Source organism: Pseudonaja textilis, chromosome 8, assembly GCF_049901715.1.
Source record: "Pseudonaja textilis isolate UNSWEBS1 chromosome 8, rPseTex1.2, whole genome shotgun sequence".
Lineage (NCBI taxonomy): Eukaryota > Metazoa > Chordata > Lepidosauria > Squamata > Elapidae > Pseudonaja > Pseudonaja textilis.
The window spans coordinates 39,196,998-39,302,425 of NC_141997.1; the positions used below are offsets into that span (position 1 = coordinate 39,196,998).

A 105,428-nucleotide genomic window follows, 5' to 3' on the forward strand; every position below is an offset into this window, starting at 1 on the left:
GGTTAAGTGCAAGAACAGACCTTACCAGTCCTTGGATAATTGCCAGGCCAAGAGTTTCCAGTCTCAAAGTTGTAAATTAATTCCTGGCAAGGAGTCTCCAATAAGCAAATCTTCATAATAATAAGTGAACTAATTGCCTCCTGCAACCACCACTCCCCTTTTGCTTCTATTTATTCCCCAGGGAGGGGCCATTCAGCATCCACATGTACCTTTCTTCCCGAGTCAGCCCCTGTTCCTTAGTTTTTCTCCTCTTCTGACAGCTCTATGCATACACACATCTGGAACAGGCTCCAGCAGTTCTTCTCCCCCACCCCGCATCTCTGCTTCCAATGCAGAGCACTCCTCAGAGCCTTCCCCAGACTCCAGGACTGGTCCACGTTCCTCCCCAACCTCCTCACTGTCTGAGTCTGCTGCCAGTTCTGCTGGCAGCAGACAGGCCACAACAGTAATAATCATGGTTGTTAACATTAGAGCTCTTCACTGAAATTAAAACCTACTGTTTCAATGGTTATTATGCCCAGGAAATAATGTTGTGGTTACCATCATAGGCCAGCATTTATTTAATTTTTTTGGTTCAATCCTGTTAAATTCTCGGGGAATTCCTGGACAAATCACTGCAGTTTTCTTGGCAAAGTTTTTCAGAAGTAGCTTGCCATTGCCTCCTTCTTAGGGCTGAGAGAAAATGAACTGATGGCTCACAATTACCCAGCTGACTTGTGTCCCAGTTTTGAGCTTGTTGCCTTAACCACCATACCACACTTGCTCTTTACAGCCAGCAAACTGGAACATAAAAGGATGCAATCAAAGGACAAATTAGGTATTTCAACAGCTTCCATTGGCTTGTCACTTAGAACAAGAGGAAAAGTACATAAACAAGGTTTTTGGACCGAGAGATCTGCTCTGGTTTCCAATTACTTATTGGGATGTGCCGGTTTTCAAAATAGCTTGGAACAAACATGCTGCACCATACTTTCCGCTATTCATTAATATAGCCTGACATTTTTTTTTTAGGCTTCAGTGGAAGCCAGGAATTTTAAAGAAAAGGAAAAGAAAGATGCGGCTGTTTTAATGAATCTTTATATTAAAGATTATCCCATCTTAAAGCAGAGGCAATTCGCACACACCCACACACAGGCTCTTGTATAAGTTTGACTGCAGTTGATTAGGAATGGCTACATACTATCAGGTTGAAATAGACTTTTAGGGATCATGTAAATCTACTCAAGATTTACTCACTGTCTCCCAACAAGTGACTCACTATAATCAGATCCATCCACCAGACTGCTGATTGTCCTCTTTTCTTTCTTTCCATCTTTCCCAGCGCTATGGAGTTCTCAAGGGAGCTTATTCACATGTGGTTTGGATTAACCTCCATGGAAATCCAGGGCTTGCATCAAAAAAATTAATTTGGCTTCCAAATATCTGTCTAAATACAAGTTTTATAAGAACAATTTTCTGGAAACGGAAATGGTCAAATTGGAAAAGCTTTCTTAGAGTGATTTTTGCGGAACAAAACTATTCAGGAAGTAGTGTGACTGAAAGATGTTTAAATTTAGATTTATACAAGATGAACTAATTCCAGTGGAGGAGTTGAGTAACTATCAGTTTGGAATGGTCCATCTGATGAGTGAGAAATTTATATATTTTTTAAAAAAGAATCTTTATTCATAAACTGAAGATGTCCAAGTGAGTGAGCAAAGAAAAAGTCATTAGGGAGTTATTAAAGTCTCATATAGCGTCAAGCTGAAAGAAAAGCAGGATCTTCTGTTATTGCTCAGACCCCTAGCAACCATATTGAAAAAAAAAGGAGAAATAATCGCCATCATCATTTTAATGATCCCATAATCCCTTGTGGGATGGACTCTGGGCAACTGAATGGAGCTAGCAGAGTGTTTACTGGCCAGATGCCCTTCCTGACACCAATGCGGAGTTTTGTTCAGCAGATATATTCTCATTCTCATTGCAGAGAGAGAAATATCTGCCTCTACCTAGGATTGAACTCACAGCCTCCTAAATAGAGGAGAAAGGAGAAAGGATCTATTTAAAAAAAAAATCAAAGAGCTTATTTTTGTTTCTGTTTGAAATATTCATGGTTTTATTTTTCTATCTCTCTTTTACGTAAATCAGATTCTTGCAAGAATATATTCTAATAATTGAAAGCATGTATTATTAACAGAATAACAGAGTTGGAAGGGACCTTGGAGGTCTTCTAGTCCAACTCCTTGTTCAAGCAGGAGACCTTATACCATTTCAGACAAGTGACTGCCCAGACTCTTCTTAAAAGCCTCCAGCAATGAAGCACCCACAACTTCTGAAGGCAAGTGGTTCCACTGGTTAATTGTTCTCACTGTTAGGAAAGTCCTCCTTAGTTCTAGGTTGCTTCTCTCCTTGATTAATTTCCATCCATTGCTTCTTGTCTTGCCTTCAGGTGCTTTGGAAAATAGGTGGACCCCACTTTCTCATCTTTGTGGCAGCCCGTCAAATACTGAAACACCGCTATCATGTCATGTTATAAATGCAATATTAATAATATCAATATTTAGCCTGGTGGGCTGTTGATATGGTTCTTAATGAAATTTAACTGGAAATGCTTATGTTGTCTGATTTCAGTGCTTTCTATCATCTACCAGAGGTGGGATTCTACCAGTTCGCCCCTATTCACTAGAACCGGTTGTTAACATTCTAAGCAGTTCGGAGAACCGGTTGTTAGAAGAAATTATTGGCCTAATCCTGTAAGGAAGGTAGGAAGGAAATATTCTGGTGTTGCTTACAGAAACTGCCTCTCCGTTAACCCTTATTACATTCTTAGCAGAACTAGACTTCCTGTCTCTGGAACTTCTCTGGAGTTTTTTTTCCCTCCTTTGCTGGTACTTTGCTTGTGTGGAGGGACCATTCAAAGTTACAATGGCACTGAAAAAAGTGACTTATGACCATTTTTCACACTTACGACTGTTGCAGCATCCACACAGTCATGAGAGGCCAGGCAAGGAGATGCATGCCTCGATGTGAGTGATATTGAGTTGGCTACACCCAGCCAATAACATGGCCACCAAGCCACATCCACCCAATCACATGACCACCAAACCATGCCCATCAACTAAGCCACGCCCACAGAACCAGTTGTTAAAAAATTTGAATCCCACCCCTGATCATTTACAGTACATTTAGAATATTGGGGATAGGTATTTATTATTGTTTTAATCTGTAACTTCCCTGCAGAGACCTCTTAAGGCAAGGGTGCGAAACTCGCGATCACACATTGTCATCAGTGATGTATCACAACTTTTTATCCCTTCGCTAAACCGGGGATGGGCATTGTCAGCACATGACGTATCTGGTCCACAGGCTCAAGTTTGACATCCCTGTCTTAAGGCATCTCAAATTTATTACCCTTTAATTCTCTCTTAGTTTTTTGGGGAGAAACTAAACAATTTTCAAGATCCAAATTTGACATTTATGGTTTTTATTCAGTACTTGAATATTGTGACTATGAATATTCATTCACATCGTGGTTTTGACCTAAACATTGGTTCTTGCAAATTTAATCCAATATTAATTAGTGGTGCTTCTTGATTTTTATTGTGTCACTACAATTTCTATCTTTGCAGGAAGGAATAAGGTACTTCATGGATTTCAAGCTAATCTCTGAAGTGATACTTGAATCTCTTATGCCAGTTATGCAATATTCATAAGTTCTACATGAAATTTCTATACAGTTTTTATGCACACTGAATACCTGTAACCATGGTCCATTCATTATTCCATCGTGTGATTTAATAATGGAAAGTAATCATGATTATTCTATCCATGCTCTAATAGGTTTGTATGATTCCTTGACTCTATCTTCAATGCAATCATTGAAACCGATATAGTGTAAAAATGCTACTTTGCAATGTGCAAAATTCATTCAGAGTTTCCTTATTTGATCCTCACCACAATTTCCATCATTTTAGCTGTGACATTCAAACATAAACATAATTTGCCCATTTTTCATGTCTCCCTAAACGGAAACATTGAAACATTGTCTTTCTACCCGTTCAGAGAGAGGTGAGAGATAAGTGAGATTTATTAGTGGGATTGGGCTCAATACAGGTAAGACAATAGATTTTTTAAAAAATAGGCTATTAAACTTAATAACAACAGTTGTTGAAGCTGCTATTCAGTCACCCAGATATCTTTCCCAAACTTAGCATGTGTGTTTTTGAGGATGTGTTTTATTGCTTGGAAAATGTCATTTTCTTCTCTTAATCCTTTGTGCTAAGTTGCTATGACTTTTCCATTTCAAGAGTACCACTGGGCTGGTAGGAAGAGTCAAGCTGCTGTAGGAAGGAAGGAAGTCCTCAGCCTCCTGATACATAATAGTAAGCTGAATGTTCTTAAAAATGTTCTATCCCTCTCTCAAAATTCTATGTGATGTTTTGCGGCATCTTTCATCTAAGGTTGGCAAGCAGGTATGGGACAGTAACTTCAGTTCACAATACTCCTTAGCAAAATAAGGGGATACAAATGGGGAAGGATTGTCATCTTCATCACTTTTTAATCCCTTGGTCACTATGTAAATATGAATCAGTCGCCAAGCATCTGAATTTTGATCATTTGACCAAAGGGATTCTTGAACCATCATAAGTGTGAAAAACGGCCACGTCACTTTTTTCAGTGCCATTAACTTGGACTGGTCACTAAATGAACTGTTGTAAGTTGAGGACTACATGTATATGGAGCACTAAGTATAAGTGATGTGGGGTACATCAGCTTCCAGATGTTACTAAATTACAGCAATCAGCACTGCACTTAATTAGCCACGACGGCTAGGAGTGCTGCATACAGATGTGGTTACCATAACTTGAAAAGAATACTGCACAGAATTCAATTGGTGACCACTGAATTAGAAGGATGATTGTTGCTATTATTTTGTTCGCTGCACAGTCAGCCAGATGTTCAGACCGGATTTGATATTTTTGTCTTCTTTCTTTCTTTCTTTCTTTCTTTCTTTCTTTCTTTCTTTCTTTCTTTCTTTCTTTCTTTCTTTCTTGTTTGTTTATCTGTCTATCTATCTATCTATCTATCTATCTATCTATCTATCTATCTATCTATCTATCTATCTATCTATCTATCTATCTAGAATATGGCACGTGTTAGCCAGGGATCACTGAGGTAACTGGCTGCCTCTGTGAAAGAAATTTTTTCGGGCAGTGTTATGTTTACCTGCAGGATGCCTAAATGTCAGTAGGCAATCGGGGGAGGCACTTTTCTTGTCCCTTCCACAGTTTTATTCACTCATGCGAATCGAACTGCCAAGCTGCTGACCTCAGTGGTGCGTAGGCCTAGTGTCTTGCCAGATGAGCCACGATGGCCCCTTTTGTCTACCTACTGAGTCCTTTCCAAGGCAAATGTGGATGTTTGATGGTGTTACGGGTATCGCTGCAGAATATAAGCCGTTCCAAGTAAAGCCGCCTTTTGCAATTGACTGGTAGAAAATGTGTCAATGCCGATTATTATCTCTCTCTTGTCCCATGTCGGATCAGGTTGCTTAAATTTTTTTTTAGTGAGGGTGTCATTCAAGGCTTTTTCAGAAAGTAAAATCTTCCATTTGGTTTTGGGGACAACTTACGTGTAGCTTCACTAGCCTCCTACTTAGTACCACCATACAGATAGTCCTTGACATACAACCACAGCTGAGCCCAAAGTTTCTGTTGTTAAGTCAGCTATTTGTTAACCGAGTTGTGCCTCATTTCACGACCTGCCTTTCCACCGTTGTTAAGGGAATCACTGCGGTTGATCAGTGAGTAACCCAGTTGTTAAATGAAACTGGCTTCCCCATTGACTTTGCAGGTCAGAAACTCGCAAAAAGTGGTCACGTGACCTTGAAACACCACAACGGTCATAAAGGTGAACCAGTTGCCAAGCATCTGAATTTCGATCATGTGAGATGCTGCAAAGGTCGTAACTGTGAAAAATGGTCATCGGGCACTTTATTCACTGCCGTTGCAACTTTGAATCGTCCCTAAATGAACTGTGGTAAGTTGAGGCCTACCTGTATATGAGAAAGGGATTATTGAAACTATTTTCCGAATCGGGGCAAAGCATTGTAGAATTGTCTAGTCCTTTTCTTTCTTAGCCAGCCAAACTGTGGAGTTCAGAAAGGCTAAATAACGATAGTGTTTTAATGGCAGTGGAACAGCTGCAGAAGCAGACACAGTCTTGCATACATAACATTCAAATAACCTCCTGGCCAAGTCTGCCAAGAAGCTATAAACAGGTGCACCCAGGGACCGAAGCGGTTATTTATTTATTTATTTATTTATTTATTTAAACCCTGACACTCATTTCATTGTTTAGCACAGAGCTTCACAATTAGCTATTTGTTGAGAAACCATAAAGGAATCCAGACACATATGGTCTATTCAAATTCCAAGCTCTCTCCCTCCCTCCCTCTCTCCCTCTCTCTGTCTCTCTCTGTCTCTCTCTCTCTCCTCGCGCCATTCCTTCCACATCAATGCATATAGCTCAACTCATCTTTCTTTCATCACACACACACACACACACACACAAACACACACACACACACACACACACACATTATTTCCCAGTGCTTTGCCTTGGAATCATTAAATGATTGCTGTGCATATCGTATTAGGCAATTCCTACAAACCTTTAGTCATGTGTGGGGAAAAATCAGGTTTGGGCGGGCTTAGAATTTTAAGAATTTCTACCTGAAACTTTAAACAGGACTTTCCCCCTACTAGACATCCCACAGAGAGTAGTTCCCAGAATCCCAGAGGTGGTATTCAGCAGGTTTTGACTAGTTCTGGAGTCCCAGCTGATCCGTTTGGTCTTCTTTTGTTGCCCTGCACAGGAGAACAGAGCTGGAAAGCAGGTTAGTGGGGTGGGGAGGGAATGGAGATTTTACAGTATCCTTCTCTGGCCATGCCCACCAAGCCATGCCCACAGAACCAGTAGTAAAAAAAAAAATTGAATCCCACCACTGCAGAATCCCCAACCATTTGCCATTCTGGCCAAGATTTCTGAGAGCAGCCCTCTTTGAAGATGCTAAATTGAAATATATTCTTTTCTCAGTTTATATTATTTCTTCCTGTTCGAAAGGACCACACTAGTATGAAAGGGCCCTTATCGAACTCATGCATGGTATTTCTCCTTGATTTTTGCATTCATTCCTTCACACGGATAAACAGGGGAATTCTATCAAAGCTGCTAATAGCATTTGAGGGACATCAAGTTTTTTCTAAGCTCATTGAAGAAATTACAGGGTAAATTTGTAACTTGTAAATACAATTTCAGTTAAAATCACACTTTCTTGTATTTTATAAACTAGGGGAAGTTATCCCTGGAAATGCTGGCAAGTCATGCCCTTTCCATACCAAAGTTTGTCAAAGATTTGCAGACTCATGCAACACTGGTGGCATTTTTCAATCCCATGAGATACCAAGCCCTCTAGAGTGGCTTGGCTAAGATGAATCTCTTCTGAATGTGTGGCAGTTCACAACTGGGCCTGACAAAAAGCCCAATAAACATATAAGGGAACAGTAGTTTGCTGAAATTTGTGTGTTTACAAAGCATATTTCAAAGATGTGTCCCATCATTAGTGAAGAAGCTGGGTTGTTGTTCATTTGCTAATTTGTGCCTGACTCCTTGGGAGCCATGGACCATAGCACACCAGCCCACCCCCATCCTCCACTGTGTTCCAGAGTTTTCCCAAATTCATGCTCACTTTGTCAATGACACTATCTAACCATCTCATCCTCTGTCATCCCTTTCTGTTTTTGCCTCCAATCTTCCCCAACATCAAGGTCTTTTTCAACCAGCCCTGTGTCTTCTCATTTGGTGGCTGAAGTATTTGAGCTTCAGCTTCACTATCAATCCTTCCAAGACACAAGGTTGATTTTTATTTTTATGTTTTTAGGATTGACTTGCTGATTTGCTTTCCTTGCTGTCCAATGGATTCTCAAGAAACTTCTCCAAAGGATCCATTCTTCAGCACTCAGCCTTCCTTATGGTCCAACTCTCACAGCCATGAATTACTATTGGGAAAACCATAGTTTTGACTACATGGTCAAGAAAAAAGTATATAGGGACCGTTATTAACATGCTTCTTCATCTAGATCAGGGGTGTCAAAATAAGGTTCGTGGGCTGGATCCAGCTGATGATGTGATCAGATCCGGCCGGTGGGGTGTAAAATGTAAGGGGCCGGCCCGCATGGCTTCGGTCTGGTCTACCCAAAGCAAACAAGAAATGTCAGGCCAGCATGGCTTCGGCCTGATCAACTGAATGCGAAGAGGAAACATGCCAGCAGTTTGGGGAGCGGCATCAAGCTGGCTACGCCCACCCAATTGGCCGTGCCCGCCCAGTTGGTCATGCCCCCCCAGCCCCCCCCAAGGTCAACCCCAGCCCTGATGTGGCTCTCAATGAAATTGAGTTTGATACTCTTGATCTAGATCCAATCTTCTCTAGCCATTATATCACATCAGCTTTATGCCTACTGGATGTCTCTATAGAAAATGAAGACTAAAGTGGCATTCTCTCTCCTTCAGACAGGATTACTTACATCTTTCTTGATATTTCCATGCTCTGAAGTTGAAGAACCTTAATGTGGAGCTTAAAAGGTATACCATTTGGCTTTGCACCTCTTTCCTTTTGCAAAAATCTACCTTTCTTTCCGGTTAAAAATTATATCTTCCCAGGTTTACCCACCCAACCACCCTTTTTTTTTGGAATCACATATGGGTCTGCAACATCTCAACATGGATTTAAAAAGGGCTTTCCATAAATTTCAGTTCATCATCTTCAGTTCAAATGGGGTTTTAGAAAGTAGCCAAGCCATACTATTAATTTACTACCAAGAGAATGCAATCTTCTTTTTTATATCTGAATCCAAAATGTTCCTAAACCAACGGCTGTCATATTTGACAAAAGGTGGAGATATTGCATAGGTTTAATACTAGATCCAGAACAGGAAGCAAAAAATCGGAAAAAGGAGATGGAAAAAAATGCCAGTAACGGATATCTGGAATATGCATCTGTCACAATGGAAAAATATTTAATGCTGGGCAACAGTTCATTCCACGCTTTTTAATTCATATGTCTAAAACTTTCTTGGAAGGCTAAGTCTTTGGTGGATTTTATTCAGGAACCTAATGGAAAAGGCAGACAGATTAATTTAGTCTTCTGCTGGCTATGCTATGAATGAAAACATACTTTATTCCTTAAAAAATAATTATTGGGGAGGGGGAACGCATTAATTTTACAGCAGAGCAATATGCAAAAGCTTTTTTTTTAAAAAAAGAATGAATTTAGACTTTAAAAATAGAATCCAGACATAACAGCAGTGAGACAATACCGTGATAGCTTTTTACATTCAATAATAATGAAGTCATTAAAAAGTAGCTGAAGTAACACTGCCAGATTGACTTTTATTCATTTCAAAAGATGTAGTGAAACCGAACTGGGTAGCAGAGTGAAGAAATATATAAGGTGGCATAAGGAAAGAACAGATGCCTGCTACGCTGTCTCTTTTTAACGTAGTAGCCTTATCCATGCCTTTTGAAATAATTGCATTCATATAGTATACGTGTCTATTCATAAATAAATGTTTTCCACCCAGCCCCCAGGCAAATGATAGATCACCTTTCTTAATTTAGCTCCCTACAGATTTTTTTTGAATCATTATGGGAGCAGAAGATCAAATAGAGAAAGTTGGGGTGGCTTGACTGGGATGGCTTGACTGCATTTCTGTATATACAGTATTCTAATCTTAAAGACAACTTAGAAATACACATTTAATCTTAAAATATAAAAAGAAAAAGTTTGCTCAGAAACACAGATAGATCTCGACTTATGACCACAATTGAGCCCAAAATTTCTGTGGCTAAATGAGACATGTGTTAAGTGGGTTTCATCCCATTGATGACCTTTGTTAGGAATAACCCTAACGTAGTTTGGGTTTAAGTGTGTGTCACTTTAAACTGCAAAGCATGTAATTTTGGGTGCGGTGTGAAACCGCCATAAGAGGGAGTAAGAGAACCTGATTGATTGCTGACGATTCCTGACGATTGCTGGTTTGATGAAGGAAGAGAGGAGTTTTGACTTCTTCATATCTCTACTGCGAGAAGATATATTCCTGGGCTGATATTTGTAAGTTTACTGACCTCTTTTTCGACACTGGACTTTGCAACTGAATAATCCCCGGACGGATTGAATTAGTGAATGATATATGGACTGTTTGACTATGCTATAACTCTTACTGGAATAAACTATTTAACTAGCATGTTTTACTGAGTGTATCTGTTTTACTGAGTGTAAGCTACAAAAACGTTTATCTCACATATTTTGCCTGCCTGCCTGACTGCCGTGCAGATTCTGCTAGGGTGTATCCCTAATAACCTTTCTTCCCACAGTTGTTTGAATGGATCGCTGTAATTGTTAGGTGAGTAAGATGGTCATTAAAGGAATCTGGCTTTCCTATTGACTTTGCTTGTCAGAAGGTCGCAAAGGGAGTTCAGATGACCCCGAGACACTGCAACCATCTTAAATATAAGTTAATGGCCAAGCATCCAAATTTTGATCATTGTATCAGCTTTGGAAGCCATATTAGCACCAGAAGCTTCCACGTTGCCCCATTATTGAGCCTGGGAGATGGGAGGGGGGAATTGCATGGAGGCACATAAAAGCATTCTTCTTTAGAGTCAAGGTCATGTTGTTCCTGCATCTGGCTGAGCAGGAGTAGGAGGGATGTCTCAGGTTGGGATAGATGGTAATTGGGGCATGTGATGGAATGATGGGGGCAGGGGGTGGATTTGTAACATTTTATTTATTGGAGGGAAACCCGAAACTTTCAGATTCGGGATTTCCCAGATGTGCCAGTATGCCTACTCTAATAAAAGGAACTTTGACAAAATGTCTGTCTCAGAGTTTTTAATTGGAGTTGGGGTTTTCTGGAACCCTGTCAATGTAACCATGGGGATGCCGCAACGGTCCTAAGTGTGAAAAATGGTCATAAATCATTTTTTTTCACTGCTGTTGTAAGTTTGAATGGTCACCAAATGAACCGTATAGAATCTTGCAAGTTTTAATATGCTTCCTCCCTCTCTTTATCTTCGTGAGCATTAGGGAAAGTCATGTCTGAGTTTCTTTTCTGAATTACATTTCTGACTCAGACTCAAATTTCTTTTATCTGACCACTGTCTTGGTTGCGGTTCTTCCTCCTGCTCCTCATGATTATTCCTGCCACCCATTACATCTGTCATGAGCATCAGAGTGGATTTAAGGCAAGCTAGGTACCTGTGTTTCCCCAAAAATAAGACCCAGTCTTATTTTCTTTTGAGCTCCCAAAAGAAGCACTTGGGCTAATTTTCGGGGAGGTCTCTTTTTTTTTTTTTGACATGCAGAAGGCAGCGAGTGTGAGAGATGATGGGAATGGGGACACTGCTACTTCTGGCCCCACCCTCTCTCCCACCATCTACTTGCCTGCGGCATCAATGGACCAAGCTTTCAGTGCACCCGCCCTCTGCCCTCCCTGCCTACTGACCTGCTACTACTGGGACACTGGACCTCAGGTCTTGTCATGCCAGTGGAGCTGCTGTCAGCAGGACACCATGAGGATCCATTGCACTGGTGGAGCCACTCACAGCAGGACACGTGGTGCATTGTGTCATTGTGTGTGCAAGTGGTTCAACCAGTGTGATGAGCCTTGCGGCATTCTGGTAGGTAAGCAGGTGCAGAGCACATGGAGCTCCTTAACACCCCAACTCTAGCTTGATTTTTACAAGCTTTGTATAACCAGATGGTGGGCAGGGTTTAATTAGGGCTTATTTTGGGGTACGGCTTATATTAGGTGCAGGTATGAAAATCGGGCTAGGGCTTGTTTTCAAGATAGGTCATATTTTCAGGGAAACACAGTCTTAATAGAAGTTGTAGAGTCCATCCAAAATAAAAAAAGAATGGACAAGCAACTTTATCTTATTCTTTTTTTTCTCCCTGCATCTCCCACACACTCTCCAAATGTACTCAAACGTAACACCATCCAGAGCAGATTTGGAATGAACATAGAAGAGAGTTAGTGCAGTAAAGGAGAATGCAATCCATATTTGCTTTCTGTTGCACAGCAATATAGAGTTATGCATTTCATATTTCATACTTAGAGCTTAACTGGCTTCGAAGACCCTGGTTAATTTCACTGGGTGGTCCAGATAAATGTACGATCTCTTTTTCCTATTAAGAGCATCTGCCCTGCAAATAGATTTGTATAGGCAAAGGCTTGTATGTGTGGGAACAAGGGTTTGCTTCTTTGCTTTTGTGCGAATTTGGGGATGCTGTTGTAATCTTCCATTCTAGGTGTGAACCACATAACCGCACTCCCATTCCTCAGTGCAAAATATCCAATTCAGTGACATACCGCACAGTATTAAAATGAAGCTGTTTTTTTCTGCTTTGCATTTCCTTTTCTTACTGGCTCAAGCAAGAGACATGGAGGGAGATACGGTTTCCAAATTCGGCTGGTGATGTTTCCCATTCCCTGGATAAATTATAACACATGCTGTGGTTGGAACCCATGGAATCCTCTGGAATTATGCATTCCACTTGGAGGAGATATTATGATAGCAAACATAGAAATATATGACTGCACAGATATTTGTGGTAAATTGTTATATAAACTCTTTTTTTCTTTTTTTTGGCCTGCCAAACCCAAAGCAGTTAAACGGTTCTTAACTGCAGTGGCAATTCTTGCACTATTTTGTGGCATTTTTTGAAACGTTGATACCCTGGGAACAAAAGGGAAGGCAGAAGTTGTTGAAAAAGAGGCAAACACTCACCCACTCTAAGCCATATTGGCATAAATAATGGAGTGCAGTTAATTCAAAGGATACAGGTGCTGGAGCTAGAGATTTGGGAAGTTTTGATTTAATCTAAAGTAGGATGGACTACTGATGGAAGGACCACAATTAAAAGATGTCAATGGAATTCTGCTGAGGTTCAGCTCCAGTGGGGGAAGCGTGCTTTCATGTTGTCTAACAAAGAGGCCTAGATATTTTGTGGAAGAGATTCCTGTATATTCCTTGGACAGAAAAGATAACTGACAAGCAAAGTACTGGAGTGCACAAACCAGATACATTGCTAGAAAGCAAAAATCATGAAACTGCATCTCACTTACTTTGACCACGTTGTTATGACCAAGGCTTCCTGAGACCATAATTAAGCACACGCTTAGTCCAAATAACTCTTGTTTTATTTCAACGCTGGAAATTATGTTCATTTCCAACCCACAATGAGTCCCAAACAGTCCCTTGAGATAAGCACCCACCTTTATCTCCTTTGAATTGCTGCCAAAAACTAGAGTGCCAAATGAATTATAAAAAACCAACTGAAGTACAAAGTCCACACAGTACTTCAAGGATTAATCCAAATAGAACGAATGACTTTGCTTCCTGCAAAGGTTTCTCTACCTTTGTACTTCCTTTATACCTTATGGGAGGGCCAATCACCTCCACGGCTTACTCCCAAGTCATCCCTTTTGTCTCAGCTGCTCTTGCCTTCAAGCAGCTCTGCGCACATGTGCACTGGGAACAAGCTCCCCTTGTTCCTCAACCTCACTGCTGCCAGACTCTGGAGGGTCCAAAGTCAGCACATAACTCCCAGATGGCCCTGGCCCTATCTCTGTATTGGATGCAGGACCCTCATCCAAGTCCTCTCCAGACTCCTGGACTGGTCCCCGTTCTTCCCCACTGTCCAATTTCTGCTGCCATCTGCACAGGCTGCCGGCAAACCACAACACATGTTATGTGGAGAAATTATCTGGAGAAAGAAATTATATTTGGATGAGCTAGCAGTAGAAAAGAAATCAGGTGGTTAAGAACATGGTGGATGGACACCATCAAAGCTAACACCAGCGAAAGCATAGAAAAACTCAGAAAAAGTAGTGTAAGGTCAGAAGATGTGGGGAGACCTGGCCCATAGAATCATCATGAGTCAAGACTCAACTGAATGGAAAACATCATCATCACTATAACTATCAACAGCATCAGCAACATATATCTTGCTTATATATACACTGAGCTAAATTGATCATTCCATAGGTGTGAGAGGGACCTTGGAGTCCTGGTGGATGATCACTTAAACATGAGTCAGCAGTGTGCAGCAGCTGCCAAAAGAGCTAATACAGTCCTTGGTTGTATAAACAGAAACACTGAATCAAAAGCACATGAAGTATTAGCGCCACTTTATAAAGCCTTGGTAAGACCACACCTGGAATACTGCATTCAGTCTTGGTCGCCACATTACAAAAAGGATATTGAGACTTTCAAAAAAAAAGTGCAAAGAAGAGTGACTAAGGTGATTAAAGGCCTGAGACTAAAACATAGGAACAACAACTTCAGGAATTGGATAGAGAAAAAAGGACTGAGGGGGACATGATAGTAATATTACAGTATTTAAAAGGCTGCCACAAAGAAGAGGGAGTCCATTTATTTTCCAAACCACCAGAAGGCAAGACAAGAAACAATGGTTGGAACCTAATCCAGGAGAGAAGCAACCTGGAATTGAAACTTCCTAACAGTGAGGACAATTAACCAATGGAACAGCTTGCCTTCAAACGTTGTAGATGCTTCATCACTGGAAGTTTTTAAGATGAGCCTGGACAGTCATTTGTCTGAAATGGTATAGGATCTCCTGCTTGAGCTGGAGTAGAAGACCTTCCAGTTCTATTCTGATTCTGATTTGATGTACCATCTTACAACTTTTTGGAGTTTCAGAGGTGACCCAATCTTCAGCTCTGCACCATCCCCACACGTTGAAGGAATCTACATGCATCTTTTGGGGGATCTTCAAGAGACTCTTTTTAAAAGCTGCTTTGTATATGTTGCCTCCTTCAAAAAGACCCTGAAGATAGCTATTAACTCACTGTACCTTCTTGGACTTTAGTTTAGCGGTGTAGAGGACTGCCTGTACTGGGTTATAAGGCTGCCCTTTAGCCAGTCTTTCTGGAGAGCACTTCTGATTGAATTCAATGAGACTTTTGAGTAAATATGCAAGAGTTGGGCTGTTTACAACAAACCCTGTATTGATTGTAGCCGTGTGTTCTTTTCTGGCTCTTGAACACATGTGCGAATAAGTCAGCTGCAACCGATTTCAGTCATGTACCCCTGCTGCAGTGTATCATGCCAAATGGCACCGCTTTCTAAAATATATGAGCTAAATATTTCCCACGTAGCAGCTATATTGATGTGTACAAAATGCGTAATGTTTGGAACCCGGGCCTTTTTGTTTTGATGTACTTGGGAACAGCCCTCAGTGAAAAAAATTGAATCCATTCCTCAAAGGGACAAATGTTAAAAGCTGGGATGAGTGAAAAGGATCTGGGCTTGCCTACAAATGCATGGAGCACCCAGGAGCATGTGGCTGCGTTGTTTGGTGTCTCACTTCAGAAAGAAACTGGCAGTTTGGCTTAATCTACAGATGGCTACAACTAATACCATGGAAGGGGGAGGAAGACAGCTGCAGTGAAAAACCCAGAGCTTCTAAAATTTAAGACATCTGCCTGCATTTCTTAATGTGGCCCTTCATTGTTTGGAATCCTAACTGTATTAAGGGTTGCATGTTTCTGATTACACTTGGCAAGGGGAGGCTGAAGATATAGAGTCATTGCCAGTTGTTATTCGCAACTATTTCGTATCAATGAATCTTGAAGACATGTATCCTGTGCATAAAATATGATCATGAACTCCCCCTTTGCCAAAATTCTTTAGGTTGCTGTTTTTCTACCCCTCATTCTCATGGAAAGATGGAAGTTGGGGTCCTTCAGCTACACTAGTCAAGAATTGGCTCAGTTATTTCTTCTCATTGAAACTAATAGCAAGAATTTAAAACCAAAAATTAGCAAAAACAAAAAATCAGGAGAAATTATTTTTTTAAAAGATGTCTTCTTTCCCTCTCAATGTCCTTCCCTCCCTCCCTCCCTTCCCCCTCCTCTCATTTTCACTTGTTTGCATGGCCTGGTTTCTGGCATGCTGCAGCTTGGTACCAGTCATGGACCAGGAGTTGAGGACCCCTGATCTAGCTGCTTGGTTAAATTTGAATTGCCAGGCTGGATGAATTACATTCCATGGTGCACCCTTTCTGGAATACACCAAGAGTTAACATTGTTCCCATGTTTAAAGAAGAGACGAAAGCAGATCCAGGAAGCTACAGACCAATCTATCAAATGCCGGGGAAATCAGGAGATTCAAGCACTTCGAAAAGAGTATAAAGATTTATTGCAGACTTAAGCTCTCTACAAGAATGTGAACAACTAGCAGTGAAGGGAAATGAGCGGGAGTTAAGAATAGAAAAGAATTGAAGGTTGGCTGTTCTTAGATCTCTTGTGGGTGTGCAGGGACTCATGAATGGTGATGTGTTCGACCCCTCCTTCAGGCCGAGCCTGGTCATCTTCTATACAATTAGCTTGACATCTATACCTGAAGAAAACCACAGAAAAGATTAGCAAGTACAGTAGACCATGGCTTACAGCAGTTCATTTAGGGATCATTTGAAATTATAATGGCAATGAGGAAAAAAAATGACTTATGACCATTTTTCACACTTTGCAGCATCCCCGTGGTCATGTGATCAAAATTTGGATGCTTGGCAACTGACTCATAGTTATGATGGTTGCAGTGTCCCTGGGCATCATGTGGGATCCTCTTTTGCAACCTTCTGACAAGCAAAGTCAATGGAGAAGCCAGAATCATTTAATAATTGCAGTGGTGGTATTCAGCCGGTTCGCTCCGGTTCAATTGAGCTGGTAGCAAGGATCTCACCCGGTCGCTGCTCACTTGCTTTCCCTGCCCGCCCGATGCTCACTCACCCTTCCTGCCTGACACTAGCCCTCCCAGTCACTCCTTAAGGCAGGGGTCTCAAACTCATGGCCTGTGGGCCAATTGCGGCCCACAGGACAATATGCAGTGGCCCCCACCGTGATATGAAAGTATAATATTAGTGCGGTCCGCAGGGGGAATGGACCTCTGAAGGAAGTCCAACCCACCGTTCCTTGTCGTGGCTTCTTCTCCACCCTGAACGTTAACAAGTCCAAGTACAGGTCCAGACTTACTGATGATCATCTTCAAGCCATAACTGAGGGTCTCAAGTGCCTCCTCTCTCAAGCCAAATGTGGCTCAGATATGTGAGAGGAAGTGTTGTCAAGTCTCTGGCAGCAAGGAGTAAGCTGGAGAAGCCATGTTCTGAGGAACTGTTCATGATCTTCATTCAATGTTCCATTCATGTGTTCAGGACAGTTCATGTATTGGAGAAATCATTAACTGTTGATGACATTTGAGGATATTTTTTTAACAACATTTTTTGTGGAATCCCTTATGCGGCCCAGCCTCACCCAGACTCTGCCTCCAGTGGCCCCCAGGTAAATTGAGTTTGAGACCCCTGCCTTAAGGTATTTTTCCCCTCCTGAAAATCAGCTGTTCCTATGATCAGCTGTGCTGGGATTCCCCTGGCTTATTTACTGCTTTGCCCAGGAGGCTTCCCTGAGGACTAGGAAGGCAAAAAAAACAACCCTCTGGCCACCCCCCATTTTTTCCTTCCTGGGCCTCAGGGAAGCCTTCTGGGAGCAAAAATGCCCCCCCAGGAGGCTTCCCTGAAGTTCAGAAAGTCCCAAAACGAAGCGTGAGGGGCTGCTTCATGCCCCACCCCAGACTATGTTTTCTGCCTTCCTGAGCCCTAGGGAAGCCTTCTGGGAGCAAAAACGCCCCCCAGGAGGCGTTCCTAAGGCCCTAAAGGCCCCCAAAATGGGGGGAATTTGCTGCAAAAAGCAAAAAAAAAAGGCATGCCCACCTAGCCACGCCAACAGAACCGGTAGTAAAAAAAAGCATTGAATCCCATCACTGAATAATTGTATTACTAATTATGTTACAATTGCAGCAATTTACTTAATGACTTTGGCAAGAAAGGTTGTAAGATGAGGGAAATTCACTGTCCGCATTCCAAAGAAACTGTCCAATTCCATTCAGCACACAGAGACAAAGTCCATCCAAGTAAGAATTTATTAAAGAAGTCGTGTTGGCACATCTGGGAAAACCTGAACCTGAAACTTCCGGGTTTTCCCTTCCCCAGGTGAACATCAAAGATCTATCCCTTGCATCCATCAGTCCATTACATGGCCCAAGCAAACATCATTCCATCCAAAACCAAACCTTCGCCCACTCCCATCTAAATGCAAGATGACATGTCCTTGACTTTTGAAAAGAATGTTGTTGGGTCTAAACTACTACTACTAACTAAGAATTCCCCCTTCCCAAATCCCCAGGCAGTAACTGTGGCAGCCTTGAAGCTTCTACAAAAATATATGGCTAATACAATTATGGCTTTGATGCAGAGGTGGCATTCAACAGGTTCTGACCAGTTCTGGAGAATCAGTAGCGGAAATTTTGAGTAATTCAGAGAACCAGCAAATACCACCTCTGACTGGCCCCATCTCCATCTATTCTCTGCCTCCTGAGTCCCAGCTGATTGGCTGGGTCTTCTTTGGTTGCCCTACACAGGAGAACGGAGCTGGAAAGCAGGTTAGTGGAGAGGGGTGGGAATGGAGATTTTGCAGTATCCTTCCCCTGCCACACCCACCAAGCCACACCATGCCCACCAAGCCATGCCCACAGAACCGGTAGTAAAAAGTTTTGAATCCCGCCACTGCTTCCATGACTGACATTCACTTCACAAGCTGTCTTGCTTAAGGAACAGAAATGTTGAGCTCAGATGTGGATGTAAATTGAGGACTGCCTGCTGTGGGTTTGCAAACACTTAGAAAGAAACAATACGATTACTAGAAGCCAGCATGGGTTTTTAAATGCCAGTTTATCAATGGCCAAACAACCAGCATCTCCATAAGTAATCCTAAACACGTTTTTTCATTCAACTTGTCTAATGAGACTTAACTTCTGAATAAGATGGTTTAAGATATCAGCCTAAATCCATGTAACTTTCAAACTTGCTGGCTAATAGGGTGTATGATTATACTGTTAGAAAACCACTGTTGAAATTTGTCATCTCTCCACTGGAATCTGGACCTGGCAGTAACATAAGCATGATTCTTCTTGATGGCAAATGAATGTGCACATTGATTGATACCAGATGTATAAAGAATCATGAAGAATTTAAGTAGCACCATTGGATTACATTATATAGTTTATATCTTGCTAAGAAATGTCCAAGTTTCCAAGCTTTGGGCAACTGTCTACGGTTTCACCAAACACTTTTTATACAAGACCTGATTAAAAAAAATACAAATAGATTATAGCATTATTTTAAAGAATGTGAAGAAAGGGGTTGGTATTGACTGGGGGATAAGAGAAATATTGGCACTGAGCTTGCTTTATTAGGGATTCTAAGAATTTATTTGATCCTGATTTGTTTTAATAGCATCAGTTTTCTTGTCCATTTTAGTTAAATTAAAGCTTGTCTACATCTATTTCTCTTTCTTTTTGTTACTTGAAAGTAAGCATGTGGTTTCCAGAAAAGGGCCACCATACATGTTTCTTTCTCTCCCCAAATTCTCTTTTCCCCTACCAATTCTTGTTTTCTTCAACATCTCGTTCCCACTTCTTAAAAATGAGTTTTTAAAATGTTTATTGGCTTCTGATCAGATATGAGAGATGAGGTCATTGTCTGAGATGTGTCAAGCAGAATGGATTATATTCCATGTGTGCACAAACTGCAGCTATATCACAATCTATAGAACATGAGCAGTTAACCCTAATTATCACTAACAAACCAGTTATTTATCAACGGATGGTTAGAAGGCTTCCGTTAGGGAAATATTTCTACTGATATTTAAAACCACCTTTCTTTTCAAGGTCGCTTAATTGACTTCCAATACTGCCACAGTCATTCTGATTGGTGATTTATTGGTAAAAATGTTGCTGATGGGTTTTATTGCATTTTCGTATTAAACAGTAGGCTACTTCAGGGTTTGTTTGTTTTTTAGGAAAAATGGAAATAAACTTCAAAAGTCAAAACTGAAAGTCACCATTTTTAAATTGGCAACAGAATGGGTCAGTGCTTTGGACCTATGCTAAGGTGCTGTGGTGGCACAGTAGTTAGAATGCAGTATTGCCAGGTAACTCGGGCCACAGCTAGGAGTTCAATCCTGACCATCGGAAGGATGACTCAGCCTTCCATCCTTCTGAGGTTGGTAAAATGAGGACTCAGTTTGTTGGGGGCATGGTATAGTATGCTGACCACTCAGAGAATGTTGTAAAGCACTGTGGAATGATATAAAAGTCTAAGCGCTGTTGCTACTGCTTGTATTGAGCTAACTACTCCCTGGTTGATGTTCACTGATTATGAAACACTCATCAGAGTTGGATCTGGTTATTACTATATTTGGATGGAAAACCACCAGGAAATTGTAAAGCTATAGATAAGTCTGTGGGGAAAAAATAAGAACCATTCTCATTGTCAAGAAGCTTAATGGAAACCTTTTTTTCCCCTACCATGGTGTCAAAATCTTCAGGAAGATGGGGTTTACCCAGGGCTTAGATGTAATTAATATAGTGAAGGAGAGAGAGGATATTTTCTAATTGGAAATAGCCTACAAACACATTATAGCATCTTGTTTACATTTTCAGCGGCTCTTTTTATTCTTTGGAACCCAACCAGAGGTGGCATTCAGCAGGTTCTGACCAGTTCTGGAGAACCGGTAGCGGAGATTTTGAGTAGTTCGGGGAACCGGCAAATACTCCCTCTGGCTGGTCCTGCCCCCATCTATTCTCTGGCTCCCAAGTCCCAGCTGATGGTCTGGGTCTTCTTTTGTTGCCCTGCACAGAACAGAGCTGGGAAGCAGATTAGTAGGGTGGGGAGGGAATGGAGATTTTGCAGTATCCTCCCCCCCGCCCATGTCCACCAAGCCACGCCCACCAAACCACACCAGGTCCACCAACCACACCCACAGATCTGATAGTAAAAATTATACTGGACAGAAATTGTGCAGAACTTAGTGCACTGCTTGTCCAACAGCAAAGTAACTCAATAAAACCATAATGGAATCAAGTTAAATTTAGTGTGGCAGGAGACATTCACCACCCCTCCAGGTCTGAGAATTGGTCGGGTTCAAGTAGATCCATTTCTAAGGGGAAAAAATAAACCCTGAAAATAATTGTCAGTACATCTCTGGGTCAAAGGTATCTGGAATACTGCTGACTTCTGTATTCTTAAGTCTTCCCTCTCCAATTTCCAAGTTCCACAGCGGACCTCTGATTAAAGACTTGGACATAATTCTCAGAGCCAGGCTCTTCATGCTTTCGTTACCTTGCATATTTGTACCATCTCCAATTATTGGCAAACGTATTCCTTGTTTTCCTTTTAATTTATGACCCAATTAAAAAAAAACAATCTTAAAACATCAAAGCCCTCGAACGATGGCAGGAAACGGGATTCCTTTTAGCTTATTCAGAAACACGTGTGCAGTAAGTTGAGGGAGATGGGAGGTTCAGAAATATGAAAAATAAACAAAATAAGATTTGCATCTTGGTTAGTACTTTGCATCAGGGGTGGGCTGCTATGGGTTCACCCGGATTCGGGTGGACCCATTGCTAACGTTATGGCTGGTTTGGCAAACTGGCAAATTCCACCCCTGGCTGGCCCCATCCCTCCCCTGCCACCCTGCCCCACCCTCCCAGGAGTCTCCACACGGCCCATTTTGGATGTGAGGTAAATTCAGGGCCCACACAGAGGCTCAGGGAGGGAGAAAGACAGGCCTCTCGGAAGTCCAGAAACAGGCCCATTTCCGGCCTCCAGAGGGCCTCCAGAGTCCGGGGGAGACCATTTTCGTGAAAATGTCCCCTCCCCACCATGGTGCAGGAGGCCGACTAGGCCACGCCCACCATGGCCATGCCTACCCAGAAACTGGGCAGAGAACCCGTTGCTGAAATTATTGAAGCCTACCCCTGCTTTGCATTAGTGTGTTTAAAAGTGATATTAAGCTAACTAGATCTCCTCTAGATTTCTCCTTTTTAAAAACAAAATAGCATTGTGCTGGCCACTTTCAAGTCTCAATTACAGAAATGTAATAGATGGGCTAAAAACTCTGCTTGAGAATCACAGTGCATGCTTTGTTAATTTTAATTTGGTCAGAAAGTTTTAGAGAAGTTTTTGTTGCTGTTTTTGTTGTTGCCATTGTTTATTTGTGTCTTTTGATTGGAGTTATGATGCTTGGGTTCTACAGCTTTTCAATGAGCTCAGAAATAAACGATTAATCTTCTTTGTGATCTAATTACACTCTTTTAACACAATTTGTATCTTCCTTGTTGTTGAAGGGCCAACTACTTTGCTTTTTACTGACATGTTCTTCAGTTGGGTGATTTATCATATCCATAATTGCATTTTTGTGTGAGTGAGAGCGTTTGATTGCTTAATGAAACTTTGTATTCACTTTTATTCATTTGGCAAACTTCCTGCTAGCTGAAGAAAATGTTTTGTCCTATATAATTATTGAGATCGACTCTCTCTCTCCCAATCTATCCATCTACCCATCCATCTATCTGTGGATCTAACCATCTATCTATCTATCTATCTATCTATCTATCTATCTATCTATCTATCTATCTATCTATCCATAACATCTAATTTATAAAACATCCATTTCCACAGAAACATGGTTCATTCATTATACTGTTGTTCATTTGGAGTAGGCGGTATGTTTCATAATTTGATATGAAGTTCAGTTGTTGTAGCTTTGAAGGATACTCTCCCTATTTTAGAAGGTTTTCTGGAGTGATTGACTTTCTTTTTTCCCCTCTAACCGTTTTTCTTAACAAGGTTTTTTTTCCCCCCAAGTCAAATGGGAGTGTATTAGATGGGCAATTGTTCAGATACATATGTGCTGAAATGAATAATAATGTGTTCTCTGTTTTCAACTCCATGGTAGAGGAAGAGGAAATTAAGGCAATTAAGAGTCTACAATAAGTGTAGTGTATGGAGAGCAACAACTGGTTAATTAAAATAGCTTGTACGGAGACCAAAGAGAAGCTAAGAATGAGAGGAATGTGCAAAGAACGATCTCAGAATGACTGCATGACTTAAACCACATTATGTTTTGGCATGTTTTTCTCCCTCCCACTCCACCCCCAATCTGGCAAACGAACTTTTCAATCGGACAAATTATAATTAATTTATTTGAAATGCACAGCCTTCTAATCCTGCATCGCAAATGGTAACTGCCATTGGAAACGGTCTGGTCTTAGCAAGAAAAGCAGAAAGGCAACATGACTTTACAAGACAAATTTGCAGGCTATGATGTAAGTCAAAATACCTTTTCTGTTTTCAATGCCATCCCCTCGCCCCCCCAATGCAACCGCCTTTTATTCCCCATCTAAAGAAGATTATTGTCAACTTGCCATTTTTCTAGGTTGGCATATTCTAATTATTATTATTTTTATACTGAAGTGCCTGCTATAATATATACAAATGATCTTGCAGACGGCGGAAGCATCATTGATAGCATCATTGGGCATATGTCAAGGTCTTCATTCCTAGTCTACGGCCCTGTGCAACCTGTTTGTGCTGCAGAGGTATAAAAATCTATTTTTTAGGATAGTTATATTTGATCTATTACTGTAATAAATTGCTAGTAATATATGTATTTAATAATTCAGAATACAACTGGGTCCTTGGAGGTCTTCTAGTCTTCTAGTCAAACTTGCTCAAGCAGGAAACCAAGGGTGTTCAAACTTAACAACTTTAAGACTTGTGGACTTCAACTCCAAGAATTCCTAAGCTAACATGACTGGAGGAGGAATTCTGGGAGTTGAAGTCCACAAGCAGAGGTAGGATTCAAGTTTTTCAACAACCGGTTCTGTGGGTGTGGCTTAGTTGGTGGGCATGGCTTGGTGGTCATGTGATTGGCTGGGCGTGGCCAACTCAACATCACTCACATCGAGGCACACATCTCCTCGCCTGGCCTCTCGTGACTGTGGGGATGCTACAACAGTGATAAGTGTGAAAAATGGTCATAAGTCACTTTTTCAGTGCCATTGTAACTGGTCACTCCACACAAGCAAATTACCAGCAAAGGAGGGAAAAAGAAACTCCAGAGAAGTTCCTGAGACAGGAAGTCTAGTCCTGCCAAGAATGTAGTAAGAGTTAATGGAGAGGCAGTTTCTGTAAGCAACACCAGGATGTTTCCTTCCTGCCTTCCTTACTGGATTAGGCCAGTAATTTCTTCTAACAACCGGTTCTCTGAACTGCTTAGAATGTTAACAGCCAGTTCTAGCGAATAGTTGTGAACTGGTAGAATCCCACCGCTGTCCACAAGTCTTAAAGCTGTCCTATACCATTCTAGACAAGTGACTCTTCTTAAAAGCTTCCAGTGAAAAGGCACCCACAATTTCTGAAAGCAAACTGTTCCATTGGTTAATTATCCTCACTGTTAGAAAATTTCTCCTTAGTTCCATGTTGCTTCACTCCTTGATTAGTTTCCATCCATAGTTTATTGTATTGCCAGCTGGTGCTTTAGAAAATACGTTGACCCCCGCTCCTTTCTTTGTGGCAGCCCCTCAAATATTGGAACACTGCTGTCATGTCGCCCCTAGTCCTTCTTTTCTCCAGACTAGCCATATCCAAATCTTGCAAATGTGCTTATTGTGCCTATGGGCTTCTGTCTTGAGGACATTAACCGCTCAGAGTCCCTCTCCAAGGGAGATGGGTGGTTAAAAAATTTGAAATATAAATAAAGAAGAATAGTTGGAGAAGTTGGTAACATGCCTCAGTCCTAAGTTTCCACCAAAAACCCATAATGACATTGCATGCATCATCATACTATTGCACAAGGAATGTAAATTGCATAATTTGTCAGTCAGATTATGTTTTTACCTATAGTAGTCTAATTTGCATGATATTTGCTAGCCCCGAAGTTTATCACAACTCTATTTCTGTGGAAAGATAACCTCCTAAACTAGGGGATCACTTTGCAAATATCTGTAGCTTGAGGGTGTAGGATGAGGGTGGAGGTTTGTTCTCTGAGCTTGTGGGTTGGTTTCTGAACATTTTGTTACTAGGCTAGGTAGTTACCCTGTTTTCCCCAAAATAAAACCCAGCCAGAAAATAAGTCCTAGCATGATTTTTCAGGATGCTAGTAATATAAGCCATACCCCCAAAATAAGCCCCAGTTTAGATCATCAACCTGATGGATGCATTTAGTACTATATTTCCCTGAAAATAAAACCTAACCAAAAAACAAGCCCTATCACATGGTTTGGAAACAAAAAATAATGTAAGACCTGGTCTTATTTTGGGGGAAACACAATACTTACATAACTTCATGGATGATAATGGTTAATAATGGGTTCAATGTCCTCCATGTTGTTACAAGCAAAAGGAGAAAAACACTAAGTAGTTTGCTGGATGGGACCCAACCCAGCCAGAAAATCTGTGGGGTACAACTGGATTTGGAGTTATTTTTTCAAAAACAAAAAACTTCTTAGCAGAAGATTGAGAAACAACATGGAGGTATCCTTCAAGAATCAAATTTTATTTACAGGATACTTTAGGTATCATAGTAAGCTAAGAAGACAATCCTTAGTCCTATTGGTGAGGTCCAAAATACTGAGATCAGATCATGAAATTCAATGCTCTTACTGTTGGTTTTGGGTGACAAGATTTTTCTCTTTTTTGGGGAATCAAAGAAATGCAAAGACCTGCTTATTCCACCACCACCCTTCTCCTAAGGGGTATCAATTTTAGCTATGGCCTTCTTCCTCTCTCCCTTCTCTATCTGGAGAAGGCTGTGCTGCTGTTCTTCGGCTGTCTTCTCATAATGTTGATTTTGGCCAGCTAAAGTAAATTTTAACAGCTTTTATGGGCAGGCTGCTATTATTTATTCTTTGTATGCAGGATATAAAAACAGAAATGCTTGCTCCAAAACCATTCTGTGCAATATTTTTCATGGGGTTCTTAAATTCTGACCTATGCCTGTGCTTTGTATTCGGAGCTGTCCAGGAGCAACTCAGACAAGAACAGGCACAAAGAGAAAAGGAGAAGGAGGAAGAAGATTAGACCGGGCAATCTGGAGGACTAAATAGTATGGAAGGAGATGGGTGGATAGATGGATGGATGGATGGATGGATGGATGGATAGGTAGGCAGGTAGGCAGGCAGGCATATGATAGAGATAGGGATAGGGATAGGAATAGGGGTGGCAATGACGGTAGAGGTAGATAGAGATAGAGATAGAGATAGAGATAGAGATAGAGATAGAGATAGAGATAGAGATAGAGATAGAGATAGAGAGACTGGCTGTACCTTTGTCCATCCCACAACAAAAAGATCAATGTTCTTATTCAAGAATTGGTAGGTCTAAGCAGAAGTCTGGGTAAACCTAAGCCTTTGTAGAGGGAGAATGTTCCTTAGGGTGGCAGAAAAGGTATGTCTTCTGTGGTATGTCTTCTGTGTCCCACCAGTCAGCATTCTCTGTCCAGTGTGACTCAGAGCATATCCATTCTGTTGGGACGTACTGGATGGGTAGAAACAATTAGGAAAATATGGTCCCTCAGTAACCCATGAAAAGCTTTAAAAGTAACCACAAGCACCTTTAAATTGCACTTAGAAGCACACTGGCAACCAATGCAATTCATGGAACATGGGTGTGACAGGTGCCAAGAAGCCAGCATCATTTATAGTTGAAACTTCCAAATGTTTTTCAAACAATTCATGACAGTGACCCTGATCGGAGGTTATGAGGTTATGAGTGACAGTGACCAGGCTCTCAGTCCAGGAATGAGGCCAATTGAAGGTACATGAATGCCCTCCTAGCCATGGCTGTCATATGAGATCCAACTGACCAAGTTTGGTGCTCCTTACAATGGCTTTGTCTCACCCACCAGTCACATTAGCTGTCCGCTGCTGCCATCAACTATTTTAATATTCTACATAAAGTTAGGTTGTGGTGGTTACATTATTGGGGAATCTTTGATGACATATATGTTTTACTCACTGTAAACCCTGCTGAATTCACTGGACTCTATTTCCAGATACATTTGGATAGCACTTGCATCTGCAGCCTTCTACCTACAATGTGAGAATACTCCCCATCCTATTTTGGAGTATTTGAACCAGCCCTGAAATTTGGGTAAGAAAAAGATAAGAGGAAGATGAGCAAGGCAGTTTTCCCTATGATGTAAATGAGATGAATGGTTTATTCTCAGATCTAGGAGCCAAGAGTTCCTGTCATGATTGGAAATTCCCAGTCTCATTCCAGATCTTCTCAACAAGCTATTGAGACAAGTTTTTGATCCATCACAGTCAATGTAAGCGAGATCCACTTCAACAGGAAGACACAAACAACAGAGAGAGAGAAAGGAGGAGACATAGAGATGAGCTTAGACCAATAGCATGAAATTCTTCAGGCAGGCAGCTGTGGCTTGTCAATCTCAGCAACGCTCCCCCCCAAAAACAAAACTATTTTATATCTGCTACTATAGAATTACACATCCCAAGATTATAAGTGGACCTAAACATTCAAAATCATTCGTTGAAGAAAAACAGTTATGCCCTGTTTCTCAACACTGGGCTCTTCAGGATTGGTGCACTGAAGTGCTATCCTTCTGTCTTCAGGTCATCAGCAAAGTATGTTGGCATAAATAGTTTGCCCATCCCTATTTTTTTAACATTAATAAAGGTGGGGAAGTTGGAAGGGACCTTGGAGGTCTTCTAGTCCAACCTCCTGCTATTTCAGACAAATGACTGTTCAACCTCTCCAACACCCACAATTTCTGGAGGCAAGCTGTTCCACTGACTAATTATTCTCACTGTCAGGAAATTTTCAGTTGGCTCTGCTATTGCCATGCATTGTTTCTTGTCCTGCCTTCAGGTACTTTGGAAAATAGGCCAACCCATTCTTCGTGGCAGCCTCTCAAATATTGGAACATTGTAATCATGTCCTTTCTTTCTTTCTTTCTTTCTTTCTTTCTTTCTTTCTTTCTTTCTTTCTTTCTTTCTTTCTTTCTTTCTTTCTTCTTTCTTTCTTTCTTTCTTTCTTTTTTCTTTGTTTTTATTATGCTTTTTCAAGTTTACATATCTCATTCTCATTTTTAACATCACTGTGGCATCATTGTTACATATACAAATCTCCATACATTTATATTCATTTATATACATTTTTCTTATCTCTATTATTCTTATTCTTACTATTCAACCATTCATACCAATCATCCTATATTGCATAGTACTCTGACTCTTCTTTGCCTTTTAGCTCTAGAGTGACTTTGTCCATCTCAGCACATTCTAATGTCTTTTGGATTACTAATTCCTCTGGCAGTATACTGTTTTCCTTCCAACATTATGCGAATGCAATCCTCGCCTCTGTTGTTATGTGCCATATCATGTATTTGGTTTTTTTACTACATTTCCCCTTAATTATTCCTAAAAGGAACAGTTCAAGTTTGAAGTCTATTTGACATTTCGTTTTTGACCCAATTTTTTTTGGCTTCAGGGCGTAGCCACCACATGTGGAAGAAGGTACCCTGGCTCTGTTTACATTTCCAACGTCTTGGATTCATATTGGGATACTATGACTTTCTGTTTACTAGACTAGAGATACCCAATTCCTGAAACTGTTCTTCATGTACTTTATCTTTGTTGCTCTTCTCTGCACTCTTTCTAGAGTCTCAAAATCTTCTTTATGTTGTGGTGGACCAAAACTTGAATGCAGTATTCCAAGTGTGATATTGCCAAGATAGCATACCATAATACTAACAACAGAATAACAAAGTTGGAAATGATTTTGGAGATCCTCTAATCCAGGGGTCTCCAGCCTTGGCAACTTCAAGATTTGTGGACCACAAGTCTTCAAGTTGCCAAGGTTGGAGACCCCTGCTCTAATCTACTCTCCTGCTCAAGCAGGAAATGCTATATGATTTCAGACAAATGGCCATCTATTTTCTTCTTAAAAGCTTTCAGTGTTTGAGCACCCATAACTTCTGGAAGCCAATCATTTCACTGATTCAAGCTATCGGGAAATTTAAACGTTAATACTTTGCCTGATCTTGATACTCTTCCTCTGTTGATGAAACCTGGGACTGCACTGGCTCTTTTGGAAGTTGCAGCACACTGCTATCTCATATTTTAAGTGGTTGTCCACTAGGACTCCCAAGATCCCTCTCACAGTTACTGCTGTTGAGCCAGGTTCTGCCTATTTTGCACTTGTGCAGAAAGTAAAATGAGTGGTAGAATTTTGTCTCTTCTCTTACCTGCTTTGAATCCAGAACAGCCAAGGACAATTGGAAAGAGGGTGAAATAGGAAAGTAGATTTCTTTTCCTATCCTCTATCCTTTTTCTTCCCCTAAGACCTCCATTCCATTCCATTCTCTCTCTCGCGCGCTCCCCTTTCCCTCTCCTTCCCCTCCCTCTCCCTCTCTCTCCTGAATGAATTAGTAAATGTGGCTGTCCAAAAGCTAACTCATGACACTTGGCCTGAGTTCAGCTCTTGACACATAACTCAGAGTTCACATATGTGGGGGAGGGGATGACCCTTCAGAACTGGAGGAGACAGTGAGGGAGGAATGAAGTGAAGCACAACTGCAGATCATCAGTCTGGCTTAACCTTGTCAAGGAGCAATGAAACAGGAAATGCCTTGTGACACTGACTGGCAGATACACAAATGGATGAAGGAAACATGCTGCAGAGAGAAGATCCCAGACAATCAGCTGGAACACAGGAAGAAGGTTCAGGCAATAGCCTGTCATAACAGAGATTAGAGGAAACTGACAATGTTGGTAGACATTTCAGAAGAAGGAGCTGTTCCAGATACATTCTTTTTTTTAAAAAAAAAAAAACCTTTCCAGAAAGGCTATTTGCACAAAGGGTATGGCAGAGATCAAATAATATCACTGAGAGGTAACATAAAAAGGGTTCCATTGATGTCATAATCGAAACATGAGTAAAGCTGTAGGGAAAAAACAGATGCAGAGAAGACAGCAAAGGAGAAAGCAGGCTCATTCTGTTTCTTATACAGAAGTTCTGCCAGGATAAGGTTTATACATACTTGTAGTTTATGTTTTTGTTGGCATAGTTCTGGCACCTGGGCTAAAACAGGCACTTTGTCCTAAGAAAGACAGCAGTGGGGACAAGATGCCAGAAGTGCCGTGGAGCAGAGGTGGTATTCAACAGGTTCTGACCAGTTCTGGAGAACCGATAACAGAAATTTTGAGTAGATCGGAGAACCAGCAAATACCACCTCTGACTGGCGGTTTTACAGTATCCTTCCCCTGCCATGCCCACCAAGCCATGCCTACAGAATCGATAGTAAATTTTGAATCCCACCACTAGAAGCTAAAACATATGAAGAACAGTTGCAAGAATTGGGTATGTTTAGTTTAATGACAAGAAGGACTAGGGGTGACATGATAGCACTGGTCCAATATTTGAGAGGTCATCACACAAAAAAGGGGGAGGAGGTCAACTTATTCTCCAAAGCACCTGAAGGTAGGACAAGAAGCAATGGAGATTGGACATCCATTTGTCTGAAATGGTATAGGGCCGTGATGGCAAACCTATAGCACGTGAGCTGCAGGCAAACTTACCTCACTGCGCTGGACACGTCACAGCTGATTTGGGGCTGGTTTGAGGCCTTTTTTGGCCTCCCAAAGGCTCGAAGAAGGCTTCTGCAGGCTTCAGCAAGCTTTGTAGGCCGAAAACTAGCCCCGTTTCATCACTTCCGGTATTTCCGGAAAAACAGGAAGTGGTGAAACAGGGCTAGTTTTCGGCCTACAAAGCTTGCTGAGCCTGCGGAAGCCTTCCTCGAGCCTTTGGGAGGCCAAAAACGGCCTCAAACCAGCCAAAAATCAGCTGTGAGGCACAGTGCAGGTAAAGGGGCAGCGGGGGGGATTGCGCACACATGTGTAGCGGGCATAGGGGGGCACGCATTGCCTTCTGGGTGCTGGCACATGAGCGCAAGCACGCGCACAATTTTTGGCACAGGAGCCCAAAAGGTTAGCCACCACCGGTATAGGGTTTCCTGCCTGAGCAGAAGGCTGGATTAGAAGACTTCCAAGATTCCTTCTAACTCTTGTTATTCTATTATTTATTTTGTTGATCTATATTCAATAGAACATTGTCACAACTTTTGCTTATTACATTAATCTCTAAGTCTTAGAAATGCTACAGAGATGAACGAGCCTCTGCAAAGTTGCTCAGCAGGTGAAGCGTGTTTATGGTGCAGTGCCTTTCTTCCATTTTATAAAGTTTTTCCAACAAAGAAATGACAAACACCAGACATTCATTTCTTGTAACATTTCTCCTGCCATAGATCTCTTGAAACAGAATCATCCCAATTCATTTCTAGGTGGTTATGTAGCAAATTTCTTTTCCTAATTAGTTGGCTGGACAATTCAAAGCAATGGCTACTCTAATAGTTGTTGTTGTTTTAATTAGACATTTACATTGTACCTTAAGATGGTGGATCAAAAGGAAATAATTGTGACTGGCAAATTTGAAATCTTAAAAGTTTGTGGTTATCGATAGGGAATGAAGAACTTGCAAAAAGTAGATTCGATGGATACATGAGTTTAACATAAATCTGGCTTCTGTGTATGTGACTTAGAAATAGCTTATGAAGCAAAAGAGATTCCTGAGCTAACATGACTGGAGGAGGAATTCTGGGAGTTGAAGTCCACAAGTCTTAACGCTGTCAAGCTTGAAGACCCCTGGTCTAAACTATATTATGGGGACAGGTTCTCTCTCTCTCTCTCTCTCTCTCTCTCTCTCTCTCTCCCTATTCTCCAAAGCACTAGAAGACAAGACAACAGACAATGGGTATAATCTAATCAAGGAGAGAACCAATCTAGGAGCAAGAGAAATTTCATAACAGTGAGAGCAATTAACCAGTGGAATAATTTGCCTTCAGAAGTTGTGGGTGCTACATCACTGGAGGCTTTTAAGAAGAGACTGGACAGCCATTTGTCTGAAATGGTATGGCTTGAGCAGAGGGTTGGTCCTCAAATGTCTTTTCCAACTCTATTATTATTCCAACCGTATAGCATGCTCAAGGAAATCCAAACAATAAGAATATAAGAAGAAAATCCAAAGGATGATGATAGCTGGTTAAAGTCTAATTGGAAAAAAAATTGAATCATTTTTGTGAAGAAGGATAAAAAATCAAATTTCATGTCAGCATATTGACCAGATTTGGCCATAACGCTCTCATAACCAAAATTTAGACAAAGATATGTTTTTTTAAAACCCTCCTGATATTGATAGACTAAAGCAGTGATGGCTAACTTTTTTGGCACCAAGTGCCCAAAGCACGCGCACGCATCCCCAAAATGCAATGTGCCCACATGACCTCTGCCCCCCTCCCACACATGCGTGGCAGAGACTTGAAGACCAGCTGGCTGGCAGGAAGTTCACGTGCACATGCACAGCGGAGCTGAGCTGGGGCGATGGCTCACGTGTCCAGAGAGAGAGCTCTGCATGCCATCTCTGGCACGTATGCCATAGGTTCACCCTCATGGGGATACAGCATCCACCATAGCTGATCATAAGACCAATGGAAGTTGAAGAACAGCAACATCTGGAAAGGTGCGCATTTGCCCAATTATGTTCCAAGTAAAAGAGACTTACGGTTGGGAGCATAATGAAATCAACGTATAAATCAACCCAGGGGTGGGATATGACAGGGTTAAATACCAGTTCGGGATTTATGAGCTTCCCTGCATGCTGTGAACCTCATGCCTGTAAATCGTCATCAGCATGCTGTGTGCAGAGACGCAGCCTTTGAAACAGTCCTCTTTTCCTGCTTTTTTTAACTGCAGCTGTGCCTTGTTCAGCAGCTGAAGTTGAAAAATCAGGAAATAAAGATCAGGTAAGAGCCTGGGTGGGCAGGTGGGCAAAAATATCATCAGACATAGAACCAGTTCTATGTCTGCTGCTCTTCAGAGCTACCAGTTCTATAGAGGTGGACAGAACCGGTAGAAACCCACCCCTGAATCAACCTAAGGTAACTTGGTTTCATTGGAAAAGGGGTAGCAGTTAGAGAAGACATGATGATCTCAAACATCACCCTTGCTGAGATGTCTTTCTCCCAGAAAGGTTCCAGTTGTGTGCTTACCCCATAGACTCTGCAGTAAAATATGAAGAAAAGCAAGCCAACAGGTGCTCCAGAGCATCTGAGTCTGTTATGGATGTCAGAAATGCAAAAACAACCCAGTAATAAAGTGTAGAAGAAAAATAACATCTGGAGAAAAGGAAGGAGATACATGAGCAAGGTAATAATAGGGAATTAGATTTTTAAAAATGAAGTAAGAAAAAAAAAACATTTCAAAAACCAGGATAACAACTTCTACCATATCCATATTAGTACCTGAAGGCGCAATTGGATGCTTATCAATTGTGTTGGGACACAACTCCCAACATCTCTATACAGGAGCCCTGGTGGCACAGTGGTTGGAATGCAGTACTGCAGGCTACTTCTGTTGACTTCCAGCTGCCTGCATTTGGCAATTTGAATCTTACCAGGCTCAAGGTTGACTCAGCCTTCCATCCTTCTGAGGTCGATAAAATGAGGACCCAGATTGTTGGGGGCAATAGGCTGACTCTGTAAATTGCTTAGAGAGGGCTGTAAAGCACTGTGAAGCAGCATGTAAGTCTAGGTACTATTGCTATCTCTATACAAGATTCTGCCTAGAGTGATAAGAAATTTGGCCTAATACATCATAAAGATGCCAACTGGGGAAGGCACCTGGGAAAAAGATCCCCCAAAATGGTTGAAGGGTCTTTTGCTTTGATCTGTTGAAAACTGCAAGATATAAATAAGGGATGGATGGGCAGGTGAGTTGAGGGAAGAGAAAAGGAAGAAGAGAAGCAAGGGTCGGTGCTTAAATTAAATGGAGCAAACATACCCCAGTCAATTTGTACTATGGTTATGCCATTCAGTAGTGTACAATATTAGGATAGGGGAAGTAAAGGAGCATTCCGATTTTAACGCCCTTTTTCTTTTCCTCTCTAAAAACAAATCAAACCAACAGTCCTGAGGCCCAAGGAACGCAGGTAAAGCTATGAGTGAAAGAAAATGCACTTGAGGGGAAATAAAACTCAGGAAGTTAGGTGTGGTGGAATGTATTCTAATGAACAAAAGACCTATTGTTCTCGCAAAACAACCCTACTTTGGTATAGGAGAGAAATAATATTTTTTTTTAAAAAAAAGTGACAGTTTTTTAACCTAAATCAGGGTCAAGCATGTGGAGGAAAAATAAATACATGAAATAAGGCAAGAATGCACTTCTTAACAGTACACAAAGCTCGGGAACACTTTGTCAGGGTGTGTTTTACGCATCTGATTTGCAGATGTGGCAGGAGATCTGATACAAGGCAGCTTTCAGTCATTGAAGCTCACTCGATGACTTTGGGCCAATTCTTTTCTCTCCACCCAACTTCATCCAAATCACAGGGTTAAGCATGCTACCTAGACCAGGGGTCCCCAATGCCCAGTCCTTAGTCCGGAGACTGGCACCAGGCTGTGGCTTGCCAGAAATCAGCCCATGCAAACAAGCAAAGCCCCATCCCACAACATACAGGCAGCACACGAACCCACGTGCCCCCCTTATGGTTCGTGGAAAAACCTGTCACCACTTACTGGTCCCTATTGCCCAAAAGATTGGGGGGGGGCACTGATCTAGACCACCTGTTATCATCTGTTACCCTAGATGGATGGATGGATGTAATAGCAACCAGGATGATTAGGGGACTGGAGACTAAAACATATGAAGAACGGTTACAGGAACTGGGCATGGCCTAGTGAAGAGAAGGACCAGGGGAGACACGAGAGCAGTCTCCCAATACTTGAGGGGCTGCCACAGAGAGGAAGGGGTCAAGCTATTTTCCAAGGCACCTGAAGCCCAGACAAGGAATAATGGATGGAAACTGATCAAGGAGTGCCTCAACCTGGAAATAAGGAGAAAATTTCAGACAGTGAGAACAATCAACCCATGGAACAGAAGTTGTGGGATCATCATCACTGGAGACTTTCAAGAAGAGACCGGACTCTCATCTGTTAGAAATAGTGTAGGGTCTCCCACTTGGGCAGAGGTTGGACTAGATGACCTATAGTTATATATATAGTTATAATATGTTATGTTATGTTATATGTTATATTAGGGAGGAAGCGTTAGTGACCTAGAGAGCCAATATGGTGTAGATCAGGGGCATTAGGGTTTCATTAGGGCCACATCAGGCTGTGATTGACCTCAGGGGCCCCTGGTGTAGACCATGATCCAGTTTCAAATCCAACATCATCCATGGAAGCTGACGACTGACTTTGGACCATTCACTCCTTCTCAGCCCCTCTTTCCTCAAATCGTTGTGGCTGTAAAGAGAGAAAAAGAGGGAAATGCTATGTATGCTACCTTGAGTTCTTACTGCATAAGGAAGATAATGGATCATAATGTAAAAACGTGTAAATTAACCCAGATTTTTCTTTGCTCAAATGACTCTCAGGGTCTGGTCCTTAATATAGATATGGCTTATGGTAGTATTCCCCCACTTTGGGCCTTCAGAGGCTGAGGATTTTAATTGCCAGAATTGTAATCCCAAACACTTCTAAAGCACCACCTTGTCAGAAAGTTTTCCCTCGTTGTATCTAAGCACAGCGAAACACATCCTGGCATCATCTGTTGTCTGCCATTTGTCTATAACTGGGGTCCCCAAACTTGGCAACTTTAAGACTTGTGGACTTCAACTCCCAGAATTCTCATAGCTGGCAGGAAGTTGAAGTCCACACGTCTTTAAATTGCCAAGTTTGGAGACCTCTGCTCTATAATGTTCACATCATCTCTTCACCTAAGAGACAGATGTATGTAGTCCATAGCAACACCTGTACCAGCTGTTAAGGGGTGTTCTTAATATGGAAAATAATTGGAAAATGGGATAGTGGGTAAAGGTGCCTTTCATGGGGCCATAAACAGATGCACAAAGAAGCAATTTAGTTCCAGAACATCAGGATGGGATCTAGTGGAGACCAACGTGGAACAGAAATTAGACTGCCAAGAATGTATTTTATGCTGAAGTTCCAGTTGAGCACAATCTCTCCTCTTGTAAATTATTACCGACCATTGTAAGGAAATAAAAAGAGTGTTGCAACACACACAGTTCACTCTAGTCAGAGAAGTTGGGAAAACAGAAAAGACACAACACAACTGCAACATTCTTTCCCGGAGCATGAAACTTTTTTTTTTTTTTTGAAGTACTCCAAATCATTTCTCATTTATGAACAGTGCAAATGAAGATTTACGAGCGGGGCAATTTACAGCCTTGGATTGAACAGAATAATTATACCTTGTTAGCAATTGGGCGGGGGCAAGGGGGGAAGCAATGATTCCTTCCTGCAGGACTGGGCAGGCAAAGTCAATTGAAAATCTAGCCACTGTCCATGTTTGCCTTCAAATGCATTTTGCCCGCAGCTGTGCTATCCTTCCACCTAATTTTTGTCTAGAAATTAGACATTATTACAATTGGATGGTAGGAAGGGCCGCTCCTTGTTACGCCTTGAAGGAATCCTTTCAAGCATTTGGTTGTATAATCCTTGGTGGAATCTGTCAAAATCTTCCCTTTCTATTTATTTCAGGACGTATAATTTACAGAATACTGGAAGTTGGTACAGTGAGCTGTTAGCATATTTTTGTTGTTGTTGTTGCAACATACAAAAAGCCAGGTGACCACAAGATGACATCAAAGAGTTGTTGTTTTTTAAAAAAATTCTTTAACTCCTTGCTGCCATCTAGAGCAGTGGTCACCAACCAGTGGGCTGGGGACCACTGATGGTCCATGAGAGAATTTTGGTGGCCGCAGAGAAATGTCACCCCCAAAGCAATTAATCCAGGCTGCACAGGAACACAAGGCTGTACTACCCACATGGCCCGTGGAAACACAAGGCTTGCGTTGCTTGCATTGTGAACAACACGAGGTATGAGGGGAAGGGGGAAAGGGCAGAGGGGGCAACTTGCCCCACTCACCCCATGCACCTCGCCTGGCCACCGGGCTGCTTCTTTCTTCTTTTGCTTTTGGCTGCATGCAAGGAAAGCAGCAAAAGTCTTCCTTTCTGTCCCCCAAAGTCTACCAGAAATGAGTCTTTGGGGTCCTGCAAGGCATCTTGCTCTAAGAGGCTGTGCCGGCGTGACAAGTCTCACAAAGACTCATTTCTGATGGAGTTTGGGGGAGAGAAATAAAGTCTTCTGCTGCTTCTGCTGTTTTCTTTGCATGAAGCCAAAAGTCTCTCTCTCTCTCTCTCTCTTCCCCTGAGAACAGAACTGGAGATGGTATCCTGTGATCCCAAATAAAGAATGATTGATTGGTAGGAAAACGGTGTGGGGAATTTTCCTGCAGACTTTTTTGGGGGATTTTCCCAGGGTCTCTGGTCTGTGAGATTTAAAATTATAAGTTTGGTGGTTCCTGAGGTCCAAAACAGAGGTGGTATTCAGCAGGTTCTGACCAGCTCTAGAGAACCGGTAGCAGAAATTTTGAGTAGTTTGGAGAACCGGCAAATCCCATTTCTGACTGGAGATTTTACAGTATCCTTCTCCCACCACGCACACCAAGTCACACTCACAGAACCGGTAGTAAAAAATTTTGAATCCCACCACTGGTCCAAAAGGTTGATGACCCCTGAGACTTGTTCCTAATTTTGCAGCCCAGATCTGGTAACCCTATTTATATATTTGATTTTTATTATTGATTATTAGCCTGCCAGCTGAAGATTCTCAATCAAACTGTACTTCAGCTGCATGATAAATTTATATTTATTGGGTTTTTACAGCTAGTTGCCTCTTCTGTTTTGCTTTGAACCTTCAAGGATGATGGTTTGGGGAAATCATTTGGGGAAATTCCTTCTAGACCACCAAAAAATATTATTAGCTTTGTTTAATTGTTCAACTTTGCACAGAATTCCTCAGATATTTCAGCGGAAGAGAAAAACACAGTGTATTAAAGAGCTGTGATAACAAGTATTGGAGATAACAGCTTGGCTCTGAATTATAAAATTGATGTAGATTCTTAGTAAGTGCTTCCATTCAGATTTTTTGGCAGACTGATGGAAATAGTTTTGCTACTGCTTGCTCTGTTTCTGCTTTTGTTTTAGCTTCCCATAACTTCCCCTTCTTTAATTTAAGAAGGTTAAGAGAAGGAAAGCTTCTTCCCACCCACCCACCCCCACCCACTCCTCTACAGCTTCTTCCATCCTGGCAATGCCTGAGAAATGTCAGGTGGGACTTAGAGAAAAGGATCCAATCTGGCTAGGTCACCAGGACCAGAGGTTTAGTCTTCTGAGCTTTCAGATTCGTGCTGGAGCCCATCCTCAGGGAACTTGCCTCCAAAAGTTGTGAATTCTCCAACACTGGACGTTTTAAAAAAGAGATTGGACAACCATTTGTCTGAAATGGTATAGGGTTTCCGGCCTGAGCAGAAGGTTGGACTAGAAGACCTCCAAGGTCCCTTCTAACTTCTATTCTATTCTATTCTATTCTATTCTATTCTATTCTATTCTATTCTATTCTATGCTACACTACGCTATGTTATGCTACGCTATGCTATGCTACACTATGCTATTCTATTTGTTAGGATTCCGGTGATTGCCCTAATTGAATCATGAGCCTCGAGCCAAGCTTCAAAAGAAACCAAAATATTTATTAGGAGCAACATGTCCAGCATTAACCTGTATGAAGCCAACTCGGAGACATGTAATTTACTATCTATTCTATTCTATTCTATTCTATTCTATTCTATTCTATTCTATTCTATTCTATTCTATTCTATTCTATCCTATCCTCTCTAACACACTCTGCTAGATAGAAGTTCCCTGAAGATGGGCTACTGCATGAGTCCTAAAGGCTCAGAAGATTAATCCTCTGGCTCCGGTGACCAACTCTGATTGGATCCCACAACATTATCCTGAGACGCATATATTCACCTTCATTCAACTTGGAGAAAAGCTTGTAGCTGATATCCTAGGATAAATAATAGGCTTTTCACACAGACACTATATATATCCGCTGTCAGCATTCTGTGACTCAGTATGTTTCCCATTTATCCCCCAGAATAGATTTTGGAAAGATCACAAGTAATTAAATGGGATCAGGTGAGAAGAAAGGTTATGGAATCCCCCAGCTCTGATCATAAAAATCCAAAGTAAGCTATGCTAAGCAGTATGAACACTAAAAACAGCAAAAATATTACAATGGTCGGACTATGAAGATTCTCAGTCATTGAGGTTAGAGTTGTCTTGAAGTTGAGATGTAGCAAGTGGACTTTTCTGTTTGTTTGTTTGTTTTGTCGCTTGTCCAAGTTGCTAAAAGAAAAGAAGTCCAGTTGCCATGACTCAACTTTCAGGCATTAGAACTATAGAGGCATTACAAGATCCCTTGGAAACTCTTCAGGGGTTCCTCAGTGAGATGATCAACCAAATGTCCTCAAGGAAAGTTTGCTCACCTTTAATTGGCCTTCCCTAGAATCATGGAAAGTACCTGACAAACTTGGCCTAGTTGTAGAACAAACTATTGGCTAGTGTGCTTGAAATACTGAAATCCCACAACCATTTCTTCTGTCTTGTAAGGAACCATGGCGGTACAGTGATTAGAATGCAATACTATAGGCTAACTCACTGTTCACTGCCAGGAGTTCAATCCTGACCAGCTCAAGGTTGACTCAGCCTTCCATCCTTGTGTGGTCAGTAAAATGAGGATCCAGATTGTTGGGGATATGTTAACTCTGTAAACTGCTTAGAGAGGGCTGTAAAAGCACTAGGAAGCACTATATAAGTCTTGTTGCTATTGCTATTAAACTATTATTTAACCTGAGCTGTAATAAAAAAGAAGTAGCTGCTGGAGAATGTACTGTCTCTTTATATAAGTCGGTCTCTGACTGCTGTTTATAGGCCGTCTGGATGAGGGGACCTCCTTCAGCTACATGTCCTTGTTGGTTCATCTTATAGGTTTACAACTTTTCCCAACTTTGGAATTGTTCATACATGCTTATGAACCTCTGTGGTGAAAAAGTATTTCAGAAACATTGATGGTTTGCAAACCACTGACAGAGTTATACTTTGTAATTACTATTAGGTTGTTGATGTCAACCCTAAAGCCATTTTTCCCTGGCACCTTCAGGGCTGCCCCAACAGAGATGAGTCAAGCTGTGGGAACGGGAGGGAGGAGGTAGAAATAGATGGGGGGGTTGTAGCCATAATAAAATTTGTTCCTCTGAGGACCAAGGACTTTTCCACCAGGTGCAACGAGAAGTGAGATCTGGGACCAACTGACTCTTGGACTGTGACCTAATTGAACCATGTGATGGGCAGGGGAAGGAAAAGTTTACTTTTAATTGGGGGGGAACCTAAGGGATGTTTAGAGTCGGGTGTTCAGACCAAAGCTTCCTGGGACCATAATTAAGCACATGCTTAGTTAAAACAACTCTTGTTTTATTTCAGTGCTGGGAATTATGTTCATTCCCAGCCTGTAATTCCCAGTCCCTCGAGATAAGCACCCACCTTTATCTCCTTTGAATTGCTGCCAACAACTAAAGTGCCAAATTAACTGTAAAAAGCCAAACAGAGTACAAAGTCCACACAGAGCTTCAAGGTTTAATCCGAACAGAGCGAACAAAGTTGCTTCCTGCAAAGGTTCCTGTCCCTTTGCTCCTCCTTTATGTCTTACAGGAGAGCCAATCACCTCCAAGCTTTACTCCCAAATCGCCCCTTTTGTCTTAACTGTTCCTGCCTTCTGGCAGCTCTGTGCACACGTGCACCGGGAACAGGCTTCCCTTGTTCCTCTGCCTCGCTGCTGTCAGATTCTGGAAGCTCCGGAGACAGCACAATACTCCTAGATGGTCCTGGTTCCATCTCTGTATCAGACACATGACCCTCATCCAAGTCCTCCCCAGATTCCCAGACTGGCCCGTGTTTCTTCCCGCTGTCCGACTCTGCTTCCATCTCCGCAGGCTGTCGGCGGACCGCAAGACTGGGTTTCCCCAGATGTGCCAATATGACATGCCTAATAAATCTATACTTTGAGGAATATGCTTGCCTTTGAGTTTTGGTCCCATTGGGTGTGTTACTTGGAACCCTGACACTTGATATTAATTTATTATCTGCACTAGCTCTACCACGTCTAGGATGATGTAAATGTTCTTATGTTTGAATAGCAGTCTTTATATCACGGAGTTCCAAGCAGCTCTTTGTGGCCTTTTATTGACACAATTTCATCCTAAAGGTAATGAAATGTTGTTCCTAATGAATGTGGAAGAGTTTTGTTCTGGCAGGTAGAGGTTTCTATTCTGCCAGCTTAAAATTGCAGGTCGAAGGAAAGCTTCTTGTTTGTTGAAACCAAGCTGTCAGAGGACTTGATAAGAGCAATAATTCACTGTTGGATCTGGCAATTTGTGGTTATGAATCCAGAGACATAGCCAAAAAAAATGAACAAAGAATGTTCAAGACCAAAAAAGGAATATCTAAGTATCAGTGGAGTTCAAAATAAATTTCTTTAGGATGGTTTTACAAAAGGTGCCAGTTTCCCTCATCTCTCAAGATATCCTTAGATCTCAATCAAAGGTGAGGTTAACAGAAAACCAGAAAGCACTGTGAACTGCAGATGGTATAGTTCCTTAGAACTGCAGGGAAATCTACTGCATTTCAACTTTTGGAAAATCCCCTGTGTGCTTGTGTTGCAACTTGTGTGTGCTTAAAACAGGTTTCTAGGTGTTATGGATGTATATGTGAGAGAAAAATATAGGTGGCAAAACATAAAATATCAACTGATAGAAATAGGACTTCCTTCAAGTATGGGTAAGACTGGGGTGCAGATCCTAGTTGATTTTAGTGGGACCTAGTCCTCATTATTGTTGTAAAAGGTAAAGGTAAAGGTTCCCTTCACACATATTTGCTAGTAATTTCTGGTTCTAGAAGGCACTGCTCGTCTCTGTTACAAAGAGCCAGCGCTGTCCAAAGATGACTCCATGGTCATGTGACTGGCATGACTAAACACCGAAGGCACACGGAATGCTATTCCACCAAAGTGGTTCCTATTTTTCTACTTGCATTTTACATGTTTTCAAACTTCTAGGTTGGCAGAAGCTGGGACAAGTAACAGGAGCTCACTCCATTACATGGCACTAGGGATTCGAACTGCTGAACTGCTAACCTTTCTGACTGACAAGCTCAGTGTCTTAGCCACTGAGCCACCGCGTCCCTCATTATTGTTGTACTCCACTGCAAATTTGCTATAGGATAAGGCAGTGTTTCTGAACCTCACCAAGGTTAAGATGGGTGGACTTGCTGGCTGGGGAATTCTGGGAGTTGAAATCCACCCATCTTAAACTCGGTGAGGTTCAGAAATACTGAGATAAGCTACGTTGAATTTATATGTATATGTATACATATAAAATCCAAGCTTAAATCTACATTCCACTACTGTGTTCAAAGACTTCCATACCGAGATTGAGGAACCATATAGCTCCTTTTTCTTTCTCAGGACTTCCAAAAACAGACCAAAATGTGTGTGTGTGTGTGTGTGTGTGTGTGTGTGTGTGTGTGTGTTATGCACAGTCTATACGGATTGTAGAATTCAACTTATTTTGGCAACTATTAAGCAAGGTCAGAATCTATATAACCTCAGGAAATATGGAAATAGAGAATGTTAAAAGTCAGGTTGCGTTGGGTGGAATTTCCCCTGCTTGCATTAATGGATGATTTATTCCCAGTGCAAATAGCAGCATGAAAGGAACGAATTTCTCCAGAACTCTAGTAAAGAACACAAGATTAAACTTTAGTTCCTCCCATGCTGCAGCAGTCCTCGTAATTATTAACTCATTCCCAAGCTTTTATTTATATGGTCAAAAGTGTGTGATTAAATTGGGTTAACTCCGTGTTTGATTTGTTTGACAGTGGCACCAAGGTAAAAGATGGAACATAAGAAGAGCTACGAGCAGAAATGAGAGCTTTCTTTCTAAATGTTGTCAATTCACCTCATTCTTCACCTGTACCTTTGCTGCCATTTGTATCTGTGGCCTGGTTATGTGGTGGTTTTCAGATAAATGAATAATAGACATAAATAAATCACAGGCTTCAGTAGATCTCCTCTAGCAAGGTTGAAATTAATACTTCAGACAATATATCACAGTGGCGGGATTCAAAACTTTTACCACCAGTTTGGTGGCTGTGGCTTGGTGGGTGCGCTTTTCACGCGTGCATACACTTTTGTGCCATGCAAAGCAGCTGTGCTTCAAAAGCAGAAGATAAAGGTGACTACGGGAGCCCCGACAGGTGGGTGGGCCCAACAGCAGAGTGGCAGAGAGAACTGGTTCAGTCTCCACTGCTCATCGCTGCTACTGGCTTTTCGGAACTGGTTCAAACCAGTAGAATACTACCACTGATGTATCAGGGAAGGAAGGTTTCATTTTTAAAAAAGGATGAGTCTATCGCCAAAACTTCCTTGCAATGTAGGAATTAGAGAAATAAGACAGAATTATAATTGATAAAATATTATTTCATTAAGCTTGTAAACCCAAAAATTATTTATCTTCTGCGATTACATTTGCTATTTTTTGCTGAGAAATAACCAGCATTTTGATAAAATAGTATGTTAAGTTTGCAAACCCAAAGTTAAGTGATTCATCTTCTACAGTTACATTTGCTGTTCTTGATTTAGAAATAACCAGCATTTATATTACACTTTTCTGAAGAGCTCAAATAATCTCTGGTCGCTTCAACAGTGAAATGGGTGGTATATAAATTTAATAACTATTACAGGAATCCTCTCCACAATATGCCATCTTGCTGCAGGAGCAAGCGACAAACAATTTCATGGTTAATTTTCAGAAATACCTTCACATGTGGGTGTCAATTTTGATACTGAACTTTGAGCATTTGATGTCACTGACCCTCTCTTTGGGTGTTAACTCAACATATAAAACAGATAAGAAAAGCCTTTTAGACTGTATAGAAAACATTCAAGCCTCATCCCAGAGCTAGTTCTCATAGTGGTTCAACGCATCAAGATAATAGCATTGTATTACTCATGATCCTGACTAGTCCTCAATAATTAAGAGTTAAGGAATGTTGGTTCATAAATCCTATCTCTGACCCTTTCCTGCTTGAATTTGCCCAGTTCTGTTTTAAAAGCATTTGAATTGAAGGAAAGATGCAATATACAGCTAAGAACTAACACGTTTATTTTCTTGTAAGGGTCCCAATTTTCCCATATTTAATTTCAGTGGAAGATTCTGATTTGGACTGTAAAAATGAAGGAATCTCTTTCCTCATTTTCCACACCATGTCTGACTTTATTACCTACCGTATTCTTCAAAATCCATCCCTATCTATCTATCTATCTATCTATCTATCTATCTATCTATCTATCTATCTATCTATCTATCTATCTATCCATTCATAAATACATACACACACACACACCCATCTCTCGTCTCTCTCTCTCTCTCTCCTAGCTATCTAGCTATCTACATTCAACTAGTACTTAAAGTATTCTTTTGTTCTCTTTCTAAACTAAAAACAGCTCTACATTCCCTTGTCTTGCCTCATAAGAAACTGCTCTCATTGGTTGTCCTTTTCTGTAACATGAGAGTAGATCCATAGATGGGTGGAAGGATGGATGAATGGATGATTTCCATGTTGTTTCTCTTTTTTCCCCCTCATATTAACTCCTTGCTTCTCCATTGTTCTTATCTATCCAGACACATTAATGGAATCATGGCATGAGCCATGGTTAGAATGCAGTACTGCATACTAACTCACTGCTCACTCCAGGAGTTCGATCCTGACCAACTCAAGGTTGACTCAGCGTTTGATCCTTCCGAAGTCGGTAAAATGAGGATCCTGGTTGTTGGGGTCAAGAGGCTGACTCAGTAAACAGCTCAGAAAGGGCTGAAAAAGCATTGTGAAGCAGTCTATAAGTCTACGTGCTATTGCTGTTGCTTTGTATTAGTCTGAATGTTCTTCAAGGCTTCTTTTCATTTTATCATCTCATTGAAAATAGGGACCGCTTCTCTATGGAGCTTTGTCAAATTGCCTCTTTGCCAGCAGCTGAGGAAACTGAAGCATTTCACCACTGAAAATGATAAATCACACGCTTGCATGCGATGATGTAGCTAATTCCGTCTCTCACTCAGGTCCACATTGAAGACAGTTTAGACCAATTTTTATATTTCAAATATCTCAGCACAGTGTAGTAGCGGTTTTCTGAATGATTGGTCAATGATATTCTTTATTAAGAAATATAGTGTGTTTTTAATGCACTCACGATAGAAGCTAGAAATCGAATCTGCTTAATTTTGTGAGTTTTCAACTCCATTCAGTTTTGTTTCTATTCTACTCAATCCAACCCTGGTGAGATTTTTAAGGTATATAATGCAGGATCGTGTCCTGATTTTTCTTAGTTAAACAAGCTCTTTGGAACAGAATGTTTGTTTGTTTGTTTGTAGATTTGCCTCTAGAAAGATTTAGAAATGCAAGTGGTTCAATCAAATTTCTTATGCATCAAGCACATTTTATCTGTGACATAGCATGGATGTGAGAATGGATGTTGAGATCCGGATTGTAATAAATGGGAAATGGAAGATGATAGTTTTTCTTTTTAAAAAATGTTGTTTCCTTCTTATGCTCTGTGGAAAATTCTTCTATTTTCCAATATCATATTTTGTGGGTGGGTAGAGGGGAGATAGGAACAACTGCAGTCAAAAGTTATTTCCATCAGTATAGTGTGCATAATAAAAACTAAAATCACCTTCACCCTGTTTTAAAGTCCTAATAAAACCCAGACACCTTTGAGACACAATAATGCAGTTAATATAACTGTGTGGTTTGTCCCAGAATGTAGTTAAATTAAATGCACATATGGAACTGGTATGAACAGGAGGGAAAAATGTTATTTTCACCATTAAATGGTTGCAAATGACACCCACTCAACCACATGCTGCATTACGCTAATTAATATAACTGAAGCAACTGTTGACATATTGGAATAGAAACGTGGATTTTTGAGGCATCTGTTTTGACATTCAGACACTTTTTGAGGGCTGAGAATATATCATTGACACACAGAGTAACAATTGCTTGAGGAAATATATCTCGCTTTCCTACTGCATCCAGTTAAAAATTACTGCAGAAAATCAATGAGAAGCAAATAATTAAATATAATATGGTTTTTCTGTAGGCAGGGAACAAAATATAGCTTGTTTAAAGTTCAAAATTGGGAGAGATCAAGTTGTTAAAATTAAATATTCTTCTGGCTCACAGCTTAGAAAGTCAGTAAGTTCCCAAGAGGTTGCTTAGGCATAGATTCCCGAGATAGGTTTTAGACTGTTAAACAGTTATTAAGTACAAATATACAATATTGAAATCTGGAGTTTGCGTTAATACTAAATCCAAAAGTTTTCCTTCCTTCCTTCCTTCCTTCCTTCCTTCCTTCCTTCCTTCCTTCCTTCCTTCCTTCCTTCCTTCCTTCCTTCCGTCATGCCCCTGTCGGCATCTGATTCTGAGGGGTAGGCCAAGCAGCTGACAGGGATTGGGAGTGTGGCTTTGGTGGCTGTGGAAGAAACTGGGGAAGGGCAAAGGCCAGCTGGGCAGAGCAGGGGAGAGGTAGAGCAAGGGAGGAGGAATTCAGAGGAAGACCCAGGCCCACCCCCTTTTCATCCTAGGGCACACAGGTAGGAACAGAGAAGGGAGCAAATGAGTTGCATGGCTTACAGGGGAGGAAAGGGCCCCGATTCCCTTCATTAGCTGCAGCTGGGAACACAGTGTTTAAAAAGGGAGAGTGGGCACAGCAACTTGTTGGAAGCAAATCTGAGTTATCTTTTATTGTCAAGGCTTATCTGGGTTCCTGGCATCTTCCCAACTGTGTGTGTTTTGTTGGCCTTTGAAGTCTGCAATTCCTTATTCTGCCCTGTCCAGTTAATTGCTGCAGTGTGGCTTGTGTGGATTTTTATTTACAATTTATATTGCTTTGTTTTTGGACTGAATTTCCTCCACTTAAATAGTTTTTTTCTTCAGCTGAAAGTAACTGGACATTGGGGGCAAAGTTGGAGGTATTAAGGGACTTTTTTACTTTTGTGACTGTGTTGCCTTTGTGCCACACCCCGGGTCATCACATCTACCTTCCTTCCTTCCCTCCCTCCCCCTATTGTGACCACCTGATACTTGCAATATTAACCAGTGTCAGTTCTATGAACTTGATGTTATTTCTGCTTTAGTCATGTTCTTTCCACCCGGAGAAATAGAAGTAGATAGATTATAAAAGGGAAATAAAAGTTCATATTTACAGTTACTAATTAGGAAAGCTATTTCACCAATAGGTCATTCATTAAACGCTTATGTAGCTGATTATATGAAGGCTTGTTCTTTATAAATAAGTTGACTAAAACTTAATAAACTCATTGTTCATTGGATTGTTATCTGGACAGTCAGAAAAAAACGGGTCATTGTGTAAATGTCTCTTCCCTCCCCCCCAATATATCCTGTAATCCCCTCCTGCTTTCTACCTGCGTTTTTCAGATAGGTGCAGCTAGAGCAGGCAAGACACACACACCCCTGATCAACAACCAGGAAATAATTAGAAACACACACAAATCACTTCCAGCCAAACACTGAAGCGGCATCAGGTTGTTTTGGAATACACAAGAAACCCAATGAATTTAAAGTTATCAGAAAAACTTTACTGGTTTACAAGTTACATTTGCTCTTTCTCATACACAAACACAAACTTTTCATCTTACCTCCCCAAAGGGATTCTTTTTTTTTTTTTTTACAAGATTCCTGACTTTTGTCCTCTCTACTTATGTCCCTGCATCACCTTTTATCTCCCTTCACTTTCTCCGTCATAGGTGGACCTGTAAACTGAAGATGTCTGGTAGAGTGTGCACTCTTATATACGGCAGGGGTGGGCGGTAAATATGGCTGGCTGGCTCAGGGATTCTGGGAGTTGAAGTCCCCAGATCATAAAGGTCGTAATGAGGCCATAGTTGCTCATCCCTGCTGTACAGTGATTCCCTGGGTAAACTCTGAAGTTATTTTTCTTATCATCCCCATTAGCACTTCTGCAAAGAAGTGTGAATTGTTTTGGACTGAGGGAAGAAGACAAAGCAAGAAAGTCTCCAAGGTGACTTCCTAGGAACTTAAGCCATTCAAATAACGGTCTGGTTATTAACGAAATAATCTCATTGGACTGAGTTCATTATGGTATCCGATGTATTGCTTTTGACTTATCCTGCTTATGTGGCTTTTAAGTTATGGATGGTTATGGCTCATCTTTGTGCAGCTTGATTAGAATTGAACCAATTGTGATTTATGAAAACCACAGTGAAACTATCGTTAAGAGCGAAAGAACCTAAGTGATGTTTTCCTCTTTGTTCTGTATTTGCTTGCCCGTTCTTGTGAACTGACACTGCCAGGAGATAATGATTTTCAGAACGATTGCAGCCTACATTTTGCCAGAACACTTAATCTAGGTTGGAGGACTGAAATTTTACAGCCGAAGTTTAGCAGTGGTAAGCAAATGTAGAAGAGCATGCAAGCAGCTTTTGAAGGATTTCAATGATGCTTGAATCAAATGTCAGCTTAGCCCAGCTAGAGTAAGACATTTAAGGTTGTGCTGCTTCGATTTTCATTAGTATAAAAGGAGAGGAGAGAGTGAATCTCTGGGAAACTTTCAAAATTGCTGTTACAGTGACTGATCTCCGGTAGATCAAGCCGTATCTGTTTTCTGATCTGGTCTACTTTGAAGATTTAACATGAAGGAGATGATAAAAACCAAGTTCTAGAAAATATTTTTCACAGGTCCAACTAACCTAATCTCAAATGGACAAAGGAGTAGCTGTTGGTGGGGTAGCAGGAAGGAGAGGGAACAACAGAATATACGATTGCTTACATAAAAACATCAATATTTGGCTCCTTTATCTTCTCCTTATAGGGACAAGGGACCAATATTACTTCTTACATGGAAAACAGAACCCATATTTGCATAGTTATCACTAATATGTACAAAAATGATATAGACATGTACACACTGATAAGGTTAAAATTACAACTTGTTCCACTTCACAGCAATATACTGGGAGCGGAAAAATCTACTCATTTCCTCTCCTTTGCAATTTTACTTCTGTTGTCATCAAGAAAAGACCCAGACTTCTCAGAAAAAGCTTGCCTCTGAAGCCAAAATACATATAGACCTAAGCACCGAACATAAATTCATCAGTGTGGGGGTCCTGAAAGTGCATGATTTTCCTTAGCTGTTTATGTTCACTTATTTTTCAAGGTTGTTCTAAACTTCGTTACAAAGCTGTACCTTCTGACATGAATGGCACATTAGGATTTATTGATTTTGTAGCTATACATTTTATACCTGAAAAGTCATGTGCCCTTAATTCTACTTATTCCATCAACATTCTGCTCTATAAGTCACTTTAAAAATTTATCCTTTAGTAATAATAATAATTACATTTCATTTCAACCATTGCGTAGTCCAGACCCAGCGGGGAAATAAAGAGAAACAAAAGAAGCAACCTGAAGAGAGAGAGAAGGGGGGAAATGCCCTTAAAAAAATCAAGAAATTGAAAATTCATGTCATTTCTGAAAAATTGTGATTATTTTTTAAAGTTTTCAAAAACATACAGAAAAGCACAAATATAGAAATTATAATTTACATGTAGTTACATGTCCACAAACCTCAATTTAAGTAAGATCAATACAAAGGTGAAGACAGAATTAAATGTTTATTGTAAGAGATAATCTGTAAGTAAAAGCATAACTTTTTGTATCATGGCCAGAGCAATTTTATATAGCCAGAAGTCTTCAAAAATTTGTAATGTTTGATGCCAACATGGTTAACTTTCTTCTCCAACTGTTTGCAAGTTAGCTATGGTACCAATTTGGTTTTTCCATTTGACTGGATTGAACTGAAACTGGATTTTAAATTTGCAAAGAACAATTTTACGAGTGGGCTATTTAAGATGGATGCTGCTTCAATCTCCAATACAGATGGGAAGTCTGGATGAAGAATTCAGGTTTATGCATCAAGGCCCTGCCTGTAGTTATGATAAAGCACCTCAAAAACCTTGTTGGTCCATTCACTTGTAGAAATGGATGCAAGTCATGAAAACTAAAGATCAGGTTTAAATATTTGTGTATTGTCACTATTGTATTAAATGCATTTTAAATTTAATCCAGTTTGTAAAATTTAGTTTAAATAAACATGTTAAAATCTATCCTTAAAATAGTCCATTGCCTTTTATTAACGCCTCTTTTATTAAGAGATGTAATGGCTGGAAATATCCAATCATTATAAATTTAACATACACCATGCATTCTTGTGACAAATTACTATTTATGTTGCTTCTTGCAAAGAAAACATACTGTCTTAGCCTTAGCAATTTTTGTTTTCTTAATAGTTTGCTTTGCTTTCTGAGAAATTGAATATATTTCTCTTGAAATAAATTCATTCCCACACTGAGGATTCAGAAAACCAACAATATTACAGTACTGCATGATTCATAGGCTTTAAAAAAAGTAGCTAAAGCTATCATACAAAAATAATGTGATTTCAATTTCAGGGATGCGAAGTTGATATGAATGCAAATTTGCATTTTTAATTGCTTAAAAGGAAGATACAAAATGGTCTCTTCTCACTGTTCACATTCCTGTTGTGGTTTTTGTTGCTTCTTTTTCTCCTGCTGCACATATAAACCTAACAGTAACACAAAATGATGTATTTTTCTCTGCATATGGGCAATAACTGTAGTCTTTCATATAATACCTGCATCTTTTGCTAACTAGGGTATATTTCATTTAATATGAAATCATAGTATAGAAGAGAACGTTAATTATTCTTCGCCAGTGCATTGCTCCAATAACTGCTTCAAACTGAAGCAAAATTATGCCTATGAAATTGCCCCAAAAAAAGTCCAAAGGTAAAAGTGTTCAGTTCATTTTGTTTACAAAAGAGGTGTAGAAAAGTTTTTTAAATGTAAAAACTGGAAGCCTTTATTCAAAAATCCAAATAAAATAAAATAAAAATCAGAAAACAAATTATGCAGAGGAGGGAGTGGGAAGGAAGAACAAATACCAAAGAATTCAAGGAAAAATACATAGGAACTCTTAAAAAGAAAAAGAAAATGTTTTCATTCAAACCAGGAATGGGCGTTTGTTCTCCAAGTCTTAGCACTTTTTTTTTTTTTTAAAAAAATAATGCTTAAATAATAAAGACTATCAATTGCAAACCTTATGCATACAATGGATACAAGTTGATATAGAATTCAGGGAAGCAACACGTATTTCCCCTAAATGTTATATGAAAATGTAAGAGTGGAAGAATTCAAATTACAAAATAAAGGTGCATTTTCCCACTCCCAAAAATACAGAGTGATTGGCAGGAAACCAAAAGATGAAGCTTATTACAACCATATGAGAGGTCACCTCTCTCCATAGCAGAGTGCTTAGTCCCAGAGATGTTTAAGGAAGGCGTAAATACGTTTATTCTTACTGCCTAGGTATATATCTCTTAACTCAAGATAAGCATCGTTGTTGTGAATATGACTATCTCAAGCGCCAAACTGCTTACATTTCTGCAGTCAGGAAAAAAGAAAGAAAAAGAACCTACTGGGAACTAACTCGCCTTCGTTGGCATGAAAAACAGAACAACCTTTCTAAAAGCTGGCTTATTATTAAAATCCCTTAGGTGAAGGCCTTCTTGTAGCCTAACAATAATGTAAAGTGATATTCCATGTTGAAAAACCACACTGTCCTTTCAACTGCGCCGTGTTGCAGATCTTCTTCACTGTGAATATTCCCTTTGCCAAAAGAACACTGGCTGGAATGCCTAGAGAAGATGCATTCCTAGTCTTTAATTGCACATATTATGACTGTAGGCAGATGGCGGAATAGTGAGACAAGAGATATGCTTAGCAAGAAAAAGGCAGAATCAGGTTAGCAACTTCCTTATGCTAAACCTTAATGAGATGATAAATGCAAGAGCGAATTTAGATTTTCTTCCCCACCCCCCCACGGAAATGGGACCCAAATTCATCCTTCAGTCACACACTTAGAATATGCCCTTGTTCAGATCCACACATTATTCTTTTCGCGTTATAGATGTAAAGCTTTCTTGTGGGGAGGCTTATGCTAATCAAATCATCCAGCTGAATTAGCCATGTGCAGTTCAATTGATGAGAAGAAGCTTTTAATTTGCATACTTCTTTTTTTTTCCACTCCCAAATATCTGTAACCTGAACAGCTACTAGTCTGATGGGGCTACAGCCCATGTTTCTCTGTCAAAGCAAAATTGCATTAAATAATGTGGGAAGAGCTAAAGAACACCACTCCTTCTCAAACTGACAACTAATCTTGTGACTCTATTTGTATTTCTTCTCTGGTTTCCTGCAATTATGTAAGATGGTAGCAGGGCAGCAACAATCCTTCTTATTCACTTAAGCTAAGAAGAGCAAACCAAATGTATGAAGCTGTAAGATATCGGCAGCTTAATGCTTTCTTCATGAAATCAGCTCCTACCCGGATTTCAAGATGGCGATGATTTAAAAACTCCATTATACGTTACGCCATTATATTGCCAACATCTATGAAGAGGGTAATTTTACACAATTAAACCACGAACCCCCCCCTCAGAAAGTGTACTGGGACAATCTTGTTCAGCCCTCATTAAAAAAAAAAAAAGCTTTTCAACACATATTTATGGAGATACAAATTGTATGATTAAAAATGTTCTAATGTGCATAATCAGATGAATGTAATATACATCCCAGCAGAGTCCCGAGAAGTTGGTACAAGTTGCCTGCGTCCCCCCTCAAAAAAATCATTAGACAAACATAATGGATAGTACATAATACTGTGAAGAACAGTTACCCCTTTAAAATATTCCAGATTCAAACATGATTTTAGTTAAGTCTTACTGTATTCAGCTGCTTAGCAGACTATATGCATGGATTTTATTTTTTTAAAGTTCTTGCTGATTAGCACATATATATATTGTATATGTATACATGTGCAAGACAAAAGGCAATGCTTAATATAAATATTGACTAGAATGAACAGAACGAGCACTTAAAGTTTGAACCATTCTGTCATTCACTAAGCTGCAAAAAGGATCCTGCTTCAGATACAGTAGTCATCTTTCCCTATTTGTCGGAAGGTAACTGGTAGGCTGGAAGTTCACATTTGATAAAGAGAAAGGAATGCCTGGTTGCTGCAGCCTGTGAATGAAAAAAAAAAGCAAGAGTTACATTTCAGCATACGTGAACTGGGCTGAGCGGATGAACAAGAATCCATTCCTCTTGTCATATCTTGCAATGAAAGATGTTACTTGATTACTCAAATGGTCAAGTATGTACAAAGAAGCTTTGGGAAATCAAGACTACTCACTAAGTCTACAAATCATAGGCTTTTCATCCTCTTCTGTGAGTGTCAAAATAGTTTTTTTTTTTTTGTTAAAATAAATCTCTTTGGAAATACCAACGCTATCAAATGCTTGATCAATTGGTACCACTGTTAAGAGTTTTCAGCAGCAATTCAGCTGGAATATCCACCCATCAGGCATGCTGAATTTTGCAGGCTTGAATTGAATTTGAATTGAATTGAATTCTTTATTAGCCAAGTGTGATTCGCCACACGAGGAATTTGTCTTCGGTGCAAATGCTCTCAGTGTCCGTAAAAGAAAAGATACATTTGTCAAGAATCATCAGATAAAACACTTAATAGTCATAGGATACAATAAGCAATCAAATATACTAGGAAACAATCAATATAAATTGTAAGGATACAAGCAACAAAGTTACAGTCATACAGTCACAAGTGGGAGAGGACGGGTGATAAGGAGTGATGAGCAGATTAATAGTAATAGTAATGTAGACTTTGTAAATACTTGGACAGTGTTGAGGGAATTAGTTGTTTAGCAGAGTGATGGCATTCAGGGAAAAAACTCCCCTTGTGTCTAGTTGTTCTGGTGTGCTGTTCTCTATAGCGTGGTTTTGAGGGTAGGAGTTGAAACAGTTTATGTCTGGGATGTGAGGGGTCTGTAATATTTTCACAGCCCCCTTTAAAAAAAACATTTTTCCAAATTGCCACATAATTCCTCTGTCTAAACAAGTATCTAGTATCAAAATGCTAAATGTTCTCTCTTTAGGCATCTAGAATTATATGCATGCTTTTAAATTGTTTGTAATACATTTATATTGCAATTTTCATTTTGATTTATAACATGAAGTACTCTGAAGGCGGTTGTCACAGAGCTGGCTATTACAATATTTAAAAATAAATTCACTGGAGTTAATTAATGTGAAGCCATAATAAATGAGAAGGCTACAACTATTTATCACCAAAGTCTTCTAAGCTAATAACTGATAGGAAAATGAATTGATTTTAAATATTGTTAACTGTTACACGTGGGAAATTTATCCATGGTTGTTCTCTGTCCCATCTTATATTTATAACTGTATCCATTTTAAGGTTTTCTGTGACCTTAACGAATATCATATCATTACAACTTCCAGCCTTTCCTTCATTCTCTCTTTTCCATAAAATATTTGGTTAATCTTCTCAATTGTAACTAAGGCTTAAGGATGTGTAAAAGCATTTGCACCTTTCTTAACTCGCCTTCATTTTGCCTCTCTCTCGCTCTATTATAGGATTTAAACTCCTTGGGAGAATTCATTAAGTTGCTTGTTTAATTTGTTAAAACAGCATACATGTCAATGTCACCTGAGTTGTGATCACATCTGGGCAGAAACAAAATAATTCATAATGACTATTTTGATGTGAAATAAAAAACAGTGAACCACGGTCACTATGACAACTATTAATAAACTGAGAACACTGTGCTTCAAATCTCACTTTGCCACAGAATTTCTAGTTGACATTTATTAAAGCTGTCTTCAACTTACAATGCATGTATCACAGATTGAAATAAGTGAATAGTAATACTGGATTTGTATTACTGTATATGTGGCCTTATGTGTCAAGTGCTGTGAAATCTGTAAGAATATGTAAACGCTTTTATAATGATTAAATTAAACCCTTAAAATTATCCATCTATTAAAACTCATCACCTCCTTTGAGATTTAAGTGGAATACACTTTAAACTTTTCAGATATGAAAAGGGTATTTTAGGAGTCTGATCTAACCTCACTATGAAAATATGAAAGAGTGAACGCAGGTCTATGGATGAATCCAACAGAAAAAAATGCAATTTTCGCATAATACCAATTTTATTGTCCACAACAGCCATAATGAAACATTAAACTGTATAAGAGTTGATTAGAACATGTCTAGAATATAGGCAGATGTAATAAACTAAAAAGAAGGACTATCACAGAAAAAAATATCAAAACTTAGTACTACTTGTGATGAATATTTGTAGAGCTATGGGGGGGAGGGGGAAGTTATTGACAAATTAAGCTTGAAAAATCAAAGACAATGTTCATATTTTCTGGTGTTCGGCATGAAAACATTTCTTTCCATCCATTGTTAGCTAATGTTTTTCCTTCAGATGCAATTTAAGTATTTACTTATAAAGAGCTGTAACATGGCTTACCTCTAATACAAGAAGAAAAATCTTGTTCTATGAGCTGCCGCCATACTTTCAGACATATTTCTAACTTTCAGGTAATTAACAAAACCTCGGAAAAATAGAAGGAGGCCTAAAACCAGAAACAGAGTATGAAATATTTAAAAACATTAATTATTCTGGCACCTGCAGTGCACCTTTGGCTCATACTTAAATGTGATCTACTAGAACAGTGGTAGCTAAACTGTTTGGGCTCCTGTGCCAAAAACTGTGCATGTGCTTGCGTGCCAGCACCCAGAAGGCAATGCGCACAGCCCCCCCACCTCCTGCACATGCACGCATGATCCCACCACCACCTTACCTGCACTGTGCGCCTCCCAGCTGATTTTTGGGCCGTTTGAAGCTTTTCCGGCCTCCCAGAGGCTCAAGGGAAGCCTCTGCAGCCTTTGGAGGCCAAAAAAACGGGCCTGTTTTGTCACTTCCTGAATACAGGAAGTGACAAAACAGGCCCGTTGATGAAACAGGCCTGTTTTTCGGCCTCCAACGGCTGCAGAGGCTTCCCTTGAGTCTCTGGGAGGCTGAAAATCAGCTGGGAGGCACACGCATGCGCAGTACAGATAAGTTTGGCTGGGGCTCACGTGCCTGCACAAATGGCTCTGCATGCCACAGGTTCGCCATCATGGTACTAGAACAACGAGATCCCTTTTGCAGTTGCTAATATTGAGCCAGGTACCACCTATTCTATACCCATGAGTTTGTTTTGTTTTGGGGTGGTTTTTTTTTGCCTATGTGTATTTTATTTTATGTCAAAATATTTAATTTCAGTAATAATTGCGATATGGAAATCAAATCACCAAAAGTCATAACTTTAGGATACTCAAGCATCTTACTATGCTACAAAATTCTGCTTATGGCATTGGTCTATGACAGACTCCTAGATCCATTCTTGACATAGATAAATACTCTCACAAGGACACACACACCCATTCATGATATATACACTATTTCTTAAATTTGCCTTTGGATTTTTATAGGGAGTTAAAATCAAAAAATTAAACCTTTCGATCAGCACTTACCAAGTACAAGAAATATCCACCAAAGCCAGTACTGTCCATTGAAATAGCCAGTAAAGTAATCTGAGAACTGATAAAGAAAAAAAAAAGGCAAGATATACTGTGTTAAAGTTATCACTGTGATATATGAACATTACTGATGCAACACAGATGTATTTTGGATATACAGAAATGCTCGAAGGAAGTACAGTTAATGAACTGAGGAAAAGAAAAGAAAAAGTTCTAATACTATTATTAGAACAGTAGAGAAAACAGGCATTTTGCTACGTGTAGTTGCTAACAAAGAAATCTAAGCAGTTTATGGAGAAAATATTAATGGGTCTCTTTACCACTATAAGTTAGTTCACTGCTATAATAGTTCTACTGGTACATAAAATCCCTCTCAGTACCTGCCATCCAAAATAATAAAATAATATTTTTATTATTAAAACCAAAAGTTTCCAAGATGCTAATCTGAGTACAATGTAAGGCAAGTATTAGAAGTACGTTGAAAACCCTGTTAACAATTTTAACTGTTCTCCAGATTACTTTAAATGTCTTGGTTTAAACTTTTAAAGTCGTAAATAAGCTTGGAATTTGGCCATCTAGATGACTACCTATTTGAATATGATTCGGTTTAGAGATTAAGGACCACAGATATGGCTTCATAAAAGTGTCTTCCTTTCTGTGGTCTGCTTCCTGACCCCCTCCTATGCTGTGAACAATTAAAGAAAGTCCTTTTCACAAGCTGAATTCGGTTCTTCTTCTTTTTGAGTATAGGGAAGAAGTAATTCTTTAGCCAAGATTTATTTTTAAGGTTGTATTAATTTAAAACATTTTTTTGCAAAAGAGATTTAAAATCAGATAAAAATGGTTGCTTCTGTTCTTTTGAGGTGGTATTGGTGAGTGGCAAACAAATGTATTTTGTATTTTCTAGCAATGCCCAATTAGTCTGGTACTTTAGCCAAAGATTAGGAAAATAGGGGGGGAAAAATCATAGAACAGTCTTCAACAATGGAATCTGTGGTTGATTTACTTGTTCATTTCCCGAGGCTTATAAATCAATTCAGGGTAAGGACCAGATTAATTTCCTCTTATTAGTCAATAACGCTGTTATTCCAAAACATTGGAAAACAGAAGTATTTCTTTCTTTAAATCAATTAATGTCAATAGTTTTTTCAGTATATGGAAAACAACTTTTGGATGAATATTAATGCAATAAAGAACTTTGAGATTCATTCAAATATACTTACTTTATACTTTAGCTAAATGAAAAGATTGTAATATATTTGCATTTGCATTTTTCCTTAAAATGTATACAAGTACACATTTTCAACTTTATTTTCCTTTCTATTTGCTTAAAAATTATGGGGTTTTCTTTAGTTTATACCCTATCCTTTTTGTTGTATGCTTAGTAAACAACCATAAGTATAGTTTTTAGCATGCATTTGTGAAACAGATGCAGTAGGAAAATGGACAAATACTCATTTTTAAAGGAGCCAGCATCACCATTATCATGTAACCCCTAGTCCTTCTTTTCACTAGACTAGATATACTCAATTCCTGCCAACATTCTTCATGTGTTTTAGCTTCCAGACCCCTACTCATCTTTGTTGCTCTTCTTTGAACTCTGGAAGACCTAACACAGAAAATCAATGAATTTTTTGGATCAATTGTTTTTACATATTATTCAAGGCAGCAAACATATCTACCTTCCTCTTCCTATTTTTCCCACAATAACAACCCTGTTAGGTAAGTCGGGCAAGAGTGAGTGACTTTCCCAAAGTCACTAAGCTGGCATTCGTGGCTAAGGCAGGACTAGAACTCATGGTCTCCTACATTCTAGCCTGGTACCTTAACCACTACACCAAAGTGGCTCTCATTTAACACATAACTCAAACTAATTTAATTCATAACAAGCCAAATCATATTCATATTTCAGTAAGGAAAAAAGGCTTTCACTAGTAAATAAAAGTAAAAGCGGGAATTCTAAAATGCAAAAGTCCCAATAACACCACACAAAATAGCCATTTGAATTTGGTTGCAATATACAATAGAATTTAAAGTTTCCATATGTTGACTTTTTACTTTTTCTTCTTCTTGTGATATATCTGTCATCGGATGTTGGCGATCATGTTGGCAATTCTATTTTTATCAACGGCCACATGAAAAAGTTTTTACTTTTTACTAGCAGAGAATAATCTATCAACTTTATAATAGACTAAGAAATATACAATTAAAGACTATAATGGTATTTAATTTAATATGCTTCCATATTGAAACTCACCCGGACAATAAGAATCCATTTGATCAAAGACAATCCAAATCCACAGATTGCACCATATCTTCCAGCTATGGTGTTAGTTATGCAGAATGATAAGCAAAATCCAATCCAGTTGAAAATGAATGCCACTAAAAAAACACACACACACAAACACAATTTATTGTTAAAACTTGACTTAAATGGGAGAGCATTTGAGAATTTAAATATTTTTCCAAATGGAAGGCAATTATTATCAGTTAAGCTACTTAGGATAGAGAATTGATATCAAGTGATAGAAAGGCAAATTACTGACCTTTCTAGATTTTGCCAGAGGAAAGCCAAGGTGAAATCACAAAAATAATTTTAGATATTTAGATTTAAATAATTTGGTGTCCTTCTGTGAGATATTATATTTCAGATAAGAAATTGTAACAAAGATCTAGATGAGAACTGCAAGAATGAAGCTTCTTAATGAAGTTATCTGGTGATAGAGTGGAATCTGTCGATTAGGACATGGAAGCCTGACCAAGAAGCCATTGTTTGATTGCAATCAGATTTCTGGTTTCAATGGCTGATGAAATATCATGAGTGGATGAGTTATGTTTGGATCCTGCCTGATGCCACTATATCATAGAAATATACTGTGCAAATCAGTGGAAAATATAGATTTCTGTTCATCCTTTCTGAGTTTTACCACTGCTGAAAAAAAAAATCGAATCTCTATTGCTTACGCCACCATTGGAACATCTGTTGCTATGACTTAACAATCACATTGTCTTCTAATGTGTTAGTATTTACCCAAATCTACAGAATTGGAAAATGTATAAAACAGGTATCTCAAGGATTGTCTACGCCACATTTGTTTATCTTTGTGTTAAGAACAATGTTTGACATCCTCTTTTGGGATTTAGGCAGGTAGTGACTGGAGAAGCCTATAATGTACGTGGTTCTCTTGGTTCAGAGAATTTTCTACAGCTGAGTTTACTGCCTTAATATTGGCATTTCAATCTGGAATTTTAGACCGGTCTCAAGATGGCTTTGCAGTTGCCAAGGTTGGTGTTAATTTTTAAAATAGGCTTTTAGCAGGTCACTATGGAAATTTGAATTAAAATAAGAGCACTTTTTAAAAAATGTGGCTCATTGTTTTTGTATACATAAATTATGTGGAACAATTGCTGTATTTTCATTCCTGGTAGAACATTGTTCAAAAATGGTATCTAAAAAAAGACTCAAAGAGGTTATCTTAAATATTTCAGAGAGCATATTTTATGTAGTGCATTATGCATTAGGCCTTCTTTTAAGAGTCCATTTTTATCTTGTTAATCTATTTATAAGGTTTATTATTTCTCCAGGATATGTACCCAGTTAATTGCCATTTATAGAAATATTAATCAGCAAGAATATAATTTTCTTCCCATATTACTTTATCTTACCTATGATAAAACTGCTAGAGGTCTTAGAACTTTAAAGTTGTAATGAACACATTTGTCACAAGGTGGCAGTCACATACCGCAAATGGACTGCAACCAGTTTCATTACAAATTATATTTTAAAGGCATGCATATACAATTGGTCAATACATCGTTTTCAAATATTCTGCAATAGGGAAAAATTTAATTGAAATTATTAACTGAAAATATATATTTTCAGCATTTGCAGAAAAGACAGTCACATTTTCTCAAACCCACTGCCATATCCTACCAGTACTTCTGCCTTCCTATCGGTAGTGCACATATATCAGGGGTGTCAAACTCAAGGCCCATGGGCCGCATTTGGCCCACGGGGTGCTTAGATCTGGCCCGCGGGGCTACCCTAGAAATAGCAAAGGACCAGCCTGTGGTGCCTCTGCTAGCGAAAAGAGAGCTCAGGAGGGCCACGGCCTCTGTTTTTGCTGGCCAGAAGGTTGCAGGAGGCCGTACCCAGCCAAAAACGGAGCCCGCAAGCCTGTTTTTGCTGGCAAAGCAGACAGAGGCCACCACAGGTGTCCCCAACACGAGTGACATCAAGCTGGCCACCACCCCCCAGGCCATGGCCCCCCAGGCCCCCAGGTTAAACACATCCCTGATGTGGCCCTCAATGAAATCGAGTTTGACACCCACCTCTGATATACATGTATCCCTCAACAGAGAAATATTCTCCTTTAAACGAAGGTAACTTAAAGCAATAACAGAAAAATTACTGACTGAAAAAAGCCAACATAAAAATGCCATCATTCCCCACACGGAGTTGGTCTGCATCGCTGAAGTCATCTCTCGGGGGATATTCTTCTTCCTTTAAGAGGACAAAAAACACCTTTTAACAGAATGATAATCAGTTAAGATTTTGTAAATCACAACTTTTTTTCAGCAGCGGGAATCTATGTATAAAATCAAGGATGCATTACCAAAGGGATGTTATTTCGGTTATCCAGTTACATCAGACGTAAATTTGTCATGACCCTTCATTAAAATCAAATCAACAATACACCTTCAAAATGCATCTTATGTTGCATTCATCAATAGCAGCCATATGCCCCAGTTTTTAAGTTATATTCTAGAGTAAAAATGGTAGATAGAAACATAGAAAATGGGCGGCAGAAAGAGTAGTCCATTGAGCCTGCCTGCCTTTTGAGGTTTTTCCCCTAATTTATGTTTGTTTGTTTGTTTGTTTGTTTATTATTTATTTATATTATATTTTAAAATGAGATTGCCTTTAGATGGCCTTTCTCTACCTCTCCTTGACTAACCTAAAATTAGCAGCAGGTGGAACTCATGTGCTTGCCTGTTAGAACATTTTACCTTATTTTGGCAGAACCTGGATATAATATACAGGATCAGGCCTGAGTACTGTAGTCATTGAACTGGAGACTGGTAAAAATACCAGTTTTCCAGGTTTTAAAAACTTTGGGAAAAGGGCAATTGCAAAGTACTTTTGTACCGTTGCCATGACCAGAAGTCTCCACCAGGAGTAGAACTCAAAGGAGATTTTATCTTATTAAAAATAAATAAATAAAAGGTTTAGGAGTTTCCATAATCAGTCCTTACTTAACTAAAAATCATTTCTATGGCACACAACACTTATTGCCAATTACTGTGATAACCACACTTGTAATAGACAGTAGCCCTTGAAGCACTGCAAAATGAGAAATATGGAGGGTAAATGCAATGTTATTTTATTACTCGATTCTAATCCCAGCTTTGACACTGAGGACACAGAGAAACCTCCAAGCGGCCTCAACAACTCTCACAGTGAGTGCTAATGACCGGATGACTGAAAGGAATATAAATAATTCCATTCTCCACCATTCAGTCAGAACTAAGGAAGCTTCTTGGACGAGAAGCAAAACATCTTCAAGGAAAAACAAAGTCCAATTGCCTTTTGAAAAAAAAAGCACCTTTGGAACTATGTGTTTGATAGTGTCTCTTAGTCGCTAAGAAAGTCATTCCATTTCCAGAATGATGTGTGATTCTCTGCAAGCGAGTATCTTTCGTTAAGTATATAGTTTGTTTTCTTGGGATACTCCCCTCAGGAACATTATGTTGTAGGGAATAAAAGATTCTCTAGATTTCCTCTTCCAATGGTAAGCCAGCCACTAGACTTTTAAAAACAACGCACTTTAACTGTTCTCATTCTGTGACTTGAAACCTTTTCTTTTCTTTTGTATGTGAAAGCAGGAAGGAATGACTAATCCATAGTATAATCATGAGTTTCATGTACTCCATTCAAAAAAAGGCAAGTATATTTTTATAAGGTGCAACATCTGGCTGCCATTTATAGCACGTGTGCTATTTAGTTTTTAGTTTGTTTCATTTTGTTTTGCCTTAATGCGTGCCCCATTGGCAGAATATTTCACTAGACACATTCAATTAACATTTTTTTTCCATAATGTTTAACGGAAAGCAAGTAAGAATGTAAGAATAGCTATCCTTTCTATTCAGACGGAAAAGTTTGCATTACTTAATACCTGATGTGTATATATTGGCCAAACAATGTATCCAATGATAGGCTAAGATCATTCTTAAGGATACAAAGACACTAGGCCCACAAGGTTATTGATTACTGAAAATACATTTATAAGGCAAACCAATAATGAACTAATCGTGAAGCCCAAATGTTTTTATCTACATGTCGGCCACAGTGGGGCCATGCAAAAGATCCATATGGGAAGGATGTGATACTTCAGAATTTCATAACATTGATAAATTACAAAATACAGTAAGTATACAAGTAATACTGCACTAACATTTTACATCCCCCAGTTCTGAGACGTGCAACACATGGCCATCCAAACATGCAACAACAGCAGTAAAACTATCACAACATTCAATCCACAAAAGTACTGAAAGCATTCTAAAATTAATACTTTGCTGATATTCAAACGCCAGAGGGTGCTAACATCCTTTTAAAAATTACAGGAAGTCATCTAGGCAGGCCCCCTTATACTTGTTTTGTCTCTCCCCCTCCCCTTGTATAAATTGTATAAAGCAGTTTATCTGCATGCAATTTCAAAGAACTAAAATTCACAGCACAACACGGAAGCTGCAACTCTTCCCAAATCACCTCTGTAAATATGCAGATGTACACTCAGTAGAATTATGCAAGCTAATTTAGAAAGCATGCACTTTATCCTTTGGAACAAGGTAAGCTGTTACGCTATTTTAAGTTTTTTTAAAAAAATTCCAGTCAGTGTATGCCTATTTTTTAAGTGGAGTTATTCTTAAACAACAGGTTTATTTCTTAAAAAAGACTTTCAACAAGCAGAAGAATGATACTTTAAAGTATATTTAATTCATGTATCACTTTCTACACTCGCCAAATATTGAAACAAGAAAAGATTTAAAGATTTCAATGTGCTACCTCATCATTAAAAGTTATTTGCCAAAATAAGCAAATAAACAGGTTATTTCCTTTTTAAATATTGATAACCTTAGAATCCCTGAAATTATGTTTGAACGGGGTAAACATACAGGGGCTCATGAAATCTGGATTAGAGTACTATAACTTTAAGTTGAGATAGTCAAAATTATATGCCAACAAATGTTAATTCTTATACAGAAAAAAACAGAATGATTTTGCTGGGGTACGTTTTTAATTAATTATTTTTAATAGTAGTCACAGAATAAGTTAAAGCACTGAATTCTCCAATTATGGAAAATCGTATCAAGTCACATCTTGATATGTGACTCTTTAAATCTGCTGATTCTAATTACATGAGAAATGGATGAATAATTCACAGGTATTATTTCCAGGTACATGAGAGAATGAGAAAGGAGTGGTGCAGTAGCCTAAAGGTGGAACTCTCGCCTCACAATCGGGAGACTGTGAGTTCAATCCTAGGTAGAGGCAGATATTTCTCTCTCTGGGCACACTGAGAACATATCTGTAGAAGAAAAACTCCGCATTGGCGACAGGAAGGGCATCTGGCCATTAAAACACTCTGCTTGCTCTATTCAGTTGCCCAGACTCCACCCTGCAAGGGATTATGGGGTCATTAAATGAAGATGATGATAAGAGAGAATGAGAAATACACATCCGAACTCAGATATCTTAGGATATATTATAACTGAAATTAAATAACCAGTCATCATCATGAAAGCTATCAACAGTTTTAATTATTTTTATATGTAGTTTAATTGGGTTACGCTATTTTTCCTTGAATATTCCAGTGAGCAGGATCCAAGACAAACAAATATTTGATACATTAAGCTAACATGTTTCAGAATGGTAGAATCTGATCCCTTACTCTGGTAAACAACTAGTAAGTTATTCACATAAACAACAACAAAATTGATTTATTCATTGATTCAATTCATTTTTCAAATTGCCTCCTGCTAGAAAATTAATTGTATTGGAAACTTTATTTGCTTTTAGAAATAGTTTTTTCCCACACACACAATTTCACGCAGAGCTCATTTGCTTCCTGTACTGGAAACAGGATCTAAACTCTTAAAACTTAAAAGCTGTCTAATCGGTATTAGGTGCAACACAAATGAATACTAGGACTATTTAGTTCTTTCAGTTGGAACTCCAAGAGGCAGCTCAAGCATCATGTAACATCTGTGAGAAACTTCTTAAAACACCTGGGTCCTTCCCAAGAATCACTGTGTACAGTGAATTGACCAACAAGTTTGTTTAGTGAACTGTTCAAAGTTACAAGGGCAATGAAAAAAGTGACTTATGACTGTTTTTCACACTTAACAACCGTTGCAAGCATCCCCATGGTCACCTGCTCAAACTTCGGGTGCTTGGCAACTAGCGTGTATTTATGACGGTTGCAGTGTCCATATTTTGGGGGAGGATCAAATTCAAAGCGAAGCGTATATAATAAATACAACGAGTGCCTCAGAGCAGTCTGGAATATGGATGACCTACAATACCTCATTCACGGTGTCTGGCCTTTTAAGCAAAACGCCTCTATAATTATTCTCCATAATTCTCAGAGCTAAATATCCTTACAGAAAAATTCTTAAAATGAAGATGGAGATGAAGCCAGAGATTTTTCTTCTGTATTTAGTGGAAAAAGACTTTGGAACTTTGGTTTTATATATGTTGACGGCAGCGAGACTACCGTATGCACAAACAAATGGAAGGACGCTTCCAATTCCCACCATGGACAAATGACTGGATAATTTGATGGCGTTGGCAGAGATGGCTAAATCGACTGTTTTGATCAAAGAAAAGAATATAAGTACTTTTGTTGCTACATGGAGACTTCTGGGCTTGATGCTTAAAGTGGGGGGGCGGAATGAAACTTTGATTTTGGGTTTTACGGATTAGACTGGTTTGTTTTTTTACAGAAATGTCTAGTTTATAAAATTTTGCAAAAGTAAAAAGTTGAGGTTCGATGTTAATGCTTTATTCTATTGCAACAGAGGGAGTTAGAAGTCAATCCTTTTTCTTTTTTTCCTTTTCTTCCTCCCCTCATCATTTTTCTTTCCCCTTTTCCTCCTCATTGTGTCTTATTTGCTTTCATATTTTTGTATTTTATTCTATAATATTTTTTTAAAAGAGCTAAATATCCTTATGAACAAAAATTAACCCATGCATAATGAGTTGAAATATGCCCTATTTTTTATTTTATTTATTTATTCAATTTGTGTCCATCTCTAACCAGAGAGTCTGGGTGGCAAACAATCATAAAAAACAAATAAAACAGTCAAAAACACAATACAAAAAAGAAACCAAATGCAAATAGCAGCCAAGAGATATTATAATCCATCAGTGTCCTGTATTCATTTTATTGGAACTATATTCTTACTGCATGCAATAGGATACTTCCAAACAGAAATGAAAGTATTGTAATTAATTTGAGAGGGAAATATTATTTAGAAAAGGGAAAAAAAAATTTTTTTAATGACTGTTTGCCATAAATAAACTTCACTGCAAAATCTAAACTTCACAGAATGGAACCATACCTCTGGTGGACTCAGGAATATCTCATCAAACAGACTCCTAGACTCCCTAAAATGGCCGTGCTAAGCATGTAAAGAAAATAAGACAGAAGAACTAAACGTGTGTTAAATCATTCTGTACAAGTCAAAATGTTAAAATTCTATCTCCGCAAATTATTTCTTAAATATATTTTTAAATAAAATTTAAGATACAATGAAGTTAAAAACAAGGACACAGAAACCCAGTAATTCAAAGTTTGGGGGGGGATTAATGATAAATTTTTCCTATTAAACACATACAGTGAATTTTGATCAACTATTTGTAGCTGACTTGTTGCATGTAAGAGCATTACATGAAATATAACCAAATTAGCATTGCATGAAATATATTTTAAAAACTTCTTACTGCTCTCCATACAAGATCATACTGTAGTATTACATGCTTTCTTGGATTGCCTGGACAGTATACAATATACAATATCATAAAAATATTATTGTTAACACAATATAGCAATAGCACTTAGACTTACCACTTTACAGTGCTGTACAGCCCTCTCTAAGAGGTTTACAGAGTCAGCATATATGCCCCCAACAAACTGGGCTCTCATTTTACCCACCTTGGAAGGATAGAAGGCTGAGTCAACCTTGAGCCTAAGGGGGATTTGAACTGCCAAATTGTAGGCAGCCGGCAGTCAGTAGAAGTAGCTTGCAGTACTGCACTCTACCACTGCGTCACAGAGGCTCCTTGCACAGCATTTACAGATTAGAACCTGTAACTTGCATCACAGATTAAATAAAAGGGGCTAACCTGTGCTACTTCTTCTATTACCTGCCTAGGAAGTTGATGTAGCATAATAACTAGGTGGCACTTTAACTTGTGACATTATCAGATTAAAAACAACCCATTGATCAGAAATTGGGGGAGGAAAAACTGCCACTGCTGCTTGTCAAGGTCTGAAAAAAGCCACTGCACTGACCTGAATTTCTAAATACAAGGTAGCCCCCGACTTACAACAGTTCGTTTAGTGAAAGTTCAAAGTTACAATGGCACTAAAAAACAGGGACTTATGATTGTTTTTGACACTTAGGACCACTGCAACAGTCCCACTGTCATGTGGTCAAAATTCAGGTGCTTGGCAACTGGCATGTACTTGCACTGTCCAAGGGTCAATCCCCTTTTGAGACCTTCCAACAAACAAAAAGAACGGGGAAGCCCAGATTCACTTAACCACCATCTTACTCGCCTAACAACTTCAGTGATTCATGGACTAGATGACCTATATCCCTTCCAACTCTGATTATCTGTAATCTGATTAAAAGACCTCCACGCTTAAATAAGAAATATGTATCCTTTAAAAAAAACAAACTATGCAAACGTATAGAAGAACTGGGAAAAGCACTTAATACGGTGCATACAAAATGCAGACTTATGCAGAGTGTAGGTTCCAAAGTACGCCGATTACGTAGCACAAACTGCTTACTCACTCTTTGGGCTGCTGCTTCTGCTGCCACAGCTGCCATTGCCGCAGCTTTGGCCTTCTCCACCTCATCGTAAGTGGGAAGAGAGGTAGCTACGCTGTAGGGAGGCGGCACTGGGTAAAATTCGTTGGGTGATTCCACTTCTGTAAAAGAACAACGAGACTCTTCTGGGTGGGAACAAACAAACAGGGGCTAAATCCAGATACTGTAAGACAAAGCTGCTGTTAATTCAACATGGTTCTCTGCTGGTTCTTGTCTCTAGAGCAGGGGTGTCAAACACAAGGCCCAGGGGCCGGATCCAGGCAGAGGTGGTTATTCAGCAGGTTCTGACCAGTTCTGGAGAACCAGTAGCAGAAATTTTGAGTAGTTCGGAGAACCAGCAAATGCCACCTCTGGCTGGCCCCGTCCCCATCTATTCTCTGCCTCCCGAGTCCCAGCTGATCAGCTGGGTCTTCTTTTGTTGCCCTCCGCAGGAGAATGGAGCTGGAAAGCAGGTTAGTGGGATAGGGAGGGAATGGGGATTTTGCAGTAGCCTTCTCCTGCCATGCCCACCACACTATGCCCACAGAACTGGTAGTAAAATTTTTTGAATCCCACCATTGGATCCAGTCCACGAGGTACTTAGATCTGACCCACAGGGCTGCCTTGTAAACAGCGAAGGACCAGCCCACGGTGCTTCTGCCAGTGAAAATGGGCTCGGAGCTCAGTTTTCACTGGCAGAGGGTTGCAGGAGGCCATGGCAGCTGAAAATGGAGCTCGGGAGCCTGTTTTTGCCGGCAGAACGCTCGGGCCACCACAGGTACCCCCGGACATGCACCCCCCCCAGGTCAAACACAACCCTGATGCGGCCCTCAATGAAATCGAGCTTGACACCCCTGCTCTAGAGGAAGCTTGGATGGGTGGACAGGGTGTTGTTGTGCTGGGGGTGTTTGTACCATGCTTGATTTGTTTTGTAGCAGCTGGCATGTGACTGCACCCGCTTCTTTTTCTCCGTCCTGGTTGTGTTTCCTGTTTTGTTAATAGCTTGTTTTGTTGTTTGATTTTTCTGGCCATTAACTGAATGAATGAATTAATGAATAAATAAATAAATTTCAATTTCAGATTTCTCTAATGGAAGCAACTCTACGGCCTGGGGTTGTCCCAGATTAACAACTAGTTCTCAATGGGACAGTTGGAGGTTACGCCTAAAGAAATCTTGCTTAGCTACGCTTGATGCATGTTACAGTCCTATCTGGGAAAGCCAGGAAAGTTTTGTGATGGTAATTCACACTTTCATCATAACCAGCTGTAGTACTGTAAGGCGCTTCACTTTCCCTTTAAAGGCCAGTTTGAAACAAATGTTAAATCAGTGGAGTGGCCCAGGTTACCCGGCGCTAAATTCTACAGGCACGATACATCTATGCCACGAGTGTCAAACTCGCAGCGTCAAGTTAATGTCATGTGACGTGTCAAGATTGTTTTTTCCCTTCTTGGAGCTGGACTGGGCATGGCCTGTGCGTGACGCATCCAGCCCATGGGCTGCCAGTTTGACACCCCTGATCTATGCTGTATGCCTTGCAGTGGGTGACAACAGATTTCTGTGTGCAGTTTAAAGTTCGACGTAGCAGAGTATGGCGATACCTTCAGAACTATCCCCTTCATCTAGAATCAACCAATCTAATATGACTATTTGGGAAACATTGTCTGTAATTCTCCAGTAATATAAAACAGGCAGGGGGGGGACAGAGAGAGGAGGCATTATCAGGCTGCCCAGATTATGGAACAGCTATATTTGCTCCTGTGCTGTTGGTTTTCTGGATGGAGGTCAAAATGGATCTCACTTGGAAAGTTTAACTTTGATCATAGGAATGTTTCATGTTGTTCCATTTTGACCAACAGCACGGGAGCAAATATAGCTGTTCCATTAGAGTTTTGATTATTTCAATTTATGTATTACATTTTTTATTATTATAAGACTGGCTTTATTGCTTAATATTTATATCCATGTTTTTGCGCTGGTGAGTCATATAATCTCGATTAATTTGCTTTTATTTGCCAAATTATGTTTGTTTAATTGTTGTACTAATCCTGGGTAGCGTGCTATGTTTTCTTCTGTTTACTCTCAGAAATTGCAATTCCCATTTTCTACCCTACAAGAAACTCATGACCTTTTCAAAAATGGTATGTACCCATTTGCACCACTTAAAAGCAAGAAAACACACTTCCTTTCTATGCAATTAGTCTTAATTAAATAGCAATAATTAATTAAATAGCACTTAGACTTATATATCGCTTCACGGTGCTTTTACAGCCCTCTGTAAACGGTTTACAGAGTCAGCCTATTGCCCCCAACAATCTGGGCTCTCATTTTACCAACCTTAGAAGGCTGGAAGGCTGAGTCAACCTTGAACCCGTCAGGACTGAACTCCTGGCACTGAACAGTGAGTTGGCCTGCAAAACTGCATTCTAACCACTGCGCCACCACGGCTCTTTATAAGACAGAAGAAATGGTTGTGGAATTTCAGTGTTCAGGCACACTAGCCAACAGTGTGTTCTACAACCAGGCCAAGTTTGTTGGGTACTTTCCATGATTCTAGAGAAACCGACAGTCAGCAGAAGTAGCCTGCAGTACTGCATTCTAACCACTGCGCCACTGCAGCTCTAAATCAATTAAATCAAAGATTCTTTTTAAAAAATCATTTGATTATCATATGGGGAGTATAAGCCACGTTTAATCAACATCAATTAAACAAAACACGCTACTCTCATCATGCATAGAGAGGAAGGCACGATTAGACAAATTAATTGTGTGAATATCCAATTTAGCCTGTTTGGCAGTGATATGTGAAACAAAATCATTTGACTTCTGCACGAAAGAACTGAGCAAAGCATCTTTAAGCGGGTCAGCAGAAGCAGGCACAGGAGTGCTGGTGGCACTATTTCAGCATTGCTAAAAATATACCTGGGGTGGTTATATAACCATGAAAAAAGGCAGTACCTGTTGGTGCAGCTGCTTCTGTAGCGATGGTACAATAAGGTGGAGGGGAAGTATCCACCTCAGGTAAAGGTGCCCCTGTTGGACAGGCTGGTGCAGTTTCCGTAGAGGTGGACGGTTGTTCGGCTGTAGATTCTGCAGGATCATCTTCATTATGAAGCTTTAAAGAAAAATAAGCGGAATTAAATATTATGCACTCCAATGTGACATTGGACTAGATAAGGTCTACTTAAGTGCTTGTGCTAGAAGTAAACAAGAGAGTAATACTTTATCTTTCAAGCACTCAGGCACGTATAGTAGAACAGGGTTATAGGGGTGTTTCTTCCTCTTGAGTTCTGTGTTGCTTTCATCTCAACTAGGATGGAGATCAAAAGCATTATGACTGATAGTTTTTCTTCCTGCCCTTCTATATTCATTACATTGTATGTTTTCTTCCTGATATTAATAGAGCTTTCAGCAATTGTATACTGGGATGTTGCACAATGAAACGAAGGAAGTATTTCAAAAATGATTTCTCCATTTAGCATCTAACTCTCTTCTTGCAACTGATTTTTGAATCTGATTACAGCTCACTGGTAAAACCTGGTTTCCCTTGAAAATATTATTGCTCACATACTCCCTTCCGGTAATTATGGCAGCAGTTGCTATGAAAAAGAACAGCAGGGTAAAATTGTCTGAAAAACAACTCCTGGTGCTATCAAAGCAGTGCAAAATATATATACAAACCTGATGATCTTAACCATCAATTTTAACTTGGGAGCACAAGGAAACAACAGCCGACGACTTAATAGCTGACCATCAACACCCCAATCAACCAAATAAGATGCCACATCCAAGCAGGCACCACATAAATATGATGCATAGAACAACTCCAAACCCACGTTCTGAGGATGGGTTCCAACACAAGTCCGAAAGCTCAGAAGACTAAACCACTGTTCCCAATGACTGACCTAGATTGGACCCTTTAACGATTGTTTTTAACTTCAGAATTGCCTAAGATATCAGTCAGAAAGATTCAAAGTAAAAAGAGATGAGAAAATTAAAACAAAAAAACCTAGTTCGTTATCTGTACCCTAACATCTCACCTGTGCCCTAACAATCATAGGTAACCAAGAATAGGCAACAGTGTAGGTTGCCAAGGTGTGTTTTTTTTTTTTTAAAAAAGAATTTCACAGTCTGATCTAGAGCCCCCGTGATACAATCAGTACATAGAGACACAACACAACGTAGGCAATATAGACTTTCAACATGTAAACAAGATATTCGTATGTCTGAATGCTCCTTCATCACTCACACAGGTGTGTGTTCATGAAATTACAGAAAGAGAAAAGGATGGCATTGCAGTCAACACTAGGATAGCATCTAGAATAATAAGAAATTCAATATTTTTAAAAACGGCAATTACACTTGCCATCTGGAAAGCTCTGCAGACTTGTAGCTTAAATGTATTATCCTTTATCCCCAGAATAATAAAAAACAATTTTCCTTTTTCTGTGTTCCACTTTTCAGCTAGATGTAAAATCCAACTTTATTTCCATTTGTTTTTTTCCCCTCAAGGCTAAATATAACTGAATGCCTCAATCTCTCCTCATAGGATTTAATGTCGAGTCTCATTTCACTGGACAACAATAATTTTGCATCAGGCATTATAATAGGTGTCCTAAGCAAGTTTTTTTTCGTGTGGAATTCAAGCATGAAAACAGATCTATTTCTATCACATTTAGGTTTTTTTCTATGACTCCACCTTTGTTATTCTGTTCAATTAGTGATATTACAGTTGTATATTTTAATTTTAGTACCGTATTTTAGTACTTTGTAATTGTAACAATCACTGAACAAAATCTAATTTATTATTGCTCTCTGGCATAGATAACAACAAGACAACGGCAAAAGGCATGACAGCAAGAACAGAACAGCCCACTACACATTGAGTCATGTTTGAACACATCTATACATGAGTCCAGTCTCTTCTGGACAGCGGTTCTTGGTCAGTCTGGTGTCAGAGCTCACAACTGATTGTAAAAGTATCATGTATCCCATGGCCATAAAATTCTGGAAATAATCCTGATACATTCTGTTATTTGCACGGTGAGTTGACATTTAAAATCTCAGAAATAAAACTTCATCCCACTTGTCAAAAAATGCTATGAAGTTTATCTGGGTTGTGAAGTGGATGAAGAAGGCAAGAAAATAAGGATCTCATACTTGCTGTATGACATTGTGTTGGACTTCCAACAGGGTGGTTAAAGGATTTGCAGGCACTATTTGGTGTTTGCCATTCCTATTATTTGGAGGGAACCAAAAGACCATTCATCAGTGAGGGAAGTCAACCCTCCCAGAAGAATGAAATATTTTAGGAAATATTAAAAAGGCAGAGTATATTTCCCCTAAAAGAGAAATAGAAATCTTAAGGGAGACAGAAAATCAGCCCCAACTCCCTGCCCGCAGCAGATATTTGATGCCCATTAAGAAGGACTGGGCCGGCCTATCTACAAAACAAAAGACCTTCAGCTCCGGGGTGATGGGATTAAGACATGACCCTCCAGGATGTAATAGGATGAGCCCTTTACCATCTAGCAGCAGAGCTCAGCACATGGTACAACAAGCCCCTTCACTGCATCACCCAGCAAGCTTCAACCAAGCCTGGGACTCAGATAGCCTACAAAGTTAGTTGTGACCTCTGCAATAGAATATATGCTCTTGCCACAGGAACAGGAAGCTCAAGGGCAAAGCCGAAAAGAGGGTATAAATAACCCTCCCTCTCCAGTCCATGTGGTCAGCTGCACCAGGACCACGTTCTTGATGGTTCTGCTTCATTACACCATCTTTCCAATCAGCCTCCAGGTTTCCAGTGTCTTTCTCCCTACTTGGAACTGAACCAGATGGATATTTCTTCCAACATCAGATTGTTATTGTTTCTGCCTAACAAGCACAATGATCATTAGTTTAACAATTTTTTCTTCCAAGATGATGAAGTGGTGCTTTGTAAAGAAGTTAACTCGATGAAGCATTAAATGAAGCTGGAAAGCATTAAATGAGGCTGCATGGAAATCATTCAAAAATGTCTGCAAAAATTCTTTCCGGAAAATCATCAAGAAGAAAACTATTGCAAAATAACGAGTGATCTCCTAAAGTTTTACCAAGCTACGTGTTACTCTTGGGCCCTCACTTGGATTTTTACCGGAAAGCTTGGTGCAGTCACCGATGAGACAGTGAGCAATTTCAGGTGGAGTCTCCAGTATATTGGCTGACTACTGCTGGGCCCTTAGAAAAGATGTTCCTGAAATCAAGTAATGCTTCTATTTAGGTAACACGGGTGTGCTTTAATTAACTTGTAAATATAGGCTATCGTCAAATCAAGCTGTGTGTCATGCAGTCTTGTTTGATGGAAAAGTTATAGGGATATATTCAAATTCTATCTAAAAATTGTGAGATAAATAATTTTGTTCATCTGACTTTTTTGGGGTGGGGTAGATTCCCCATGTTTCCATTCTTGCTAAATTTTAGATAATCAGTTGTAAGTAGGACAGAATAGAGCTGAAAGGGACATTGGAGGTCTTCTAGTCCACCTCCCTATACCATTTCAGACAAGTAGCTGTCTAGTCTCTTCTTAAAAACCTCCAGTGATGAAGCATCCACGATTTTTGAAGACAAGTATCATGCTTCTTTTTAGCACGAGCTGAAATTATGCAAACACACAAGGATCCAGCAACTCCTTGCAAGCAATTTATTGCAGAGATGATACAAGATGAGATTCTGCTGAAACGTTGCTACAACTTTAAAAGCACAACTATAATGATGTGGGAAAATATCTGAACAAAGCTGAATATCACACACACACACACACACACACACACACACACACACACACACACATATATATATATATATATATATATATATATATATACACTGTATATAATATAAGCAACCACTGAGAACTATTTATAAGATTTCTTTGTTTCTTTGTTTTATAAGATTTCTTTCCCCCATCTATTCTATGCAAAGGACTAAAAGTTATTTTCTTTTGGATGGACACACATTTTCTCTCCGTTCCTGGTTTGGTAACAACCTCAAAATTTTAACCCAATATTGCTGCTACTTCTACTTTACCAAGTGAGACTTTCCTAATTGTAAATATGAAATTAAGGCCGGATATTGCTCTTGCTTCTGCTTTTAAGTTTGTGAAAAAAAGCTGACAGCCAGACAATAACTAATGAAGAAACCAGATTTGGCAGATTTTGGATAATTAAAACATCACAACACGACCATTTATTATCCACTTGGACTATCTGCAAGCTTGTTTTACAATGCTTAAATTGCTATCTTTTCAAAGTTGGGTGATTGATGTTAGATATATGGAAAGCATTTAAAACAGGTACTTTATCTTTCATTGCTTAGAAGGTTCCGCTGTTTCCAAAAATGTCTCTGTGCCTAATTTTGCTTTGTCTGTTATATTTTATATAAAATGCTCAAATCACACTCACTGATTCGGCACACTTGCCAATATAAATTAGAATAATTTGCAGAGTACTATTTATACAGTCACATCCATGCATCCTGGAACTTAGTCTGAAGGGAAATGAGGATGAAGATTCTACAGATAATTTTAGTAGACTGGATATATGTTGGTGATGGACATCCAATGAGTATGAGTTTTAAGCCAAGTTTCATCTACATCTACTCTCAAATTTTTTTCTTTCAGTGTAGACATATGAGGACCTTATTACTGACCTTTCAACAGATACAGAATAACAGAGTTGGAAGGGACCTTGGAGGTCTTCTAGTCCAACCCACTGCTCAAACAGGAAACCCTATACCAGGGGTCTCCAACCTTGGCAACTTTAAGACTTGTGTGGAGACCCCTGCCCTAGACCATCCTGGATAAAAGGATTCAATTTAAAGCTTTCATGTATTACAAAATAATGCTGAACAAAAATGATCCGCTCAAAAGAAAGATGGCAACCAGTGCAGCACGTGAAGCAGAGGTTTCACATGGGCATATTGAAGAGTGCTCATGACCTCTTGGGTCGCTGCATTTTGATCCAGCTGAAGCTTCCAGGTGGCATTCAAAGGCAACCCTTTGTAGCATGCATAATCAAGCCAGGAGGTGACCAGGGCATAAGGGATTGCCTGAAGGGACAGCGAATCTAGGAAGGTGAACAGGTAACACTAGTGAAACTTTATTTTTTATTTACCATATTGTTATCCATCTGTGTTTCCCCCAAAAGCTTCCTCCGGAGCTCTTGTTATCGGCTGCATAGGCCTTCAGGAAAGCCTTGCCAGCTGCAGAAGAAATGGGCTGGCAAGGCAGGTGTCAGGTTGTGCAAGTCCTGACTGCAAATATCTGAAGGTAAGCAGTAGAGCAGCTCCACCCTCCCAAGCTTAATTTTTACTCGTGCACATTGATGTAAGCGGGGGTCTTAATTAGGGCTTATTTTGAAGGGGGGAGGTAGGGCTCATATTGGGCATAAGTGTAAAAACCAAGGACTTACCTTCGAGGTAGGTTATATTTTCAGGGAAACTATACTAGACTGAAACTAGACACAAATATACAAAATGCATAAGCCCTGCTAATAATTAGACAGTCACCAATTCTCTCCACTCACAAAAGTTAGGTTATTGCCCACAGTTGCATGATTAAATAGAAAGATGTATTTTAACACTTCCCAAATAAAAGTCCCATGATAGGCAAGAAAAAAACTTACAAGGGTTTCTGAGGTGATTAAGAGAGAATAGAAACTTGACTCTAAAGCTTGCTAAAATACGTTTGCTTAAGGAAAATCTAATTAGATATGCGTAAAGCAAATTTAATTAAGTACAAAAAAGATCTCATGTGACAGCAAGAGTTAATAGGGCACGGATTAAACAGCTAGGGTGGGCAAGCTTTTTTTGGCAGCTGGGGACCACAGCAAATATATTTGAAAGGCAAAATGAGCAAGTTGAACAAGGGCAATGTAATACACATCACAGGAGACTTGTGATTTTTGCCATTCAAATGATCATGTTACAAAACTAAGGAGCTGTTTTTGAGTTCACATATTTGCCTCCTCTTTTCCTATGAAGTCCTCACAGCACATGAGATCAGATTCTGGTAATGGATCTGGGGGGAAACTTTCAAAACACACAGAATGAAAATAAACAAGATAGAAATAGCAGGCAAAGTACATGTTGCGGAATTCTTGCCAGTCACTTTTATCAGGAGTACCATGGAACAGGTCCACGTCTTCCTCCGTGCAACAAAATAATGTATTATGTCCTTTTGTGTGTGCGTTTGCCACACGAGAACAGCCTGGTATTCTGAGTCATTTGATTAGGAGAGAGAAAGGAGGAGAACCAGAGGTGGGTATTCAGCAGATTCTGACCGGTTCTGGAGAACTGGTAGCGGAAATTTTGAGTAATTCGGAGAACCGGCAAATACCACCTCTGACTGGAGATTTTACAGTATTCTTCTTCTGTCATGCCCACCGAGCCACGCCCACAGAACCGGTAGTAAAAAAATTGAATCCCATCCCTGAGGAGAACTTAAGATGGAGTAGTCAGCAGCACAATGAACTGCGGCTCAATTGCTTCTACTGTGTCTCCCCTACCAGCTCTCAAATTGATCCAGACCGCTTATAAACTCTATTTTTTCCTTTTGCAAAATTGTCTCTCCGCACAAAATTGTGCCCATTCCATTATTTTCACATGGCAAGGGCAGATAGACCGATGGATTCTCAAACCTCTTGAAAAACGATTCTTTTCAAGACTGGAAAAAAGAAAAGAAAAGAAAAAGATTCTTTTCAACATTCTACTGGGTTGGAAAAAAAAAAAGAACCACAGGGATGGCTAACCCTTTCTAGTTAGTTAATCTCTATGTCACAAGCAAATGCAGAATACCTCAAATTATAGCCTTCTGTTAAGGTTACAGGTTATCAACTATGGTAAACTGTAATGAAATGGAATATTCACATTTTTAAGAAGAATACAACGCAACGAAGTGAAACGATATTTAAATAAGAGTTATTTGCCATTAGACGCAACTGAATAAGGCTAACATGCAGCAAAAGTTGATTAGTAAGACACAGGGTAAAGATTATAAAATTCAAAGTAATGAACTGATGTAGTAACTTGCCAGGGTCAACAATCTTTCCAACAGATTGCAATTAAACAGATTTAAGAAACAGAGAAGGATTTCATTTCATGTCAGATTCTCAAACCATCATTGGGGATCCTTGAAATTGTCCTCAGGAAACATAGCAGAGCAGAAGTCTAAGAGTTACTGTATCAGCCTTGAACTTGATTCCTGCCCCAACATCAGAAATCAAAACTATTTTGACCATAATCATTTTGTCCAGCTGGTTAATAAGGCCTAAGATGGTTTTTCACGACGCCTTATTCTGCAACAACTAAGAGACAAGATTATTATGAAAAGGACTTCCCAGCCCAGCTAGAAAAACCCAAACCTGCTGTATTTAAGTTAGATTTTGGGAGACACCAGACCATTCACCCCTGCTGTACAAAACAAAATACTGCTTGTAATGGAGTGGCTGAGTCCATATATTGAACAGCAGGTATGTGGGGGTAGGGGTGTATCAAACCTCCTTTCTTCAAAGCTAGGGGTGTCAAACTCAAGGCTCGGGGGCTGGATCTGGCCTGCGGGGTACTTAGATCTGGCCCACGGAGCCGCCCTGGAAATAGCGAAGGACCGGCCCACACGCAGCCCTCCCAAGCTCAGTTTTCACTGGCAGAGGGTTGCAGGAGGCCATCCCAGCCGAAAATGGAGCTCAGGAGCCCATTTTTTTTTTGGCAGAGCTCTTGGGCCAGCATAGGTGCCCCCCAACACAAGCAACATCATGTTGGCCATGCCCACCCTGGCCACGTCCACCCCAGTCCCCCAAGGTCAAACAAAACCCTGATGCGGCCCTCAATGAAGTCAAGTTTGGAACCCCCGCTCAAAACCACCTAGATTGTTATATCCTGGCCCTGCCTTCACTATTGGGACAGCCGTTTGGAAATCCCTGCTGCCACCACCTATCTTCCTGACTCTGAAATTTCCCCAAATTGAAAGTGTTTGAGAGGAACAGAATTCTTATACCTTGAGATTCCTTTCTGAAAATTATCCAGATTCCCAGCTGGATAGGATATGCCAAGAGCATCCACCTCTGTTTTGGAAGGTAGATACTGACTCACGAAGGAGTACTTTAACAGAAAACAATAAAATATAAACTCCTCCTTAGCAGAGGGATAAAATCAAGGTCACGTGAAGTGTTAATACCACTTTATAAGGCCCTGGTAAGGCCACACTTGGAATACTGCATCTAGTTTTGGTTGCCACAATGTAAAAAAGAGGTTGGGGCTCTAGAAAGAGTGCAGAGAACAGCAACAAAGATGATTAGAGGACTGGAGGCTAAAACATATGAGGAACAGTTGCTGGAACTGGATATGTCTAGTCTGATGAAAAGAAGGACTAAGGGTGTCATGACAACAGTGTTCCAGTATCTCAGGGGCTGCCCCAAAGAAGAGGGAGTCAAGCTATTCTCCAAAGCACCTGAAGGCAGGACAAGAAGCAATGGGTGGAAACTCATCAAGGAGAGAAGCAACCTAGAACTAAGGTGAAATTTCCTGACAGTGAAGACAATTAACCAGTGGAAAGATTTGCCTTCAGAAATTGTGTGTGTCCACCATGGACTTTTTTTTTTCCAATAAAGTCGCAACTAATTTATTCTATTTGAAATTAGTGGGAATTAATTTAATTCCAATCAATCTGACTCTGGCTTATTAAGTTTAAATTCACAAAGTATCTTGCTTCCAGAAGTTGTGAATGCTCCAACCCTGGAAGTTTTTAAGAAGAGATTGGACAAGTATTTATCTCAAACAGTATTGGGTTTCCTGAACGGGGCATTTCCTAGGCAGGAAGTTGGGTTAGAAGACTGCCAGGGTCCCTTCCAACTCTATTATTATTGTTATTCTTTAACTTCATAGAATGAAATGCAAACTAAATTAGCACAGGTAAATGAATGCTCTACCAATCAGGCTGCAACTTAAAAGAGAACCATTTGCTTCAAAAGGATCCAATTATTTTTCTAAGTGTGCATGCCAAAGTCCTTTTTTTCTCTCCTGAAGTTATGAATTATAGTTGAAATGAGGACAAGCGTATTCTGTGTCAGAGCCTGCAGCATCATAATCTTCCATGAATTCAAATATTAAAATGATTTATGCTTTACAATGAGTCATCTACTAAATAACGTTGAATTAAAAAGAAAAAAGAAAACATTCTTCCATGAAATGAAAAAGAAAATCTTCTGAAGAATTTCCACTAGCATTCCCTTCAGTTACATTAATATTAGTTTTTCAGTGAAAAGACTTACAGTAGAAAGCTGCTTGGATTATTCTAAACTTGAAGAAGTCTGATAATACAAACAATACTATTTAGATTATACTGTTGACAAACTTTTACCATGTCTGTTTTTCAAATTTGGAATTATTTTAATTTGCTTTGCATGATGTTATTTTTGAATATTGCTTGGAACCTGCAGTTGATAGTGATGGGAGAATGGACTATCCAGATGAGTTTTGGGTATTTTTTTAAAAAAACTCACGATGTTATACCACTCTTGTCTCTCTAGTGGCTGCTAATTTACTTCGATATACATTTTAATGTGCTGATTCTACCCTGTATAGCAAAGATAAATTACTACAATTTCTCTAGAATCATTTACAACTCCCAGCACCCTCACCAATGGCCAGAGATCCTGAAGGTATAATTTTGCAATTCTTTATGTCTCATGAAGATTACTAAGTTTTTATTTAACTGCTTCTATCTTCTTCCATTGCTGATTTTGCTAAATGTTTTCTGTTTTTTAAACAGCTTTAGTTTAACACTTTGCATTTTTACATTTGATGTCACTTGGCAATGGAATTCTACGCAAAATCTGATGGTCATTAAGTAAATAAAAACAAAGCACTGTTTGAATAATTAACCAACTGTGTCAAACTCCCCTTACTTTGTCCAACTATATCGTACAATGTATCTAGCCGTCTCAAACTCATCCTTACTTTGTGGAGCAATATTCTACATTGTATCTAGAATGTTACAATAAAAGGAAAAGTCAAACAAAGACTTCTTTCTACACCACTTGAAGATTCTTTTGCTGTAGCCATAGAAACAGATCAAAGCTTTAAAAATGTAGCTGATAGGATGGAAACACAGAGCAGGGCATTTGTGTTATGGAATATGCACCTGGAGAAGGAGGGGAAGGATCTCAGCAGGAACACTGCGGTTTTGCAAGGATGTACTTTCCAGAGAAAAGTTCAAATTAAGGGTCTGTGCAATCTTGAACTGGATAAGGGAGGGAGGAAGAACTTCTGGGTAACCATACCCTATAATCTCTCAGAGTATATCTATGAGGTTGCAAGATTATAGCTTTACTATTATAGCAAGATTTTGTACATGAGGTGTAAGCAAATGAAGAATTGGACTCAATTACATTTCACTTGTGTCATCTTTGGCTGACAATTGGCTTCCTTCCCATGGCAATATTAATATTTAGGATTAAACAAACATTAAGTAAAGCAGACCTAAGGAAGTCTGGTCACTGATACTACATTTAAAAACAGTTCGCCCGGTTACAATATATCCAATTAGAACGTAAATAAGCATGAATGAAGTAAAAAAATTAAACAAAATGGAGTACCAAATTGGGTATTTTAGGAACAAATTTAGGTGGACAAGAAGAAACCACATGAATCTAAATCTCTAATAATAAAAGGAAACTCTCCAGCTATAAAAGAATACGGAGTTGAATGGAGTTGTAACGATGCTAAAAATCCATACATACTTGATTAAAATTCAATAAACAGGATTAAATTATCAGAAATAATGGATGTATGTCAACATTAGGCAACTATAACTGCCAGTGGTGGACCCAAAAGAAAATGATACTATTTCTGTGGCAAATTTTAACAGGCAATATATACAAAAAGAAAAAGAAAGCTGGAATACAAAAGTTGGAGAAATGGAAGATCTTAGAATGACAGGAATATCTGGATTAGTAAAGCCAAGGATATATTAAAACAGTCATGTGTAGAAAGTTCTCGTTTCTTATGAGAACCTAACTCAACCCACATAAACGCAGACTGCATCAAAATCATGTTATTCTGATGTTGTCTAACAGGAAACAGATGACAGGAAAGCACCATTTAATAATAGTAGGTGAGAAAAGTAAGGCCTTACACTTAGGCAAAAAAAACGCAATGGACAGGAATGGAATAGGTGCTACCTGGCTCAACAGCAGTAACTGTGAGACGGATCTAGGTGTCCTAATGGATGACTACTAAGTGTGAGCAAGGAGTGTGCTGCTGTTGCCGAAAAAGCCAATACAGTCTTGGGCTGCCTCAACAGAGGGATACTGTCAAGATCACGTGAAGTGATACTACAACTGTGATGACCCAGGAAAAGACACGAAGGTCACACAGCCAGCTGAGGGCTCAAACTCCCCTTTAATGCTCCAAATTTCCCCTCAAACACACACACACACACACACACACACACACACACACACACACACACGGCAGCCTCTGGCTGCGCCCAGTCCAGCAAAACAAAGGAACAGGGAAATGAGCCCATGGAACAAAGAACAAACAATGAGTCCACAAAGTAAGGAAGAAGCAAGCAATCCTGCATACTCCAAATGTCTGGACTGGCACACCAAACTCTACCAATTCAGCGTCTGTTCCAGGCAAATGCCCCTCCTCACAGAGTCTCCTTAAATCTCAGTCCCCAGATGTGCCTTGTGAAGAGGGGAGGGGCGCTCTCCTTCTGAGTCATTGGGCCGGCCTGAGCTGTTCCCGCCTCCTCTCCACTCTCCATGCTCGGGGATCAGGAGGGGGTGGTCTTTTGTCATCGCTTGAGCTCTGTCACTCCTCATGTCCACTGCTTGCCCTCTCTCGGTCATCCTGCCCCCGTTCCTCCCTGCTAACAAGCCATTCCAATCTTGAAGGGCCCTGGGCTGACTCAGCCTGCTCCTCCCCACATTCCTCCAAAGCCAGTGAAGCCGCCTCCTCCCTTGATCTCCCTCAGCTCCAGTTTACCTTCTTCCACAGATTCAGGCTCCAACAGGGGCATGACAACTACTTTATAATGGAGTGGCAAGAATACACCTGATATACAGGTGGTCCTCGACGTGCAACCATTCATTTAGTGACCATTCAAAGTTACAACAGCACTGAAAAAAGTGATTTTCACACTTAATGACCATTGCAACATCCCCGTGGTTACATGATCAAAATTCAGATGCTTGAGGGGCTGCTACAGACAGAAAGGGATCAGCCTATTCTCGAAAGCATGTGAGGACAGGATAAGGTGTAATGGGTGGAAAATTATTAGAGAGACTCGATTTAGAATTAAGGAGAAATTTCCTGACAGCGAGAACAATTAAGTAATGGAATGGTTTGCCTCCGGAAGCTGGGGTAGATCTATTACTGGAAGTTTTTTAAAAAGAGATTGGACAACCCGTTTGTCCAAAATGGTATAGGATCTCCTGCTTGAGCGGAAGGTTGGACAAGAAGACTTCCAAGGTCTCCCTTCCAACCCTGTTTTCCTATTTTCTAACCAGTCAGTGCACTTCCAGAAAGTTAGTGAAGTGCTGTAATCAAAAAATGCAGGTTAAATTTAGAAGAATTAAAGAAATCAGGAAAGCCAACATGATATCAAAATGGCAAAGATGAAAAGATTCAAGTGATTTTTCAGAATAAATTATCATCACATGGAGAGAAAGAGCAAGGATGAAAGCCTTAAGCAACACTGACATGAGATAAGCATACATACCACCATTAATCAAGCAAAAAAGGACCAAAAAGATGTAATTCGCAAATATTTTGAAATATAGGAATATAACCAGATGAGGAAAATAAGGGAAAAAAAACATTTTCAATAAGGTCAGAGCAATGTCACAATTCACAACTAGATAGAATCTGAACAGTTACCATAGATGACATTCATATTCACACCAGAGGATTATTGGTACTGAAGATAACAGAATTCTCACAGATGGCTAAATTTACTTGCTTGATTAAAGAAAGATCAGTTAACTGCATTTATTAGTGACCAGAAACACTTAATGAACTTTTTAGAAAAACAAACTTGTGATTTATCGGTTTGAAAATTAGAAAGGGTTGCTTATGGAGAATGCCGTACAAATGGAGAGAAATGCCCAATGAGCAGGCAGAGAACTGTTAGCTGAAGACGACTTAGAAGAGCTAGGAAAAGGGAAAGGAAAAGGAAAAAGCCAAAACAATGGTAAATACCAAGATAGCTGTCAACCTGCAAAACTTAGTGAATTCTGGGGGTGACAATGAAGTTAAAGTGGTAAATAGTGAAATAATGCAAGAAGATAACAGACTAGAAAAGACATAATACTTTCCAACACTGAGATAAATAGAAGACATTTAATCAGCCAATTGGCTGAAGACCTTGGATAGTTACATGTTATTACTGTATTAAGGGCAGGTCAAGATGATTAGCCTGTTTTCCTCCGCACCATAGCAGCTGAAATCTCATAAGATATTTAATGGAACACCATAATATCATATGGCCTTGTACAAGAACATCAACGTTTTTAGATTCTAGCCATTTTTAATGTTTGTGTAGTGTTGTGTAATGTTTTTAATGTTTGGCTCTAATCACTAACCATAATAAAGACTGCCTTGTAGACACTATAACAATATGATATCAACATCCTGGCTCCGGTTGGTATGATGTTGTTAAATGATACATAAACTATAAGTTACAAATCCAATCTGCCTAGTACAAACAGTCTTAAGCCAGAATTAAACACTTTACGTAACTTTCATAGGAAACCAGCTGCTAATCACGTTGCTTTCTTATCACAACAGTGCAGTAAGACTAAATTTGTTGGTAGCACAATATTGACTGATCCTTCACAATGTCTTCTATCCAATACAAGTTGGAACCAGTGGAAGTCTTATTCATATTCACTCAAATTCTTTATTACTTTGAATCTTATATTAGCTTTCACCACCCAACACAATCACAACGTCTGAAAGTTTTTACATTAAGAATGTCATATATCTGAAATTTTCATCTGGTTACCTTAAAAACAGGAAGTAGCATTAAAATGTTACACTGTTTGGGGTTCTTTTACCTCAAAGTAAAACTGCAGGCTGAATAGGATTTAAACACGAATGAAGGCAAGTTTAGGACTTAAACAGCTTGACAGCTTTATCAAGTAAGAGTCAGTCCAATCAGTGCTGTGCCTCAGCTGATCCTACAAGATTTAGTTGAAAATTTTAAATTTGGAAAACAGAATATTTAGTAGATACAATTTCATCCTCCAAACCATGGAGAGCCATGATTTTTCAAATACAGCATTTTCTCTCTTTATCAATGATCTTTGCTATGTGCTGTGCATCATCCAGAGGATTTTAAACCATGTCAGCATATTACCAACCTCTTTATTTTCAGTGCACTACAAACCCAAGATAAGCAACTGAAATGCAAATATGATACATAAAATCAGATGTGAAGAAACATTCAAATTTCCCTTTCTCTATTTCCTACTGAAATCAGCATTATAAACTCTTTTGAGGAGACAGATTTGGGTCCCTATGGAAGCATTACAAGGTCCTGGCTTAATCAGGAAATTACCACTTACATTTTCCCAGGAAAAACAAGCATTATCTATTCAAAGCAGCAGTTCATTGGGCAGGAAATTATGTATTTCAACAAACACTGAAATGATTCTATTTATAAAAGAGAAATATGTGAGTGTTGTTCAACTTACAAATCTATATAAACAAAGGATCTTAAGCATGTTACATTATACGCAGGTACAACAAATATATTTATATTTCACATATACTGAAATATATCTATATCGTATACTTTCACTTTCCCAGATTGTGTATTTGTTACATATGTGAAAGTTTAAAAGAATGAAAGTTATCAGGAAAGCATCAGCAGGCACTTACATGGTATCTGTTCTATGCTTATTGCTAAGCATGATAGACCATCAAGATCACTGGATTCAAATTATGTCCTAAAAATAATTTAGTTTGATTCTGGCTTAGGAAAATAAGTGAATTATGATTTAACATAAAACTCCCATGACTTGCACAGCAAACCATGCTTAACATACTAACATAGCCACAAAGTAAGGCAGCAAATACCCATTGCTAAGAATTAAAGAGGACCTCACAGCTTATTTCATACAGTGAGGCTAATCAAACATTAAGTTGTTTAGAAACGGGGCAACTCAAACCCACAACCCATATAACTTTTATACTAAGCATTTATCCTAGTTTACAGATGTGTAGAGAAAAAAAACTTTTGTCCCTTAAGAAATTTAGCCAGAATCTTATATATTTATGGACATTCTTCTCCACTATAGAATATCCCTTCAAATATGAAAATATAGAAATCCTGACTAGTATTGGTCTACTTGGATTCTTATAAGAGGACATAAATACAGCTATGGTGTTGTTTTACCAAATAATATAAGCTTAGGATACTTTGGAACAATAATAGACGATATTCCTTGAAACATTCACAAGGCTTAATGTATCAGGAACACTACCCAATATATATTGTTGAAATCAATAACACTAACCAAACTTTGAAATTAAAATGAACTTTCTCCTACTTTTCTCATAAAGCTATTTAGGTGTGATTCTATCGAAATAAAAAATGTTGATATTGGTCCCTCTCAGTAACTTGTTGAATTTTCTCTTTTTCCTTCAACTCACAAGTTGTTCTGGGCACTATCTTGTTTTCTTAATCAGCAACACAAGTGCTACATAAAACTGACACAATTCATCAAGTGGTAATCATACCAAGATAACCCGGCCCAGCTGATAATAGGCCTGCCTGCGTGGCACTATTTTTTTTAATTTGTATGAGAGTGATCCATCCATTAGCAACACCAAGTAGATTTGCACAATACCTCGCCAGGCTGAAAACCCAGATAGTTAATACCAATAGTCCTCAACTTACAACAGTTCATTTAGTCACTGTTACAACAGCACTTACGACCAGTTTTCACACTTACAACCATTGCAGCCTCCCCATGGTCACATGATCAGAATTTGGCCATTTGGCAATTGACTCATATTTATTATGATGGTTGCTCTGTCCCGGGGCCACATGATTCCCTTTTGTGACCAGCAAAGTCAGTGGGGGAAACAGATTCACTTAACAACCATGTAATCAGCTTCACAATTACCTTGGCTCGCTTAACAATAGCGGTAAGAAGAGCAAAAGCTATTGGACCAATGTCTTGCTTAGCAACCTAAAATACTGAAGTGCAATCTGCCCCTTTGTGCTCCATGGTTACGTGATCAGAATTCAGAGGTTTGGCAACTGACTCATATTTATGACAACTTCAGTATCCCGGGGATCATGTGATCACCCTTTTGTGACCTTCAGACAAGCAAAGTCAGTGAGGGAGCCAGATTCACTTAACGAATGGATTGCTAACAACTGCAGCGATTCCCTTAACAACCGTGGCAAGAATGGTTGTAAAATGGGACCAAGCTCATTTAACCGCTGTTTCGCTTAGCATCAGAAATCTTGGAGTTCTGTTGTGGTCGTAAGTCCAGGACACCCCCCACCCCGGCAGAAGGTTCACCAGGGTGCAGTGAGAATGCAAACAGATCAGGTCAATTAAGGGGAATATTTGTAGCTCAGGGGTTGACATGAAAAGGATCCTTGGTGCTCTTTGAGCTTGGTTGTTTTCCTGCATAAGTTTCATTATCCAAACTAGGTGATAGGTAAAAAAAAAAAACCCCAATAACTAGCCCTGATGATGTTACCTATTTGGATAATGAAATGTCTGCAAGAAAACCACCAAGGTTAGAGAGCCCCAAGGAACTCTAGGATCAGGTGTGGGTAGTCCTCGCCTTACAATAGCTCATTTAGTGACCATTCAAAGTTACATCACCAAAAAGAATATGACTTATGACCGTTTTTTTCGCAGTGACGACCTTTGCAGCCTCTCCATCATCACACGATCAAAATTCCGAGAGTTGGCAATTGTTTCTATATCTACAACCATTTGCTGTGCCCCGGGCGTCACGGGATGGCAACCTTCTGACCAGCAAAGTCAACAGGGGAAGCCAGATTCACTTAACCACCGAGTTTACTCATTTTATTGTCCATCACCAGTGATTCCCTTAACAACCGTGGCAAGAAAGGTCGTAAAACAGGGGCCAAAGTCACTGAAGAAGCATGTCTCCCTTAACAAGACGTAACATTGGCCTCCCCGTTGTGGTTGTAGGGTCAAGGCCTAGCTGTAAAAGTCCTGGAGGAGATTCTCCTTGGCTACGTCACCCCCTCCGGTGTAAATCACTTGCAAAAACCACTGTGTGGTGTAATTGAGAGGCAGGGAAGAAAAACACGGGTGTAACAGAGAGGCAGGATGAATGGGTGAGGGGGATTTTATAGCCTGGCCACAGCTTTGGAGGCTGAGAAGAAGAAGGAAGGAAGGAAGGGGAAGGGAAGGAAGGAAGGAAGGAAGGAAGGAAGGAAGGAAGGAAGGAGGGAGGGAGGGAGGAGGGGGAGGAGGGGGAGGGAGGAGGGAAGGAGGAGGAGGAGTGGGGAGGAGAGAAGGAAGGAGGAGGGAGGAGAGAAGGAAGGAAGGAGTGAAGAAAGGGAGGGAGGGGAGGAGAAGGAAGAAGGAGGAAGAAAGGGAGGAGGAAGGAGGAAGGAAGGAGGAAGAAAGTGAGGAGGGGGGAAAGGAAGGAAGGGAGGAAGGAGAGAAGGAAGGAGGAGGGAGGAGAGAAGGAAGGAAGGAGTGAAGAAAGGGAGGGAGGGGAGGGAGAAGGAGAGAAGGAAAGAAGGAGTGAAGAAAGGGAGGGAGGGAGGAGAGAAGGAAGGAAGGAGTGAAGAAAGGGAGGGAGGGGGAGAAGGAAGGAAGGGAGGAAGGAGAGAAGGAAGGAGGGGGGAGGAAGGAGGAAAGGAGAGAAGAAACAAGGGAGGGAGGAGGAAAGGGAGGAAGGAGAGAGAAGGAAGGAGTGAAGAAAGGGAGGGAGGGAGGGGAGGAGAGAAGGAAGGAAGGAGTGAAGAAAGGGAGGGAGGGAGGAGAGAAGGAAGGAAGGAGTGAAGAAAGGGAGGGAGGGGGAGAAGGAAGGAAGGGAGGAAGGAGAGAAGGAAGGAGGGGGAGGAAGGAGGAAAGGAGAGAAGAAACAAGGGAGGGAGGGAGAAAGGGAGGAAGGAGAGGAAGGAAGAGAGAAGAAGAAAGGGGGGAGGAAGGAGGAAGGAGAGAAGGAAAGAAGGAGTGAAGAAAGGGAGGGAGGGAGGAAGGAAGAAGCGCTCCTCGCGGCTCTTTTTCCCCCCTTCCAGGGTCCTCCGGGGATGCTCGGCAGGCAGGATTCGGCTTGATAAGGCCCGAGCCCCGGCCCCACCCGCCGCCTAACCCCCCGGAGGGAGTCGCTGCTCACCACTTGGTACCGACTGACGGGCTGCTGCTGCTGTTGCTGCTGCTGCTGCTGCTGCTGCTCCATGATGGCGGCAGCGGGGGTCGCGGGGGGGCGCGTCGGGCCTAGCCGCCTCGGCGCTCTCCTTTCTTTTTCAGCTCCGGGCCTTCTGCTTTTTCTTCGCTCCTCCCGGTTCCGTCTTTCTCCGGCTCTGCTTCGCTCCGGCGGTGAAGCTGGCTCCTCCTCTTGACTACCGCCTCCTTCCTCCTCCTCCTCCTCCTCCTCCGCCGCCGCCGCCGCCTCCTTCTCGGGGAGCCCGCCGTTCGCTTTCCCGGCCGTTCGCCTCAGGAGAGACGCGCCAGAGAGGCGAAGAAACGGCTGTGGAGGGTTCAGAGAGGTTGAGTCGCCTGCAGGCTCCCGGCGGGCGGAAGGAAAGCCCGGAGGTCTTTTGAGAAAAGACTGGGCTGTCAGAAATGGTGTTTAGGGTCTCCTGCTTGGGCATGGGGGAAGGTCCCTTTCATCTCTTCTGTTGCTATTCTGTTCTCCTCTTCTTACTTTATGGCCCATACAACTACCCTGGATGGACTAGATGGACTACAAGGTCCAACTCTTCTGTTATTCTGTTCTTTTCCTTCACCCACCCACACGACTATGTGGGGTTGGACTAGATGACCTCTACAAGGTCCCTTCCAACTCTTCTGTTGTTACTCTGTTCTTCTCCTCTTCCTTTACTGCCCACACGACTATGTGGGGTTGGACTAGATGACCTCTACAAGGTCCCTTCCAACTCTTCTGTTGTTACTCTGTTCTTCTCCTCTTCCTTTACCACGCACACGACTACGTGGGGTTGAACTAGATCAGAGGTCTCCAACCTTGGCAACTTTAAGCCTGGAAGACTTCAACTCCCAGAATTCCCCAGCCAGCTTAGCTGGCTGAGGAATTCTGGGAGTTGAAGTCCACAAGTTTTCAAGTTACCAAGGCTGGAGCCCCCTGGACTAGATGACCTCTACAAGGTCCCTTTCAACATTTCTGCTATTCTGTTCTCCTCTTCCTTTACAGCCCTGATCGTGTTCCACACCCCTACGGGGAGTCCTCCACTTACAACTGCCCTGGAGCCCAACGTTTCTGTTGCTCAGCGAGACATAGGTTGAGTGAGTTCAACCCCTCCACTTTTACGACCTTTTTTTTTTTTTTGCCATGGTTGTTAAGTGAATCCCTGCCGCCAATGCGTTAGTAACCCGTGGACTTTGCTTACAAGAAGGTTGCAAAAGGGGTTTGGGGGCCCTGGGACACAGCTACAGTCATAAATACAGGTAGTATTTATAGGTAGTTCTAGATAATTCTTGACTTAGGACCACAATTGAGGCCAAAGTTATTGCAAGGCAGTTGTTAAGTGAGCTTTGCCCCATTTTATGACTTTTCTGACCATCGTTGTTAAGTGAATCGCTGCAGTGGTGAAGTTAGTCACACAGTGAATTTGGAATCTTCCCCATTGATTTTGCTCCTCAGGAGGTCACAAAAGGGGGTCAGGTGACCCAGGGACACTGCAACCATCACAAATCCAGGTAGTCCTCAATCTACAACAATTCATTTAGTGGCTGTTCAAAGTGACAATGGCGCCTGGAAATAGTGACTTGATCGTCAAGTATGACCATTGCAGCATCCCAGTGTGATTTACATTCAGGTGCATTGACAACTGACTCGCATTTATGACAGTTGCAGGGTTCAGGACAAATTTTGTGACCTGACAAGCTAAGTCAATTCATTTGACAGGCTTGTTACTAATTTAACAACTGCAACAATTTGCTTAACAAATGTAGCAAGGAAAGTCGTAAAATGGGATCGATTCCCTAAACACATTTTTCACTGACTTAACAACATAAATTTTGGGCTCAGTTGTGGTCGCAAGTTAAGGATATGAAGCAGTTGCCCAGCATCTGAATTTTGATCAGGCAAACACGGGGAGACTGCTGCAAAAGGTCGTAACTCCGAAAAACAGTCCATAATCAGAATATTCAGTGCCATTATAAATTTGAACGTTCACTAAGCGGACTGTTGTAAGTCAAGGACTACCTGTATTTCTCCTGAGCAATCCCAGGGAAGAGGGAAGCACAGAGGGGGCAACCCCATTTCCAGACTCTGGAATAGGGAAGGGGTTTGAATGCTGCCCTAAATAGGCCTCCATATGTAGCAGTGAGTGGTCCTTGGGGCTCTCTGAACTTGGCTGTTTTATTGCAGACTTTTCATTACCCAAACTAGGTATCATCATCCTCAGTGCCAGTAAGGAATGGGATTTGCTTTCAGCTTATATTCAAGTGGCTTGCCTTTATTTATTTATTTGTTTCTTTGTTTGTTAAATTTATTTGCTAACCATCTCGCCACAAGGTGACTCTGGGAAGCTTACAACATTAACCTTAACATAAACGGCCATCATAAATTGCCAGCCATACCTGTCCTGTAAATGGGTTGCTAAAGTCCCAGATTGCAATCATGACCACAATGTCTTGCGAGTTCAGGTACTGGTCTTAAGTCCCTTTGTTCAGCGCCTGTGTAATTTCTAATGGGTCACTGAATGAATCGTCATGAAGTGAGGTCTACCATCTAGCTACAGTGGCAATCAATCGCAGCAGTAATTTCTGAGTACATTGTTCCTAAATAGCCTTGATTTTTTTCTACAGTCAAATAATATTGCTCCATTAATGGTCATCTGAATTATAATCTTTATGCTTCCTTTCCCTGATTTCCCCCTAATCAATCTTCAGAATCCTCCCTTATATTTATTTTCAAGCAATAAAATTTTCTCATGAGACGATTTCTTACAGTTAACTTCAAGATACATAGATGGATGGATGATAGATATAGATAGATATGGATGATAGATAGATAGATAGATAGATAGATAGATAGATAGATAGATAGATAGATAGATAGATAGATATGGATGATAGATATGGACGATAGATAGATAGATAGATAGATAGATAGATAGATAGATAGATAGAAACAGTTATATAGAGACAATTATAGAGAACGTTCAAAACATTCTGAAAGATCCATCTCATCCTAGGCACCCTTTTTCTTGAACTATTACCACCTGGCAGACGGTACAGGATAATAAAAACAAGGACAAATAGGCTGAAAAACCAGGGCAGTAACTATCCCAGGGCAGTAACTCTATTGAATTCTACTGTATAGCACAATATTAATGCAATATCAGGAGTTTTCAATTCAATGTATAGAATGTGAAGGATGTGTGTTTGTGTTTATTTTCATAGTTACAATATACACTGAAGATGGTATTTAATTTGTTGTATGGGGTGCAATGACAATAAAGCAAAGTGTGTGTGTGTGTGTGTGTGTGTGTGTGTGCATACATACATACATACATACATACATATAACAAAAATTTAAACAATGCATAAGATGTCTTTCAAGTCTATCTGGCCCCTTACTTTTCCACACAGTCAACATTCTAGTCCCCCTATTGCTAATTTCCAAAATTATTTTTTTTTCTTTTATAACCCTTAAATTTATATGAAGCTTCTTTCATCAAAAGTGGAAGAAAACTTTCCTGGCACAGTAAACCTTGCCCTTCAGATGTTTTTGTTTTTTTTTACATTCCAAAAAGTCAATGACAAACTATTTCCTAATGCGGTTAAGAGAGGAGGTGGGCAAACCAAGCGCCCAACTGAGGAAGCTGAATTGTGGCTTGAGCAAGATGCTTATCTCACTGGCTTCCAAAGTTCTAAAACTGCCTGGATATTGGTATTTTACAGTCTCTTTTGGGGAGGCTCTCTATGGTGCAAATTTATGAGTCATTGATCTGGGGTTTTTGATGAATCCTTCACCGTGCCGGTTTCCCTAACGCTTTCTTCATTCTGCCATTATTTTCCCGGAAGTTCAAAGATTAGTTATTCTTATTGCTGCTATTGTGCTGTGATGTGAATAGTTGTTTATACTATCTTTTCTCGCTCTCTCATATCCAGGAGGCTAACAGAGCATATTTTCTTCTCCATCTAACTTCAAGAATCCTTACTTAACACTTAGCAACACCCTGTTTATCATAGTTGCAAAGGCCTATGCTCATTATTTTTCAGCCTCTTATAAGTAAGGACTTGAGGTAGGAGGTGATAATTAGGTCACCGGGCAAATAAAAGGGTTTTTTTTTTTTTTTACAACCCACTCCACTATCCTACACATTTGCTTTGTTCAAAGCCACAGAGCACATTAGGTTCTTTCTTCGTAATATAGGCATGGCCATTACCGCTATTCTTTGTGACATTTGAATCATAAGACCTGAGATGTTAAAAACAAAATCTATATTGCTAGAATGAACTGATTAAAAGTTTGTTATCACAAGAAATACGTCACTCCTTTTCATGAGTTAATGGTGTTCAGAGCTGAAAAAGAGGAGAGAGCTATTTTTACTAGAGAGCTGTATGGGGTTCTCAGTTGTGTTTCCAGTTCCTTTATGGTACAAATGAAATTTTCAGCCATATACAGATAGTCCTCAGCTTAAAAACAATTGTTTACTGGCCCTTTCGAAGTTAGAATGGCACTGAAAAAGTGACTTATGACCGTTTTTCACACTTGCGACCATTGCGGCATTCCCTAGGGTCACGTGATCAAAATCCAGATGCTTGGCAACTGGTTCATAATATATGACGGTTGCTGTGTCCTGGAGTCACGTGATCATCCTTTGTGACTTTCAGACAAGCAAGGTCAACGGGGAAGCCAGATTCACTCAACAACCATGTTCCTAACTTAACAACTGCAGCGATTTCCGTAACAACTGTGGCAAGAAAGGTTGTAAAATGCGACTGAACTCACTTAACAACCGTTTCGCTTAGCCGCATGAATGTGGGGCTCACTTGTCATAAGTTGAGGACTACCTCTATGTCAGATGGCTATGGGGAAAGGTGAGGGACATGTGTTTTGTTAGTTTTGGCTTAGCATGCGGTCCTTAATAAATGATGGTTATCAAATGACCACTTACTATGATGCAACCCTCTAAGTACAAAAAATGTTTGCACACCAAGCCGTATGTTCGCTTTTCTATTTTTGCTGAGCTGGTCAACGTTACCTATTTTGTTCTTCTTATCCCAAGTCAGTGGAAATAAGATGCAACTGTAGGAATGAATGCTTTGCAGTCCCATTTTTTCCATTTCTCCTCTTTTCTCTTTATGAATTAGAGCCATTAGTCTAGATCCAGGTAACATGCTGGATAGCAATAGCACTTAGACTTTTATACTGCTTTACAGGGCTTCATAGCCCTCTCTGAGCGGTTTACAGAGTCAGCCTATTGTCCACAACTATCTGGGTCCTCATTTTAGCCACCTTGGAAGGACAGAAGGCTGAGTCAAGCTTGAGCCTGGTGGCATTTGAACTGCTGAATTGCAGTCAGCCGATAGCAGAAGTGGCCTGCAGTACAGCATTCTAACCACTGCTCCACCAAGGCTATTTGGATAATAGTTAACTTAAAACAAATCCTGGGTACAAAGTTGAATAACTTTACCTATGTTATAGGACTGGACTATGCTGTAGTCCAGTCATGACATAATATATCTGCTTATAAAAGGAGGAAGAAAAATAATACAGTCCTACCTGGAAATGTCAGGGATTAAATCTGGTTTTCTTCTGATGCAAGTCATAAACTTCAGTCAGTAATCTGCAGTCTTTCCCCCAAGGTTACCATGTCAGACTTGCAATTTCCAAACTATTTATGTAATCCTATTTATATAATTTATAATTATATAAAATATTATATAATTTATATAATATGTCCTTTATACATCTAGTCCTCAGCTTACAACCACAACAGAACCCAAATTTTCTGTTGCTAAGGGTGACAGTTAAGCGACTGAAGTGAATTTTAGATTTTCCTTGCCACAGTTGTTGAGGGACCCACAGATTTTGTTAAGTTAATAACATGGTTGTTAAGTGAACCTGCCTTCCCCATTGACTTTGCTGGTGAGAAGGTCTCAAAAGGTTGATCGCATGATTTACCTAAATCTTACTTTTAACATAAATACATTTTACCTAAATAAACTTTAACCGTCATCAATACGAACCAGTTGCCAAGCGTCTGAATGTTGATCACGTGACCATGGGGCTACAGATTCTGGGCAGAGGGCAGTTCGATATGGTCACTTATTTGAGGCACCTGAATTGGAAGAAAAAAAAAGATGACCATACCATTTGTTCATTGCTCTACAACATCTTTCATGTATGTTCTTCCTGTGTCTGAAACCGATGCAAATTTACCAAAGCAAAGCAGGCTTTGATATGGAGTGCATAGCTAGGCCTCATTGCATAGTTATTCTACTTCAATCTCAATGACCTACAAGGAGTAGCTGAGAAAAACGGGGCTAGGTTGGTGAACCAGTCAGTTCTTACAGCCAGGAAGTAAGTCAGATGAATGAGTCTCTGACTCAAATGTATAGAAATATCAATGGCAAAAGCTTTACTGCCCGCTTCCTGTCCCACCTTCAAGCCTGAGAAATTCGTTCTCTCTCTCTCTCTCTCTCTCTCTCTCTCTCTCTCTCTCTCTCTCTCTCTCACACACACACACACACACACACACACACACACACATACACACACACCTGTTTGAGTGTGTGTTCCACTGGTCATGGAAGAGAGAAGCATCTCTTCCGAACCATGGCGATGCCAAAATAATGAAATCCGCATTGTGACACATCCATAGAATGATTGGTGCATGATTCAAGCTCCGTTGTTCATGTGTCACCCACACATGAAGTGAAACTTGCATTGTGACAGACTTTTCTCACTGCAACCCCCACAGGAAAGCAGGACACCGTGTGGCATTAAGTAATGGGTAAACACTCTTGAACAATAGAAAAAGGCGATTGACACTGATATTAATCTGAATTTGTTTTCTGAGCATTAACTGATAAAAGAGGTGTTATCGGCATTGCTGTAGTTTGTGTCTGTGTTTAAGAGTAGATATTTTTTTGATAGATGAGGTAGAGGTAGCTGAAACCAAAGCATATTCTGAAATGTAACAAGAAGCATCATAATAATCAGATAGGGAAGGAAGTTTTGAATTTGGCTTCCTACGATTCTCATTTTCCTAGATAATGAAGTAGATCTCCGGTGACTTGTTGGGTCATTGTTTCAGAGATATTCCCTTACCAAATTCCTCCAAATCTTCCTGCCAGCTTCCCACAAGACTGAATACAACTAAACACGTAAGAAAAATTAAAGCAGAGCTTCTGAAGTACCAGTGTCACTGGAAAAGTTCATAAAAATTAAAGGAACCATTCAGAGATGTAGCTGCATTGAAGGTTGAAGGGATGTTGAGAGGAGCAGTCAAATATCAGGAGCTGAGCACAGGAAATGTTTTATGACATTTTGTATTGTGTCATAATTAAAAAGTTGAAAAGGTTTTGCCCTGGGTGGTACGAAAGTTAAGTTTGCCCAGTTTGGGATTCAATTTGGCATCCGACTGCAACCAATTTTGTCCACCACAATATAGAAGAAGAGCTTGAGACTCTGGCAAAAGAGCGGAAAAGAGCGACAAAGATGGTTAGGGGGCGGAAGAATATTTGCAGAAATTGGTATGTCTAGTCTACTGAAAAGAAGGTCTAGGCAGTGGCATAATAGCAGTATTCCAATATTTAAGAAGCTGCCACAAAGAAGAGGGTGTCAACCTATTTTGCAAAGCACGAGAAGGCAAGGCAACAAGCAATGGATGGAAACTGAACAAACAGAGAAGCAACCCAGAACTAAGGAGAAACTTCCTGACAGTAAGAATAATCAACCAGAGGAACAACTTGCTTTTAGAAGTTGTGGGTGCTCCCACACTGGAGGCTTTTAAGAAGGGACGGGACAACCATTTGTTGAAAACAGAATAGGGGCTCCTGCTTGAGCAGGGGGTTGGATTAGAAGACCACCAAAGACCCTTCCAACTCAGTAATTATTCAGTTTAAGGCTACCAAACAAGAAATTTTGGTAGTGTATAGGTAAGTGTTTCTAACATACTAGCAAAGTTTCTTTAAAAAAAACCCCAATTTTTAAAATTTAAATACTTATGTGTTCACCCTCTTAAATTTGAGCATTTATTTTAACTCCTTCATTACTTTCTGCCTTAGATAATAGTACTAACTCATTTTGCAGGATGAAAGTATACCTCTTTTGCCGCTAACATCATAACTGCCACAGATGTTACCCACGTAAGGTTACATTATGGTGATGATAGTAAATGAACAGCTGTATTACATTGGTTTAAATGAGAATCTCTTGCTGTACGTTTATATTATTTCAGCAATTTGTGCATTCATTGTGGTTTTTAAAACAATGAAATGATTTTAAAATCATATGGATTTTATAGAGGAACTTTGGTACAGTACTTAAACCAAACACTTCAAGAATATTTGTTTGGAAATATACACACAGTAGGAGTACAGGATAGGATAAATCAGACACCCTTGGATGTAGCAAAACTTTCTGGTTGACAGTAGACAGCTGGATAGGCATCTGATTACCAAGCAGCTCTGTCCTTGAAGCCTGTACATCTGTTTTCATATAAACAGAAAATAGAGGTTTTCAGCAGCACCATGGAAAATAATTTATGTGAGCTTTTTTCTAGCTAGGATGCAGTTCCCTTGCAAACATTGATATTTTGTCTGTTAATGCTCAGCAACTTTCCCAAGAGGATTAAATATTTCTTACTTCTTCTGCCTTGTTTACAGTACGTTCAAAGTTCTTTCTCTTGTAGTACTGAAGGCAGCCTAATTTTGTTTCTGAAACAAACTGCATCATATCAGCAGCACTGTTAATGGGAAAAAAACCCACCAGAAATTTATATATATTCTGTGGAAAAATGAATACATCAAAATATTAAAATACAGAAAAATGCAACAGTCCTCTGAAAATTTTAGAATTCACACCTATCTAAACAAAATTAGGGTAAAAAAGGGGGAAAGTGATAAAACAGGCAATGAGAGAGAAATTTTGAAATCTAGTTCTCTTTTCTTGGCATTAAAAAAATGTTGATCTTTTTGTGGGATATATTTTGCCCACTGCAAAAGAAAAAAGGCATCAAACTGTCAGTTATAGCAGGGCATTCTATTAGATGGTAAATCAACTTACTAACTGGAGAACTGTATCTCTGTAACAACATGCATTTACATAGAGTGTATATTTTCCAAACGAATTCCATTTCTGACACTTCCAAGGGCAGCTGGGAATCCCTTATCTATAATTCTTGGAACTGTGTGCAAGTAAGAATTATGAAATTGGACAAGCCAGTACAGGAATAAAGTGAACTATTTTTTCTTTCTGATTCTTAAGTTATAAAAAGGTCCAGACAAATCAAAGGGCTATTTCACAAGTTGTGCTTAAGGTTTCTTGGGATATTGTAGAACAGGTTCTCCTGTTGAAAAGTTTCACAGATCAGTGCTGGAATGAATTCTCTCACCTCTGAAGAAAACGGGTGACATTCATTCCCAAATCTTAAAGCAAAATAAAAAGGCCAGTTGTAATGAAGACATATTTATTGTAGGGAATGCCAATTTTTTCAACTTTCAATTTCCAAACATAAAGGATACTCAAAAGTGGTGACATGCCTTGAGGGTTGTAAAGATATTTTGGTAAGTTTCATATAATTTAGATGTGCTTGGTAAGTAACTACATAAATATAACTTTTTAACATTTTGTTTCATTTGATTATCAGAGAGAGGAGTTTGTATAAAGAGCGCAGCTAGCCTTCAATGTGGTATATGATGTATGCCAGTAGTTGTCAACCTTTTCTTCACCACTGACCCCCCTTTAAATACCTTTTGTAGCCACGGACTCCCAAGACTTAACTCAATATTTAAATTATAACATTTCTTCAAGCCTTCATGGACCCCATGTGATGACTTCGCTGGCCCCAACAGACCACAGGTTGAGAACTGCTTGGGTATGCTGTTTTATCTTGCTCATATTCTGATTACAAGAGTCCTGAACATATCAATCCTTATTGTCATCATTGCATTTTTCTTCCTTTATTTTAGTCCTATCTGAGATAGAAATCAGTTTGTACTTTGATAATTCCAATACATTGTAAAACTGAGTAAATTGGGTCTATGTCTACCACTTTTATCGGTCATTGTTATTGCCTTGGTAACAAACATCTGCTAACAAAAATACCTATTGAAAATGACATGGACATGTCAAAAATGATGTTGAGAATTACTGTTAAGTTATTGGTGAATTCCAGCTAATAATTATTAATGAAGGATATCTGAGAAAATGGTCTATCCTCCAAAACACTGAATTCTAAATGAGCCATTATGATCTGTTGAAGCAATGAGGTCTTGAGTAGCAGCAGGCCCCAACACTGTAAGAGTCTTGATTATAAGGAATTTCAGCATGGCCTCAGAAATGGAATAATCTTGAAAGCCAGAGGAAATAGGAGGAAGAAACACTATGCGCAGTGGATGACATTTTATAGTTTTGCTAGAGAAGGAAATTGTAAGTGAAACAAGCTATAACCAAGAACATATGCTATATGTTCCTCTGGCCTTCCACAAAGCAGTGATGATTTGGTTGGTTGCTTGGACATTAGGATGGCCAGGTGAGCCCATCCTTAGGGGCTTCCATAAGTATGTGAATAGCCTTGGATGAGTGATACATTTTGCACATTTTGTTTTAATGTTTTTGTGTGTTGTTTTTTAATTGATTTTAGCCATCCAAGTTTGCATTTGCAAACTTATAGCTATATAAATGGACTGAATTAATACATCAGTAAATTATTCCAAGTTCTGTTGGAGAACTAATGCCTTATTATCTCTAAAATGTAATTCTAAGTATCCAATTCTGTTCACCTAATTTCCTTCAGGATTAAAATCAGTGCAGTCAAGATTTTCATAAACCTTACCTTTTAGCATTTAAACAAATCTCAGGAACATAGAGCTGGTATTAGCAGAGAAATAAATTAGTAGTGAATAGATAGAACATTGCTTCAAAAGCACACTTATCCATATATTTACAAAGATTATATATATTAGTATTTTAGTATTTATTTGATTTGTCAATCTCTTACAAGATACAGGTATAAGAATAAACATAGTTTTGAATACATGAGATAGATACTTATAAGAAAAATAAAAAGAAACAATAGGACAGGGATGGTAGGCACCATTGGTGCGCTTAGGCACACCCCCTACAGGCCTCTTAGGAAAGGGACGAGGTCAATAGTAGGCAGTCTAAGGTTAAAGTTTTTAGGGTTTGGAGAAGAAACCACAGAGTCAGGTAGAGTATTCCAAACATTGACCACTCTGTTGCTGAAGTCGTATTTTCTGCAGTCAAGTTTGGTTCGGTTAACCTTGAGTTTGTATCTATTGTGTGCTCTTGTATTGTTATGATTGAAGCTGAAGTATTTCATTTGCAGGTAGCACATTGCAATGTATGATTTTATATAGTATATTTAGATCAGACTGGAAGCGACATCGTTCTAGATTTTCTAGGTCTAGATTTTCAAGTCTGGTGGCATAAGGTATTCTGCAATGAATAAAGGAGCGGAGAATTCTTCTTGTGAAATATTTCTGGACATTTTCAATTGTGTTAATATCAGATACATGATATGGGTTCCAGACTGATGAGCTGTATTCAAGTATAGGACTAGCAAAAGTTTTGTATGCTCTAGTTAATAGTGTGATATTACCAGAGAAGATGTATGTATGTATGTATGTATGTATGTATGTATGTATATGCAGGTCTTGGCATGTTCAGGTCTTTTCCCGTGTAAGATTGAGAGCATCTTGGTGACATTTTGACGAGGTCCCACTCGCCATCTTCAGGCTGGTGCTTTCAGCTTCGTGCTTGTGCGAGCAAAGCATGATCGGAGCTGCCGTCTCCCTATATATACTGGTGGGGAGGTTGACTGTGTTGTCACTTCTTAATTGGTTGATGGAGTTAATGACAACACAGCCAACCTCCCCACCAGTATATATAGGGAGACGGCAGCTACGATCACGCTTTGCTCGCACAAGCATGAAGCCGAAAGCACCAGCCTGAAGATAGCGAGTGGAACCTCGTTGAAATGTCGCCAAGATGCTCTCAATCTTACACAGGAAAAGACCTGAACACGCCAAGACCTGCATACCTGTACCCATAAAAATTTACGAAAACATATATGTATGTGTATGTGTATATTCAGTATACACACACACACACACACATATACACACATATACACACACATACACACACACACACACACACACACACACACACATTTACGCCTCACACCGTACAATGCAGTATCTGTATAAAACTACATTGTTATTCTGTAGTGAATTGGTTTGACTGGGATTTCATATTTTTATTCTTTAAACCAGGCTTGTCCAACCTGCGGCCCAAGGGCCGCATGCGGCCCAGGTCACCTTGTAATGCGGCCCAGTGCCCACCCCAACCTTTGTGCCAGAGCCAGTGAGGAAGAGGAGGAGAAGCAGGTGTGAGGCAGGGCGAGGCAAGTGCCAGGCCAAGCAGCAAAAGAAAAAGTAGGTGCCGTCAGAGTGCCACCTCCTGCTGTTGCCACCACCGCCATCGCTGCCGCTTCTGCCCCCGCCGCTTCTGCCCCCGCTGCCACTTCTGCCCCTGCCGTCGCTGCCGCTTCTGCCCCCACCACCTCCGCTTCTGCCCCCGCCACCACTGCTGCTTCTGCCCCCGCCGCCACTGCCCCCGCCGCTGCGTCTGCCCCCGCAGCTGCTGCTGCTTCTGCCTTCCAGTCCTGCCTCATCCAGCCGGGCCATTTGCAGGAGGAGAGGTAGGGGCGAGGCGGGCGAGCTCCCCGCAAAATTTGGCCGGAAAATAAACCATGATAAAAAAAAACGTTATAAAAAACCGTGATAAAAAATAAATAATTTTTAATAAATAATTAATAATAAAAACATCTCACTAACTTCATTTCCAAATAAATTTAATATGTTAACTATGTTTTCTATGGTTTTTTTGGATGATCAGGTATTGTTACTGTTATTTTATTTTATGTGCGGCCCAAACCAAATTTTCATCTTCTAATGTGGCCCAGGGAAGGTGAAAGGTTGGACACCCCTGCTTTAAACTATGACTTCTTCTATTTTATATTGCCTTGAGAGCTTTTCCTGAACCAGAGGAGGAAGATCAATAAAAGAAAATGACTTGAAAATACAAGAATGAGGGGAGGAGTTGAAGGACATTCACATTCCAGTTCTTCCCTTCCCTCATCTGCCCCCCACGACTTTTGATCAAAGATTCACTAAGATCATAATTGGGAGAAGAAGGAAACTTTTGTAAGACTGTTTTCTTTTGCCACTCAGTTCTAAAAACCTTCCAAATGTGAATCATTAACTATGCCCTTCACTTTGAATTGGATTAACAGGAAAAGGAAGTAGCAGTGATCTTTGCTGAAGAGGTAACTTTGGACAGTTCTGGCTTCCCTATTTAAAATCTTTGTGTTTATGACACATATAAGGAAGCTAATGCAAGCGGTAATTGGGCAGGGCTGTCGTTTAATAAACAGAAGAAGAACTGCAATCTTGGCAGCTCTATCTATGTATTACATATGGATAATGCCCTTCTCTGATAGGAGTGTACAGGTAGTCCTCAACTTACAACAGTTTGTTTAGTGACCATTGAAAGTTACCATGGCACTAAAAACTGTTGCAGCATCCTCACGATCAAAACTCGAACACTTGGCAACTAACTCATATTTATGATGGTTGTAGTGTCCTGGGGTCATGTGATCACCTTTTGCAAATTTTTGACAAGCAAAGTCAATGGGAAAGCCATATTCCCTTAACAACCCGTGTCACTAATTTAACAACTACAGTGATTCACTTAATAACTGTGGCAGGCCCGGTCGTCAAATGGGACAAATTTCATTTAACAAACATCTCACTTGGCAACAAAAATGTTGGGCTCTTTTGCGTATGCACACAACAGCATGAGACATACAGTATCTTTCAAGATACTCTGAAATCTAAAAAAAGATATAAATATATACCTAAATTCATGACCACTTTCATCAAGCAAAGGAATATTGAATTCATTTCACCTAAAAAGTAGCAGTATGATTTGACTATCCACTTTGTGACACTTTTGATAGGTTTACTGGTCTTGGAACCATGGACTACTTCTAAATGTAACATTATCTCCTCGTAGAGACTAAATATACTTCTATAATTAGCTGAACTTCATATTTAGTTCACTGCAAGCCCAGAGTTCTTGTTTCAGATACACAGTGCAGAAAATTATTTGCAATAAACATTAACCTTTGAAACTGACAATCATCGGCTTCTTGTAATAATTAAACACATCCTGTCTTCATGCTTGTCTCATCTAAACACAGGATATAACCAGAAGGAAAGCGAAGCTAACACATACAGGTCAACCTTGAATTGTGCAGGCACTGAAACAATATTTAGTTTGCAAATCAGAAAGGTTGTTGAAGAACCGAATATCACAGAATATCCAGAGGCATTAACACTGGTAGTTAAAAAGGAAAAGTGGTAGGATAGCTATTGTGGTTAGAAAGGGAAGGGGGACATGGGACAGGTGAGGGATATGGAGATGGACCTAGCTGATGTTTCAGAATCTGATAAATTCTGGATGAAAATCCCAAAGGTGCTTTTTCAAGAGGCAACTGTGGCTTTTCTTGGTTTTTCTTTGAAGACATTTTGCTTCTCATCCAAGAAGCTCCTTCAAACACAAACCAGAAAGAAAAACCAGAAAGCCCAGTTGCCTCTTGAAAAAGCACCTTTGGGACAACCATGACCTGGATGACTGGCAGAGGTGACATTCAGCAGGTTCTGACCAGTTCTGGAGAACCAGTAGTGGAAATTTTGAGTAGTGCAGAGAACCTGCAAATACCACCCCTGACTGGAGATTTTACAGTATCCTTCCCCTGCCATGCCCACCAAGCCACGCCTACAGAACCGCTAGTAAACATATTTGAATCCTACTACTGATGACTGATAATCTCCATAGACTTCTGGATGAAAAGTTAAAATCTCCTAAGCAATAGAATTGGGATTGGGTTTTTTTTTTTTTCACAACTATAAATAGAAGATTTCTACCTAATCTTTTAATCAGATGATTGCCTAGTGAGAAACTAGGCATCTGAATATAAAACAAAGAATTGAGATCAGAGGTGTGCTGGCAAATGTTTAAGAACCAGTTCTGTTTCTGTGTCAGTGCACTGGGCATAGTGACTCAGTTCTCTCCAGCCAGCTTGTAAAAAATTCCAAAATATCGAACAATTGGCTCTCACAAGTTCCTGCATACCATTGGTTGGGATAAACAAGGGAGACCTGAAATTAGAATTAAGTGTTTATAATGATGAACAAAAGCAATGTAGATGTAATCCTGTTGCCCCAATTATGACAGGGACATATTTTCTGATCTTTGTATTGTATATTTGCATTATTCAAAGATGTTATAGTGAAATCCTTAAAAGCTTAGTCCCCAAGGCATCAGCCTACAGATACCAAATTATATCCTGACAGGTTTTTTGACACAAGAAAATCAATTCCCTGCTTCATTTTTTTTAAATGATGAAAATAATGTGATCACAGTCTGCACAGCAACGTTCCAGTCCCAAATCTTTATTTAAAAAAGAAAAGAAAAAAAAGAGAAGGTGGAAGATTCCTCCCCTCCCCCAAAGATACAACATTTTGATTTGTTATTGCTATTGCTTTACAACCATCAACATAATGGTAGGATTTCAGAATTGGTATTTCCTCACAGATTCTTGAAAGAATAAAGATGAACTGGCTATTATACAGTCTTCACATAGAAGTCATTAGTCATGACCGCCACATGCCAATTTTCCTTATTTTAAAATTAAGAAGCCTTAATTTTCTTGACTTGTTTTCAGCATTTTATTATCTGAAATGCCCTTTGGCATCCTGCTCTTCACCTTTCTTCCTGTAACCTAGTTTTCATTATGTTCCTGTAAAGACAGGGAAGGAATTACCTACATATCCAATCTGGGCCTCTTTCTTGGTTATGTTGAATGACTAAGGCAACTATGATGTTACTGCATCTCCGGAGAAGTTGCACTATTTCCTTGTTGCTCAGTCACTTCAAACTATATTATTATGAACCTATCAAAAAATGTAGGCCAATCATAGTCAGTAGAAACAATATTTGAGCTCCCTCTTGTGGGAGTATAAGAATGTAAGGTATAAACAACCTCAGTTTCTACAAACTATTATCTGAAGGAGTTTTTCGTTTAGATTTTTTTTATTCTGCCTGGCAGCAAACATATCTAATATCTAACACTCCTTCATCCTATTTTCCCCATAACAACCACTTTGTAATGGGTTGGGCTGAGAGGAAGTGTCTGGCCCAAGGTC

At 39.8% G+C, this 105,428-nt stretch overlaps 1 protein-coding gene and 1 long non-coding RNA gene across 3 annotated transcripts; one reads left to right on the forward strand and one right to left on the reverse strand.

The window, feature by feature from the left end:
- Window positions 1-49,586: 49,586 nt before the first annotated feature.
- NDFIP2 (Nedd4 family interacting protein 2) lies at window positions 49,587-89,329 on the reverse strand. Of its 2 annotated transcripts, XM_026705288.2 has the most exons (9): window positions 89,107-89,329; window positions 70,675-70,831; window positions 67,704-67,840; window positions 66,243-66,302; window positions 61,032-61,119; window positions 58,873-58,997; window positions 56,610-56,676; window positions 55,561-55,666; window positions 49,587-53,224 (listed from the first exon to the last, which is right to left on the reverse strand). In XM_026705288.2, exons 1-8 carry the CDS (start codon window positions 89,167-89,169, stop codon window positions 55,563-55,565), a joined length of 801 nt encoding a protein of 266 aa, XP_026561073.2. In that variant the 5' UTR covers window positions 89,170-89,329; the 3' UTR covers window positions 49,587-53,224; window positions 55,561-55,562. The 2 variants fall into 2 exon arrangements, with proteins under 2 accessions (XP_026561073.2, XP_026561072.2); XM_026705287.2 differs by lacking the exon at window positions 66,243-66,302.
- Window positions 63,348-73,036, forward strand: LOC148125177 (uncharacterized). The gene is made up of 3 exons (XR_015744456.1): window positions 63,348-63,467; window positions 69,803-69,857; window positions 72,541-73,036. It is a non-coding gene; the product is annotated as an uncharacterized LOC148125177 (long non-coding RNA).
- Window positions 89,330-105,428: the final 16,099 nt, after the last annotated feature.

Bases quoted from the DNA above. Each gene is read 5' to 3' on its own strand.
- NDFIP2 (XM_026705288.2), bottom strand. From the start codon at position 89,169: ATGGAGCAGCAGCAGCAGCAGCAGCAGCAACAGCAGCAGCAGCCCGTC. The intron at 70,832-89,106 runs GTGAGCAGCGAC...TTTTCTTTAAAG, and splicing joins CCGTCAGTCGGTACCAAGTG to CTTCATAATGAAGATGATCC. The intron at 67,841-70,674 runs GTACTGCCTTTT...GTTCTTTTACAG, and splicing joins AGAAGCAGCTGCACCAACAG to AAGTGGAATCACCCAACGAA.